The sequence below is a fragment of the Dermacentor variabilis genome, chromosome 6 (assembly GCF_050947875.1).
Source record: "Dermacentor variabilis isolate Ectoservices chromosome 6, ASM5094787v1, whole genome shotgun sequence".
Taxonomy (NCBI): domain Eukaryota; kingdom Metazoa; phylum Arthropoda; class Arachnida; order Ixodida; family Ixodidae; genus Dermacentor; species Dermacentor variabilis.
The window spans coordinates 41,970,875-42,115,053 of record NC_134573.1 but is presented as its reverse complement, the minus strand read 5'-3'; the positions used below and the strand labels follow the sequence as shown (position 1 = coordinate 42,115,053).

Sequence of the window (144,179 nt, the reverse complement as noted above, 5' to 3'; positions counted from 1 at the left end):
TGCTGCAGCCGAGCGCTGCCGATGAGATAAAGAAAGCACTGCCGCTTCCTCGTCGCCAGTCACGATGCAGCCAACCTTGTTCACCGAACGCACCAATAGCACCGAGGCAACCGCAGCTACCGGAGCATGACTACAAGATAATGATCTGCCAGTGAGGTGGGTTGGACATGGCGCAACAACGAAATGCGTACGTAAAGGATGGCGTTCTCCCAGCCGCACTGACACCAGAAAATGCCGGGGAAGATACACTACGAATCAATCGAAGACAAAACACCATGATCACGAGCACGCCGAAACTTAAGAATGCGAAGCGCTACAGCCAGATACGGGAAATCCAACTCGGATCGAACACTTACAGTGCGGCCGCTTGCATTACAGCACCGGCGAAGACCTTCAAATGAGTCATATACGGTGTACCAGAATACGAAACGCCCGAGAACACTGATAAAAGCCTAGTGAACTGCAGAAGCCTGACTATACTACACGCAAGATGCATGGGGCGCACTAATTCGATTGTGATAGTGTCGAAGGTACATACGTACCACACTACGTGTACTACAACGTAGCTGAATACTGATGCCTACTATATCGTAAGCAGTACGTAACATGTACCATCTATGATTAGACGCTGAGAAGGAGGGTCTTACCTTCGTAACGGATCCACAGGCGCCCACTAGAATGGGTAACAGCGTCAGCAATGACACCACACCAGACCTAACCTTTACAAAAGAACACACCCGATGCATAATGGATAAACACACAAGGAAACCTGGGAAGTCATCACATCACTATAGGAATAACTGTACACGCAGACCCATCAAGAAAGAAAGCCAGGAAAATAACAATTGTCGAATGGGATTGCTTCCGCAAAGTCCGCAAGGAGGAGGCTGATGAAGTCATAAATCACATGGAGATTTGGACTGAAATAATTTATCAAAATGTGAAACGAGCCACCAAGACTATTCCGGATAAAGCGGGGATATAGGAGGTGGACAGCAAACTGCTACATATGTGGGAGGCAAAAGCAGCATGCAGAAACGATGGAAACAGCAATAACCTAATCGAAACCCGAGAAGGAAAAAAGCCAAGCTCAGTAAGGAAATAGAGGACTATGCGAACAGACTAAGCTGTCACAATTGGGAGGCCACATGCAAGGCCATGGAGCGACAGATAGGGCTAGCTAAAACCTAGAATCTTCTGCTTTATTTTTTAGACCCAAAAAACAGCAAGTCCACACAACGACACTGCCTGCACAAAATAATTCACAGATACAAAGGCACGGAAGAAGAACTTCTACAGGGGCTACAAAGGCGATACGTAGGAAATACAACCAAAGAACAACAACATAATCAAACTGGTAAGGAAAATCCGGATCTTGACAGCTCCACAATCAAGGCTGAAGTTCGAGCGGAGCTCACCACGCTCAACATGAAATTCGCGCCAGGCCCGGATGGAATCACCAACAAGATCCTGAGAAATCACGATGAAGATCTATCTCGGCCCTGACTAAGCATAATAACAACTGCTGTGAACAGGGTAATATTCCACACCACTGGAATACCGCCGCCATTTTAATGATTCCAAAGCCGGGGAAGAAACTTCAACTAGTGAATCTCAAACCTGCCACTTTTTTTTTCTCTCTTTCAGAAACATGACAGCTCACTGTCTGTAATCCCCCCCCCCATAGTCCAGACTCATCTCACTGAAAAACACGTTCCTCACGCTCCTCTACAGACGTTCAATAGTACACTTTTCTTTTAATTTCTACACCCTTGCCGCTAACACACCTTCGGTCGTTGCCTCGCGCACCCGACTTACACCCTCTACACTTTAGAAGAACCCTACCTATATATACTGTGCCGAGTAAAGCATGTGTTGCCTTGAAAAAGACAAGTCCACTTTTCGAAACGTGGCTCCCGCTTTTAACATTACACTCGGAAAAATAACGCCCAGCACTAAACTTAGCAACATTTCGCCGCAACACTAAACTAAGCGACATAGCTAAACGACGCGTTAGGCGACAATAACTGCTCTCGCATTTACACAGCATAAGTATTCCTTAGCTGCCCTCATAGAGTGAGTGAGTGAAAAAATTTTATTAGGTCCAGAGAATAAGCAGGGGAGACACCGCACCACCCGGCTAGTCCCACGTAGGGACCACCAAACCGAGCTTGACGGCCCGATCGCGGGCACTCTAGACGGCCAGGGTTTGGTTGTTGAGTTCGGGGCTGCCCAAGAGCGCAGCCCACCTATCCTCGCTGAAGGAGCAGGCGATGGCTTCACACTCCCACAACCCATGGTTCAATGTTGCCCTTAGTCCAGGCCCTTTGCAGGGCCCCCATAGATTTTATTATTTACTATTTCATGCAGTTTTCGCGCCGTCTGTTTCTGTAGCGTCTTGTTGATCTCCCACAAAAAAACGTCAAAAACGACAACTTCACTTGTCCCTGTCAATTTGATCTCTCGCAATAAGAGGTAAGGGGTAGGAATGTAAACCATCTAAACCATGAAACAAGGAGTACCATTATGGTTGTCATTTTTGTTTACTATGCTATCGTGCCGCGCCCTCTATATGTCCCTGTGGTAACGAAGTCGCACGTACCGCGACCGAGCACGTTGTGGAGAGGACGCAAAGTCCTTGCCTGTCATCGCCGTTAGGCAACAGTTAGTGAAGGCTGTTACAAAGAAGGAATAAAGAACGTGCTGAAGCACGAGTGCCTAAACAAGAAAAGGCGTTCTTCGCTGACTTTAGTGTTCGTCATCAGAATATGCCAAAAGAAAGTGGCAAGCTATTTCGCTTGCAGTCAAGTAGTCGAATTGGACGTTCGGAGCATCTGCGCCTTTTCGTGTTTAGCGCCCTAACATGCGTCGCTAGTATCATTGCATTGGCAGATCAGGATGTTTACCGTTGGCAAGCGGTAAAACCTTTGGACGATGACCTAAGCAGGCGGCTGTCGTAAGGAAATAATTTTGCAGGATAACTAATGCGAGAAGCAAGTGCGCTCCTTCATTCGAGGCTAAGCGACACCATCGTCCTCAAGCACAATCGTCCTCAATGCGTTGGAGAGAAGACATTTCTGCAGTTTCTAGAGTCTCTGCAGTTTGGAGAGACTTCTGCAGTTCTGCTTGTATTACTTAGGATTATAATTGTTTTCAACGGTTAATTGAGATATTGAGTTAATTGTCTATCAAGCATTCCTCAACTCGTGGAGTAACTACAACTATTGTATGCTTCGTATTTGCCTTTAGAGTTCGACTTTGTAAGCGATTTGTGTTTAGATTCCCAACTGTAGTGGGTCATAAGCCCTGTCTACCTCGTCGATTGAGAGTTTTTCTTGGTTGTGGATTTTATTGGCACTTCGCTGAGTGCCTATAACTTGCAGGATGCCCGTCGGCGGTTACAGCTACAACACTCTGTTGTGTGCCGATATAATCGACAATGACTGTAGATGATCGCCTTCAAGCGCCATTCACCCGTTATCAACCTAATGCGGGGATTTATGCATTCACGCATACAAGTGTTCACCTGGACTTGACGGCATTACATGGCTTTTTCTCATCTGGGACCAAATAAAAGATAACGGTCCTTGTTTTATATAATCTATTCTTAGAGGAAGAGAGAGAGCAAGGACAGGAAAAACAGGGAGGTCAACCAGACGAGCAACCGGTTTGCTACCCTACACTGGGTGTGGCGGAAAGGTGAAGAGAAACAGGAAAAAAGGGTGAGAGCAAGCACTGAGTGCGTGTGGAAGGGACACTAAGCACATGGACACAATAAACGGTCTCTTAAACGGTGCACTTCAAGTATTGTACCAATGAACGTATCGCTTTTCGTGCCAATGACGGGTGTGGCCACGGTCTGAGTATCGTTGACTCGGTGAACGGTCTTGAGTCCAGTCGGTATAAAGTTGCCCGCAGAGAGAGGTGTTGTACATAGCAGCGAGGGAAGGTACAGAATAGGTGCGCGATGACTTCCTCGTACACACAGGAGTCTCACTCCGGGCTCTGGGCCATTCCCAAACGATAGGAGTAGGCGTTCGTGAACGCCACTCCCAGCCACAAGCAGCACAGCGAGGTTGTTTCGCCGCAGGGAAGGCTAGATGGCAATTTTAGCAGTAGCGTGAGGTCCAGTTTATGTAATCAGCAATTGAAGGCACTTCAACACCAGAGATCTTGCGACTTTTCACATGCAGTACGAGAAGTTCCCTGGCAGCGTGCGACCTCGCCAAAGGTGTTGGACACGTCTGGGCATCTTCGTGGGCAGACCGGGCAGCCTTGTGAGTGAGGATGTTGCCGACTATGTCACAGAGAGAAGGAATCCATTGAAAGATGATGTTGTGCCCTCTTTCCAAAGCATGTTGGTGCACTTCCTTGACGTCAGATATCACCTGCTCGCAAGTTCTGTGATGTAATGCAGACTTGGTACTGTGAATAGCTGCCTTATAATCCCAATATGCGACCCATTTCTGTGCTGGCTCTTGGGTGACGTACGTCATAGCGGCATGGAGAGCTGCAAGTTCTGCCGACGTAGATGTAGTCATGCGTGACAATTTGAATCTAACCGTAACCTGCTTAGCTGGAACGATGAATGCGTAAGTTGAGCTGGTAGGTGAGGTCAAACCATAGGTATATATATATATATATATATATATATATATATATATATATATATATATATATATATATATATGTGTGTGTGTGTGTGTGTGTGTGTGTGTGTGTGTGTGTGTGTGTGTGTGTGTGTGTGTGGTCATACTACATCTGGTGCAGTAATAGGAGCCTAACTTGCTTCAGGGCCGGCGATGGATGTTTGGCCTTCTTAGTAATTGCAGGAATTGCAAAATTCATTTGAGGCTGTCGCAGGCACCACAGGAGAAATGAACGCTTCACCGAGGGTGTAATAAATCACGGCCTGCACTCTTGGTGAGCGCTAATCACCCTTGAAAAGGTCGCTTGATGTCTCTCGGGAGGCAGGAAGCCTAAATGACGGTCGGGGATCCTTGACAGATGGTGAATGCGCGCTCTAAGAGAGTCGACAGCTACATGTGTCTGGATCACATGGTCTCGCGCGATGGCAATTGGTGCTGCCGTTCAGGTGCACCGAATAAGCCCTAAACCCTTGCGTAGGGCTTGACCTTGTACGCTCTCCAAAGCGCGAAAGTTCGTCTTGCATGGATCTGACAACAGTGGTAGACTGTAATGTAGGAGTCCGAGAAAGAGTACCCTGTGCAACTGCAACTTAGAATGGTCTGGTGTACCCAAGTTTTTCCAGCAGAGAAATTTGACGACCTTAGCAATGGCAACTAACTTCTTCTTCAAATAGACACAGCGAGGGTTCCACGAGACGTTGCGGTCAATGATGACACTCAGAAAGCGATGCGTCTTGTGGTGGTGGTGGTAAACTTTGTTGAAAAGGAGAAGAGGAAAGGAGGGAGGTGGCGTAGGTATCGGGCAATTAAGGCCGTGGGCCTGCTTGGCCTTCTTCGCCCAGTCCACCAGTTCAAGCTGTCGGTCGACGTCCCCGGATCTGAGCCAGGCTGTCCAGTCAGTCTCGCTGCTGACCGGGGGATGAGAAAACGGGAGCGAGGTACATTCTCACATTATGTGTGTAAGTGTCTCTGTTTCTGAACAGAGCATACATAGGTCGCTTTCCTTGCCCCTTGCGATTTTCTTAATGTACTTTGGGTGTGAGTATCTGTTTGTCTGGAGTCGCCTAAATGCGACCGTTTGCGTTTTATCGGGTTGCTTGGCCGGTGATGGGAGCGCTCGATACTTCAATGCGTCTTAACGTAGGGCACATCTTGACCATTGATTGAAACAGTATCCAATGGCATTTGTTTGTGCGTAAAGCCAACGAATGCTGTAGACATAATGAGGCCTTGTTCTCGGAGATAAGTCGCTGTCATGGTTGCCGCCCGCTGAGGCCTGGCTCCTACCTGAGGGCGAGTCACCGCAGAGGCCCAGATGCAAATTTTGTCGGCGTATACTGAGTCATGAAGTGTCCGCAGTAAGTACTCCACTAGTCCTACCAGGACGAAGTTGAACAATGTGGGGCTCAACACTCCACCCTGCCGCACACCACGGCAGATGTAATGTTCTGAAGTTGGACCGTCTTGGGTCTGTAAGAAAAAGTACCTCCCAGTCAAACAGTTCCGAATTCATTGACCCATCCGGCCACCAACTTCTATGGCCTCAAGTGAATTCAGTATGGCCTCATGGGAGACGTCGTATGGTCCTTTTATATCTTGAAAAAGTGCCACTGATAGACGCTTCAGGCTTTTTTTTTTATTTTCGACCCAGGTTACGATGTCAATGACGTTGTCGATGGATGAGCGACCTCGACGAAAGCCCGTCATGGCGTTGGGATAGATGTTGAATCGGTCTAGGCACCATTCCAAGCGAGAAAGAATCATTATTTCCATCACTTTGCCGATGCAGCTCCAAAGCGCAATCGGACGATATGATGATAGATCAGCGGAGACTTTCCAGTCTTCCGAATGGGGATCAAGCGGCTCGATTTCCATTGTTTAGGAACGGCGCCGTTCTGCCAAGGCTCAATGTAGTAGCACCACGTGAACGATGTCCAAGGTGGCATAGGGCAGCCTACGTGATGCCATTAGGTCTTGGTGATGAAGAACTCCTGCAGCTCGCCAACGCAGCGTTGGGCTCTTCTAGTGAAATAGCACGTTCATTTCTGGTACACGTGCCTCAGGGATCTGATTCAGTGCTGCGTCAGTAATGATGATCACGGACCCAGCAACCCGCGCACAGAATTCTTCAGCCACTTCAAGTTCCGAGCGGAGTTGGTGGAGGGCCAGAGCAGCAAAGGGCTTCCTTTCATGCAGAGATGAGCGAAGGCCCCTAGCCATTCTCCATATGTGCAAGAGCGATTTTCGAGGATCAAGCGACTGACAGATAGTTTTCCATCGCTTGTCTTCCAATTTATCCATACGACGCTGGACTTTCTTTTGTACGCGTCGTGAAACCCCCAAATCCAAGACGGAATTCGTGCGCCGATACCTTCTCTCCACCTGTCGGCGTGCCGCACACAGCCTCTCCAATTCAATGTTTAACCCTATGTTCGCCTTGCTGACCTTGTAAGCGAACAGGCGAGTGTTTTCAATGGCTCTACGATTGTATCTTCGATAGTTGGTGAAAGGCCTTCCCTACATGCGTCATCCATATCTTTCTTAAACTTTGACCAGTCGACTGTAGGCGAGACAGTAGAGGAGTGCTGCTCAACTCTTCTAATCATTTTGTATGTTCGAATATCGTCGCTTCCATGTGTTTCTATGTCCATAAACCATTGCGCGCTTGAGGCAAAGCACCATGACACCAAAGTTAAGTCTAAGCAGCTACTATAGGTCGTCCCTCACAGAAATGTTGGGCTGCCGTCATTCACACAGCAGAAGTCATCGTCGGCAGCAAAAGAGGCAAGACCCCTGCCTCTGCAGTTAATTTTAGTGCTTCCCCATAGCTAGTGATGCGCCTTAAACTTACCTGTAATAACTAAGGGGCCATTTCATTGTTCATTAGTGATATTTTCTTAAGTAGTTTGCCGTCAAAGTGATCCGCTGGGGCTATAAAGGTTCCAATTAGGGTAGATGACAAATCTTCCTTGTGACCTTCAGTCACGTTGTCGTCATGAAGCTCTACTGCGTGAGCGACATATGTAAAGTCAGTACGGATGTAGATGACTACTTTCATGCTCGCACCACATGTGGGCGAGACGAAAGATTCGTAACCGGACAGTCTGTGTGGAGTTGATGTATTTGGTTCGCAAATGACCAGTATGGGGAAGCGATTTGTAAGGATGAATTGGTGAAAGTCTGCTATGCGGGTCTTTATACTTCTGGCATTCCATTGAAAGATCTACGCGCTTTTAACTTCAGTGCGGAAGGGGACTATTGGTCGCGCCCTGATGCTTAAACGATGCTAGCAAGCGCTGGATTTAGTGCATCTAGTATTGGCAGAGCACTTCGAGCTCCAGGTGTTTGCAGCTTGTTCAGTATGATGGGCATTGTATTAATTATCGATTGCAGTATTACATCCACCTGCCTGTCTTGGTCGCACAAATCACCGACAGTAGACGTCGGAGGTTGTCCAGCAAAACTTTGCTGTGATTCTGTTGGCGAATGATGTCGTTTCGGTAGAGCTAGCCAAGATTCTGAAAATATGGTCTTCTCAGTTACCTTGTTCTTCGCGGCCCTTTCCACAGTGCCTGGTGTGGGCGGTAGAGGAGGTGGTGGTTGTGTAGGAAGTGGAATGCGCGTCGCAGAGGCAACAGCCATCCTTGAGGAGCACCTGCGACGGGTACGTCGCTTCCTGATTTTATCGGCGGCTTCGGGATGAGAAGAATGATCTCTCGCCATCTCTTTCAAGATGGGCATTTCCTTCTTAATATGTGGGCAATTCTTTGATGAAGCTACATGTGACCCTCCGCAGTTCGAACACTTCATTCCAGTCGCGCCACATTTATCTGCGGCGTTGGACTGGGCGCAGCGGGAGCATGCTGCCCGATTTTCGCCGACACTGCTCACGTGTCCCAGTTTCATGCATTTGTGGCACTAGAGAAGTTTCGCGATGACAGGCCGCACTGCATATCTGAAGTGTCCCACCTTAACATGCTAGGGTATATATTTACCCTTCAATGCAATCTTCACGCAGCGTGAACTGCCTAGCAGCTTATCTCATCATTTGCTGGCTTGATAAGAATCGCCAAGTGGTTATTAAGGATAGTGATGTCTACGTCGTAGATAACGCCGCTGATTACGTCAAATCCGCGAGGGATGTAACAGTGCACCTGAATTCCATCGAGGTCCAATGCGCTGCTTAGAGTGGTCATAGCAACCGCATGCTGGACACCAACCGCCAGTAGATTTTTTCGGGTGTTCACTCGATTGTCCGATATTTCGTTTGGCACCAGGGCTTATAGTGACATCGACACATATTGCCTGTTAAGTAGCTTCACGCTGACGGTGGGAAGCAGGGGCACAAATATGGTGGCATTGGCGTCCGCCCTCTGCTTGTGTCTTACTGTTTGCGTGCTTGACGATGAAGACGTCCTGGTGTTTCTTGTTTTCACTCTGCAGCTCTGCACACGCTGGAAGTTGTAAACATGGGTACCCTCGCTGTCGCTGTCGCTTCCTGGAGGCGGCCGCCGCTGACGCCGCAGTCACCGGAAGACATGCGGGTTGGTACACTTAAATTACGACCGAGCAGGGAGCGAGGACCAGCTTATGAACTTGGACTTTCACAGAAATAAACGAGAATTTGAAAGAATAGCACGGTATAAAAAACACTTCATCGTTGTCCTTTTCTCCGAGAGTCTGCAACTGTTCATCCACACTGGAAAGGGAGTCGTATTGTGGCTTTACTATAATATCCTGGCAAGTCGCCTCATGTTATGCTGTCTTATCGATCTGTCGCACTAGCGAGTTGTGTAGGCAATGTCATGACACGTATGATACTATTCCTTCTGGAGTGGTTCTGTTTTTGAGAAATCGAACCTGCAACCAGCGAGAATGATAGGCTTTCGCAAAAGACGCTCATTAAGGGATAGCCGCATTGCTCTAATTTTCTACCCTTCAGCATAAAATGCGCAGCCCGTGGCTGACTGCTGCTGTGTGTCTTGACAATAAAGGATAATTTGATGTCTTACATAAATCTATTATCCATGCCGTTGAGAACTACAGCATTGGAGGCCGCCTGTACCAGTAAATAACTTCCTACCAGAGAGACTGAACGCTTATTCAACAAGTCCCTTCTTTCAAATACTAAGGGGTGATTTTTGATTGGAAGTTACACTGGCATGAGCAAGTACAGAATGTATGCTCAGAGGTAGTAGCCACGGCTACTGTGCGCTAACAAAAGCTCGACAATATTTTCCACAAGCTCTACTTCGTACACTGTACTTTTCATTATGTCACTGTCGCATAAGTTACTGCCTGGATTCATGGCGTGTGGCGTACACTAGTTATCTAAAACCTCTAGAATGACTCCAAAAGCGAATATTGATAGTCATAAACCACGCTCAACCTATACGTAACACTGTTCAATCGCGACGCGTTCTTTCAGTTCCGATGTTGCGCGACTATAAGATTGCTGTTTCAATTAATAATATACCTAATAGAAACTCGCCTCTTCTTGTTGATCGTTCTACCAGTCAAATACGCAATACGTGTCATGCTTAAAACTGTAACTTTAAGCTGCCCAAATGTCTTAACGTTCATGGCGAAAGGTTAACAGAATTCAGTGGAACCAAAATTTGGAATATGATCCCCCTTGACATAAAAACTGGATATAATTTCGGCCCAGCATGAAAGTCATTTTTTCTGTCTATGAAATTGTGAAATTGCGTGTTTGTTTTGAGACATAGTTGAGATTAAAATAACTATATGTATGTACGTATTATAGGTGTACTTACATACGCGTACACATGTGAATGCATGTTGGTTTGTTTCGTTCCTTTCCGTGCTTTTCCCCCTCTAGCTGACCTGTGCATATTTTGTTGTATATTTCATTGTATCGGCCCCTAGCCACTTTATATATTTTGCTGGTGTTCTTGAAAAATAAAGTTCCCTTGATTGATTGATTGATTGATTGATTGATTGATTGATATTTATTAGCACTCCCGATGAAATACAACAGACCACCATGTGTCGCGAGGTGTTCCACAAGAGGGAAACCTTAGTCTGACGCTACTCAATCTTGCAATTGTAGATTGTAGGTATGACCAATTAGATACCACATTTCATCTCAATATCGATATGCGCGGATGACATATGCATCTGGATGTTAGGTATACGCACTAGCACCTAAACTTGAGGCTGCGGCCTGCTGCCTTGTCTATATCTACTTACTCGCAACGCCAAGGGTTCATGCTGTCTATCGGAAAGATGGCCCTTCTAGCGTTCACGCGTAGACTAATAATTTAGTATCCCATCACGATTGATAGACACAATATTCAGTTGTCATCCACCACAAGTTCCTTGGGGTAACTACAGACAGGCTCAGATTGCTCCTGGACCTGGCACGGAAAGATACTGAAGAAAACTTTAATTTTATTAACGTCCATGTGGCTGGAAGTCATGGAAAGTGCCTGAAACATCTCCGATGCAGCTACATCAGTCACTTTTTGTTTGGCGATTTTCTGTAGAGTGCAGCAATGTATCTAGAAAACGTCCTTCTGCGATTCGCGTGCCGGAAAACATACAGCTGAATCACTCAGGATTTGGTCAAAGATTTTCGCACTGTACATGAACGTCGGAGATGATTGTAGAGGTCCATGTGTGCGCAGCCAGGACCTACCTTGCTGAAAAGGCGCTCCATGTACACTTTGAGGTTATCACCAGGCACCAGATACATCACCTGCGAATCATTCTTCTAAAATGGCTGAACTCGACTTTCTGCCAGGTAATATTTTCACAGCAGCTACTACCACCATCTTGTTATTTGCCGTTCCAAATTCCGAGCACTCCACTGCGGACTTTATCACATGCATGCGCAGGTCGTACAATCTGTTCTTGGAATAGAAATGAAGTAAAAGAATGCTGACAACCGCTGTCAAACAACTGACTTTGTCTTACAACAAAAGAAATACTATGACAGCGGCTTTGTGTATGTAGACGGCTCTACCGCACATGTTTATTCTACAGCCGCGGCTGTGCGTACTACAAGTAGTAGACTGCAAAACATCTTCAACATCAGTGGAATCAACAAATATCCGCGGGGCATTACGACTCATCTGTATTGACGTACCGCGTCGGTGGAGAATATCTTCAGACGCTAAGTTCTGCGAGGAGTCAGATATATATTATCAAGAGGAGAGAACGTGCTACTTATTGTAAACATAGTACTGTTGTATGAAGGAGCAAGTGCGAAGGGCCACGTCATCCTGCTCTAGTGGATACCCAGCCATTGCGTAATTTTAGGCAATAAGTCGGCAAATACAAACGGAAAGCTTGCGCATACCGATGCCCACTGGGTAACCATTGTCTTCTCCAGACACAACGTTGCAGAACTGCTCTCCTCTGCAATACGAACAGCCCACAGTTTGCACTAGGCTAATCATCTGGACAAGATCAAGATTTTGCGCTATTACCAGGCTAAACAATCAAGAATATAACTAAAGTTACACAAATCCGTACGAGTTTATTTCACTCGCTGAAGCTCAGGGTAGCGCTCACGAGACCTTTTATTCGTAAGATAGGCCTACACAAGGACTTCAACTGCCCCTAATGCAACACTCCAAGGACTATTTCACACATCCTATGCTACTGCCGTGGTTATCACACAGAAGGACGAACAATTAACGCCGGATTGCATGGTTTGGACTACAGATCGCTTTCGCAATAGATGACCCTATAGGGCCATGGAACAACAGTCAAAGTTCACTGAGCGCAATAAGAGCGCTCTAGACACCTCAAGACGCTAGACATACATGAGAAACGCCTGTCTATGGCGATGTACGTGGTGTGAGCGTGGAGAACATTTACGCATATCGCATGTGTACATAGTTCGTTGTACTCTATCATTATCCTCCCCATCCTAACCTCCTTTCTTGATTTCCTCTCACTTCTCCTTTTCCTCTGCGCAGAGTAGCAGGCCAAAGGAAAAGCTACCCGGCCGAATTATCTTACTTTCTCACACTGAAATGTTTCTCTCTGTCTGGCCGAGTGGTGCCAGATGCATTACTTCCAGCGTCGTCGAATATGTAGCTCTGCCACACGTTCTCGAAAGCAACGAGTTCAACGCGTCTCCCGCTGCTTTTTTTTTCGTTCTTTTTTCCATTGCTACACCATGATACCCGATGAAATGTCAGTTTTGTTCGACATTTTCAGAAGCTTAACACAAAGCGAATGTGTACACCTGCTTGCAACATCGGCTTGTAGACGGTGTCGGACACTGTCTTCAGTCATGACCTAATTTTCGGAGGTTTAGTTTTGCGCCGCATTTTTTGTGCATACAAGATGCCAAAAAGCCACCTGACTGACCTACGAAACAATTGTGCAATAAGCACGTTCGGGAAGCTAATAAGATCTCATAAAACATCTAATTTCTGGCCACACACAGAACAACCCTAATCGACAACCCAGGAAGCACCATGTTTGATGTGTAACAAATGCAGTCTGCTCTGCCGTTTACCAGTCTTATATCTTTATGTGGTTTGTAAACAAGTGCGTAAGCGCCTGCTGTCTGAAATAAATAGCTACGTACATTTCCTTTTTATCTGCAAAATTGTGGCGATATAGCTGAGAAGAAACAATATAGTAAAAATATCAGCCTAACTTCATTGCTAGCGGTTCAAAACATGACTTCGCAATCGATTGTGGAATGTCTGCGCTACGCACAAGCTACAGGCATGGCCCATGGCCACGTCCTCAATCCTCTTGACATTGTGTATGCGGGTACTACTTCAAAAATCGCGGATATCCCTTGAAAAACGAAGTTGTGACTTTGGCAATCGACACAGTAAAACAATGAGCACTGAACGGTTGAGGTCAGGAGCAAAATAGTTACGTTCAGAATAACTAATGTCCGTGCCTCTACACACATTGGCTGCACTTTACTCGGTCTTTGGCTTCGTTTTTTGTAGACCAAGGCAGTCCATGGCGGCTGATATCATCGGGAAATTATGCAAGCATCAGTTGTTCAGCTTATTGCACTGCACGCTCGCACTGCAGCTGGTGCATAAGAACTTATTGAATACGTTGCAAAGCTCGTGCGTTAAAAAAGAAAAAAAGAACAGGAAAACACGTTGCCGCACAGCTTGCTTTTTTCTCCGCCGCGTAAGAGCGCAAGCTGGAAAGAGAAACCGCCAAGGTGGTGTCGCTAGTGCGAGGATAAATTTCACTACCGCGCCAGAGCGGGGCACGGCATCGAACGGCCCCGCCGCTGTCAGTTGCGCAACCAAATTCTTCGAAGGCTGCCGTCCCGTAACTACGTGCGGTCAATATAACTGACAAACTAGGCTGCGCTGTAATGGGCGATGGCTCAAGGCCAGGTGTCGACGAGGTTTCCTGATAGAAGTAGGCTTGTTTCTGCATTCTTTTTCTTTAGGGGAAGCGGGAACCGATGATGCGGTCGGGGAAGGAAAAAACGCCGCCGCGGCCCATTTTCGCTGCGAAAAAGGTTGCCCAGCGGATAAACATCCATTGCCTTGCGTTTGTCGTCTGATGCGATACAGCTCAACGAGCGGTGGAATCCCGTTAGCTACGTCTAGCAATGAAAAATCAGAAGATGGAGTAGGAATGGCGAGCGAGCGCATGTATCGAAAATCTGGCACACATTAAGAGATATGAGAAAAATTTGACACGCAATCTGCTTATTGTTTCTTCAAATGAAGTGTCAGCGCACTCACATGGCCTCATGGTTCGCTTCAGGGCAAACAAAGAAAGCGAAGTAAACCCAACAGTTACGTTCGGTTTTCTTCGTTTGCACTTATTATTGTATTATCATTTGCTTTCCGCATTTGTATATTGCGGCATCGATTCCGAGTGTTCACTTTGCAATTATCTCGCAAGTTATTTATACCTAGATAATAATGTAATATATCTTCATCGACATGCCGAATGCACTGCATGTCTCTTAATATTAACCTTTACAATCCATGCAGAGTAATTTTGCACAAGCGCACTTAGGAAGCTACCTCGCATAAATTACCCGTGCCTTAGCCTATCTGTGTGCATATTCCTTTCTGGACAGTGATCATTGCAGTCGAGTATATTTTTCCTACAATGCTAAGCTTCTGAGCAAGTTATGTGCTCAGCCTGTCGGATGGCCGCCTTGTGAGCCCTTCAAGGCTTTGTATGTAATCTCATTTGACAGAGCAGATATTTCATATATTTAAAAAATGAGGGCCACTTTTTGGTGAGGTGTACCAAACATTTGCACTGTGTAGTTAGCTTACGTGCTCGGAAAACAGTGAGTGGTCGATTTATGCCAATTGTTATGCCTTATACATGGCATTTGCTTGTTTCCCCCCAGTATCCTCGCTAAAATATGCGGGGCACGGTGTTTATATATGTTCGACGTACGAAACAATGTTCGGAGGGACGATCGATATATGTTTACTATGTGTAGGTTCATTACAGCCTTTGTAGAAAGTTACTCATTGAAGCGTTCCAGGGCATCATACTGCCGCTAAGCTAGATGTTTCCTTGACTCATAAAACAACGCACGAGATACAGACGTGACGTTCCGTGAAAATAGGAAAATTTTGAGTGTAATGCGCTGTGGAATTTTCACTTTCTTGCATTATATGCAAGTGTCGCAGGTAAGCAATACGCAGTTGTTTTTTTTTCATTTATTTTCGAGAAATACATTCAGTCATGAATTACGCTGGACTGTCGATAAATGTTTGAAATTTATATAATTTTATGCCAAAGTGTTGGACACTCCACATAGAAAGCAACTGAAGTTGTGAGAGTGACTCTGTGCACCTTATAGTGGCCCATCCTAATTATATAGCAATTAAATATTCATTTATTGCACAGTGAGTTATGCTACGTCACTTCATTAAATATGTTCTATCAACCGCTCGAATTACGTACACAAGTTAATTAGTGGGCGCAAGCATTACAACAAGGGACGAAATAATCCTTCGCGATTACTACCAAAAGGCCCTACTTGAAACGCCCCGTCAATGAGGGTAGTCCCTTCGTGAAGGCGTTCGTGTGAAGCGATACGTTTCACTAAGTGAAATCGGTGTACTTCAAAATGCAGAAAGTTCGATTTACTAAAATGCTAATGTTCATTGTCAGTTCATTTCATTCCCTGCAAAGTAACGAAAAATATTAGTCGCGTTCGCAAACACGTACGCCATGACTGAAGGGGATATTAGAGAGGTTTAGCTTGTCCGGTATTCCGGTAGAATGCAGGCGGACGGACCGTGGGGGCGATGGGGCGGAGGGATAAACGTGAGCGGTCTGCATGGTGCAGCCACCTGGTGGCGCAGCGTTCAAACAGACAGAAATAGCTAATATTGCATTAATCGAGCGTATTCTTCTTCGCTCCTCGTGTAAATTTTTGGCAGCAACACGATTTCGCCAGTGCCGAAAATTTACACCAGAAGCGAAGAAGAATACGCTCGGTTAATGTAATAATAGCTGCTTCTCTCTGTTTGAGCACTGCGCCACCAGGTGGCTGCACCATGCAGACCGCTCACGTTTACGCCTCCGCCCCAACGCTCCAACGCCCCATTTGCCTGCGTTTTACCGGAATACCGGACAAGCTAAACCTCTCTATTACTAGATTCGTAGTTTTGTTGCTCCGGTGTCCTCGGCGAGCTAAACAAGACATCTACTTTATATCCAAGGAGAGTCAGGGGCATGCTATGGATAAGGTGTAGGCAATGTTCCAAATGTGTGGGTGAAATGCGCATAAGTAGAATACGTATGCAAGTTGTTCATATCGTTATTAGTCTGCTTTACGAGTGGTGTAAGACTTAGACGACTGCGCTGGCATAATAACAACTGAGGAAAAATTTTGCGAATATAAGGGGAACAATACGCCGAGTTATGCGCGGTGGTAAATACGTGTGGATCAAATACAGCGTTAAAAATTTTAAGCGAATGTCCGAAAGTATCACGCTACTGCTATCAGCTATAGCTGATAGCAGTAGCGTGATACTTTTTGATATTTTGATACTTCTTTGATACGTTCTTAGAGTGTAGGTTTCGCAATGTACTAAGAGAACTGCGCGTTTCAGATCTTTTATACATTAAAGGAATAGGTAGCATTTTAAATGGAATGAGTCGCATAGCTAGATTTAACCTTTCTGGCTTATTCAGCAGTGTTACTGTTGTGTCGGCTGGCGCTCATGTTGATAAGAGCACTCTGCGAAGTACGCATGCGCCACTAAGTGTTAAAAGCAGAGTGCCGCTTGCTAGCGGTCCTCTTTTCTTTCTCGAGCCTCAACCCACAAGCATGGGTTAATAAACGTCGTTCACCCGGAACTTGTCTGATCCTTTTGGCACGCCAGGCGCAAAACGTAACCCGGGGCGACGAAGATGGGCTTTTGAAGAGTTGCGCAGCGTCAAGGAACGCGAGTCCATTTTTGATTACGTTGCCAAGCTACGGAAGCTAGCAGGAACCTGTGATTTTGGAAGCGCCTTAGACGAAACCCTCCGGGATCGCTTCGTGTGAGGCTTGTTAAGAGAGGATATGCAGCGAGTGCTGTTCACTGAGGATAGCAAGCTCACGTTTCAGAGAGCGGTAGAGCGGGCTTTGGGTACGGAGGCGGCAACAAAAAGCACTGCGGAAGGCCGTACAGGGGTGTCTGCAGCCAACCCCATTCATAAGGTACAGGCGACTTCGAGTGTCCAGCTGCAGGCATGTTTTCGCTGCAGGTCGCCAAAACATTCCGGTAAAGCGTTTCCCCACTTAAATGACAAATCCTACAAGTGCAACAAAAGGGGGCACCTGCAACAAGTTTGCCATAGCGCCTCCAGCACGTCGCGTGGGAAGCGCCCCCTCAAGGACACTGTAAAAACCTTATTGGTGGTATCCCACTCGGAAGTGGTAGCCGTAAAGGGCGCATCTGCTCCCAGTATTGAGCCTATCATTGTACCAATAAAAATTAATGATGTTGCACTCTCTATTGAGCTAGATACAGGTGCCGCCGTCGCAGTCATGCCTTTCAGACAATGCCGCCGATTTTTTTCATCAGCCAGGCTCAAGCCGACAGAAGTCAAGCTCCGCACCTATACAGGAGCCCTCGTGATCCCAAAAGCCGCCCTACAAGTCAAGGTGCCGAACGGTGGCAGCACTGTGGCAACACGGCGAGCCTTCCTCTATACATCGTCGACCAGGAGGGGCCGCCATTGCTGGGCCAGAAATGACTTCAGGTAAATAGGCTTGAGTGGAGCAAAATCTAGAACGCACACCATCTGCCAAGGTCAGAGCTGCCCTTTTCTTGTCGTTTAGAGGAAAGGCTGCACGCTTTGATCGCAAAGTACGACTCTCTGTTTAAAGATGAGTTAGGCATGATTCGAGAATAAAGGGCCGAGCTGTATTTAAAGCCTAATCAGGCACCGAAGTTTCTCAAAGCAAGAAACGCGCCGTTCGCGCTGCAAAAGGTGGTTGAGGCTGAACTTTCGATGAAGAAAAAAATGGGCATCATAACGGCCGTCGCCACATCAGATTACGCAACGCCAGTGGTACCCGTTATCAAGAAAGACGGTGGCATACGCCTCTGTGGCGATTATAAGGTGGCAGTGAATCCGTGCCTTGGCGTCAGACGTTACCTGTTGCCGAAGGTCGATGACTTGTTCGCGGCTCTGTCTGGAGGCACACATTTGTCAAAGATCGACCTGAACCGCGCTTATCAGCAAGTGGTCATGTCTGAGGCCTCAAAGCAATACCTAACCTTGAATACCCACAAGGGATTGTTTGTTGTCAACAGATTACCTTTCGGAATCGCTTCCGCGCCAGAGATTTTCCAAATGATAATGGACACGATGTTCAAGGACCTCAAGGGTGCTTGCTGGTACCTAGATAATATTTTGGTAACTGGAAAAGAAGACCACTTAGGTAATCTCGAAGCGCTGCTGGAGCGTCTTCAAAGCCGAGGTGTTAGGGTAAAGAAAGAGAAGTGCTGGTTTTTTCAAAGCGAACTTCACTACCTTGGCCCCAAAATCAGCGCTGAAGGCATTTCCCCATTGTTAGACAAAGATGATCAACGCACTTCTCCAGGCACCAGAGCCGAAATCAAAGAAGCAGCTTCAATCTTTGTTGGGCGTTGTCAACTATTACAGCAAGTTCGTGCCCCAGTTAGCAACAATAGCTCAACCATTTTTCAGACTGCTGCAAAAAAAAAATGAAAGGTAGCGTGGCACTGGGACGACCATCCTAGAAAAGTGTTCAACCAAGTGAAAGCGCTATTGGCACAACCACCTACGCTCGCACACTATGACCCTAAAAGACAACTGGCTGTCATTCGACGCGTCGCAGTATGGTGTAAGAGCAGTCTTACTTCATCTCTGCGATGACGGAGAGGGCACGGCCCATTGCTTATGCTTCAAGAACGCGGTCTGAAGCGGAAAATAAATACAGTAAACTGGAGAAAGAAGCGGTAGCAATAATTTTCGGTGTAAAGAAGTTCCACTTCTATCCTTATGGTCGCTCATTCACCTTGGTCACAGACCATAAGCCTCTTCAAACAATATTGGGCCCGACAACTGGGATTCCCACCATCGCGGCTGCTCGTTTGCGACACTTGGCCGTTACGTTGGCAGCCTACTCGTACAATCTTATCTTCAAGAAATCGAGCGAGAACGCGGAAGCCAATTTCTGCTCGCGTCTGCCGCTGCCAGATCTTGAAGCGGAAACCAAAGAAACAAGCATTTTATTCGTTGCGATTGGACTCTTTGCATGCTTCTAGTCAGTATATCGTGGCTGCCACGTGTAAAAGACCGAATTCTTTGTCAAGTAAAGGAAATCACAAATGTGGGATGGGACCACATCGATCATGGATGAGCACTTGAAGCCTTTCTTTTCGCAGGTACAACGAACTGACGGTGCATCAGGGATGCGTCATGATCGGCGCAATAGTAGTCGTCCCTGCAAAGCTGCAAGGTTTCGTTCTGGACGAACTCCATGGCGGCTATCCCGGCATTATGCGCAGCAAGGAACTAGCACGCAGCTACGTGTGGTGGCCAACTCTTGAGGCGGACCTCGACCTTCGCATCAGAAGCTGCGCTAGTTGTCAAGAGCAACGTAATGCTCCAATCAACGCACCTCTTCACCCGTGGCCATGGCCGACTTCACCGTGGCAGCGTGTTCACGTAGACGTTGCGGGAACTTTTGAGAATACCATGCTTTTAGTAGTGATCGACGCATGTTCTAAATAGCCAGAGGTTTTCGAAAAGAGATCGACAACTACAGGAAGTACGATTCGTTGTTTGACCGAGCTCTTCGCACGTTTTGGTTTCCCTGAAAGAATTGTTTCCGATAATGGACCTCCGTTTGTTTCGCAGGAGTTCATGCACTTCGTGCAGGCGATGGGGGAGCGGTACGTCATCACGGCTCCCTACCACCCCAGCTCCAATGGGTTGGCAGAGCGTTTCATCCATGCAGACCTTAAAGAATGAGCTGCGCAAAGACGGCACACGAGGAACACTGCAGGTAAAGCTGCATAAATTTTTGCTGTCGTATTGCAACTCGCCGCATGCGACGACTCGTGAATCACCAGCTGCATTGCTCCTAGCATGATGCTTACGCAGTCGGCTTGATGCAGTAAAGCCTTCCGTGGCGGAAAGAGTAGTACACAGACAGTGCTCTCAGGCACTGAGTCGTCCGTGTCGTGAACGTCACTTCTTGGTAGGCGACAGCGTGTTAGCACATAATTATTCTGGAAAGCCAAATTGGGCTCCCGCTGTTATTGTTGCTCAAACAGGACCTGTCTCTTTCCAAGTACGTGCAACCACCCCGAGGGGCACCTTCACCTGTCGTCGCCACCAGGATCAGCTGCTACAGAGGCCTGCAGAGGACGTTACCCCTAGGCATGGAACAGCTGGCGAAGTTGCGACCAGCGAGTTCCTGGTTTATACTGAGAGTGGCGGCGCACCAGTTCCTTCCAGTCCACAACCGTCCAGGGTAACTCCGGTTGCGCAACAGGCAACACCAGCACCCGCCGAGGCTAGACGCTACTCCATGCGAAATCGTCGCCCACCAGATAGACTCTAAGCTGGACTCTGAATGACTGTGTGCTTCTTTAAAAGGGGAGGTGGCGTTGTGTCGGCTGGCGCTCATGTTGATAAGAGCACTCTGCGAAGTGCGCATGCTCCACTAAGTGTTAAAAGCAGAGTGCCGCTTGCTAGCGGTCACCTTCTCTTGCCCGAGCCTCAAGCCACAAGCATGGGTTAATAAACGTCGTTAAGCCGGAACTTGTCTGATCCTTTCGGCACGCCTGGCGCAAAACGTAACAGTTACGAATAATTATCGAACCCTCATCTTATTTCTTTTTTACTATTTCATGCTTGATATATTAGTTTCGACTGGTGTCCACACTGAAATAAAGGAGGCAACTTTGTTATGGTCTGGTGACGGTAATGACAAGTTAACGGGTGATGTGGAGCTAAAGTGAAACATAAAAGGGTAATTGGGGCTGTCGCCATAAATTACGTATGCAAGTACTTTAGAGTGTTTGAGCGTGTCTAACGAGCGGGGACGAAAAGAGCCCGCTGCCCTTGCACAACTATAAAAACCACCAAAACCGAATTGGTACACTGTGGAAACCCTTTGTGCGAAGTTAAATGCGGTTGAATCAAACACAGCCTTTGTAAACATATTCTTATTCAAGTGTTAGAGCATGTGATATGGCCGCTATCAGCTACGCTTCCTGGTGTCCCGGCATACCCGTGATTTACAAGTTCATATTTTGTGGAAAGCGGAGGGAGGAAATGGTAACTGCAATGTACGGAAATATTTTTTGCTTTCCAGCGCAATGTACGGCACAATATGAACGCCTCTCTAAGACTAGAGCAGGCAGACACATCCTAGAGAGATTAGACATAGGTTAACACACAGCATGGTGTCAAGGTGGACATCCCGAGAGATACGAAGGAAAGGTTGGTAATACCTCCCTTACCAAAGAACATAACCCAGAGCACAATAAGGACAGAAGAAAAAATAGAGCGAAGCAAAAACAGAAGAAATTCGGAAGCGACAAGGACGCAGTGTTCGTAGACGCGGCTCAATACAGTCGCAGACGGGGGTTTACGGCGGCCGTAATCGATAGGGAGAAACGGTGCAAGACGTGCGCGACGATACGCACCACAAGTAACCAGATAGATGAAGAAGTAGCCATAGCGCTCGCAGCAGCTCAGACTAACGCAACCGTGATAGTCAGCGACTCTCAGACGGCAATAAGAAACTTTGCCAACGGCCGAATCTCCCCGGAGGCACTACGAATTCTTCTTGTAGGAGGCCAAAATTACAAAAGAAAGATATACATCACCTGGACACTCGCTCACACCCTCGCGGAGGACGGCAACAACGAGGCGGCACCCTACGCGGCTCGAGGGCTTACGGACCGAGCCGCAGTCGCAAGTGACGCCCCGACACCCTCCGGACGTGACGGTGCAGTAAATGAGTGGGAGTGGGAGGACAGAATTACCACATATAATGACATCACGAAACATTACAGGTTAGAGAGGCGCATGTTCCCGCAACCTCACGCAAAATTGACAAAAAAGCAGTCTGTCGCATGGCGACAAATACAAACTAGGACGTATCTGAATCCTGCGCTCTCGCACATCATATATCCGGATGTATATCTTACGGACAAATGCAAAACATGTGAATCCAGAGCCACTCTGGAGCATATATTATGGGAATGCAGAGGGATAAACAACAATAAAGAAAACGAGGCCTCTAGCAGCAGCCTTCGCACGCGCTGGGAAGCCGCGCTGCTCAGCCCCGCCCTGGAAGATCAACTAAGGGCCGTCCAGCGGGCCGAGGATGCCGCCAGGACCCAAGAACTCCTGGCCGTCACCTAGGCGGGGCCTTTGGCCCTCCCCACCAACTCGCAGGGCACACGATAAAGTTCTTTCCTCCTCCTCCTTTCCTGGTCTGCTTAGAACCGATGTAAATAATTAATAAGGCGTCGTTTTTCTTTCCCTATTTTCAGGCGTCATAACACGTTCCGTCTTAGTTTCAGCAATGTCCTCGGTGAACTAAACAAGGCATTTCGTTTATATTTAGCGAAAATAAAAGGCGCGTGGTGGCCAATGTAGGTAAACTTCGATGATAGGGCATTAAGTATGGCATTTGTAGTAAATTACGCAGGCTTTATGAATGTGTTTTGCGTACAAAGAATTTATCCCGTTACCCTGAAAGAACTGTGACTTCGAGAGATATCATATCTGTCGTACCTTTGTTCATACATAACTGTTGTCACGCCTAGCTAGATCACTAGGTAGTCCCTGGTAGAATGATGGGCGCATCGAGCAGCTGTGCTAAGGGAAAAGGCTTCGACAGCACAGACCAGATTGAGGCTATCAGTGTGTAGTAATGTGTACATAGTTGCCACTCTTCAAAGAAACTGCAAGGTCAATTCAAATAGGTCGCGCAGCTTCGGACGAAAAGCGGTTCAGTACGGATTGTCACCGACATCAGCATGGGGGGTTATGGGAGCAGCGAGTGAAGTGCGACTATGTTTGGTGGGAACAAACATTGGGAAAGAAAAATGCGTTTCTTAATTCAAACGAGACACAGATGGATTCGTTCAACGAAAATAAAATTCCTAGTCAACCTTATATATTCGTGACGAGTTAGAAAAGGACAAGTTTATTTAATTTTCTTATTATTAATAAGTGCATTTCTTTTCAGCGTCCATCGCTACAGGGGGCGTTGACGCCACTATCACTCGCAATGCAATGCACGTCTTGAAATGAGCAGAAAGGCGCACTCGTAAGTTCACCTGTTGAAATACGCCCCCCTCACAGTTTGTACTTTTTTGCTTGTCGAAGTTTGTATGAATTTGGTGACGCGGGTAGCTTCATCGCTTCCTAATCTGTTCAGTCGAAAGTAGTGAGATACTACCGCCAGATAATTGTGTAGTTGTTTTCGTGCGACTGCGCTGGCCAACGGGCTTGACATCCGACAATAGGATCAGCACTCTACACCCAAAGCTTTCGTCAGCCTCCAAAGAAAATATGTTCTGCGCAGGGATGCGATTTCGACAACCGCACGGCTGTCCTTTTCCTGCATGGCTTTCCACGCTGAAAGCTCGAAACGCCCATCAAGTCGCATGGCGGGGCATTTGAACATATAGCTCCAAAGGCAGAACAACAAAACAAATTTCGCGCCTTCAAAAACAAAATGACGTCACTTCTGCTTTTAACGCACACGGCGTCACATTATTTTTTCTTCCGCCGGAAGTGTTCCCACCACATTCAGATGGCGCTAAGCCCCATGAACCACCGATGGACCGCCATGTTTTGAACGTATGGGCTCCTAAGGAGGCTTCGCTACCAGGTATATTTACCTTGGAATGTTTGACATCGACATAAGTCACGGTGCATAATGGACAGAGCAGGTACCGTCATTGGAAGGAGCTGCCTGACGTTGACGTGGAGTACTCGTTACGTACCACCCGGTCTGTGTTCGTCATCAGTAAACCTCTTTCTCGCTGCAGGGGTCAGGTAGATTCGGGACAGAGTAGGTACCGCTATTCGAAGAAACTTTTGACGCTGACTTACAGCACTTAGTATGTGCCGCTCGGTCTGTGTTGTTCTTCAACGCACATCTATGATGCGAACTTGAGTTACTGGGTATGTGCCACTCGAAATGTGCCGCTGTACAATGAGCATCATCGACGCCACCTTGGGGATCTAGATATGTGCCGCTCTATAATGACGAAAAATATACCCAAGACTTCACCGATGCTGATCGGAATCGAATCCACTTCAAAGAGGTTCCTTACGGACAGCAACCCGAACCGTTAGCAGGCTGCGCCACAAATGTCCTAGGTGTGTGTGGCTTTTCAATTAAGGCCTTTCACACCAACGTTTTAGTGAGCTGCGCCATAAATGCACCAGGTATACGCTGCTCTTAAATGAACCTCTCACCAACTTGGCTCACCGAGTATGTGCCACTGAGTGTCCGGCATGCGAGAGAACAATTTTCAGCGATCCCAAGTGCCGGTTCGCCGCGCTTCTCATCTCGGAGGCCACGCGGGGACTTCTCGGCACCGCCACTAGATGGCGCCGCTGGTTGCTCTAGATCGTGCTGAGTGGTCTAAGGGAAGCGCGAATAGGAATCCCAGTGCAGTACAGGCTTCGTACAACACTCATTTCGACGATGGCAATACGTTGTGTAGCTGTAATGCTTGCATCCTAGGGCGTTACCGTTGACAGTCATCGTGAGGCTTGTTCAGTAGCATTTCATTCCAGGATTTTGCGCTATAGGGGCTCTGCGGGCTCAGTTGTTAACCACGCTGTGGTTACCATAAGCCGATATCACGGATCTTTCTTCCAGTTTTCGGTTGACAACTCCAGTCATTGAACTTATCATGCCCCTGAGGAACGCCAAAATGACAATTTAAAATGACGAATTATAAATATGGTATACTACGCATTTCATTATATGCCGAACAAACGGAAATGCATTTTAAAATTTTTGTCATGCATGTCAAGGAATTAAAAATTGTTCATCGAAAGGTGTTAATATCTTGAAAATAGGTCCACTACGTATCTTTGATCGCCGTGATATTGCTGTCTTTGCGGTCGCTAAGACGTCAATTAATCATGCAACTAAAATTAATCCACCTTACAAATGAACCTTTCATAACTCATCACTCGCAAAAAAAAGAGATAGCAGAGGCATTCGAGGCACCGACCTTCAGAAACACATATTTATTGAAACTGTCAGCAATATGTCATGATATAATAAAATATGGCTGGTCTGAAAGGGAATGGCAGAGAAGGTTGAGCTTGCCGAATGAGCTTTAGTTGTGCGAGCTTGATGTTGATGGTGTTCCACATATTCATTTGCTCTGCTTATTTTACGTGTCTCACTGGAAGCAACGTTGTTGAATGATACCGTTCCAATAATACTCTGCTAAGCAAGCAAGTAGAATGCAATATGTGCTTGCGGAATTTCCTCCCTTAAGGGTTTCATGGTCCTTTTGAATATGTATTCAAGTAGTTCGACCGAAGTTGTCTCCTCATGATCTTTCCCGTGTCCGTCTTTGGAAGGTGGTCGACAAAGACGACCCCACCGTGAAGATGCTTGTGGCGCGCAGCTTGTTCTGCGTAAAAAAACGAAAACGAAGAAGCCTCAGAAAAACTTTAAAGAAGTTTTCCAAAAAGGCTGTCGTGTACGCATAAACAATTACAGAGAGGAATCCCGCCTTTCTAAGCAATGCTTTCAAGATTTGCTGTAATGCTTTTCAGGGCTACGAAATGTATGCTGCTGCTTCGCGTTGGGCTCAGTATGGTAAAATCCGCGTCACTTACATATAACGTAGCAATTAACAATCGGTTAACTTAGGCTGAATGAACATGCGATTTGCACTATACCGTTGAGACTGTGTTTAACACTGTCTCCATCATCCTGTAATATAAACAAAAGTGTTCTTACCCTACTTCCCTCTTAGTGAACTTTCCAGGCTATCTCTTTGAGGTTCCTTGGGATATAAATCTTAAAGTCTGTACATTCTCAAAATGTTCAATATGCAACGGATATTCCTCGGGCGATGGACCCCTGGTAGCCTAGCCCCGGGCACCAACAGCAATAACCGTTGGACAAATAAAGTTTATTCCTATCCTATCCTCAACACTACCAGTGTAAGCTTTGTACCAGTATTCCAAGCTTACGTAAGAACTTTTATACACTTTAAGCCAGCACATAACGACCAGCGAAATTTTCGAAACAGTAATGATATACTCGTAGTACTATGCTCTAATCATCAAATATTTACTCACATTGCTATTTCTCTCCATTTCGCCCCCTTGAAACTGTTGACAATGGTCTTTGAGCTCTTTGGAAGTTACTTTCTTTTTGCATCGGGACTTTTATACGTACAAAGTAAAAATTACCAGCTTTACAGCAGTCAAAATTTACTCCTCAATTTCACTCCTACATCGGACCAGTGGATACATTCAATCGGAGAATGTGCTGGCATATACGGAAAGGGCTAGTTTCTGCGGTTGTAGCTCCAGCACTTTGGTAGCTAATCGCTGAGCGCGTTCGATGACGTCACCACTTATCATGGCTATCCTGCCTAGTGGCAAATAAAGTGGCACCTTTTGCGTCGACAGTTTATAAGCAACTTACTCTTGTAGGTTGCGGTTCGCGGACACTGATTTATGGACAGAATAGAAACCTCAAGTCCGAGTAAAAAATAACAGATGCCCTGAACTCCCCTAGCAGCGAGTACGTGCGAACGTCGAAAGTTGTGACTGTGTAGTGCCACATCATTGGGCGAGTAGTTTCGCTATAATAACTGTATTTGTTTTTCACGGTCTCTTACCTTAAAAAGATGTTGCAGTACGCTTTAACTGTCTTGCAGGTATGACAACAGAAGTTGTCGGCACTATTCTACCAGCATGCTTTAACAAACGAACAAGTGTCTTACTCGTACAAGACATAGGCTGATAATCATCGGTCTAGCAAAACCATGACGTTTTTTTCATTTAACTTTGTTGCCTGTATAACGAAGCAGCCACAATTACCTTGCTGTGACGTGCATATATTGCGTAGTGTTACCGTAGTGTTTTTTCCCACCAGTTATTGTTTGTATTCGTTCGTTTTACACGGCAGCGCGTGTAATTCAGTTCGTATCATCCTTGTATCCCCCTGCTGGATTCATATACTGATCAGCTGTATATGGTTCATACAAGTATACCAACCTTTCAGTATATGTTACACTAATGTATTTACACTTTTCCTGCACTTCAACCATTTCACGGAGTCATAACCCATATAGTAATTCTCCTTTACGTTCGCGATAGAATGCTGGTGCACGCTTAACCTAACATTGCAAAACTACCTGGAGAAGCTGAGTAATTTGTGGGCTCATTGCCAAATAAAACTTATCACAAACAAGACCAAGCTGATGAGGTTTAGCAAACAAACCAATGCAGCTTCTCACTATATGCTACAGATTCGGAGCCTATAGAAGCAGTCGATCCATTTAGATATACTTCAGCACATTTGACTACAAGCGGTCCATGGAAAACGCATATAGACGATGTCTTTACTAATACTCGTCAAAATTTTATATACCTTCAGCGTTCCTTGTCCCGTACGAGCTAAGACGCTTAACCTCGCGCATGCGCGTCTAATAAAGGCCTAGCAGTGGTGTGTGCATAATGCATAAGCAGCCAACATTCATTTGACCTCATCAAAAAACTGGAAGTCTTGCTCAATTAAGGAGCTAATTTTGTTTTAAGACAAAACTTCACATGTACACGCATGACTACTTCACACTGGAAACCATAAGCAAGATAGCGTAGCTTCCTTTCTTACATCACTATTTCATCTTTGTAATAACTACACGAGAAGAATAAAACATAGCTACGTATTTGGCACATAATGACCACGATTTCAAAGTTCAACCTCCTTTTGCAAGCACTAATCTCCAGAGATTTTATTTTTCGCATTTGCCCAATAACTAGTACAACTGATTTTCATTCTGTACTGCCGGCGTTAGTGAGAGTGGACAGTTTATTGAAGAATTAACCAATGGTAAAAAAGAAATTGCAACTATGTACTCACGTTCAGTGGTGTATTTTTGATTGTTGGTGCACATGATATGCGGATGCAATTTATTATGCATATTAAGATTTCTTGTTTGTATGTTCTATTCTCTTATATCACTTGTATATAATTCGTTTATCACACCAACTTCATGTAGTCATATTTTATTTTGTACTTGAGTTAATTTCTTTTCATGATCAGTACTCTCCTCTTCCCCTACGCTATGAAATTCCTGTGAAGCCTTTTAAAGGGACACTAAAGGCCATTGCTAAGTCGACGTAGGCAGGTTAAATACCATTCCAGAAACATCTCAACGCTTGTTTCGCGACAAGAAAATACTTAGTTTACGAGAAAATGCGTCTGAAGGGTCCGAATACCGTTTTCGAAATTCAAATCTCCCGCCACTAAACCGGGGGAGTGGTGACGTTGAACACGCCTTCACCACCAGTAGTCAGTAAGTGAAGCGGCACCCGACAGACGGCGGTACCGAGTGAAGAGATAGCGGCGGATTCGCCGCTGCAACTGCTTTTTGGTCAAGTGGCGTAGACCGTTCGGGCATACCGCGACATCAAATGGAAGTTGAATTCTCTGTTACTTGCAGTTAGTGCCAGTTTCACGAGCCAGCAACACCAGCGCAGCACTAGGCAATTAGGAAAGTACTGAAACGCGAAAGCGTGGGCGGCGCAGAGTCAAGCGAAAACGAAACCTTTCGACCGTCCGCGTCGTTGTCAACGGTAATTTCAATGAGTTCTTTTTTCTAAACATGAAATGCCACTGGACAAGTAGCATTTCATATCAAGTTATAATACAATACGAGGATGTTCTTCGCAACGAGTAGTTGAGTCCTAGCAGTGACAGAATTTAACTGAGGTGTGCTTTCGTCATCGGGCAAGTGCTTGAATGTCCCGGGAGTCTCTAACCATGTCCTGCATTTATCTCGATTATTAAAGTTTTGTTTGCAATAATATTGACACCTTAGAGATTTTCGAGCACCAATCTATCACTTTAGCTTGACTTATTATTTCCCTTTAGTGTCCCTTTAAGGTAAATAAATTAAATGAAATTAAGGACTCCTATTGTGAAAGAGCTCGAACAGTTAGTGGGTTTTTGAGTACAAATCCCAGACATCGTATTAAAAGTCATCTGAGCACATAACTACAGGCACCCATTACAAGGTAATTATTTTCTCGCTATAAACACTTTATTAGCACAATACAGTAATATTATTTTTCACATGAGAAGTAAGTGCGCATCCTGTGATAGGGAGACGTGCTGCGTCAAATGTGCCTTCGGACGACACGGCTTTCCTCATACAAAGTAGCCTTCATGCTAAAGGTAAAGAGGCAGCAATATTTAGTTTAGCAATTAACTAAAGGTTGGCACGAGAAGTGCTTGACGAAAACCCGTCTGGTCCGGATTGCTCATAACCAAACGTAAAACAGGTGCCAAGCAAAAACATGAAAAAAAAATGGGTTTCGGCTCCTATATGGCGGCCATGTTCGCAATAAAAGCAAACTAAGGGCAAAATGATTATTTATACGTATGAGTAGATGGCGCTAACAGCCGGCATAAACGAAAGGAAGGCTGATGTCATTGCGTTTCAGCACGCTATCGTTAGCCTGGATTGGTAATGACTCGAGATGCAAACGCGAGGTTAGATTTCTTTCAATGGTGAGGACATGGGCCCGACCCCCAATCATTATCAGTTGTGGCTTCAGTGCAGCGTCATCTACAGCGGCCGCCTAGTGCTTCCTCCTCCACGTTTATTCGTCGTATACGTGCTGCGATACCATACGCTCCCGATAGCGAAGTACGCAGCCCAAGATAAGTACGCCTGGTAGCGAAGCTTCCATAGGACCCCATGCATTCAAAACATGGCGGTTCATCGGCGGTTCATGGGGCTTAGCGCCATATGTATCTGGAGGGACCACTTCCGGCGGAAGAAAAAATGATGTGACGCCAAACTGAAGTGATGTCATTTTGTTTTCGAAGGCGTGACATTTGTTTTGTTGGCCTGCCTTTGGAGCTATATATTCCACTGCCCCGCCATTCGATTTGATGGGCGTTTCGAGCTTTCAGAGCGGAAAGCGATGCAGGAAAAGGCCAGCTGTACGGTTGTCGAATTTGCGCCCCTACGCAGGACATTCTTTCTTTGGAGTCTCTCGAAAGCTTTAGATGTAGAGTGCTGATCCTATCGTCGGATGCCAAGCCCGTCGGCCAGTCGCACGAAAAGCACTACACAATTATCTGGTGGTCGTACCTCCCTAGATTTGACTGCACAGGTTAAGAAGCGATGAAGGTAACCAACGTGACCAAATTCAGATAAGCTTCGACAAGCAAAATAGCAGAACGTGTGAGCGGGACGTATTTCCACAGATGAACTTCACGAGCACGCATTTCTGCACATTTCAAGAGGTGCATTGCATTGCGAGTGATAGCGGCGTCAACGACCCCTGTGACGATTGGCGCTGAAAGAAATGCATTTATTAATAATAACAAAATTAAATAAGCTTGTACTTTCTTAACTCGTCGCAAATATATAAAATGGACCAAGAATTTTATTTTCGTTGAATGAATCTAACTGTCTCGATTGAATTGAAGAACACTTTTTTCCTTTCCCAATGTTTGTTCCCTCCAAACATAGTCACGCTTCAATCGCTGCTCCCATTGCCATCCTTGCTGATTTCCGTGGCAATTCGTACACAACCACTGTTCTCCCGAAGCTTCGTGACCTATTTGGATCGACCTTGGGCAGGCCGCGTACTTCGTTCCTTTAATGTGCACGTTGCACATGTGCCACCCCCCAAAAAAAACTTAAAAACGTGCTTGTAAATGTCACAGACAGGCTTCCGAAATACATGTACCCAGGTGTTGTGCATAATATTGCTTTTGGAGACTGTCATATCGTCTACGTCGGCGAGACGGGTAATTATCGAAGGCGCCTCGAGGAAACATTTTATGACATCAAAGAACAAAAAGTGTCTTCTAAGGCTCTTGTTGAGTCTTCTGTGTCAGAAGAACATGATTTTGAGTGGGTTACGGTGCATGTGCTAGCCATTGAAAACAATCTAAACTCGCATTTGCATCTCGAGTCATTATCAATCCAGACTACTGATACCACGCTGAACCGCTATGACGGCAGCCTTTTCTCTGTTCATTCATTCTGCGCACCCGCATCACCAATGGAATCCCGACCAGCAACTACACGTGCTGAATCTTGCGACACCGCGTGATGGTGCCTCGACTACATCGACCATGGATGTAAAAAGACTGCTACACCAACATTCGCTCAGTGGGCACGTCAGCTGGCATAGGAGCGGCGTCGTGTCAAACCCGTTGCTATTCCAAGGTCGATCCAAATAGGTCGCGAAGCTTCGGGCGAAGAATGGTTAAGTACAAATTGTCACCGACATCAGCAAAGGTGGTTACGGCAGAAGCGATTGAAGCGCGACTATGTTTGGAGGGAAGAAACATTGAGGAAAACAAGCTTTTTTTAATTCAAGCAAGACGCGGTTATATTCATTCAACGAAAATAAAATTTCTCAACGATATTATATATTCGTAAGGACTTAAATTACTAGTTTTATTTAATTTTATAATTAATAATACACACATTTCTCTTCAGCGCTCATCGTTACAGGGGGCGTTGATGCCGCTGTCACTCGCAATGCAATGTAGCTCTTGAAATGTGCAGAAAGGCGTGCTCGTGAAGCTCATCTGTGTAATTACGCCCCCCTCTCCCGTTGTGCGTTTTTGATTGTCAATGTTTGTCTGAATTTGGTCACGCGGGTAGCTTCGTTGCTTCCTCCCCTGCTCAATCAAAAGTAGTGAGTTACGATCGCCAGATAATTGTTTAGTTGTTTCGTGCGACTGCATGCGCTGGCCGACGAACTTTGCGTGCGGCGATAGGAGCAGTACTCTACACCTAAACCTTTCGTCGGCTTCCAAAGAAAGTATGTTCTGTGCACAAGTGAGATTTCGACAACCGTACGGCGGGCCTTTTCCTGCATCGCTTTCCGCGCTGAAAGCTCGAAACGCCCATCAAGTCGAATGGCGGGGCATTTGAATATATAGCTCTAAAGGCAGGCCTACGAAACAAATTTCGCGCCTTCGAGAACAAAATTAGGTCACTTCTGTTTTTAAGGGATATGGCATCACATTATTTTTTTCTTCCGCCGGAAGTGTTCCGTCCAGATACATATGGCGCTAAGCCCCATGAACCGCCGATGAACCACCATGATTTGAACGTATGGGCTCCTATAGAGGCTTCGCTACCAGGTATATTTACCTTGGCCATCCGTTGTATTGGTTGATGACGATTATTCCACAGTTAAAGCAAGTCATCATTGTTTTATTCAGCTGGCGTGCCTAAACCACATGCATGCACTCTTGGTTAATGTGCAGAATCTTATTTTGTGTTTGCTGATGTTGTGCGGGGCATTGAGCCCAATCCCGGACCTAGTACCTAAGAACTTCTCAAGCAGTTACTTGACGGCCAGAAATGCATACAAAAAGGAATAGACATTATTGAATATAACTTAAAAAAGTAGACAGCATCGAAAAAAGCGTACAGAACCTCGAAAGAAGACTCGTGGGTTTAGAAAATGGACGCAGACGCAACAACCTTATCGTTTTCAATATTCAAGAAAGCGAGAACGAAACAATCGATTCTCTTAATGACAAGGTCGTCGCTGATATTTTTCAAAACAAGTTGGGCGTTAATGTGCGCTCAGTAGAAAGAATGCACAGATGGGGCGTCGCCAGCAGAACGAACCTTGGCCTGTGATACTGAAATAGTTCGATCATCGCTAAAAAATAAGCGTACTTAAAAACTGCTTCAAACTAAAAGGAAAACGCATGTCTGTATCTGACGACTTTTTCGCTGCCTCTAGGCAACTTAGAAAGCAGCTCTAGGATAGTGCAGCCAAGCTACGCGAATCGGGAAAGACAGTCAGGCTCGCCTCAGGCTCGTGTTCATAGCGAATTTTCTGAATTCGGTGACGAACAACTGGCAAGAGTACCAGTTTCGAGGAATTCCGGTTGGACGAGGCGGAGAGATGGAGGACCAAACAAGAGCACAGAAAATTTAACTTGCTATAAATATAAACGCTCGCAGCATTCTTAATAAAACCACTGATTTGGAGAGTATAGTCATCGCGCATAATCCAGAAATCATAGTGCTTACTGAAATATGGTTCGATAGTGACATTAATGACTGAGCTTCTACCCGCGCGTTACAGCCTCCACAGAAATGACAGAGATTCGCGCGGTGGTGAAGTTGCGATTATGTTCAAAGACTCGTTACAAATTTTAGGACTGGCTACATGGTAGGAGTTGAATGTGTCATTGCTAAAATCGCCTTGAAAGAATGCATTCCGATAATAGGAGGCTTCTATAGGCCCCCGGGTTCCGATAATATCTTCTACGAAAGACTTAACTTCTTATTGTCTAAGAGAAATCACTCCTGTAATTTATTGCTTGTCGGATACCTTAATGTTCCCATGTTGCCTGGGAAAATGATTTTCCGTATGCACTCGCAAGTAATGCTGTACCTCTTCTTGACGTTATAGTGTTTTATGATTTAACGCTACTGGTTAAAGTACCTGCTCGTCTTCAAAGTACCAGACAATCGGTCTTATATCTGTTCTTCGTCAACCACATGGTATTGAAGCGTAATGCTACTATCCATATCCTCGAGGCCATATTAGACCATAAGATTGTATGCCTTCAAATGCAATTACGTTATGCCTGTAATATCATCAAACGGGAATCGTATGCGGCTATATTTTCTCGTGCAAGCGATGTTGACGTACTACATTGACTAGACAGCTCATTTTCATACTTTTTCTCCATCTACGAGTCATATAGGCATTCAGTTGACCACCTGTGGAATTTTTTTACGGACCTTGTGAAAAATGCTTTGATGACTTTGGGCCACATAAGCGGAAAGTACCTCGGAATGTAAACCCCTGGATGACCAAAGAAATATTACGCAGGGACGAAGAGTGAAAAAGGCAAAACAAAAATTCAAGCGACGTAAAATAGCAAGAAATCAGATTGGCGAACGGACACTACAGATGAAAGAATCTATTGCCGGTGCCAACGCTTACTACCAAAATGTGCAACTAAAAATTTTATTTCTTCGTCCCCGGCGACATATTGGAGGTATCTTTCACCGAAGAAAAAATCGGTACCTAATCTCGTTATACACAATAATGCGGTCACTGACAGTTCTGAAATTGCATGCGTTTTAAATGAATACTTCTGCTCAGTTTTACTAGCGATAACGGTAAAGACCCTGAGTTTCTTTCATTTCATGTGTTACTACCAATTGACAATATGCACATAGAAGAGGAGGGAGTGTTTTCCCTTTTGCTTAAGCTAGAGGATCAGAAATCCAGCGGAATCGGCAAGCTGCCGACTGCCCTTTAGTAAAATGCGCAGAATGATGTTCTAAGTATCTGAATCTAATATTTCCCAAATCCCTTGCTCGGGCAGAACTTCGCGATGACTGGCATCACGCCAAAGTAACTCCCATACCAAAAATAGACAAAGCGGTCCATGCCATCCGCGTACAGACCTGTATCTCTGTAATGGACGTGTGTTAAAGTACTGAAGCACATAATATTCAAGCGCATTTATCTGTTAATAGAAAGCAATGGTTTAATAAATAGTCGTCAGTATGGCTTCCGACGCGGTTTGCCGACAATCACGCAATTGCTCCAAACGGCACACGACCTTGTCATTGGCCTAGACAAACAGAGCCAAATTGATATCCTGTTCTTAGATTTCGAAAAAGCATTTGACCGTGCTTCACACCGTGAGCTTCTTATCAAACTGAAACCCGTTCTGAAAAACGACTTTTTATTAGCTTGGATAGAATCATATCTACACTGCAGCCATCAGTGCGTCACGGTTTATGGCAGCAATTCGTCGTCTGAGCCGGTTCAATCCGGCTTACCACCAAGATCTATCCTCGGGCCTATCTTCTTTTTGGTTTTTATTAACGATATCGTCCACAATGTTCACGTCAAGATACGACTTTTCGCTGACGACTATGCGCTCTATGAGGAGGTTAACGCATACAGTGACCAGGTTCTTCTGAATGACTCCTTAGATAAAATTTAAAATTGGTGCTCAACATGGCCAATGAACATCCACACGGAAGAACTGCGGCGATGACTATAAACCGCAAGAAAGAGCCTTTAAAATTCCAATACTGCCTGGGCAATCATTGCTTGTCTTTTGTTTCAGTATATACGTACCCTGTCCTTGTCATTCCATCTGATTTAAGTTGGAATCAACATCTATGAAACATTGAAAAAAAAGAAGCCTTTGGGGAAACTAGGATATTTAAGACAGGCACTACCTAGGGCAACCCACGAAATTAAAACGCCAACAGCTCTTTTGAAACGCGCAAAATTGGAATCTTGAGAACTCAGGCGGCATTGCAAAAGACTGAAGCTATTCTATCATATATAATAACAAGTTTACAATAGAACAAGTAAGTACATCAAACCAATCTTCCGCCGCGAAACGCGTTCGTCTCACCCTAAAAAAGTTACTGAACACCTCTGCCATTCCAATATATGCAAGTATTCCTTGTTTCCTCGTATGACCAACGACTGGAATAATTTACCACCCGACGTTCTCGAAAGCGCCCATCTGCTGAAATTGTTCGTTGGTGCGTTTCCGGCACCATCTTACTGTGAGTTCTACTTTCGTTCATTTCTACAGATTCTTTTTTTCTAACCCCAAAACACTCAAAGCCGACTGCTTTAACTCCTATGTAACTTGTCGCTTTCGTAATAAATGTGCTCCAGTTTGCTCATATTATTGCTCTCGACATTATTTGCTGCCCTGCCCTTGTACGAAGTTCTTTTACTTGTTATTGGATATTATATTTTCGTACGGTCTGTGTATCGGTTCGACCATTTCTATTATGTCCCATAAGTGGTAGTTGGTATTCCTATGGTGCTTAGGTCGTGTTAGTTAATATTGCTGTAGTATGTTTTTCAGTTTATTTTGATTTATATATCATTAGGGCTTTCATTCTATACAATTATTGCTGTTCTTTTTTTTCTGCTGTAATATTAGCTCTGCATTTCATTCTGTTCTGTATTTTGTTTGTTGTGTTAATTTCAACGTATCGTTCAGCCCCACCTAAAGTCTGGCATTCAGAGTGGCAGTATTTCCTTAAATAAATAAATGAATAAATAAATAGTGCCTGCTGTTTGTGCCGTCTATTCATACGTACATAATCATCCACCCCCATCGCCTTCATTTGCTGTCATTGTGAACAACTTCCCCGTATGGGAGTGGAAACGCCTTGTTCTTTTTTTTCTTATTATGTTTTTGGCCGGCGTCCGGTTCACATTTGACTTAAAGGTTAGTACAAATACCATAGTAGTGCAGGCTTTATAGGGATGTATCGTCGCGGCTGGTGTTTGTGGGGAGGTTAAAGCTTGCTACATGTGACCTCATGATCGCCATTCATGCTATCTGTGTAGCCCTTCCTGCGCGTCAAAACAAGCTGTTCGTGACACTTCTGACAGGGGGGCAAAGAAATGTGGGAATTGCTATCCTAGTGGAACAACACACTGTTGAGCTGGAAAATTACTTCATGCTACGGGCGGTAGTTACGATCACATATTGCATCACTGCTCATTTAAAATACATTTTGTGATGTGTTCAATACATTGCCCTAAAATTATCGGAGCGTCACTTGACCTGCTCTCATCAAATCACAACACTCACCTTCGCCAGTACATACGGGTTATAAAAATGACACACCAATGCTGACTCAGGCGCTAAATTTCGCACTTCAACACATAGATAAACGGTAAGACACGACACCAACTGTGAAACTGAAAAGTAGAAAATTATTGGACCTACAATCAGCAACACTTTTGTCCTTAAGTGTGACTTCCTCACCAGCTACTAGCTGCTTGAGCTCTTCCTCTTCGATACTGCCTTCGGCCACAACAAAGGCTGTGGGTGCCTCGCCCAGGTCCGGGTGGTCAATGCCTACTACAGCGGCTTCTGCCACCAGTGGATGCTGTGAAAGCAGAGCCTCCAGCTCTGCCGGGGCGAGCTGCTGGTCCAGGCACTTGATCATGTCCTTAAGGCGCTCCACAACGTGCAACTTCCCGGTGTCGTCGCGATAGCCCGCATCCCCTGCGATTGTGACGCATGTGATATAGAAGACTGTAAATTTCATACTCAGATGATGTCAGCGTTCCCTGTAGCTCGCCATCAGCTTCTTCAACTTAAAGAAAAAAGAAAACCATGTAAGCCTGAATGGAAAAAGAACAAGGTGAGATGAGGCGGGTGGCCTTCAACTTCCGCGCAACCGACATACCTTCTGCTGTTGTTCCTTGAGAAAAGACGTTGAATGTCACATGCGAGTACCTTTAAACGATGCTACTGGAAACAGGCAAATAAGCGCTGTTTCCTGAATATTGAATCAAATTGATTGTGGAGTTCAAGTCATCTTTAGAAAATTGAGCCTACAGTATATGTATTCTATGTAGAGACTCACCTAGCGCAGAACGCTATTTTCAGCAGGCTAAATCTACTTCCATACAATTTAGTTGTTCTAGCTGTAGAAGAGCACAAAAACGTAAAATGTGGTAAATAAAAACCACCTTTGCGAAAATACATCCGATTGGGCTCAAATGCGTTGTGACCTTTTGTGTCGTTGTTTTTGTATCATACATTAAATGACCGCATTATCAGAGCTCATGAACCTCTATTTTTATGGCATAATTACCTCGCTTGGCGAGTTGTAGGTATCGTAGTCCGCCGGCGAGTACCATAGCTGCGAGCGGTTGTCGATTTGTTTCAGATGGCAAGAGTGCAGTATAACGACGAAAATATTGGGATCAGTTCGGTTATGCCACTGGTTGGCTATTTTGTGGCCACATCATGTATTACGTGTTTACATAAGTAGAACATACTAACCAATCAACTTTGGTGTTCTAGGGAACATGTCTTATTTCAAAGACTAGCGTGGCAATTTGAATCACTCTGTTCGCTACCTTGTGGAGCAGTGCACGAACCTATCTGAACTGTTCAGATTTTCTTCCTATTTTTATGTCTCGCTCCCCTAACTGTGAATTTCTTAGGTTCCTTCGGTGTACATGCTTAAATTTACATACTAAAATAAATGGGTAAATCGCATACCATTTACCAGAGGTATCACTTATACACGAATGATTTTTTGAAGATTTGTCCAGGAATGCGTTCTTGAAATGTACTGCACCCTTGTTTTACTAAATTGTGGCAACCTGCATCAAATTACCAAGTTTGTGAAAAGCTTGCTCGATGCATCACTTTAGGTGACATTAATGAGGGCTTCACAAAAACCGCATCAGCATAGGAAAAAGACACGACAAAACGTTTCTCGTATCTTTGTTCTTGGCTAAAAGTTTGCCTGAACTCTCCGATTTTCCCTTGGATATTCTTACTCTTTACTCGAAAAATTACTTTTTACCTTTACTACATGGCTAGGAGGCCGAGTCGACCGGACGGCATGCACATGGGCTTCGAAATTTTTTTGATGGTAGGGGCCGAAAGAACACAGCTTACTACTCCAGCACTACGACAACAGGCACCAGAAGGCCATCGTCATCCGTAAACACCATTATTTTGGCAAGTAGGCCATTTTCACGGTCACGACGACAATTTTTGTGCGCCGCCACGCCGGCGGCCCAGTTAACCCTAACTAGCCCTACGACTATATCGTCCTCTACGCCCTGAACGGAGTGACTTTCGACTCGGGGTGCAGTCAGACCTCCGTTTCACCGCGAGCCGGATACCGTGAAGATGTGCGTCATGGAGGTTGACGGGGAGGCAATCTGCCCGGAGGAGTACAACGACCCGGGCTGAACGACGCCCATGAACGCCGTCGTAGAGCCAACGTAAGCCCAGGTTTCAACGAACAAGTAACAAACATCGAAGATGCGTCGGCTGCGATGGCGCGGACATCCACGAGCGCTGGGCGCATGCGCCGGCTGATGGATGGCACAACGGCAGCCGCACCAGCCGAACGAGGTCTTCATAATCGTTCTCCAGACTCGACATGGCGCAATTGCACATTGCATACATAAACGATGGCGTGCTGCGAGCGGCCGAACTAACACTGGAAGAAGCCGGAGAAGACAGGCTTCGAATTAAGGCAAGGCAAAACACCATGATATGGAGTACGCCGAAGCATGAGTATGCGAAATTCTACAGCCAGATACCGGAAATTCAGCTTAGATCGCAAACCTACAGTACGGCTGCTTGCATCACCGCGCAGAATACTTCCAAGGGGGGCAAACTTGAAATCGGAGAATACGACACTTAAGAATATGTTAACAAAAAAGCCTAGTAAACCGGAGAAACCAGACTAACCTACAAGCAAGACGCTTGTGCAGGAACGATTCCGTGGTGATAGTGTTTGAAGGTACGTAGTAGGCACACTGCGTATACTACCACGGAGGCGAAAACTGGTGCCTACTACAGCGTAGGCAGCACGAGACGTGCACCACTTGTTGTCGCCTCCGCCACCATGCGGACGTCTAGCCGGTATCAAACAGGAAGAAATGCCTCGTGTGCGGAACTCCCAGCCCTCCCGAATATCACCAGTGTGAACTAAGGTGTTCCTTGTGAAGGAAGGGACACCTCCTGTGAGACAAGAAGTGCCGTGAACGCTTCAAGACCCCATATCCTCCAAAAAAAAGAGGCAGTAGGATTCCCAACAGCAACAACAGAATGAGCAACAGCCACTGAAGCCTACGCGGGAAAACCGCCCGAGTCACCAGGCAGTGGCGAGCAACCGCCGAATTCTTTACGTGGGCCAGCACCAGTGACGGCGGTAGAAGCCGCTCTCGCTCCTTTCTGAGACTCATCAGTGGAGTCGGAGGTGGCGGCCAGCCCAAATCCCAGTCTAAGTCCATGTCCAGGACCAGGTCCAGATCGAGACCGGGAGGGGCCTCATCTCACGGATACCCGGAGCGCATCGACTTGCAACGAAAGCAATAAGACACAGATTGGCTGGGCGAACACGATCTCCGGCACTAATTCATCTAGTACCGACCGTTCCGCCTTAGATAAGGATTGGATCCACATTAGAAAACTATTACATCAGATTACTCGCGAGAGTGCTAAGCAAAGGGAGGGAATAAAAAAATTCAGAGAAGAAAACGCCAAACTTCAGCAAAGTCGGATGCGTGAGCCTAGCCACACCAATTAGAGCACATACGCCTATCCGCGCGTCAACACCTGTTAACACACAAGCGGCAGTAGCACCGCCACACAAGAGAACAGCAAAAGAAGAGCCAGAAACCGAAAGCACCATTTCAACGCAATTAGAAAATAACGGCGAGGACATGTACGCGGAGCTTACCAAGAAGTTACAACAGTAATTTGCGGGGCTGCAGCTACAGCTCGTGGATATACGGGAAAGAATAGACGGCATGGAAACCGAACTAAAATACTAAAAAACACGCAAAGAGATGCGAGGCCTGCGGGAGCACGCGAGGAAAAAATAGCAACCAAACCGTACAACCGGCCCACTATGATGGAAACCAACAAAGCCACCGAGGAGACTCAAACAATTAAACATGGCTTCAAGTGAGAAATATAGAACCTGGCAATGGAACTGCCATGGGTATCACCGGAAACGGCAATACCTGCAGAAGTTCGTGAATAGAAAGGAGGCCCCAGACGTCATCTTCCTGCAAGAAACGGGAAGAGGGAACAACTATGGGGACACAAGTCGTACGGTGCTGCCGACGAGAAGGCGTCCGTTACAACATTCGTTCAGAGAAACCTCTCGGTCCTAGAACACGACACTGGCGTGAGCGCCGTCAGCCACGCCCTGATTGAGATTATCTCCACGCGTAGAGGAGTAGGAAGCCTATTTTAAATACATATGTAGCAGCCCTCAACGCAGGCTTAGATTTGGCCCCCTGTTTTGGAAAGTTCTCGATATAGCAGAAAGGCAGGCACTAGTAGTCGTGGGGGAAATTAAGTCACCACACGCGACTTGGGGATATCGCAAGGTGACCGTCAAATGGCGCGACCTGTGCTAAGACGCCCAACAAAAGGGTCTTACCATCGTAACGAACCCCCAGGCACCTATGAGAATGGGTAACAGCATGAGCACTGATAGCACGCCGGACCTAACATTAGCGAAGAACACGCCCGATTAAAATAGATAAACTCGAAAGAAAACCTAGCATGGATCACTTCACTGAAGCGGGAATCGTGCACGCAGGCGCAGCTCGAGGGAAAGGCAGCAAAATAATAGCGGTCGAATGGGACACTTTTCGCGAAATCCGTGAGGCGGAGGCCTACGAAGTCACAGATGACATGGAAATCTCGATGCAAAAGCTTCACCACAGCGTCAAAAGAGCCACCGAGGCTCGAGGAGGCAGATACTAAACGCCTACATATGTTTGAGGCAGAAAACAGTACGCAGAAACTCTGATTACAGCAAAAGCGCGGCCAAACCCTGCGGCGATAGCTCACCCTGCTCTATATGGAGACAGAAGACCATGCGAGTAGACTCACCTGGCTAAATTGAGAAACAACATGCAATATCATGGAGGGACAGATAGGGCTAGGTAAAACATAGAACCTTCTGGGCTATCATCTAAACCCGCAGAATGGCAAGATCGCGCAGAAACATACTCTGACTAAAACAGTTCACATATACCCAGGCACGGGGGATGGCTTGTTACAAGAAATACAAACGCGATACGTAGGTAATGTAGAACCAAGGAACAAAAACAGCTGTATACTGGCAAGAAAATCTCGGACCTAGACAGTGCCATAACTGAGGAGGAAGTCCAAAAAGAACTAATTAGGCTCCATAAGTAATCCGAGCCGGGTGCCGACGCAATCAGTAACAAGCTCCTGCAAAATCTGGATGATGAATGTGGCACGGCTCACTAGTTACCTGAACGAATGCTGGGTACAAGGCAGCATATCAGGTCAGCGGGAAACCGCTCAGATGGTAATGATCCAAAATCCAGGCATATAGCTGCAACTGGAAAATCTTAGGCCCATTTCATCAACGTCGGGCGCTGACAAGCTTTTGCCGCTCGTGGTCCTCACACGACTAAATAACGACCTGGACAAAAACGGTCTTCTCCCGCGCACTACTATCGGGTACAGGCCGCAGCTATCCACACTAGAAATTATGCTACAAATTAAACACCAAATAATAGACCTGAGATATCAGACACTAAGTATATAGCTAATTAACACTATAACACTATAACTATATAAGACTCTATAACACTATAACATTGGTGTCAGTGGACACCGAAGTTATATTTGCACTGACTGTATCTCACGAGGTATTTTGACAATATCACACACAACGTTGTTTCAGAGAGTCTACAAATGTTACGAGTCGGCCCACGATACTACGCGTACGTTAATGACTTCCTCTCGGACCTCATGCATCGCGCAAATCACAACAGGCGCGATCAGATCGGAAGACACAGGACTCGGTGGCAGGGGCACGCCGCATACATCGCTCCTCTCTACCGTTATGTCCAATGAAGCTACGTTAGGCCTACCCGCCGAGCCAATTCCCATTGAAGGGCTGCGTCATAGCGTGTGTTGCTGAAGAAAACGAGTCACAGAGCTGAACAATGGACGTGAGTGAGACAGACGAAGCGCTCATTACATTACGCTGTAACAGGTGGCTGCGACGGTAAGATAGAAGAAACTCTGCAAGCAGCCATTCATAAGGTTGAAAAGTATGTGATAAATAGAGGGCTGCGATGTTCGCCAGAGAAATCAGAGATCTAGGAGTTCACGTACCGACAAACGGGTGTAACAGGGAAATCATCCAAATGCTAGAAAACAGTGCTCAACAAACAATGAGGCTCATCTTGAGGACAGCCAATCGTCACTCTGGCATAAAGGAGGCCAACGTGGTACGCCTAGTACAGGCCTTCGTTCTTAGCTCCATAGTGCACGTAAACCCCTTACTTAAAACTCCAAGTCTGGGAGATCAAAATGGAAGGTATCATTAGAAGGGCATACAAATAAGCTATAGGATTTCCCACACGCACGGCGAAAGACAAAGTCCTAGCCCTCATAGAAGAACTCATAGAAGCTCATAAGATAGTACAATACGAAAGACTCGCACAGAGTGCTACGGGCAGTGACAGTCAAGAAATTGGACAAAAGCTCCCCATTGCAATATGGCGAAAGGTAAACATTGCCCACGACATACGAAAGCATGTTAGGTACCCCCTTTACCTAGAAACACGCATCCCGAGAACCACAAGGAAGAGCGGGAAGAACGTGCTAGAGCTATAGAGAAGAAATTCCAAGACTGTAAGGCCTTGGTCTACGTCGATGTGGCAGAGTACATATCCCACCGGAACATGTGCATCGTAAGAGTAGGCGCGTATGGTCGACCGAAAGAGGTTCGATATGAACTGACAACATCGAAGTAGCCGAGGAGTCGGTAGTTGCATTAGCCATAGCTTTCACACAAGGCAATATGTAATCAGCGAGCCCAATGCCGCAGTCCGTAACTTCGTGAGTGGGCGCATCTCGCCGGAAGCACAACGGACCCTGGTTAACTTTCGTGAGCAGCAGGCAGGGCAAATCATCTGTGCGCGCGTTTCTCTCTTCCCGGCAACGAGGCGGCTCGAGCCGCGACTCGAGGACTTTCACGCCGAGCCACGGAAACGCCACTGTTTCATAGAGAGGAGACGGCATGGTTAGCTACAGGGAGATCACCACTCATTACAGATCGCAAAAGGCCCGGTACCTTCTCGCAGACCCAACACTTTCTAAGCAGCAAGCGGCCCCCTGGCGCCTCCTTCAAACGAATACGTATACGGTAGTCGATAGCGCGGTGGCTTATAGCCACTACTACACACGCCAGTATTTCGATAAGTGTAAATTATGCAAGGAACGGGTGGACCTACCAGACATTCCATGGAGTTGCTATCAGGCGACCAGACAGGGTCGCACAATGACTAATGATGAGCAGTGGGAGACCGCGCGGCTTAGCTCGGCCCCGGAAGACCAACTCTGGGCCGTCTAGCTGGCTGTGGACGCTGCCAGGCCCCAAGGGCTACCGACGACCGTTTACGGCTTGGACTTATGCCCTTAAACTGGTGGACACTAAATAAAGTTATATCTCTCCCAATTCTAAGCTATATTATTTGGGCAAACACACTATCTTCGTGGAGCTTGATGCATTCAGCTACTTCTGTTTTTTCTTAAGCTCATCAGAGACTAAACCATTATTTGAACAGCCATTAGCTTAAAATTTCTTGTCTTCTGTCTAGCTAATTATATTTACGGTGTTGGAATTGTCTTTTAAACTATTCTCAGTTGAAAAAGACAACAAAAATTGCCGTCGCAAATACAAAAATTTCTGTCGTACGACAGAAGTTCCTGTCGTTTATGTAGTTGAGACAAACATTTCTGACGTTACGACAGAGTGTTGACCTCTAGTTCGGAAGTTGCAGCAGAAACGTTCTGTCACAACAACAAGAGTTCTGAAGTTGCAACAAAACCTTTCTATCGCGACAGCAATTCTGACGTCGCAAAGGAATTCTCTTTCGCGTCAACAGACACGGTATGTCGTGGCGTTAGAAATGTGCCTATTTCTATAGCAATGACATAAGTTCACGCCGCGACAGAAGCGTTTTCCGTCGCTACGCTTTAAATATGTATGTCAGTTTCACATCAGTGGTGTACACTGTGCTTTTCATTTGCGAGGTATTTAATGGCGTGTTCTCGGAATCGGACAATGCGGATAGAGCCTACCCCGGTATTAAAGTCGACGGGGCCAATTGTCGTAATTGTGCTGTGACGATGAGGCACCAGCAATCGATCTACAGGTCTTGATATCGGCCGCTGATCGAAATCATCGTGTCTGCGGAAGCCACTGTTTATCCATTTTGTTTTATCTTGTACGATGTGCAGATTCCTGTGTACTTACATGTGCTGTTATGCTGACAAATTAGTCAATTTCCCGGAAATGTTGCATAATCTTTTGCCATGCGGTAAAGAAGATTGCGGTTGTTCTACAAAATTATGTAAAAAACCTGTCTCGCTCGGCTGTCCGTATTCTAGCACAAGCCTTGCCGTGAGAAACTGGTACGCTGCATGAGCACTTATCCACGAATGTTTATGTAGCTTCTGCGCACTGAACACACGAATTATATGTGTGCACAAAATTGCAGACCGAGAGACAGCTGTCTCTCGACAGAGACAGTGTATGTCACATACAGTCGAAGCAATGAAAATCTCAGAATCACAATTACAGACTCTATACAAATGTGTCTTCTGCCATGTGGTTTATCGGTAGAGAGTTGATGATATGTGGGTTTCATTGGTGCAGGGGGCCAGAGATGGCCAAAGAGCTCCAATTAAGTATCGGGCGATGGCTTCTACGGATATGTTACTATCTAAATATTTCGCGATTTTGCAGGTTTTCCCTTTAACTATTCAAAAGCAAGCGTAAGTTGTTGCGTTCGAATGGCGTCCGGTGACATTTATAAACCAAATAATCTTTTGAAATTATCAGTAACCTCCACGAACCTCTTCATATAATAGTTCCGCTTTTGATTTTCAGTCGACATAAATTCATTCCCCGCATATCACTGTACTACGATTATCGGTGACAGAGATAAAACAAAAGAACATCGCAACTGCCGAAATAAAACATAGTCTTCACCACCTCCACTCGACATATTAATGCACTGCAAGACTACCGGGATGACAGAAAATTGCGGTGCTAACCAAGCAACAGCCAATATTGAGAACCTGCTTCGACATTCTATTTATATATCGACGCATATGCACCTATATATATATATGCACAAATCATGGGGTTCAAGCGATGAGGTAAGCCTTGGAGTAGCGGCTCTAATATTATGTAGGCGCCACTCGATACAAGTTATACTGCATCTACTTTCTTGTGTAGAAAAGTTCAAATACATCTTCAGACTGACCATATTGACGCCGCCACGTACATTGTGCTCAGCAAAGTTCCATGACTGAATCTCACGATTGAACTTCTGCAGTTCAATACTACTGAAATCTTAGAATTCTAAACTTTGTCAACATAATGATCTGACCTGATCGAAACCACCCGTCTTCGTCCAAAACTTCCGCTGTAGCTTCCGGCTTGTTATGGTAGCCTCTCATTAGATGCGGGCCTCGAAATGTGATTTCACCCACTTCGCCGACTCCCAGTGGAAGGCCTGTTACGTGGTCCACAATCTGCGGTGCACGGTAAGTGAGCCCAGTTATTAGCCACATATATACTAAAGAAAAAGCTCAAACGGACAGAATAACGCATTTGATAAGGAAGTAAGGAAAAAGTGGCGAGGGAAAGGCAGGGAGGTTAAGAAGTTTAGCTCAACCGGTTTGCTACCCTACACATGGGAGCGGGATTGGGGGATGAGAGAAGGAAAGAAGAGATAGAGAGAGCACATAACACGGCACACACATCGTTAGTTATAATCCGTCACTCTTGCGCGGTACGTGACATCAATGTCACAGCCGCTTGTCCAAGCCCGTTTCCTTCATAAACTGAAGTAGTCCCTTCGTCGCCTTCAGCTGCGATGTATTCTGTCGGCGATATGTGATAATAGTTGCAACTGACAATGGTCTATTGTCAAGGTGCGCTAGAACGGACGCGAGGAACTGTCTCTGATTATTATATTCAAGACACATGCACAGAATGTGTTCCAGCGTCTCGTCGCAAAGACAGGCATTGCAGAGAGCGTTGTCGGCCATTCCAATGCGAAATGAGTAAGATATCGTGAAGGCCACCCCTAGCCATAAGCGATAAAGCAGGGTGGCCTCACTTCAGCGGATTCCAGTTGGCATACAGAGATGCATCAGAGAGGGCAGGTCATATTGACGATTGCTCCGGTTGGTCTGGCGGCTTGGTGTGCACCACAGAGAGAGCGTGATCTCCCGCGCAAGCACTCGCAGCCTGCTGGCTTTGGCGGACCGTGAAAGTTGTATAGCCTCTTCCTGTGTGTCTTCAAGAGCTGCCTGGGCGGCTTTATCGGCGTCTTCATTTCCTATGACGCCGCAGTGACTTGGCAGCCACTGAAGCGTCACGCGATGCCCTTTCTCATGTGATGTATGGAGAAGGCATCTAATATCGAACACGAGTTGTTCGAATGGCCCACGACGCAGAGGTGATAGCCAAGATTGTAGGGCTGCCTTTGAGTCACTAAAGATTGACCATTGTCTTCATGGTTCTCGATTGACGAAAGAAAGTGCAGCTCGAAGAGCAGCTAGTTCCGCAGATGTCGATGTCGTTGGGTGGTCAGTCCTAACGCTGATAGTAATAGCTCGTGCTGGGACGACCAAAGCACCGGACGAACACTGCATGTTTGTAGAACCATCAGCATAAATATGTATACTATCCGCGTACCTCTCGTGCAGAAGAAGCAGAGACAATTGTTTCAGCACAGGCGACGACAGCTCAGACATTTTCCCGATTCCTGGTACGCTGCGGTGGACTGTGGGGCGGATAAGACACCGAGGGGTATCGATGGTTCAGATACAGCGGGGAAGCCCGAGGGAAGTTTGTCGCTGTACTTGACGATAGCTTTAGGGAATGATGCTTGTTGCCTGTCTGAAAGTAGTGCTGCAAGGTGGTGATAGGGGACACGTGCAAAATGTCTGATGTCCGTTCTCAGTGCTTCCACCATAATGTGAGTTTGCATTGAATGGTCCCGAGAAATCGCAATAGTTGCCTTTGTTGACGTGCATCTGGGCAAATCAAGGCAAACTCTGAGTGCTTGAGCTTGTGCTGCCCGCAGTACACGAATATTTGTCTTGCAGGTGTTGGTCGGTACAGGTAGACTATATTTTAAGAAACCGAGAAAGAGAGCTCTGTAGAGTTTCAGCATTGTGTCTACTGACGTTTCCCACGTCTTTCCTGTTAAATACTTAAACAACTGGGAAGTTGCTGCCAGGCGCCGTTTCATGTAGGCCACGTGCGGGCTCCGAAAGAGGTCTCAGTCGATAATTACGCCAAGTAATCTGCGGGTTCTGACATAGGAAATGGTGCGCCCATTGATTAAGATGACATAAGGCGTCATTGGTTTGCGAGTAAATGCCACTAGCGCGCATTTTTCTGCTGATATGGTGAGACCTTGTTTACACAAGTAGCTCGCTGTCAAAGTAGCCGCTCTTTGAAGCCGTGCACGTATCTGAGAACGTGTGACTGCCGAAGTCCGGACACAGATGTCGTCTGCGTATATTAAAATTTTCGTGGTAGTTGGCAAGTATTCAGCTAGTCCAATAAGAGCGAGGTTGAATAGCGTCGGGCTAAGAGCACCACCTCGAGGAACGCCCCTGCTGGTATAGCGTCGCGTAGTTGGGCCATCTTCAGTTAACACATAGAATGATCTTGCAGATAGGTAACTTGCAATCCACAAAAAGACTCGACCACCTAGGCCAACCGTCACAAGAGTGTCGATAATGGCCTCATGTAATACGTTATCCTATGCCCCTTTCACATCTAAGAACAAAGCAGCAGATAAACGCTTACGGGACCTTTCGTGTTGGACATATGAAACAGATCAACTACGTTGTCGATGGAAGAGCGGCCACGTCGGAAACCAGCCATGGAACTCGGATAAATCTTGTAGTGTTTACGGTACCATTTCAGGCGGCCAAGGATCATCCGTTCCATTAGACCGTTAACGCTACTCATGAGGAACTAGATAGACATATGGTATATGTAAAGTACAGAAAATTAGTTCATACGAAACGCAAAACTAGATTATTAAAAAAAGTGCGTGTGAATACTCAAGATGCTTTCTCAGATCTGAAGACGCAGGCCAGCAGTGTTCTTACGTATTAAGTACGGTTGCCATCATTATCTCCCAATAAGAGTTGCTTGAAGCGTCCTGAACACCGGTACCGCAACCTCTCGCTTTTCATGAGCTGTCTGATAAAGAATTGATGATAACGCACACATCTTCGCTTTGTATGCTGCCATCCTTTCTTGCATTTAGAACCGTCAAGTCGACCCCCTTTCGCTAAAGACCGATCTGCAGATGTTGGTCGCAGGAAGAATGAGTGAATCGCGTATGTCGCTAGTTCTCTGTGCCTCGATATGCCAGCCATGCTTTGCAGGTTCATTAAACGGCGAACGCTGCAAAAACTGTATTCGTCATACATTTTACGAGCTGTGGTTCCATCCCGAGGAAGCGAAATTTTTATCGTACGCTCAAAGATTAGCCCCTTTGAGAGAAATCTGATGGCCGAATGGGTGAATACTAAATACGAAAGCAACCCCTGGTCTGTATACCGCGTAGGCACGTCTAATATTCTGACCTGAAGCACTGGTCAGCCTTCTCGTACCTTGTACTGCACCGATGGTACAGGGTGACCTGCGTCGGAAAGACCTATCGTGTTTGGCGCTGTCATGCAGGCGTAGCCGACGATTTCAGAGAGCCCGTATCCGTTCCGCAGGCTCTTGGGCTGAAATACCTGGGCGGCAAAGGTGCGAAAGTTGGAATTATCGCATATACGCCGTAATAATTGTAAAGAAGTTCTTACGAAAAACACTACGCGAAGGCGCGGCGTAATTCAAATGTGATAAAGAAACGATCAGTACTCAGTGCGAGCTCAATCCCCGTTACCCCTGCTGGATTTCGAGTATGTGCCCTCTGAGTTAACATGTGACAGGAAACAATTGACAGGGAAAATGCAACAATAAATGCGGCAGAGATAAAACAAGTGTAGCTGACATCCTCGTTGACACAACGGAGAAAATGTGGACTTGATTAGGTAACGCAATGCGCAGAACAGGAAGCAGGTGGTATATTGCAGAAGCAGAATGCGGGCCAAAGCAGGCGATATGCAGTAGAGCACGGCGGCGAACTCGGGGCTGCGACTGACAGCAGGAAATTTGTTGCAAAGATGGGAGTCATATCCGGTAAGGAAGGTATGAACTAAGCCGCAGCGGATAACTTTCTTATGTAGCTTACGTTACATAGGATAGCCATACGCGTGACCTAAAGGGGCCCTGAACTAATTTTCTAACTAATCATTGAATGGCCTCACTATTAGAGGACGTCGTCTCACGAATCTCATCCGCAAGTATTTTTCGAATCCTTCGACTATAAACGCGGTTACCGCAGCGATAGCCTACTTTCTCTCTCCTCTCGTCTCCGCTAGCGTGCTGGAAGTTGCAGAGGGCAGAAATCAAGAAGGCAAAGCCCCGGCCAAACGTCGCGTGTCGCGGCGTCGAAATCGGCGGAAGGGCTCGCCGCGCCACCCCGTGGCGACTGCGGTAGGCTACGCTGCTCGCCCCTGCCGTATCGGGGGCCACGCGCCGCGCAACGACGAAATCGTTTTCCTGTCTTTTCGAGAACGCAGACATATAATTGTTTCTTTTTTATTATTTACGTAATTCAGAATTAGCAATGGGGTATTACTGAGAATGCTCTAGCCATTACGAAATCAGCCAACAGCTTTGGTGAGCCAGCTGCTTCCGACGACGCTGCATGACAACATTGCAGAAGCGAAAGCAAAAGCAAGAGATTCTTCGCTGTGTTTGACAGTAGATTGTAAATTTCTGGCTGCATGCAGTGCAGCAATGCTTGGCACACCTATGTTCAGAGCGGCCTCTCCTACATATCGCCCACGCTGTCTTACTGTATGTGCGAAAATTGATTCCGAGCTGCTTTAACACGCGAAAGCGGTTTTCCTATTGCCCCATAGTAGTAGCGGTGATAAACTGAATAACAGGCTAAATTTACTGCAGGTGAAATACGTTATTCGTACTGCCGTAGCCTTAGTCGCGACTAAACTACAATTTCTTCGGCGTAGGTGACGTACGATATGATTCGTATTATAAATAATATGCGAATAAATAAATAAACATCCTCCGGGTGGTTTTTGTCGCATGCTTTTTTTCATTGCGATTTTGTCGCTCCAGCAAAACATGCTCTGAAAACATAGGTACCTCGTCTAAATACCATGTAAGCACGTTTAATATTCTGACCTGAAACATTGGTCAGCCTTCTCATACCTTGTACTGCAACGATGGTAGAGCGTGATCTCCGTCTGGAAGAGCTATCGTGTTTGGCGTTCTGATGTCACGCAAAAGCGAATACTTCAAAACACTTATTACGGTGTTTCGCGCGTGAGAGCTACACTAAGCCACCGCCAACCTTCCTGTCGCTTGCTCTGTCTATTTCAGCTCTCCAATATGCTGCCTCCCCTTTGTCGTCTTAGCACTGTTGGCAACTTCACTGCATGTCATAATGCAATTAAATGAACAACTATACCTTTAGGCTATCCTGAGATTCAGTAATACCAGAATTTACAGAGGACGTATGAATGTTGAAGATTATCGCGGTGCAGGAGTAGGAAGCTTTAAATAGCAATACGGCTTTTAAATAATTTCCACATTTACGCATATTTAATACACAGCCACAACAGTATGATTCATTTGCGTTACCAGTAGCAAGTAGCCATAATAAAGCAACATTTTATAACAAAGTCATGTTACCTAACGCAATTTCAAACAGAATATGTATCAGTTATTGTCAAGCAATGAGAAAGTAGATCAATACATTTGTTAGTTCTCCGAAGAAATGACGTCAACTTGATGACAATGTTAGGAAAGAGTACGTTGACACTGTGGCGATCATGGGGAGTAGAAGTAATCATTGAATCATAAATGGAAATGGAGCCAAAAGTTGCGCTTTGCATGTATGTTTTTTGCAAAAGCTAAATATGCGCTTTTTTATTGTTGGAATTAGCCTGCAATAAATTGTAGAGGGATGCGGTCATTATACATATCAAGAACTGCATTGAAGAAACGTTTGCTGCGATAAAAGTCCTACCGCTCATGCAATGCATCTTAATTGGGGAATTTGAGGGATGAATAAATAAATAAATAAATAAATAAATAAATAAATGTTAAATGGCGGAAGAACTAAATGGTCTCAGCATCGCGCAAGTGCGTCAGATGACGTCATCTGAGGTATAATCCAGAAGGATGTTACGTATTGTCGCTGAAAACAAGAGTCCTAAAGTGGTCACATTGCAAGTGCACGCGCTTTATCCACAATTCTTCCAATCCCCTAACTGTGCACGAATTGAGAAAGCACTGTGCAACGAATGAAGTAGGGGTGTCACGCCCGCTCTACTAAATAGAACATATGTAACGAATACTTGACAGACACTGCTCATCGTACCTTCAGTACCCTCTGGTACAATTCCTCGGCAGTTGACGTGCCACACATGAGTATCCGCTTTACGGTGGGCACGTCGCCTTCATCCAGGTCGAATACAAGCTTGCGGAACGCTGTCGGGAATGCCACAATAGATGTCACCTGGACAGAGATATGCAGTGAAGCAGATAGATATATTAACGGTGAAGCTTCCTCCGCTATATGTGTTCCATAAGTAAGGGGTCAAGGTGCAAATTTCCCTTCCGGCAAGACCATTGGTTGGTTCAGCGCTCAAGTTTCACAAAGTTGTGGCACTCGCCACTGCGTATTGTTTCACATGAACCTTCTATAGAGCATTTCGCTGCTTCAAGTGCAGAAGTATACCTTACCCGTGCCAATGCGTTTAAACAAGTGTGCATTTAGAGCAACAATAGGTTGATTCAGCGTTTCAGTCAAAGAAGTAAGATGATGGAAGCAGTGCTTTTTGTTTGTTTTTGCTTCCTGCCGTCGTGAACTGAAGATGCTCTGTCCACACGAAAGCAAAATAGATTCAATTAACGCAGTCTGTTGAGAAAGTAACCCTGCTACTTTTCACTCTAACCTACTGCCTATAAAATTTCTTTGAACTCCGCATTTTCACATGGTGCCGTCCATCGCGAGTACTGGCCAAAATCAATTCAGTGGTTTCGCGATGCTGAGAACAAATTGAAATCAAGTGACATAAGCAATTTCTTTCATTAGAACTCAGTTACGGGGACGGAGGCAGGCGTGGCAGTTGATGCCGCGTTTTGGAGAATAAATAACTTGCGATGCCAAAACTGGCGCCTTAGTTGATTGCCATGTTGCCTCTATAATGCATGAATAGATGCCAACACTCAAAGGATATGTGTGGCGCAAAAAACCGCTCATAAGAACCACAGCTGTGCAATATCGCACTGGTTAGTGGGTCCACTTACCGACTGCACAGGGCCTAAGGAGACATATTTGTTGCTGGAGATGGTGGCACGTCAATTTTACAGCGAAAGCTGTATATGACTGACCTTCGGTAGTTTTTTTCGGCGTCAGTCAACAGAAATAAATAATCATGCGGGCCGATCCTGGTGATGTGCAGAAAGGGTCGAAGCTCAATCGCGCATACCCATGTGGACTCGGCGACCTGTAACCCGCCCTATATATAGCTACCCTTCTCTCACGTGGAATCCAATAAGGTCCTAGGAACAAGGGTATGAACGTAGATTTTTTCGTCTGGCAACAGGAATGGACTTAGCTATTTCTAACAAACCTATACGGGTGAGCTGCGGCGGCGCAGATATCAAAATGTGGAACAGATTAGAACGCTCACCGTGAACAACAGCGTGACATCAAAGCTATCGCAGTATATAAGCAGGAGAGGTATGCGCGATAAAAAAAGAAGCTGCGATGTCGATGGGACGGACATGTATAGTTCGTACCCTTAAAGGACAACATGAGTACGAAGAGTGCCGGAGGGAACAGCAAAGAAAACGAAAACGGCGCCGGCGCGAAAATACCACTGACGAAGAACGTTCCCACGATGCTGAACGAAAATGACAATCGTGAGCCCGGGTACCTTGGAACAAAGCAACGACGCCAGATTCGCAAGGCAAAAAATGGCAATTCCACTCTGTGAAGATAGAATGGCAGCGAAAGCACTTTCCTTTTCGTTTGAGAGCTTTAACTGTCGTCAGCTTTGGCGGCCATTCGATCTTCACAGAGTGGAATAGTTGTCACTTTTTTCTTTACATTTGCCCTATATATGGCCAATGTAAAGCTAATGATTAGGTGGTGGCCTCACGATGATCGATGTACTGGCGTAACAGAAGCGCGGGATTGACGTACACAAGGAATTCAGTTTTGAGTTTCGAAATGCAATCAGACAATAAAAACAATACAGAACCCGAAAAAGACCGCCACTATGGGTTGGTAAAGCAAACAATGGCAACGAGAAGCAAGTTTTACCCCTAATAAACTCGACTTTTACAGACCAAAACCAGTATATGATTACGAGGCACCTCGCGGTTGTGGATTCCCGATTAATTTCGACCACCTGGGGTTCCTTGCCGTGCACCCCACGCTCGGTACACTGACGTTCTCGCATTTCGCCCGGATCCGCCGACCGCAGCCGGGATTTCACCTCGGGCTCAGCAGCGCAACGTTGAAGCGACAACATACGACACCACGGCGGGTTCTGTACACACTATACGACTGCACTTTTTATCATCACGCAGAGAGTAGTGCAAGGGGAGAGGGTACAGGCAAATGAACACATGGCAAGTACTTGGACCCGGTGGCATTGCTCTGGGATGGTCTCGTTAGATACGGGGTGTTTGTACAAAGACATTAAGCAATATATTAAAATAGCCGTTCTGAAATAAAATGAGGGTTACTTCGGAGGCATTCAGTCAGCGGTGCCTAAAATGGGGTTATAGGTGATAAGCGGTGATTAGTCACTAATTAGCAAGCATTCATTAAGTACCTTTTAAGCTCTTAAAGCTGCCCGCGCTCTTCGCTGTCACAGCGCGTGGAGCCCCACACCCCTAGCTCCCTCCGCCGCTGGGTGACATAAGCACAACGTCGCTTCCAGGGCCGCGGCTTCGTGCTCGCTTCCGCCTCCCAGTTTCGTTTTCGCGCTTTCTGATAGCCGAAATTCATCATGTCACGCTTCCGCAGCAAACTCTATCTTTCCCAAATCCAAATGTTGATATGGCGTGTGCGCAGAGCTTGCTTCCAGTTCCCAATTAAGAGGAACCGGCTGAAATTAAAAGTTCCGAATATATATATATATATATATATATGTGTGTGTGTGTGGGGGGGGGTGTGTGTGTGTGTGTGTGTTTCACGTGGTGGTGACGTTGAAGAACACAGTAGCAGTACTGTAAAAGCCAAAAATTAACTTTTATTGGGCGAACCTGTGCCCACAAAAACAGGCTACACTTATAGCACAACGATAGCGGCGAACACGGTCGGCGATCGTTGAAAATCTGATCAGCGGGTCAGGCGCGTCGGATTTTATAGATCAGTCGTCGCATGTTCCAGAGTAACCGCTGGGACCCGCGTGTCTTCTACAAAGTTCTACAGTAGTCGCGCCGCGCATGCATGGAATCAAATTACCGAAGTTGCGGTGAAAGACAGTGGACGGAACCATCGATAAGGTCCCAGAAACTTCTTTTACATGCAGGAGCGTCCAGTGCTGTGTGATAACATTTGTTAGGCGGGGAGAAATGGTCGTGTTCGCCGCTATCGTTGTGCTATAAGTGCAGCTTGTTTTTGTGGGCACAGGTTCGCCCAATAAAAGTTCATTTTGTCTTTGACAGTATTGCTACTGTGTTCTCCAACGTCACCACCACGTGAAACACACACACACACACACACACACACACACACACACACACACACACACACACACACACACACACACACACACACACATATATATATATATATATATATATATATATATATTATTTAGCAACTAATTAACATGTATCACCCGTCACCCCGTGGTCGCCACCCCTGACATAATGTCTCCGAAGGAACCCCCCTTTTGTTTCAAAACGGCTATTGTTAAAAATCAATCAATCAATCAAAATTTGGTTTCATGTCTCAACAAAGAGAGAAAAAGGGTGGCGGGAAAAAGCTGCATGACTGCAGCTTTTGCGAGCACTAAGCACGGCTCTCTATGGTAATGTCTTCGTAGAAACACCCTTAATAGTGACGTTTTTTTGAACTATCAAACACGAAGCCTATATATATATATATATATATATATATATATATATATATATATATATATATATCCTGGAACGCGAATAAAGCCAAGGGCATATTCATCAAAGTTGAGTTGAGACGCACTTTATAATATTTAGCCTGTTCCATCCAGTTGATTCCTTAGGAGAATCAACGACCTTTGAAATGTCTTATTCGTCAAGATGCACACTAGAAGTTGCAGAGAATAGTAACAAAACCTCAGAATGAGATGTTTGCAGCAAAACACACACGGAGAGTGTATATATCTGTAGCATAGGGATACAACGTGTGGCTGCGCGTCCTCGTACTCCGGTTAGCAGCGCCGTCGAACAGACTTCGTGTGGCAGCGAGATGTTAGTCTGTTACGGGGTAGAGAGGCAACGATAAGAGCACTCGGTGTTATCTGCACGACGTGCCAAGAGTTTCCGCCCAATGATGCGCATCGAGATCAAGCAAACGAAGGGCCCGGAACGGGGAGCCTCACATGAACGGCTCGCTTTCCCGCCGAGAGTATACGACGGCACCGCTATCCTGTGCTTGCGGGTGCACTGCGACACAGTATTTTCATATTTAGCGGACTTCCTTTCTTCCCCCCCCCCCAAAAAAATAAAGCCGTAATGTGTACCCTGCTAGAGATATATAAATGTTCACGTCGCTGAAAGTGCATCTCATTTCGATCTTTCTGACGATTTTCTGCGGCTCTCTCATTCACATTTCACTATTAGGAAAATGAAGGAGTTCGATATCTGCCTTTGAGTTGTGTTATTGAAGGTGACCTATTAAAAATTACTTGAGGTTTCTCAGGGAGACTCCGAACAATGTGCACTTGGTCGCATCCGCGTGGATTCACATCTTTCCTTTTTTTTAGTGGATGTTGCGTGATTGCTGATGTGCACATGCATTATCAAGACATCAACAAACGAGAACCTTACTCGTGGCTAACACATTCCAAGTGTGACTCGGGGTTTCATTGCTGGTTATAAAGAAGAAAGCAACGTGCAGGATGGAAGGGGTAAACTGTGAGGACGTTCAGTGCTGACGTTAGTGCAAAGGTTACCTGGTGTTTGTTGACAGTCTGGACGAAGTCCTTGGCAGGTAGGCCACTCTTTGATGGCACCACTCTCGCTCCAGAACACAAGGCGGACGCAATAAGAACGAAACCAGCGGCATGGGTAACAGGGTTCCAGCCGAGGTAAACATCGCCCTCGCAGAATATCTCCGCCTCCCTAGTGAACGAGATAATGCCAAGCGGCATCAAAATTGCAAATAGCGCGACGTAACACAAGCAGAGAAACCGAGGCAGAGGGCACCGATTCACAAACATCAATAATGTCGTCTTGTGAGCTTATTTACTATTTCTTGCCAAAATGCGCCAATCCGCGCAAACGTAATTTTAAAGCTGGTTAAAATTGCGGCGGCTGTGTCATGATATAAATGAAACATCTTTAGTTTGCTATGTGTGGAAAAGATAAATGTAAGGAGGATATATCAAAGTCATGCTCCCGCGCTACTGAGCTATGTATTACTACACGTTGCTGGGCTACTTGATACATACTTCATGCGGCGAAAAAGGCGCGGGAGACATTAACGAACAACAAGTCAGAAAAGAACGTCACTCACAGCTAAATTTCTTCAGAGCACAGGCTTCGTAATTTTTCCAAGGAAAGTGCAAGCGTGCGCAAATACGTCTACTCACCGATAACAGATTAGATTGCAATAGAGTATGAATTGTGATAATTCACGCACGTTATATTTTAAGAAGACGCGATGAATTGGTTTTTAGTGCAGCGCAGGGCCACTGGCGTATCACTCATAGAAATATCCTGCTTCTTTTTGTTGGAATACGCCTTTGTTATCTAATACGCCTTCAATATTGCCTATCATGCGGATAATGGAAAGACTTGGCTCGCAAGTGCAGGAACCACACTGCATAGGCAAATGTGCAAAGTATTGCTCTCAGTAGAATGCTCGTGCTTTCTTGCTCTGTGGGTGGCGCAGTTATCCTGTTTGGCATGCGAACGACACACACAGAGAGCAATGTCAGCGTCATTATTTCCTATGTATTTTTGTGTAAGCGCTCGTCTTCCAGAATTCCAACTACGCCGCAGACCAACTGACCCGATTTGTTACCCTACTGGAGCGTGCAAGTTGTTCTGCTCAAAACTTGTTCGGTTGGAGAGCGGGAGCGTTGTTAATGATTGTGCTCTATTTGAATTGTCTTAAATTTGAATTGAATTAAATCTCCATTTTTCCATCGTTCACATTTTTATGGCCTCGTTACGATACGAGCTGTGTGACCACGTTATACGCTAGGTGTTGAAGAACTAACACAGCATATTTGGAACGAATGTCAGGCGCGCATTTTGAGACACGCAAAACACAGTCATGTATAAACCAAGTGTCTGAAAAGTGCTACACGGCTTCGGATATGTATATTCCTCATCATCTTAACAGCGACCGTAATTTTGAAGACTCGGGAAAGCTTTTGCCATTCGATCGTAGCGTAAAAGATTTAACGATAAAATGATTTTAAATATTTCGTTTCTTTTCCCTAGATTTATTCACTCCCTGCAGGAATAATTCATTTAGGTGACAACGGCGAGCGCCGAGTAACATGGTAAGTAATACATTTTGATATCTGTAACCTTAAAGTGATTTATGCAATGGATTATCACTCGGGCTAATAAGAGGCGTTGCATGGGAACCAAATTTTTCGTAATGGGATTTCTCTCCGCCTAGAATCAGGTGGCCTGACGACGATTGGCCTGGCCCAAGCGGTGGCTCCCTTAGATCATCTCACAAGATCTTGACAGCACTGTTAAAAGTACTGTTCTCTCGTCCAATCAGAGCGGTACGTAAGAGCACAACACAGTGTTTCAAATATTCGAGCAATCTATAGGTATATTTTTCAAACAATAAACACCGAAATTTAAAATATAGTGAAGACTGATTTATTTAAAGTATAGAGAGCATTTCAATCATTCATGAAATTAATCGGCAAAGACCGCACGTACACAACTCTGTGGAAGCCTGTTGCGAGGTGGCGGTGCGTGGAGGCGGTTGCGCCGCTGCAAACTGTGTCATCTATGTGCCGTCCAGCAAATGTGCGCGATTTCCACAAAATGGCGAAGCAGTTAGCTTTAAATATTTTTAATGCGCTTTGCATAGAGTGCGGGGACACTTCAAGTGTGGATTCGCTGATCACGAGCACCGCGAAACTTACCCAGCTGAGCGCTCTACTGGTCGCCAACAAGGCGGAGGAAGCGGACAGAGTGCTGTAACCGAAAAGCGTTTTTGTGAAAAAAGCCGTGAGCGGGTGAAGAAGCGTGTTGCGAAGGGTGGTTCACAGCTTCTTCCAGAGATTGTAAATCCCAACTATCGTCAAGGTATTGCAGCGTTTAAAAGAGGACGACAGACTACCGACCGTGTACACAGCGAAGACGCCGAGGATGCTGAAGAAGCTTAGCTTCCAGTGTAAGAAAGGCGCTCGGAACGCACTGCTGATCGAAGCGACGCACCAAGGGCACTGTCGGCGCCGGTACCTGTGCCATAAAGCGGAGCTCCGGCGGCAGGGTAGGGCCACTTATTTTCACCGATGAAACGTGGATCAACATCGGCCACACGCGTATTCGGCTGTCAATTGACGACACCATCCTGTCTGCGCACAAAGCACGTCGATCCGGACTGTCGGCCGGTCTTCAAAACCCCAGTGGCAGAGGCGGCAGACTTATTGTAGCGCACTGCGGTAGGGAACGCGGTTTCGTCAAAGGCGCAGCGGAAGTCTTCCGAGCTAAGAAAAGCTCAGGCGGCTACCACGAAGAAATGAACGGAAACTGCTACGAAAAGTGGTTTTCCCAGAAGCTGTTCCTACAGCTACCACCACGAAGTGTTGTAGTCAGAGATAATGCACCATATCACTCTGTGAAGCAGGATAATGTGCCACGCATGAGCAGCATCAAAACGGAGATACAGTCTTGGCTGTCCGGAAAAGATGTTGCGCGGAGCAGCGACATGGGAAAGGCGGAGTTCATGAAGCTTACGTAAAGAGAGACGACCGATACCGTGTAGTGCGTATCGCTGAAGCTACTGGTCACCTCTTCGTGCGCCTGCCGCCCTACCATTGCCAACTGAACCCGATAGAGCTTGTTTGGAGCGACGTGAAGGGCTTCGCGGCGAGTGCAAACTGGTTTCGCAAGGTATCATGCCATTGACTGCTGAGAAATAGAAGGCCTGTGTGGAGCATGTTCTCAATGAAGATGATTTGATGAGAAAACTGGACCAGATCGTCGACGATGTTGTTGATCATGGTGCAGCTTTTTTAATCAACCTAGAAGTCGGGATAATTCAGCATTGTCGCAGTAAGGGTAACTAAAATTAAAACGAGAAACGCCGAACAATTGTGTTGGAAAATAAACTTTAAATTACCTTTTTGATTGAGTATTAATTAACTAATTAATTTCGCCTTAATAGGCATACGGCTGCCTTGTCATGTATTGGACCGAGCCGTTCGAACAAAAGCTGTTTGATCAGCTTTTATTCTTGGTCTCACGCAACGTTAATTGTGGCAAATGGACTCAATTCAGTTCAATTTCTTGGGCAGTGGGCACACTCATGTAAATATCCCTATATACGCGTGGCGGAAACATTGAAAAAAAGAAACCTGCTGTGGCAAGAACTGATGCGAACAGGTGACGATAAAAAGAAAATATCGGGCCAGTTTCTTCGGTACGGACGTTCGCACGTTCAAAAAAAAAATTTCAGAAAGGCAGCAAGCGCCACCTACTAGAAAAACAAAGAGAACGTAAATACTATAGTAAACCTTTTTCCCAGAAAGTTGGAGCCACCTGTCAAATTCACGGGAGCGACAGGCGCGTAGGAACACAATTATCTAGTGCGCTCTATCATGCTTCACTCAGGGCGCCCCTACTTTCCACAGTGCTGTCAACAGCTTCTGGGATGCGGTATAGCTGACATGTTTCTTGTTCGCCGTTGTTGTTTAAGTCAACGGCTTCGTTCTCCTCTCTTTTGACGTGTCCGCTACGTTACAGTATGTTAGGACCGTACTGTTTTGCAAGCGCCCATTTATGTTATAAAAATTAACGAAGGTTGACACACAACGCACTCCTTTATATGAGGTGCGCATCGCGAAACGGCGTGTCACACGGTATACATAAAGTGCACGCAGACGTAACAATTTTTTACTGAATGGGCGTTGCGCGACGGACGATATCATCAGATCCATATCTCTGGGTCGAAAGCAGGTCGGGCGGTCCAGTTCTCATAATGGCCTATTTCATGCGCCAGCAACGCATTTGTTTTGCGTAATTTTTCGCGTATATGCAGATAGTTTGTCATTTCCATCACTCTCTTTCATCGCACATAATATGTTAACATAACATGGAATGAACATGTTCGAAGCACCGAAAAATGGAAGCATCAAAGCAACAACTATGCTTATAACTATGCATGTCTAAGGGTTGAGGGCATTCACTGTAGATGCAATACAAACAATGGGTAATTGTCTTTGCTTGACTGCTTAGTGCTCACGTGTCGATGCTATCTGTGGGGCGGATTTGCCCCCTTGTGAACGATCGCTTCTGGGTGAAGGCCACTTACACAATCTGTTATAGACTGGCCCGAGAGGAAATAATGCGTGTTATCTACTTAGCACCTCTGCCACTGAAGGCGGCACCAGAAAGGTCATTTTTTTCTGAAGGACACCTATCTGGGGCAAAGGCGAATGATGATGTTTGCGCATTCAGTGGCCCGTACTGATAGTATTCCCCGAAAGGAACGTGAGGGAACGAATAATGGGGCGCTTTCTTTTTTCTTTCTTAAAGGCTGGGCGTTCTTCTAGCTTCCCTTGCTTTTTTTGTGTTTATTTCTTGTAGTCAATTTGTGTTTGTTGAATAAACTTTAGATTATGTACACTTAGGAAAAAAACACAGAAAAATAGAGACAGAGGAACCACAGAAACAGATGATTACTCGCGACTTCGGATTAGTACTGACATAGCTTCCGATATTCAAGTATATCAATAATTTCACATTTTTGAGAGAAGAGCGAAAATGAAACGAGCACGATAGGTAATTGTAAAGAAACCTAAAACAACAGAAAGCCAGATATACCCGTTCGTTAACGATCCGTAACTGCAAATGTATTATTAAGTAGCATGAAAGAAAACATGGTTTAAGCAGGTATCTCTTTTTTTCCTAATTTTGAAAGAAACTGTTTATTTTTGCATGAGCTGGTTATTAAAACATACTTTTGAAACACAATTTCTGTTTTAATAAAACGCCACAGAAACTGCACCTCCTGCAATAGGATGCTACATGCGGTGCCCCAGGGGATTTCGGTGTCACCCGATGCTCCTTTGTAGTGCAACGTCCACGCGATGGCTACATGTAAACCTGGTGCCAACTTAAGGGTGGGAACGTTTCCAGTCAGTGAATATTTTAAATGTATTTAGCATTTTTTTGGTTTATTGCACATTCTGAGGACTTCATTTGAACACCGGAGCACATGCGCTCTCAGATGAAAAGAATGCGTAAAAAAAAGCATCGGGAGCCATTCCACTTTGTGAAGGTGGATGCCCGGCGAAGCTGTGTGTCACACGACACGAGCTTCTTTGTTTGTTTGTTACATTGGCAGTTGCACGACAGGGCCGCCACGCCGAGAAGCCGGAGGAAAGCAAACACGCATGACGTTACGGGACCGCCGCCACTGGAGAGCGGAAGGAAACTAGACACGCAAGCGCTTCGAACGCCTACAAAGAGAGGGCGGTGCGAACGTAGACATGTCTCACGCAGATCGAATTGTAGTTTCTGTTCTCATCAGCTTGTTATGTGATACGGGCGGCATTTTGACCTCAGATATTAAACTTATTTTAGCAAGTTGGTGGAGTGTTTAAAGCCTGCTTCACCTCCGCCGCGGGGTCGTCCCGGCATTGCACTATCTTCAGTATCGCCCTACGTGTGGGAGCAATTCTCTATCTACACGGCTCGATAGACGCGCGCAATTTTTTCTAGAACCTAGCCATATACAGCTTCGCTGTAAAAATGCTCCATAATATGTAGTTCGTATGGCTTAAAGACATGGGGCCCAGCACCCGTATACGTTCACTAGCGTATGTCATTGCGTTGCACACGGTTGCAGCTGTGGTTCTAATGCCGCGCATAGGCTCAATATCAGCTCCCTCGGCAGCTGATATTGAGCGCCTTGAGACTACATGTATTGTTTGTGATTGTTAGCCCACATTGATTAGATGTATAATGGGTCTTATTGTTCAGTGTACTTTGGGATTCATCTGTAAACACGTCCTCCTCTAAGCTGCTGCCTTGTCGCGGTACGCAATCCGTAGCGCACGAAACTAATCATTCCGGCGCATCACGATTCTCAGGCCACCATGGCTTTCTTCTCCGAGCTCGTCATCGGAAGCAGGGATCATGTGAGCTTTGATCATCGTTTACTCGATTTACATTTAGTTTTGAATGTTCAATCATTGTACCGCTTGCAGCATGAATATTTTTTATTGTATTATTGAGCTCGTCTTGAAAATGGAACTGCTTATTGTCGCTTCATGTGTCCGGTACTAGTACCTGTGTCACCCCTATTTTTTTTCTTCCTATACATTATTTTCTTATGAATCCTGACTAGCTACGAGGTTGAGATCCAAGTGCATTGTTCACCTGTTTTACTCTGCACTGAACGCAAGAAAATACACTTAAATTCAATACTTCATATTGCAACAACAGTTCTATGCACACTCCAGGCACGTTCTCGCCGTCACCGTGAGCGCGACTGTCGCTGTCGACGTTACGCGCTATTTATCGATGACTCATGTGCGGCAAGCGCTCGCAGGATTGGAGGGTGTTCTCAGATGGGAAGGGGCCTTTGGCTGCAAAACGAGGAAGTGAACCGCATGCACAGCAGCACTACGCTCAATCGCTTCGGTGGCAGTGCCAGGACCGCTGGCAGTGCCCTGTCTTGCGCTGCTGGCATAAGCATCACGTGCCCGCACACTATAAGCAGACTATAGCGTTACCACTTACCACTAGATACCGAGTTGCCAACTTGGGTAACTGCGTATTCGCGAACTTCACTGGGTCATTGCTAGTATGTGCAGCGTGTCTACAGAAAATGCAGTGTGCCGACAGTCCGCCCGCCCGACCGTCCGTCCGGCCGTCTGTCTGTGACCGTTGTCCCGCCAAGTTGGGTCACTGGGTAGTCCACGATCTAATGATTGAAGCGTCGGACTGTTCTGATGAGGAAACCGAGTTGGGAACCAATCCTCTGGCCAACTTGCCTCAGAGGTATGTCACATTGGATATGTGCCGCGCATCAGTTATCCGGTTTGACGCTAGTTTGTGTTACTAAATATTACGCTAGTTTGTGTTACTAAATCTCTGGAGTCCCCCACTGCGGCGTGCCTGTAAATGAAATCATTGTGTTAGCACGTAAAACCCCATAATTTAATTAATTTAATTTGCTACTAAATATGCGTAACTGTTCATGTACTACTCTTCAAAGAAGCTCGTTCAGCCCAACTTGGATAACTGGGTATGTGCAATTTGGTACCTGCCGTTCCTTAATGAACCACTTTAACATCAACTTGGGTAGTTGGGCATGTGCCGCTGCGTATGTGCTACAACGTATGTGGGGCTCTTCAATAAGTCTGTGACGGTCAACTTGAGTAACGGCATTGGTCACGGGATACAAGGCGCTCTTCAATGAACGGCTCCTGCGCTAGCTTTGGTCGCTAGCTACGTGTAACTGGTACGCGCCGCCCCTTAGTAAACCTTCTTAATGTCAACCTGGGTCTCTGGGTAACTGTCACTGAGTCACTGGGTAAGTGGCACTGAGTAGTGCCATTCTTTAATGACAAAAATGATTGAAACTTTTCTAGTGGTTGGTTTAGTGAAATGTGCGTCATAAATAGTGAGACAATCTTCACTGAATATTTCAACTTTAACATAATTTTAAATATCGCCGGTAGCATATGCCACGAATCTACTTATTAAGCTGTATTTCTCAAAGAGGCAGATATTGGACCCGGTTAAAACCAATTATAATAATGAAGCAATTAACAGGGTTTCACTAAAACATTTTAATAGATTACCTCAGTTTACTTATTGGCACGCGACTTCATGTTAGCGCTCTCACAAGGCAGATCCACTAGGAACCAAATTTCACATGAGGACAACTTTCAGATAAGTGGAGTCAAACTCGGGGTAAAGACGAAAATTTCCATTGATTTAAGTTTTTGATAAAACGTCCTTTCCTACACTGAAAGTAACTAATTATTAGTGCACCAATGCATTTCGTCGCAAGCCTTGCATGTGCATATCTTGAACAGGCGCAATCCTCAGAATTCATTCCAAGTGAAGTTTGAAAGACACCGGCTATAACACATGTATTGCAATATGTGCGGAAAAGTAATTAGTATAAATATTAAGTAGAGAAGGTGAATAATAAGTGAAAAATTCGGTTTGCTTTCTCGTGCAAATACTGTCCGCCTCTGACAGTAATGTAGCTATAGAAAATAAATTTTGCGATTTGTCACGGGTGACTTTAAACAATTGTGTGAACTGTACAATAAAACACCCCCTATACTCACACATCCGTCCCGCCGTAACTACGCTGTGGTGGCGCTAGATGGAGCAGCATGCCCAGAAGGAAGCGTTGCAGAGCATGAGGGATGCGCGCACGCCTCAGACACGACACATTTCGGCGATTGCAAGGCTGTGTGTCGATACGTTGACTCACTGGTAATCTTAGTAATGTCGCCATTCAGTGAGAGATGTGTTCTGGTGGTTTTGTGTGTGTGTGTGTGCGTGTATGTGTCATGCGGAAGAATCAAATAGCCCATCGAGTGAAAAAGCCGGTCGCCTTAGCCTGGACAAGCGAAAAAACGTCACCTAAATTCCCACTGGCTTCGACTCCACGTCATGAGCCCGCCTCCACGAAGCAGAGAGGGTGCAAGGCTTGACCTGCGGCCGCGGTGTTGCGTAAGGGGAGAGGGACAGCGCCACGACGCCACGTCACGCACGCTCTCGCTCTCGCAAGACTGTGTTACCCCGGCGGCAAAACCATACCAAAACGTGCCAAACGTCCCAATGCGCTCGCTCGCCCACGAGGAGTTCATCACTCGAAAGACCGCTCAGCGGCATTGCATTAGGCATTAATGCTTTCGCATTCGAAACTCACAAGAAGTGCTTAGATGTCCGCGGAGTTGTTTTACTTGGCGCTGACTAAGGCCGCTAGTTTCCCGTCAGTGTAATCTCGCACACTGTCGAGGTTCGATGCTTTCATCTTCCAGCGCTGTTGATCGTGCCAGCGTTGTGAAACGCCTCGTAGCTGCCACGGCTCTGTTCCTGCTGCCTTGCGTGCTGCGTTGCTCCAACATGTCCCTTCCGCGTATGGTTACAACAGTGGCCCTGTAGCTCAAGCACTTCGCTACACCATGCTATTGCTGGCCACGTTTTTTTACTTGTGGTGAAAGGAAAATTTCTTCTTTTTCGTTTTTTTTGCCGTGTACTATGCGTCACACGTCAAACGTTCTCTTGTCACTTTACATTTTCTAATCTGCAAGCCGTTACATTCTTTCTTCAATCGTAGTGTGAATTCTCCTCGTGTCATAATATACATTGGCAATTTTCCTTTATAGACACATCTTGATATGTTTGTGAACAGTACTTCTAGCGTCATCATATTTTTCATATATAGTTGCCTTACTTATCGTAAACCTTTTTTTTCTGCTCTGTGCGAGATATGAGCAGTACATACCTGCATATTTCAATCGACGCCATGTACGCGTTCATGCTGATCTCTACTCCCTTAGGAAGACCTGACGTTCCTGAGGTGTAAGTGTAGACCAAAACATGCGAGCGGGTGTCTTCGATCGATGGCTCGACGAAGCTTGTGTGGTCTTCGTTCTCGAAGTCATCGATGGATTGGAAGCCGTCGACTCTGTCTACGCAGAACATGGCCTGCAGGAAAATGCTTCTTAGACGTCAAACAGTAACTGTTGCCGCAAAAGATGCAATAAAATTTGAGAAAGATGGTACTACTCTTGCCAGCAAACTTTTTCTTCTATTGTTTCCTTTCAGCATTGCGGCTATTACCACCCCGGCTCCAGGACCGGTTATGATCGCGACAGGTGGTAAACATTAGTAGTTCGGTTTGCAGGAAATACGTCTGTGTATATATTTGCTGATATAAATAAAAAAACTGCAGGCGGCAGCGCTGTGTTCATATGTTTACCCTGCCTTTCTCTTTTCTAGCATGCTGTGCGTATAGTGAAATCTGGATCATGAAATTTATCCTTAAGCATTAGCCAACAAATATTCATTTAAACCAAAATTATAATTGCCAGACCGTTTACAGTGAAGTATACATTTTTATCAGATATTTGCTTGTAAAGAGACTGCTGACATTTAGAAACGCAACTAAATGAAATTTGAAGTAAGCCATTACCAACCTTAAATTGACGTGACTTGTGAATGCTCAGAACCTTATTAATATTCTGCTTTTCCGTGAGAATGAAGGTGGCACCACTGTCTTCGACCTGGTACAAAACTTCACCTGTAATGGAAATAAATTAACACTTGATAAGGTATTTCACAACGTAAAGACTGCAACTTTCCTTGAAATCAAAACGGCAGCGCTATTACGGTGCCAAAATATTGATCATATATTTACGATTATACATATTGTGCATATTGGCGAGAGAGAGAGGGCTCTTTATTAGAAAAACAGAGAATTTTGCCGGCTCGTATATAACCGCTGGCATGCTACTCTGTATAGGGATGGGGAATGGGATTAAAAGATTCCAGAAAGGAGTGGGATAAAAAAAGGCTAAAAGTAAATAAGAAATGTCCGAGTGGACCTGATACTAATATATTCAGGTGACATGGCGGTTAAATTTAGGCTTTTGTATAAGAAGCAATCAATTTTTAAAGCTTTTCTATTTGACCAATTTCTGTCAGGTATTTGAACAATAAATGCAAAACCTGTCGCTGTTTTGAAGGGCCGGGCATTGGACCTAAGATGCTCGGTAACGTTACCGGTTCGTGGCAAACCATATCCATTTGGTGCTCAAAAAATTGTCTCTCGTCGCGGTACGCGGGGCATTCTAGTAATATGTGCTCAATTGTCTCTAAGTTGCGACAGTTATCCCAGTAAGGGTTAGTGGTAAGTACTATACGGTACAGATAATTGTTCGTGTACGCCACGTTCATTCGAAGACGATGGTACAATGTCTCTAAGTGTCGGGGAAGTGGTCGTGGAATTTTCGGTCTCATTTCTGGGTCAATGTAACGTAGGACGTAATGTAACGTATCTTGGTGAAGCGGCAGATTCAAGATTCGGTCTTTTTCTTGGTAGGCATATTTTTTTGCCATGTTTGAAGCGTCGGCTTTTGTAAAACATGTTCTTTTGAACTTGCGGTATTGGAGTCCATTTCTGGCAGCTTCGTCCGCTCTTTCATTTCCCGAAATGCCGGCATGGCCAGGTATCCACGGGAACTTTATGCAATGCCCAGCAATCTTAGCCCTGTGGTGTAGATAAGCAATGTCAAATGCTGCTGGTTGATTATTGCAACGCTTGTGCCTGTTCCACATATTTTGCAGGGCTGCTTTTGAGTCTGTGAAAATCACCCATGTCTGGCGGCTGCTGTCGAAGTACATACACAAGGGCCTCCTTAATGCCATATAGCTCCGCTGAAGTAGATGATGTCGCTCGCTCAAGACGAAACGAGAATCGTTGCCCTGTAGAGGGAACACAAAGTCCGCATGATGAACGATGTGGAGTTGCAGAGCCGTCTGTGAATATGTGCGTTGCGGCTGCGTATTCTTTGTGCATATATTCTAAAGCTATCTGATAAGTCGCCGCTTGAGGCATTTTCTTTTTCGCGCTGATTCCAGGTATATATGGCACGATTTCCAATGGGGACAGTGTCCATGGTGAAATGTTTCGCGGCATAATTTGTGACGCCTGAGCAGGAATTGAAACAGATATGCTTCTGACGGCCTGCCCAAAGCTAGATGTAGCACGGGTTCTGGAAATATCCTTCAAAAAGTGAGTCTTTGTGTGAATGACGTGGCGGAGGTGTATCCGAAATGTCTCCTGCGAACATAGCACTTCCAGAGGCAGGCATCCAGCTTCTGCTACAGTCCCTGAGCGGGACGACCCCTTCGGAAAGCCAAGACATACGCGAAGGCAATTGTTTCGTGCTGCCTCGAGTTTTCTCTTGCTTGTGGGAGATATTTTGTCCAGGATCGGGAGGTAATATCGTAGTGTTCCGTCGACGTAGGCCTTATGGAGGAGCACCATTGATCGGCAGTTGCTGCCCCACTGTGATCCGGCTAAAAATTGGAATACGTGCGACGCCGAGGAAATCTTTTCACTCAGTTCTTTCACTTGGGGCGACCATGTGAGGTTCCTATCGATAGTCACTCCAAGAAACCTTTGCGTCTTGACGTATGGAAGGGCACGGCCCCCCAACACTAGTGGGTATTTTTCTATACACCTCCGCGTGAAAGCCATGGCAACGCTTTTGTCGAGAGACAATTTCAGACCCCTTGGATTTAGGTAGGCCGATATATTTGCTAGCGCTCTCTGGAGACGTTGTTGGGTGGTACTGCGGGAACGCGCCGCACTCCAAATGCAGATGTCGTCCGCATACAGTGTGATTTTGACGCCAGGGGGCAGGTTTCTTTTCAGATCGATGAGGACTAAATTAAATAATACCGGGCTTAACACAGCTCCTTGTGGCACTCCCTTCTCGACGGCATGAAGCGCCGTCGGGCCATCCGGGGTACACATAAAAAGTTGGCGTCCTTGAAGATAGGCTTCAATCCATGCGTAGAGCCGTCCTCCAAGACCAAGGGTTTCCAAAGCGTCAAGTATTGCTTTATGATGGACCGAATCATATGCTGCCTTAATGTCTAAAAATAAAGCAGTAGGTATGTTTCCAGAGACCAATTCCCCTTCACTTGATGAGACTAAGGCAATGACATTATCAATTGCGGATCTATTTTGCCGGAAGCCATTCATTTCCTCCGGGTAAACTTTTGCAGTTTCCAGGAACCAATTTAGACGTTTGTAGATAATTTTTTAGAATAGCTTCCCTACGCACCTAAGCAGAGATATGGGCCTGAAGGAGGCGTAATTTGTTGGCTGCTTCGCTGGTTTCATCATAGAAATGACTTTCGCGAGCTTCCATTCCGCAGGAACCTCCGCAGTTATCCATGAGGCGTTGTAGTACTCCAGAAGGCGTAGGCGAGGTGTGTGGCATAGATTTGCAAGCGCTTCATAACTCACGCCGTCATGACCAGGTGATGATCGCTTGTTTACGTCGCCGATTGCTGCCATGAGCTCTGCGATGGTGACTGGTAATTCTAAGTCAGGAAGGGTAGCTCGAGGTGGACTAGGCTGACGACTTGCAATTTGCTGCAAAGGTTGTGCCCCGTTGGAAAGTAGCCTGCAGTACTGCTCTACCACCTCTTTTAGGGATGCACGCTCATGTAATGAGAGGGCGATAAAAAGATAAAGCTGTTGCGGGTCTTTGCGAATGCCTCTGACGACTCGCCAGATTTTGCTCAGTGGTTGTCGTATGTCCAGTGTCCCACAAAAGTTCCTCCACCGTTTTCGGTCCAGTTTGGTGAGGTAACGTCGTATATGTCTTTGTGCCCGTCGACAAGTTCAGAGGTCTTCGATATTCTTAGTACGTAGAGCCTTCCTTTCGGCACGCCTTCGAATGGCACATAACCTTTCAAATTCCTCGTCCTTTGTTGGTACATTACAATGCTTAGTGGCAGAGCGGGTACATTGTTTGAGGCAATGAGCTATTGTCGGTATTATTTCTGTATTCGTAGTCGAGGCTGTGATTCCTTTGTCTACGGCTGCTGTGTAAGCTTCCCAGTCTACCGACTTCAGTTTCACTTTTCTAGGCGACGTCCGAAAATGAAGCGCAGAGATTAGGATCTGGTAGTGATCACTACCTCGAGTCTCGAAATCTGTACGCCATCCGAACATACGGGCCACTTGACTTGATACGAATGTGACGTCAATGCAGCTAACAGTATTCGAATTTTTCAGGTATGTTATGCTGCCATCGTTAAAGGGCTCTATATTGTATTTTGCAAGAAGCTTCGCCAGCTTAGCACCCCGAGCACATGTATGTGAACTGCCCCAGATGTTGTTATGCGCGTTGAAATTGCCACAAATAATATGTGGAGACTGAGTGTTTGTCAACAAGTTTTCCAATCTTGTCACGTCGAAAGGTGATCCTGGTTCCAAGTAGACGCCATCAGGGTAAACACTTTGGATGCAATCACTGTGGTTGCACAAATATAATCGTTCTTGTCATGTGGCGCTACGTCAATCGCAGAGGCAGGCATGTCGATGCGAAATCAAACGAGCAGTCGGCTAATTCCATTTTGTCGCCTTGAATGATGAAAATAATACACCTTTATCCTAAAGTGCTCGTCGACGCGAGACTCGGAAATGACTGAAAAAGGGAATCGGTACACTCGCGTAAGATGCTTAAAGTCTGCTAACTGCGAGCGCAGGCCGCGAGCGTTCCATTGGAATATAGTGCATGTGCGGAAGTGTTTGATGGTGGACACCGCTTGTGAGACGATTGTTGGCGAAGCCATCGTTGCTACTGCGAAGAATCACGGCTTTGCGCCGTGAAAGAAGACGACACTAGCGGTTCCAAAGCCAGGACGGCCTCTACTTCAGGGATGCTCTTAAACGATGGGCTGGCACGGAGAATAGCCTTGATTGCGGCGAACATCATGGGAATCAGCATACTTGATATCTCATTAGCAGTGCTACCATGTAACAACTTTTCTTGGTTCTTCCTGTTCTTCTTCTGCGACCTTGAGGACACTTGTTGCTGTCGTGGGCTTGAGGTTATATCACCTTAGGGCTTTGAAGGATTCGTTGCAGTTGAAGGCCTTTGCTGGGTTTCTTTCACGACTGAGGCGTAAGACTTTTTCAAAGCCGTGTCGCTGCGCTGCACCGTGTCGTGTTGCTTTTGGTTTGTAGATGTATACATCACATCCGGATTCGGTGGTGGTTCTCGTCGTTTCCTAACTTTTCCTTGGATTTGCTCCATCGTCCGTGCAAGAGTGGCTGGTTTCTTTTTAGGACACCCTCCGTATGACGCAGCATGCTCAGCTCCACAGTTTGCACACCGAGGCTGTGAACGTGACGTACACTCCTTATGCGTATGTGGACCAGCGCATATCTTGCAGCGGATGGGGCCTTTACAATATTTTGCTATATCTCCATGTCTTTGACACCTGAAACATTGAGTTGCAGACCCCATGTATTCCGTCACGGAATAACTGCAGAATCCAAGTGACACTCGGTTTGGTAAAGGGGCGTCCTTAGAGAATTCCAGGATGACCGAGCGTCTTCGGGTTTCCGTTATTACGCCATCTTCATTAGGGACGTAGAAAACTTGCCTTTTAGCAGGATGCTGACCCCCAGACCGGCCTTGGGGGAAAGAGAGGCACAAGGGGTAAAAATGAGCTCTACACTTGCTAAAAAAGACTTAAAATTACTGACGGGCGTTCGGAAGCGAGCCTATCGCTCGTCGTCTTCATCTTCGTGTTCCGCATATTGGCCATACATATAATAAGGAGCATAAAAACCAATCACTTCTGTCGATGGCGTTCTGACAAGTTTTTTAAGGCATTCAAAGGGCAGTCATGAGAAACGGCATGCGCCATATAAAATAAAGAGTGCAACGTAACTTTTCGTCAGACTGTCAGTTTTCGCAACATTGCGAAGCCGAAAAATAAAGCCCCCGCAGAAGGCGTCGGCAACACTGGCTTCCGGAGCTGCAATGTCGTCACGAAACCACCTCCAATATTCTTGCTTTCTCAACACCGTTTCTTTGAATGTCCTTGGCATTATTACACAATACAGCCCACTATTCTAAAGTACAACATAAATACTGCACGAAGCACGCAGAGGCTTCACAGTTAGTTCAGTCGGCACAACTACGCTTACATTCGTACAGGACGAAGCTGGTAGAGCATAATAGAGTGTGATAAGCTTAGTGGATCTTCCGCAACTCGACAAGCGTTCCTTCAGGAGCCGAGGTAGGAAGAAATCATGCGTTTGCTGCAAGGTATCGAAAAAATGACACCCTGCACAAGAGGCTCATGTTGGTTTTCATATAAGCGAACTCGCTGCTTTCTCACACAGCATGGACATCACTATGGTTATTATTCGTGCCATCAAATCGGCATAACATTTTTTGCGTCGTGAAATTTAGGGAAGTTGAAAAATTTAGGACGGGGCACGTGCTTTCTGCATTTCAGTTTGATTTGTCCTATTGCTTTATGGTGAAAATTATGAGTGCTTCTATTTATTCGCGATTCTTGAGGCGTCTGTTAGAAGTTTCTGGCGAGAATATTTGGAAAATCTTAGAAGGAATATTTCTACTTTACTTCCATACTTAACACCAACATTAACGCAACAATTTATATGTAGCGAATACTGCGGCTTCAAATAAAACGATAAAACATGGAAGCACGAAAAAATTCGATATTTCTGGTGCTAAAAAGGCTTTAAAGGAGTTGCGCGGTTCGATGTAGCAGCATGGCGAACGACGTAGTGAGCTGTCGCGAGTTCCGAAAGGTCGCGTGATCACTGTATGCTTCATTATATCATTACAGATAGACCTCTTGGGAAACAAAAACAAGTCTGCTTCTTACAAATGCAACTGCCGTAAGTTATCAGAGCACCCTGAGGTTGAACACTATTGTTCGAGGCTGTCGAGGTCCGCGTATAGGCCCTTGAATTAAAGCAGAAAATGGGAAGTAACACTCCGGGCTGGCACACATGGGCCACTTTTATCGGTTTAATGATAAACCACATTTTATTCGTGCAAGAACTAGTGCCACGGACCATTCGAAATTCTCCCTTTGAAGTTTACCTTAATAATTATTGAAACCCACGATTATCAGCGGACTCCGAGGAAGACCCCTTACGTTCTGTCAGTCCAGGTCTCGTCAGCACAACGGCTGCTCCGGCACAGCAGAGTGCATAGACGGCAGCGATGGCCTCGGCCGAGTTGGTCATGTTGACGCAGACACGGCTCCCGCATGATACACCGTGACGCTGGAAACCACTGGCGTAGCGCTCCATGAGTCTGAGCATGTCGGCGAATGTGAGCCACTCCCCACTGCGTTCCTGGGGGCACGTTCAGACAAAACATACTCTTGAAAGAAGAGTCACAGCTGTTTTTAGTTAAAAGGGAGTAGGCGGTTGCAAAACAACTTAGGTTATCGGACAATGTTGGAAACATTTCTGCTATTTGTAATTATTTATTGACTTGAGAGAAAAACATAGAGGTGATTTTTAATGGCTGAAAGGTGAAGAGGTGAGCCTGAGTGAAGTGCCTCTGGCCTTCTACTCCACAAGGAGGTACGGGTTTGCGGGAATAACACTGAAAGGACATGAAGAGGAAGACGCGTGGTGGTACTGTGACTATGATGACGATGAGGGCTCCACAGCATACTGTTTCTGTGCAACGCGTACGTGCAGACTTTACAGCATAGTACAATAATTTTCGCGGACTCAGGTAAAATTTGCTGCAGTGTAGCTAGGAGACTAGCAGTAACTTATAGCTACTGCAGTGTAACTATACTGAATATAGTAAGTTATACTGCAGTATAAGTTATTATACTGCAGTATAACTTACTTAATAATTCCTCTCGGAGCCACATTACCAAGGTAGGTGTTGAGAATCTGCTTGCATACAGAATTTAAGTTCCTTGAGTCGTCGAGAGGCACAAAAGCAATCTTGTAAGTCGGAGTAGGTGGTCCGTTGGGGCCTTGCTAACTCATGTGTTTGGTTGTCTTACGGTATTTCCTCTTCAATAGCTTGCCCTCCACGACAGTGTAGTCGTTGTCGGAGTCTATTAGCTCACTGTTGGAGAAACAGGAACCGGACATCTCCATGTCGACGTGCCGAGCTTTACACTGTGTCAGTGGGAGACGCGTTGCGAAGAGGCGTGCACCACGTAAGCGATGGCGTCTAGCCCACCATCGCACAATTAAGCCTCAGCTATGACAGAACTATCGCAGCAAGGCAAGAAGATATATGCTTCCTCAGTTCACTTCGCGTTCATGTCCCCTACCGACTTAAAATTCTCGAAAAACTGACGCGGCAACTATATGTAAGTAACTAAAGCTAGCGCTAATAAGAAAGGACTTCGTTGGGTTGGTTTCAAAACAAGGCAGTTTTCCTCATTAAATTCAGAGAAGCACAACAGATGTTATCAGATGTCCCGGCGTTATGATATGGCCTGTATCGTCTGTGCTTGCCTACACCACGTACATTAAGGCAAGTAATAATAAAATATTAATGCAGTAATGTTCGCGAAAAAATACGGATCTGGGATGCTAAAAAAATTTAATGTGACGCTTCGTCAACTGGTAAGGAGGTGTCGACATCTTAACATCTGTGAAGGTGACGAGATAGTGTGATGATTGGTGACGCGGATGTGCGTGGCAGTCAATATTCTGCAAGAGGGTTACAAATTTAGTGAACAGAGTAGGCCAGCAGTCTCGACCGTCGCTGTATATAAGGCATTAGGCGCGATTGTCTGTGACAAGAGACATATTGTTCCTGGATTCGAGGAATGATTGACACGCACAGTCAGTAGTCCAGTCGCTTCAATCTTACATAAACATGGCTCACGGAATAATGTAGGAGGAAATCCTATGCAGAGATAATGAGGCAGCAATGGTTGAGTTGTGATGAGCAAAACAGTGGCGGTGTGCAAAAATTAGGCATTTTCATTTGATTTGAAGCTCAGGGCGACCGTAATATCCTGATCGCTCAGGGGCAGGCGAGGTGTCTGATCACAATAGTCGATGGCGTGGAGAAGTCTAACGCAGTAAGGGACGCAATTTATGATATGGTAGAATTCACCGCTAACGCTTGGCACTTAAACAGTCCCGGCATTTTTTTTTGCTATTTACCTGCTACACGGTCCCGTATCTTTGTGAACAAATGATCGTCTGGCATGCGCTTCGGCTGCTATCATCAATGAATCGCACTGTTGTCTTTCTAGGGCAAGTTAAACAGCGCCTTCCTATTGTTTTACAAGAGGACAACATTTGAATAAGAAGTTGGCTTCATACTAAACTGTCTATCACAAAATAGTGAAGTCGATCAGCGAACAACGTTTATTGTCTTTCTCCAAGTGATAACAGCGAATTGGTACACACAAACCGAAAAATTGAAGGTAGGTGATTGAGAGTGTCATTTTTCGTTTTGTACAGAAAGCAATGCACGTGTTTGTAAATATTTCCCAGCTTCCCCACGTGCACCACACGTTCAGCTTCCCACCTTGTAAGTCGACCACAATTTACTTATAAACAAGTGGGACGCTGACTACAAAAATAAACAAAAGAACAAGACAGATGTGAAAAAGGCGCCCACGCTGGAGCCGAGATATCTCTTTACATTTTTCTGGTTGACGTCCAGTTTTAACTACTTACCAAGACTTTATAATTCATGAAACAATTCATTGCTGCTTCAAATTACTAACAAGCCTGTTGCCTCCGATGCTATTGTATATTCGTATATCCTCACTCGTAGCTGATGCGTCCTAATCTATTATCATCATTCCTGTTATTATAGGTGCGGTTATGCTCCTTCAATTGACCGTTATGAGGATTGACAATCCGAATGAGAGAAAGTTGGAGAAAACGATAACATTGTGACAAATGTCAACGCTGAAAAGCTACTCCTTTTGCGAGAAATCCTATTTAGCAGTGGATCATAACTTGATTGCTTTTAACTTCAAAGGAAATACATTTTAATCTGTTTTACTATTTTTAGCGTACTGCTCACGCATAAGGGAAATTGTTAAACATATTCTTATCATTATCATGAATAAGCTGCTCCATATCAGTGGTTCCCGATCATAACAAAATTTAATGATTTCATGGACATTTTACTACGTCATGGATGCCTACACTTCGAACTCGTTGAAGCCAAATTACGGTGCATAATTGACTCGAAACACAAATGAACTCAAAGCATAAACGCAGAGAAAATGTTGCGCAAACTAACAGCATATTTCGCATCGACCATGCAGTGCAACTTGACTTCGATGTACAAGAACGAACTAGCCTATACGTAATCATTAATTAATAAATGTCAAATCAGACATCCACCCGTTCGTAGCAAATGCTACAAAGGAAACCCATGCGAATTCCTCGAAAGAAAATCCTTGTAGTTGAGGAAAAATTTGTCCTGGTCCGGGACTCGAACCCGGAATCACCGCCTTTCCGGGGCAGCCGCTCTACCATCTGAGCTAACCAGGCGGTTAGCAGATGGCAGGGTGAAGTCGAATTTGTCAACAACTGGAAGCAAATAAGGCAACAGTTCAATGTAATAGTTCTGCGGAAACCCGCAAGGTGGATAGAAGTAATTCATAAAGGGAAAATCAGACACCCACCCGTTCGTAGCAAATGCTACAAAGGAAACCCATACGGATTCCTCGAAAGAATAGCCTAGTAATTGAAAAAAAAAGGTTTTCTTATGTGGAATCTGTATGGGTTTTCTGTGTGGCATTTGCTACGAAAGGGTGGATGTCTGATTTTCCCTTTATTAATTACTTCTCTCCGCCCTGCGGGTTTCTGCAGAATTATTACGTCGAACGTAATCATTACCTACGTCAGTCGTCTCATGGTGTGGCAAATCGTTTATGCTTCATATTTTCTTGTATAGAATGTGATAAAGAAACTGAGCTGAAGAAAATCGACCTAAAATATTGCAAACCACCAACTAACTTGATGTTGGCATACAAAAATTATAGCAACTGTATTCTAAATTATTTTTATTTTCAATACAGACCACATACAACCTATTCATGTACGCACAGAAAAACTGGCACGAAAGTATTGCGTGCTCTGGCGTTGGCGGAAGCACGCAAAGTCGCAACACGAACGCTTGACACTTACCAATGCTAGCCATTCAGCCCTTTCCAAGAAACATCTCTTGATGTACTGATAGAATGTCTCATCATCACGCAGCTCCACAGGCGGGTAGGGTGAAGAAACAACGCCGTCCTTGATAGGTGCTCTGATAGTACCCTCAGACCCCTGCGTTAAAAAGGGCAGTTATGTCCAATTAAACGCAGAAAAAGTACATTTATCTACTGCGAACTGTTTATCTTGACAGATAAAAAGATCTGACAAAGGAGAAGCATGAAGAACTGACGTCAATAGCAAGGTCTAACGCTGCTCCAGAACTTCTCCGACGGTTTTCTAACTTTACGCGAGTCCGACTAACGCGGACGCGACATGCGTGGGTGGCCCAGAATTTCTAGCACCCTCAAGTACACGCCGTGTATGGTCTGTAAAACACCGCACGGGTGTCATTACCCTGCGCGTAAACCGCTACCCCAGTAAAATTACATCACCCTCGGGTATGAGCGCTGCCATTGTTATTCGCCAGCCAAAAGCCCTCCGGGTCCCTGAAAACTCGCTAGCATTCAGCGCATGCGCCGTGGATAACGGAAAATCATAAAAGCTGGAATGTGCCCCGAGCGTCTGTTTACTTGCTACCGTAATTAAAAAACTGACTTGCGACTATGAACTCGAAAGCCTTCAGCGAAACCTTCATCAAGCCAGCTGGAATATTTCCAAAAATTTGTGTTTGTGGGGGCTCTACGAATTCACTACTGTTAAAAATTCATGAGCCATTCCATTCTGTGAAAGTGGATGACAAGCTAAGTTGGTTGGCGCAAGACACAGAGGTGACATTGAATTTTAAACAAAGTTACGATGTATAGGGTGATGAAATTTGCAAATTCGCTGGCGCATGTTGGGAGTCAGTTCGTGCAGGACCGGGATAATTGTGGATCGCAGGGAGAGGCGTTCATCCTGCAGCGCACATAAAATAGGCTGAGAATGATGATGATGATGATGATGAGCAGGAACATATTTTTTGTCTTGATTGGCGGTCATCACGACGATAGGTATGCGCACACATTCTTATATCATCCCTGTTATCTTAAATGCGTCCGTCATGCAACACAATCAATAGCTCATACTCCCAGTGGTCGATACGACTGTTAATTAAGAAATTTATTGCCGCCTTCCCCACTACGACGACAAGAGAAAGAGAGAGTCAGGTTTTATTGACGTCAGCAATCACGGGTGCGTATGAAGCCTCCTTCCGCCTAGCCGCCGGCGGAGAACCCCTGAGTCTCAGCGGCTACCTCGGCTAGCTGGATGGCACATGCTTTGTCTCACTGGCCTAAGCTGGGCGGCAGCGCCTCCCCCTGCTGGCGATTTTGAATTTTGCGTCCCTCGAAAGGAGCCGCATTCGAGCATACCCGTAGAATATTTGGCAGATCCACCATACCCTTACATAATTTACATTGATCATTGTATTGCCCTGGGTATAGAATCTGCTGCAGTCCACCAGGTTAGGATACATGTTTGTTTGCAGAAGGCGCCAGGCCAACGACTGTTTTTTGGTTAGCTCGGGATAGGCTAACCGAAAATGGGGCCTTTTTTGCCCTTCGGGCTATAGGAAAGTCGAGGGCGCTGGTAAATGGAGAGGGAAGTCTCACAGTTATGGGGGGTGCCTCCCATTCCCTCCAACATTTCAAGTATTCTTCAGAAAGGCCCTAAGGCTGGGCTTGAGCCAAATGTGTCCCCCACGAACTCATAGCCATAAACAGGACCGTGACGAAAAAAAGGCCCCATAAGAAGATCCAGAGCGTTGCCTACTGGACCGACTTGACGGTCTAGCCAAGTGTATCATCACACGGGCAGAGCAGAACTGCCCTAAATACCGTTTACGTGATGTTGTAAAGTTCTTCAAGGGTAATAAACTTTGTCTCTTGTAGGCAGATAAGGTTGGCGGCTTCGTCGTTTTGCCTAGAACAATGTATAATGATAAGGCCGTGCAAGCTGTCTACAAAAACTATCTACCTCTGAAAGGAGGTTAAACTAAAATTAAGAGTAATGCTATTGAGCTTTGTAAACTTCGAAATCTACAAAGACTAGCTATGGATATAACTAATTGCAGTAGTGGGGCGTTAATTGTTTTCTTCTGCGTTGAAACGCACAAACCTGAAGCTCCAGATCGTACAATTATAACTGAAGGTGGGTGCTACCTGGTAGCACTGTGTCAGTAGGTTCCTGGAGAGAAATCTGAATGTCCTGAAAATAACCGAGCCTTTCCTTGCAAAAAGTTCGGGGGATATAGCCCATTCTTTCGCAGAGAGTAGCGACATAGGTAATGCTTTTTCTGTTGAAGCGAAAGAGTTATTCTATTGAGTGCCGCATTTTGAGCTATTTGCCATCATATTTGATGGGCGAGCTTACTTGCATAAGAAAGGCATTTGCACTGGCTCTTGCGTCGGCTCTTGCATAGCCCTATACTTTGCAACATATTTTTATCATTCATCGATCACTCTTTACAGGATCGTTCAAATCATTTTAATATTGACAAATTCCTTAAAGCGTTTCGTTACATGGACGACTTTTTAGTTGTTTTAAACAAGCAAAGCGTTGTTTCTAATGAGGCCAAGGTAAACAGTGTTTCAGATGAGTTTATAAAACTCGGAAAAGGGCTATCGTTTACCCATGAACTGCCGATCAATGGCATGCTTCAGTTCTTCGATTTCTTTTTTCGAACACCTGCGGATCTTTAACGTGTATCTAAATTTAAGTACACGGGTGTATTCGTATTTTGCCTCCATCGAAATGCGGCCGCGATGGCCGGGATAGCGTTTAGATCTTTGGTTAAAGTTTGTAGATCGGCATATTTGCTGGGCTTATTCCTCTCTTGTGCAAAAAATACTCCTGCCGCATAACCCCACCCATTCGAAAGTTACCCGCCGTGGTTGCTCAGTGGCTATGGTGTTAGGCTGCTGAGCACGAGGTCGCGGGATCGAATCCCGGCCACGGCGGCCGCATTTCGATGGGGGCGAAATGCGAAAACACCCGTGTACTTAGATTTAGGTGCACGTTAAAGAACCCCAGGTGGTCTAAATTTCCGGAGTCCTCCACTACGGCGTGCCTCATAATCAGAAAGTGGTTTTGGCACGTAAAACCCCATATATTATTATTATTATTATTATTATTCGAAAGTAGTGAAAAACGCATCGTAAACCTCTGCCTGTAGTCGTTTCTACGGAAGCCGTGTGTGCAGGTGATGCAAGCTAGCATTGACAACCAATTCGGCAGGTTGGTTGCAGCTGGTTTTCCTGAGTCGGTCTTGGTTCCTGTGGCAGAAACACTTCTGAAGAAGATATAAGCTGCTGCCAGCAGAAAAGAATCCTTGAGCAACGCGTGCCCTATACTGGCTCCCTACAACGGGTTTCGCACTGCCTGAAAAAAGTGGCTAACCGGTACAACGTACGGGTAGTGTTTTCAGCTCCCAAAAAGCTAGCCCAGCTTAGCCGACGCATGACTTGCGAAAAGCAAAAGTTTGGTGCTCAGAAAGGGTATGCCCAGCGTTCAGTGATTCCGCTGCCCTGCGGAAAAAAAACCTATATTGGAGAGACGGGGCGTCGCATGAGAGACCGACTTGAGGAACATGCAACAGATATAGAAAATAATGGTGGTGAACGGCCATTAGAACAATGCAGGCCTTGCACCAATTGTATGCCACGGTTCCGAGATGTGAGTATTTTGGGTAGAGCCAAGCAACAAACCGCACGAGAGACTTTGGAAGCTTTTTACATTAGGAAAGCTGGTCCGAATTGTGTCAGTCACACATTTTTTTTTCTGTACGAGGCCTAGCAGATATTCCTTTTACGCTTACTCCGCTAGTGTTTTTTACCCGAATCTACTTGATGCTCTGTAGGCGTGCGCATGAACTGGGGGTCTGGGAGGGCTATATACGTAGGATGCTTTTACGCTCATTAAACAGTTGAAGTAAGCGCCCGCATCGCCTCCTTTCTTGTGTGTATGTGTGTTCTTCGAGCAAAACTCCTTTATTACGTCGGATAACCAACTAGTCAAGCAGTTCTTATAAAGCCTAAACAAAAGCTTCAAGATGTCCGCGACTAACACATACTCTGAGTTTATTAGAGTAATTATTAAGGGATACGTGCTCTCGGGTCTCTAGGATCCAGCCATCTTTCGAAATCAGTTTGACCTTTCCATCACAAAAAGGAGGCGGCTTAAGGCCATGAACAACAAATAGGTTCACAAGGTTCACAATAGTGCCTCCAAGTATGTCGAAGTAGTGCTTGTAGAAAGCCGTCAAGATTTCATCTGGTCCCGGTGTGCTAGTCATATTTGTAGTCTTCTGGACCACCTATACACTACTCCTGAAGCTGGCTACACGTTGTTCATGAACTGCAGTCGGAGAGTCGGTGCTCAATGTTGGCATGCCTAGCTTTCAAGCTAGGTTGACTCCAACACTAGGCGGACTGAAACAGGAACATTTCGCATTAAAAAAAATATCAGCAGTCAATGGAAAGGAAGGCTATAGAAGCGGAGATTACAGAGCGAAAAAGAAGAGCAAGTGCTGGTGATCAAATAAGCTCATGTTATGAGAACGAATCGGCACCACGTAAGCCATGCGCTGCGTACATCCAATAACATTTCGTCTGGCGCAAAGAACGGATACATGCGAGGGGAAGGGAGGCGTATTCAAACGATGGCAGATAACAAGCGAATTTGCAAAGTTCGCTGCTAGTTAGCAGGTTGTGACAACACACGGCTAGGGTTTATGTATTTCCCTACCCGCTGTGGTAGGCCAGGCGCTATAGCCCCCTGCAACTCCTCCCGCACCCATTTAATTGATCATTGTAGTTCTTGCGGCTGTAACACTTCGTTGACGAAAACGCGAATCCTTTTGACAGCCAAACAAAAATTAACAGAAAATCATAGAGGCGTTTCCTGACCAAAACATGGGTGACGATTGTGTCGATGAGCTCTCCGTTACACTGCCAGACAAAAAAAAATGCCCTCTTGCGTGACACGTGTAGCCACACCCATTGAAGTTGATGAACAATTTTGTAACTTCGGAACTCACCGCGTCTTTCTTTAACCCCCACTGCACTTTCTATCTGATCTTTCTATTCCCCATTTACCGTCGCTCGGTGTATGGTAGCCAACCAGACGCATCTCTCGTTAGCACCCTTGCCTTCTCTCTTTCTTTCTCCTTCCTTCTCGGCCTATAAAAAGGTCGACAGCCTTTCGTTTCCGTTTAGTTTTTCCTTGTCCTGTTCCGCTCCACCACCAGGGTGGTCATGTGATGACAAAGTAGTCAAATGTTATTTTTTTCCCTGAAATCAACTCGAGGAGATATGCGCTTGTGCCTACTGTTCCTTGCTTGTCTCCGTTTTGTTGCGCACTTAACACGAATCACCTCCAACTCGCACAGCTCTCAGTACTTCTGCTACAGGGTAGGGCTGCGGAGCTCGAGCTGGCGTTGACAGCATTCCGATGGGGGTGAAAAACAAGAAGACTTGTGCATTTAAATTCATTTTCAGCTGCGCGTTAATGAACCCCAAAGTGTAAACATTAATCCGGAGTCACCCGCTACGGCGCGCCACATAATGCAATGACTGTTTCGGCACATACAACCAACAAATTTATTTCTCTTTAAGCTTCGCTAGGAGATGCTTGCGCGAATAGCCTAATTTATTGCCCATTTGATAAACGGGCACGAAACTGTAGTCTATCTTGATGCAATCAGTAAAGCTATTGCATTGGCATGTGTATATATTCATTTAAGGTCGCCTGTGACCAGGAGATATTAATGGCTGAACATCGATATACTCCTGATGTCTGTACCGGATAATTAAAGCAGCGATACAACAAAGAATGTTAGTAAGGTGCCAATCATAAGATGGTGATGCTGCATTACTTTAACTTAAAATATTTACTGCGAAAAGTTTTCTGTAAATCTTGCACCACTTTAAATAGGGCAATATGTTCGGAGCAAAATAAAAAGCCGGCGTTTCACTCATTAGACAAGCGCTCTATCAAGGAGAAAAAATATATATGCACCCATATACCCTAGTCAAGTTTTCTGTTACACAAGGAAACCTCAAATATGTTTTTTTCCATCACGCGTGCACGTTCGAGGCAGCATTCTAGGTGTGCATGCCAACGTACAGCAATGTAGCACGGAAATACCCTAATGCGAGCTACTTACTAACAATGACCACCAACTCCGGCGAGAACGTGATGGGGAAACGGACGCACCACCGTTCTTTCAGCCAAGCTCAGCAAGTTAATCAAGTAAGTTTACGCTCATGGAAGTTTAGTCATAATATCAACGCAATAATATTTGACATAATACCACACATTATAAAAAATTAAACTCGCCACGGTGTATGCATCACATCACATCTCAGTTGTTACAGTTGGTCTGAGCACACAAAAATCTACGTGCAACCGTGATATGGATTCGTCTGAGGTCAGATGCAGAGCATCGTAACGCTTCAATCGAATTATCAGTCAGTGTGCCGTTTAAACTCATATCTGCTCAAAAGGACATTCACGCCTTATCCCTGGAACAAGTTGCGTTAACCTTGACATCGTTTCTTCGCGTGTGCCTGCTATATCGCATATATCAAACACCGTCGTATCTAACAAAAAAGACGCGATTGTTAGTCACTGGGGAAGATTACGCGCAGAATTCGAATGTGCTTAAGACGACACGTGAGCAGCAAGTGACCTTCACTCCCCAGGATCACAAAAGTATGTTCATTGAGATGATGCCAAGCATAACTCCGGCGTTCTTTTATTCACTTTAATGAGAAGCGCGAGTGTGAGATCAAGCGGGCAAAAGTGAACGCGCAGAAGATTAGGAAAATTTCGCTTTTAGTATATATGCCAATTTATGAATCGAGTTCAAGTTCGGAAAGTTAGTGCAAAGTCTCTTTCTAAACTGACTTCAACTTCAGCGTTTTTACCTTTTATGTTTTACGCAGCCGCACTGCATGAAAGTGCCTTGTGTGCCTTCCGCTCCGTAATATGATTTCCGCCTCTGCTGCTTCACCATGGAAGTAGGCACAGTAGCGATACAACGGACCCCTCTGCTCAGGCTGTCCTTTTGCTATCGGAGCGACACAACTAATGGATGGATGGATGGATGGATGGACGGATGGACGGATGGACGGATGGATGGATGGATGGATGGATGGATGGATGGATGGATGGATGGATGGATGGATGGATGGATGGATGGATGGATGGATGGATGGATGGATGGGTGGATGGATGGAAGAATAACCTTAATGAGGTCCCTCAGTGCGCGCGATAAGAGCACAGCGGGCTGCTCCGACGTCGGGACTGAGAGGCCATGCCCCTCCGCCGCGTCGCGGCCCCGATGAAAATGAAGCAAAATGCCTACAGCCCACTCACTCAATTCGGCAGTGCGGTGACTAAAACGTAACCTCAGGACAGTTCTCTCACTTGGAAAAAGAGTTCTATTTTTAACATGGACACTTTCTTGATGCGTTTCGAACGCTATGCGCGTGGCATATCTGCGTGCAACCGTTTTATGCTTGAGTTGCACCTTCACACTTCCCACTCAAAAATGAAAGGCGTCAAGCTGCTGACTTTGCTATAGCAGGCACAATTACGCAAGTGCATTTTGCTACGTGAAATTCACGAGAGTGTGATTACTAATGGGAAGCAACGTGCTGGTCTGCTTTACACATCAGAAATAGAGTATATGATAAGCCCTCTATATATTTATTTGGTTATTTCTTCAATATACCCACAAAGGCCCTCATTAAAAGGGTATTACATAGGGAGTGCATGACAGGCATTGGTAATGGAATATATTTATGTCTGGTACTAATATAAAAAAGCAAAAAACAACAATAGAGACAAACATAGGTAATATACAAGATGAATCACAAATATTGCAGAAAAAAGATTCCTACATTGAACCCTTATTGGAAGGTAAGTGTAGTTAGGCAGAAACAACGCAAAATATGTTTGAATAGATTGTACAGGAACTGCTACAAAACACCATCAAGGTGACGATTAAACCGAAGTTTTGACATTGTCATGCACTACGCAATCGTTCGTTTCTTCACACCTTCGGCCTATTTTGTTTAGATTTAAAGAAAAGCCAACGAAATGGTGTAATGCAATTATAAAGGTTTCAGCAAAGCGAAAGTAAAGGAGAAAACGATCTGAATAAAAAATAACAATGTATATGTCCCATCGAATAAATCGGAAGTGTAAAAAGCTAATTTTTTTTATCATATATATACACAAACTTATGCAACTCGAGCGCGCGGCGTTAGTTATAAGGCCAAGAGAATGATGGTCTCTACTAGAAAAGCGAAACAGAACATTGTGAAAATTGCTCATTGGTATTTAACACGCGTGAATACACCGCGTGCAAGACGGGCACCAGTGCAAAATTTTAGGGACGTCACAAAGTTTCATGACGTAACATTTACGCTTGTGTTATTAAGCATAGCTTTAAATATATCGTACTCAAAATTCAATGCATGTGCACATTCGTGCCTGGAAATACAATTTGGGATGGCCACATACCATAGTTTTTCATTCAGTGAAGAATTAGGAAGAGAATCAGCGTGCTGGTTGCGGACGAGCGGGTCTTGCTCCAGCGGATGCCTGAACTAGCGGGCAAGCTCCACAGTTTGGAAATGTAGACTGTCTATAAGTGTTTTGTCCGCCTACAGTTATCAGCACGTATCTATGTTACATAAAGCACTCTGAAGAGCAAGGGATCATCGCACAGGATACCATATGTGGTTGGCTCGGCCCATGAGATAGGGGGAGAGTAAACGTAGATGTAAGGTCGACAACCCCACTGCCGCGCTCAGTGTTGCAACGGTTTTACAGGCGCAATATCCGCAGGCGTACTAACGGATATATATAACTGAAAACTGTCGCCCAGGATTTTATAGGCAATTGCGCTCTACCTCATGAATCATTGCTAGAGGTGTATAACTCGGCTCTTAGGAAAAATACGTCCTTTCCGCGCAGGGCTGCTTTTCGAATTGAAATAAGTAAATAAGTGCAGGACCAATGGACATCATGGAATTCGTGCAGCGGTTTTCAAAATTTTATGCAACTGCTGATTTCCTACGTGCCGTGTTGAAGCACAGCGATTACGTGCCCGTCGGGAGCGACGGCGTGGCGGGAAGAACCCCTCCAGGTGACCCGACTGGCCGCGCTTTGCACGGTGTCCGGGATCGGCCTATTTTATTATTGCACTATCGCCAGGATTACCCCATTTGGCGAGAAACCAATCAAGAAGACTGGCCGAATCGCCGGAAAACGAGCCTTCAGAAATAGGTTCTGGGGTTTGGCGTGTCAAAACCAAGACATCAATATCAGGCACGCCGTAGTGGGTGGCTATGCAATAACTATGCAATAACTGTTGGTACACCAACAAGACGGAACACGAGCGTTCTTGCAGTTCGCCCCTATCTAAGCGCGGCCGCCGCAGCCAGGATCGAACCTGTGACCTCGACATCAGCAGAACAATGTCATGGCCACTGCGCTGCCGTGACGGGCAAAAAAAAACGTAGGCAGCTTTCATTTTTTACAGGAATAGCGCATGTGAGGGCGCCTATTGCTGACAAAGGATATTTAGACATCGTTTGTTGTTTCATTGCCTAGTTCCGCACAGAACACGACCGGGCGGCCAGTGTCACAGCTGTAGTAAACGTACAGATAGAAATATACATGGCCATATGCTTTACACGAGTGCTGTCTTGTGTTGGAGCTATTCTATAAAACAGAAATAACCACCGTATCAAAGTCAGAAGGGTTCCAAGAGAGCTGTTGCTTGAAAAAAAAATTGTTTTTCAACGTTCCGGAATGGCACAATGGATTATGACGGCCACTGTAGTCGAGAGCTATGGAATAATTTTCACCACCTGTGATGTTCTCACGCCCTGAGCATGGTACGCGAGAAGATTTGCATTATTTCCCATTTGAAATGCGGCCGTGATGCCAGTGATTGAACCCGCGACCTTGGCCTTAGCAGTGCAACGTCGCAGCCACTGAGCCATCGTGGCGGGTCACTTTTTTATGTACGCTAACTGCTCGAGCAAGAAACAAGGAGCCCTGAAACACGTTTTAAAGATAGTGAGCAAAGATTGCTGGTCTGTAGAAGGGTCTTCTGTGAACATGTCTGTCATGTGAACATGACCTCTATTCCCTCCTCGCAACTAACCCGCGATACTTTTGGGGTGTCCTAAACCCACGCAGCCATTCTGGAATTGCACTTATCATAATGGTGATATTCTCTTCAACTTTGAGATTGATCAATTACTAAACAATGGTTTTTCATCTATCTTTACGCATGACGTCTGAACACCCATCCCTCTTATTCGTATTCGCCCTGCCATAACGATGCCTGAAATGCCTATTACCGAAGAAGGCATTTGCTCATTATTAATTGATCTTAAACTCTGTTCCACGTCTGACCATCTCGGCTGCAACAACAAGATACCCAAAGATATCTCTGCTAGCCTCTCAGCCATTCCATGTTCCCTTTTCTCGAAATAATTATCATCCGATACAATTCCACAGGACTGGCGGGTGACCATAATATTTCCCATTTTCGAGTGTGCTGATCGCTCGTTGCAGCTCAATTATCGCCCCATGGCATTATTAATAGAATCTGCGAACTACTGGAACACATTATTTAGGCTCAGGTCACCAGACACCTCGAGGTGCACAGTGTAATCTGTAAGCAATGGTACGCTTTCCGCAACAGGATATTCTTGCGACATTCAGCGCGCTCGTTTTCTACATAATTTGTATTCTGCACTAGCTTCTCGCTTCAATGTTGATGCTATCTTTCTCGATTATTCAAAAGCTTTCGATCGTGTTTCCCAGCTCAGACTTCTATTAAAGTAACACCGCTTAACATACACCCTAATGTCATCTCGTGGATTAAAGAACTTTTTTCGCACAGAACATAGTTCGCAGCCCTTAATAATTCTCATTCTTTTTTTTTTGTGGACCTAACATCAGGTGTCCCTCAGTGCAGTGTTCTAGGTACCTTGGCTTTTGTAATTTCCATTAGTGACGTGTCTTACTCTGTGTCCTCCCATGTTTTACTTTTCGCCGATCATTGTTTGATAATACCAAGATACTGATTGTGAAGCCTTCCAGTCCGACCTTGTCAATATCAATATTTGGTTTACCACATGGTTAAAGACGCTGAATGAATGCGAAACAAATTTAACGTCATTTACTCAGCGTAATGGCCGTTTAACAACATCGTACCTTCTAAATAACACCGAAATTGAACTTAGTACTACATATAACCTTGGAATTACCTTCAATCAAATCTAGCATGGCATTTTCATATAGACGTTATCCTTCCTTAAGCGAAGCGTTCACTCGGCCATTCAAACATTCTTTGAAACATGCCTCTCCCCAGACGCTTATTATTGAGTACATCACACTTGTTCGTTCAAAAATTAAATACGCTGCCGCGATTTGGGATTCACTTCAGGCCCACCTTACTCTTAACATGAAATTCACGTAAAACCATGCTATACTCTTTTTTTTCAGATTACTCGCTTCATAGTAGCATATTTGCACTAACAGATAACTCTGAGTTAGAATCACATCGTCGCCAAGCAGCTCACTTTGCGCTTGTTTATGAGCTTTATCGTCATCCAATTATTTCTGACAATTTCTTTCAGTCCCCTGCAGTGATTTTACCTCGCCGCGATCACCAGGGCAAAATTAAATGACCGAGATTTCATTCACATCGTTTTGCAAATTCGTTCATGCCACGCACTAACGTCGAATGGAACCACATGGCACCACACGTCGCTACTGAAGGAAGCGCATCAAAATTTCCGGAGCTGCTACACTCTGAGCACACTGTCTCATCTTATTGATTTGTGTCCACTTTCCACTTTTCATTCTTGCAGATGGAGATGTTTGTACCGTTAACATGTTAATTTTTCTCCTGCTCTTCTTAGTAAGCATTATACAGCATTTTCAATTCTTGTTCTTCTTTTTTCTTTGTTTTTGAGTATATCTGTAAGCATTGATTAGGTTTTCTTATGCTCTGTATTGTTAATTTTCTATATCACGGGTTATGACTAGCGTTAAAACTGTTGTATAGGATCTAGTCCAAACTACGGTACGGTCTTACGTTTTTTGCATTTTTCCTACCCACCCTTCTCCAGCTGTTATTCCCGCGCTATTTTTAATTCAGCTTTTTGTTCGTATGTCAGTCACACTATTATTTTGTAACTATTCTGATTCCCACTTTATTGTACATTCTCTCCCTCCCCCTCAACTATGTAACACACTATTTGAGGGCCTTTCGGGGTTTTATTGAATAAATAAAATAAATATAAGCCAAATAATATCGCACTGAATCCCAGAGGGAATTGAAAATATTGTTTCGGTAAGAGCAAAAAAATTGCTTGCCCTCGCTTCTGTTGCGTCCAAAATGCTGCCGTGCGCATTTTTTTCGGTGCTCCCCAGGAGGCAGCCCCTTCATTATCGCCCGCCGAGACGGCGCCGGTGCCCGACACTGACTGTGCAACGCAAAGAAGCTCACTTCGAGGCCAGAACAACCGCCAGCTTCCATGGAAGCGGCAACGGCCGCGAAGTTATAGTAGGTATGCATGTATCTATGCAATGCCTGCAAATTCTAGTAAAGGCTGTTCATAGTGTGCACAAGTCACCAACGCTATCTGCAATGCCCGTAAGACAGGTTTCCATGTAGTCAACGACACTGGCGTCATCAGCTCTGAGGTAATCCTTAAAAGAATTGGTTTTGGTAACTTTAGGAAGAGTAGATAAATCATCTTCGATTGACGCGATGTGCTCAGAAAAGGTTCGATTTAAAAATATAACATCTAATAAAAATATGATGACCCTTGCATATGCATGGGTTCATTAACCAGTTTGAAGAGATCATGTGTTAGCACAATGTCAAAAATAATGTCTGCGTTTGTATAAGCCTTATTATTTGTTTGGAAGAGCTCCTAATCGACACCGGGCAAGTTAAGATCGCTAATACAAAAATGATTTTTTCGGTAGAGGGACACGTGCTCTTGAAGTTTAATCAAATAATCAGGTGGGGCGTCAGATGGCCTATAACACGCAATCAGCACAAAGCAATGACCCCAGCATGATGACCTGATGCACAAGTACTCCAGGTCATGGATATCGCCGATAAGAGTAGCTCTTATCTGATCTTTTTCTAGAACGGCTACTGCTCCGCCTCTGCGCATGTTATCCTTATGAAAAACATTGTAATGGGGTGAAAAGACATGTTCATTTGTTATATCGGTACGCTGCCAGGTTTCCATTATGATCGCGATGTGTGGATAGTGTTGTAGCAAGAAATTTCTAGAAGAACTGTCTTATTCACCACGCCATGAGCATTGAAATTCACGACAAGTAGCCGTTTTGTTTTGGCTGAAATTGAATTTTCGTGGAAGGCAGGTTGGAATATTTCTAAACATGAAAGTTCTGAAAGATTGTCTCGAACGCTGGCGACATTGGTGACTATTTCTGCACTTGCGCATGATTACGTGTCATTGGATGATGTGCTTCTTCTGCGTGATTTTTTTTTGCAGGAATTCTCTCGTATTTTTTTTTCGCTCCAAATATAAGCTATCCTATTGATGTACAGTTAGTCAAAAGCTAAGGAAGCATTGTCTCCATTCTCGCGGTTTTCTTTCGTACTTGCCCACAGCTCTCTCCTAAGTTTTCAAACTTTCACGAATAGTCGCCACTTATTGATTAGCAGTGTTGTTCATATTGTGGCATTGTTTAAAATTCCATGCTTTATCTCTTATATCGAACAACCTCAGGATGACCGATTAGTTCTTATTTTTGAACGTTCGACCTAACCTCTGTATACGTTCAGTAGCTATTGAGTTCAGCTCGAGAAGTTCTTGAAAGCATATTTATTTACGGCTATTTCCAGTGATTCGCGGTTTTCACCATTTCTTTGCATTCTTTCGGTGCCAACACGGATGGGGAAATGATGATGATGACGATTTAATGGCATCGCCTTTGAAACACGGCGGAGACAAAGTCACCTATATTCAATCTCACAAGGTGATTGCAGTGCTGTGGAAGCTACACGAATGCCAACGGAAAAGCCGAAAGCCCCTCGAAATGTGTTCATCCATACCGCGTCGTCTGCTCAGCGTCTGCTTACCAACCTGTTACACGCTCCATGGTTGATGGAATGGTGCAGAAAAAAACTTTGACGCCGTAACCATAAGCTGCGTTTACGTGCATGCGATAGCAGGACTTCGCTTTAAATGTAAGCTTTCCGTACAGTTACCTAGCAGCCTACTTATCAAGTAGTGAGGTCGAAAGGCCTTACATATGTTCACCTGCGCCACAGCCTCTGCTCGGAGTCTGTATGGCGTTTGCTAGGTACAATCATCACGTACCATGCTACAGCGGGGTAGTAAATTGATGATTCAGTGAACAATTACGCATTTATAGCGTTCAGCATCGTAAACGCCTTACCAGTGTTAATGCTGTGGCGGCATCTGCTAACTAGAAATGAGACAAGTTCTACAACTCGGTGCCGTGTCAGTAGACCTAGCAGCGTGAAAACAAACAGCCAGTCTCAATAATTACGACAAAACATACCTACTGATTTGACCTCAGCTTGAGATGAGACTTAGCGATGACGAATTTCGCCATTTGTTTCTCGCTGTCTGGTCGAAGAGTCAGTAACAAGCATGAATTCGGAGTCCTGCGGAAACCCGCAAGGTGGTGAGAAGGTGGCGAGGAACCCATAAGAGTTTCCTTTGTAGCAAGTGCTACGAACGGGTGGATGTCTGATTTTCACTTTATTAATTACGTCTGCAGAACTATTATGTCAAACTCTTGCCTTTGCTTCGAGTTGCTGAGAAATTCGATTTCTCCCCGACACCTGCTAGCAGCCTGGTTAGCTCAGATGGTAGAGCGGCAGCCCCAGAAAGGCGGTGGTCTAGGGTTCGAGTCCCGGACCAGGACGAATTTTTCTTCAACTGTGAGGCTTTTATTTCGAGGAACCCGTATGGGTTTCCTTTTTAGCAATTGCTAAGAACGGGTGGATATCCGATTTTCCCTTTATTAAGTGATGATTTCTTCAGCTTTTCGTAGACACTGAGTAGTACGCTTGCAGTTTGGTGTCGGGGCGGACATGCGCACTCATGCGCTTACTTGGGACTCACGGAAGTAGTCTCTGCAGGGTCTGTAACCGCTGAATTATACCTTCGTTGAATGATGCTGTAACTATCCTCAGGGGCCAACTTGCCTCTCGTCAGAAGAGTACTCCGTGCATTTTCGGCCATATTAGTAACACCCTTAGTAACATAAATACAATTCACCTATTGCAGAAAAGAGCACTTCGGTATATTGCAAACGTCCCGCGCTATAGTTCTATAGTTACATTGTTTACCCGCTATAAAATATTCAGTGTGAAACGCATGTTCGATTTTCGTTTAATGCATGCTTATTTCTTTTCAAACGAGCAATTAAAAGCTTTTATTAAAGATTTATCTAATATAAGCATGCATTACACTGATTCACGCACCCGCAGCACCGACAAGTGGCTTGTTCCTCGTTCCCGCACAACCTATTTTTTGCAGTCTCTTCAATTCACACTGCCGTCCCTACTTAATAAATATGAAGAGAAAGACGCCAACTTTTCTACGTTTACAAAAAAAGAAATGCGTGAATTATTTCTAACTCTTGTCTAATGTGTTTTGTACTGCCCGAACATGATCAAGTATGTTTCATTATTCCTTGTAACACGTTTATTTTCGCCATTTTATGATGTGTGTTCACGTGAACATTGAATATTTCAACTATAATGTACAACTGTTCTGGAGTGTACTTATATATTGACATTATTTGTTCTATTGTTCCGTTGTTGTATTTGCACAACCTCTTCTTAATTTTTTTTCGAACTGCATATTTTACTTGATTATTGTAAATTTGTTTTTGAACGTATGAATCGTAATAGCGCTGTCATGTACGTGGGCCTTTAGGTATTTTCAAGTGGTGTTACTACCGCTTTTCGCCTAAGGGACCCCCAACTGTCGTTGGAAATAAATATTTGATTGATTGATTGATTGATTGATTGATTGATTGATTGATTGATTGATTGATATTCGTGCAAGTGACAGTCCCTTGGAGGAGCCGTGGCTCGCTACCCCAGTTCCTTGTCAACATCCATTGCAAACTGCCGAGGGGATGTACAACGCAGCAGATGCCACTATGCGTACCTCACCCTCCTCTACGAGCTAGAACGTACGGCTAACATTGTCGCGGCATGAGCTGTATTGCGCAACCTTCGGCTTTCTGAGGGCGACTTGGAATCAGGTGATCGCAGCCGAGTTGAATCCAGCGGCGGCAGCGGCAGCGGCGAGCTCGAAAATAAGGGCGACCCCGTACCACACTGCCTGCCCCGAAACATTGGGTATAGAATGTCTTATTTGACAGTGCGGGCTGTCCGAGACAGAATCATTGGATTGTTTAGCACAACCCGTGCACAGCACATGCGTTACTTGAGCAGTGTGCGGCTTCACTTGCGACGTTAACAAAAGCGCGAGCTTGGCTAGGTGCTTACGCGCTGTTGTAGTGTCAGCAATATATGATGGCCTAACAGATATCATAGAATTTAACTGTGCTTTTAATGCTGTGAAATTGTGGAGACAACATTTTTCATACTCAGTTGTAGTGTGTCCACGTAATGTAAATCATTCATGAGAGAAATGTAAAAGTTGTGTAGTGAACAGTTATGTAGAGCCTACTTGTATAACAACTAGAACAGAATGTTTAGTGGTGAGATATTGGAATGAAAGCAAACTAAATTTATGTGCCTTTAAAAAGTGACTTTGCCATGATTTGCTTGATGCTGGTGTTGTGCAATGCGTGTGCTTGAGCTCCACTGCATGCCATGAATGAAGCCTGAAGTTTTGTTTTGCAGCCATTTTCAACCTTGCTGATATCCTTGATATAACGAGGAAACTATATATCCTTGATATAACGAGGAAACAGCGTTTGTTTCCTCGTTTGCTACCCGGGTAGAGAAGCTCACAAGAACCAAAACGCATAGTTCACGTTCCAGGTTCCACTCTGTGCTTTTTTTTTAATCTCATGAATACTGAGCTGTGTGCTGTATGCCTGATTCCAAAGGAAATGTGTGCTATTTCTTGGTTCGATATATTTTGCTGACGGAATGGGAAATCCCGACCAACTAGAGGCTGACAGCTTCGCTGTAACATGAAGATAATCAGAAAAAATACCTAAGCACACATAGGGCTTCGAAAAATATGCATGGGAAGCTAAGAGCTAAGCCAAGGAAGCTAAGGCCAACTTGAAGCTTGAAGGTGGGCGAGATTGAAATTTGGCCCAGCCAACTTGAAATTTGGGTGTGCGCGAACCTAATTTCGAGGCTGGGCCAACTTTAATTTGTGTTGGGTGAGGGCGACTGAAATTTGGGTGTGGGCCAGCTTGAAATTTAAGATTGTGCCAACTTGCAACTTTGGGGGGCCAACTTGAAATGCGGGTGTCGGCCAACCTAAATTTGGGGGCTGGTCAACTTTAAATTTAGGTGTGTGGGAATTTAAATTTGGGGCTTGTCAAATTAAAATTTGTGCGTGGGCCAACTTGAAATTTGGGTGTGGGCCAAATTAAATTTGGGCATGGGCCAACATGAATTAGGGTATGGGCCATATTGAATTTCGGTGTTGGCCAACTTGAAATTGGGGGTCACTAACTCGAAATTCGGAGGTGAACCAACATGAATGTGTGGGTGTGCCAACGAAAATTTGGGTGTAGACCATCTTGAATTTGGGGGTAAGCGAACTGAAATATGGAGGTGGGCTAACTTGAAATTTGGGGGTGAACGAGCTTGAAATTTAGTGGCGACCCAATTGGGATTTGGAGGTGGCCCTACTTGAAGTTTGGCGGTAAGTTAGTTGAAATCTAGGGGATGCAACTGAAATTTGGGAGTGGGTCAACTGAAACTTGAGGGTGGGCCAACTTAAAATTTTGGAGTAGGTCAAGTGACATTTGGAGGTGTGCTCACGCATACCATGACATCAACAGAGTTTCTGCGTGCTTTCTTATATAAAAAATGGAGTCCCACTTAGACTGAAATCTGCATTTTTTCATCCCTGAAAAAATATACAGCCTCACATAAAGTGTTTGAATGCCCTAGAATGAAACCGTCCATGCGATAATACTCCAGCCAAAAAAAATGCCGTTCCAGCTTAAAAAATACTGTGCGAAACGCTGCTCATTGGATCAAAATTGACGATATCCTTAATAATTTTTCAATAATATATGTCCACGGTGAATCGTTTTGGGGTGTATGATGCTTAATCCACGCAGGATGTTTATTGTCTTTGGTTTAATATTTCTGACCATCTTTTTGGAGGACCAGTTTGAGCTACATAGCGTTCCTTCAGGTGTTATTCTACGCAACTGCAATACAAAATGTGTACCTGTCGAACCTACGCAGCGCGCATTACACATCGCGTGTATCCTCCCGCGCTGTAATGCTTATACAGGGCATTTTTCCGCTGCATACTAGCAAGTACTGGCGTGGCACAGCGTGAGTGTAGCTGATTATCACGCAGTGGTCCCGAGTTCTGTTCCTGGGGGACCTGGTTTTTTTTTTCTTCCTCTCAGTCGCAGCAACGCTTGCTACGGACACCTGCAGCGGAAGCGACGGCTGCGGAAGGCAGACACCATTTCCATCCGAAATGGCTACTGGAATGAGTCTATAACAGCTTACACTGTAAAAAATCCGAGGACAACTAAGCACTGCTTCTGAGTTGTGAATGCGAAAGCATTGAAGGGGCCCTGGGTCACTTTTTATCGAAGTGGAGAAGGACATTTCAAGTGAAGATAGGCAATTTCAGAACCACTTTGCCACGAAAAAGTACTTCAATGAGGTCATCAAAAGCGAAGTTATCGGCAATCAAAGACGGCCTCAGCTCTGCTCCCCTTACTTCTCCAGCGCCTTGCACGGCGAAAGCTACGGAAGAGACGTCACCGTGGCGCGCAGTTCAGATTGCCGATTTGGTGCCTATGCCGCGCTAAACATAAGCCAAACGCAGCTGTCCTCAGAGAGCCGCAATGCGCTTAGCCACTGGACTCGTGGCGGCACCTCGCGGCGGCCGCGGTGTAGCCGATAGCAGCGACCAATAGCAGCCGCGTATTGGAGTGTGCTTTATGACGAAATAAAGCACAGAGAAAAGAGCGAGGAGCATGGCGTTTTTCAAACGATAGCGCTTGAGAAAAAGGTGACTTCGCGGTCCACTTACGAGCTCCACGGACCGCGTACGACAGCAGAACGTGGCTGAGATGTTCACAACAGCGTATGCTACCCGCGGACCATGTTATTTCACCAAGCCCGAGGGTTGGTTCAGGGCCCCTTTAATGTCCAACTGAACGCCGTTGCGCGGTCCTTCGAGTTATGAACTCCTCGTGCTTAAGGGAGCATGTTGAGACGCTCCGCGCGTTTTGATATGGCCCTACCAAGGCGCAATTGACACGCAGGTGAGAGCTTGCGCAGACAAGGAACGCGCGGGTAACACAGACTCGCGATAGCGAGGGTGACGTGGCGTCGCGGCGATGCCCTCTCTCTTCACGCAATACCTTGGCAGCAGGTGTTCTCTTTCAGCGGCTCTGTACCGTCGAGGCCCCAGCCTCGCGCACTCGTCACGTGGTATTGCAGCTAAAGTTTCGCTGCTACAGACACCTCCCGCCTTTTCGCTTACGGGCCACTTGACGTATTCACACAAAAACATATATATGTCTGTGATGGGAAAAAGACCGGAAAATTGTTTCAACATTCCACCATATGGTTCCACTGCTACTTTACACACAACATTTGCAGGGCAACTTATATGTTGCCCTAAAATTACCCTCTGTACTCTCAGTGCGCGGTATTTGTGCAGAAATATTATGCGGAAGATTTCTTGAGTTAAAGAAAATTAAAACATGTTTTGCTTTATTCTTTTAGAATAATGAAGCGGCGGCAGATTTATGAAAATAAATTATTTAAAGTATATGATACATTATGAGTGCGGGCATGGGGGGGGGGGGCTGGCGTGCAGGTTCTTTTCAATTTGATAGTTAATTTTGCTGCCTGTTTGCCCGTGGTAAAAATTATTGCATCAGTTAAAGTGCCCATAATTCTATTCATTTGCACTTATGAACAAACTTTGCGAATTTTTTATTACCTCCATTGTACGGCAGTGACAACTTTTTTCTCCTATGTATTGTCATTAAATTTAGCCTTTTATATAGTGATAAGTAATTTTGCAACATTTATTTAACATCCCTAGAATCACCTTCACAAATAAGACAGTAAAATAAATATAAAACGAGATAGTTTAGCTTAACTAAAAGAAAACCCGTTAAGTGACTACAATATTTATATCGTCCGTTACATTGTGGATGGATGTGATTTCGCCAAGTCTTTGAGTCAATTCATGATGTTGGCTGCCGTTTCTTTTTTCTTACGAGAATTCTGAAAGAAACAACCCCATAAATTTCGAGCAAATCCTCCTGAACATTTTAAGGCGACGTCCTTTGGAGTTTTCAACTGAATGTTATTTGACTGATTAAGTGCACCACAATACTGTCAACAAGGGCTTTTGCTGAATCTATCCAAATTTAGTGAAAACTCACCGTAATTTAATTGTAGAGGACTGCTTTATATGTTCTTTGAGTGCAGCGTACACAATACGAAAAACCGTAGGCTTGCACTCCTTACGATCTATATAATTGTTTTTCAACCTGAACTGTCGTTTATACAAAATAACGATGAAACTATTCTATTTGCTGCCAGATGCTTTTGGCCATTCTTCAAATTCAGTTTTTAAGAGCAAAATTGTGTTATTATAATATTCAAAGTAACTAATTTAAAAGAAAGTTTGTGCATTTATCATGTTTTTGAAAAATAAATGCTCAAAAAAGAGCTTTTAATAACCCTTGCTTTCTACAGCATGTGAGAAGCCCATACACTTTTTAAAAGCAAATGAAAATGGTTTCTGAATCAAAATTATGAGTAAACGCGAAGCAATCGGAAATTATTTGCGCTTAAAATCGAAGTGTAGAAATGATAAATAAATGCAATGGCAAGTGGCGGAAAAAATAGTTGCCGCTGGGGAGTTACGAACGCACATCTTCACAATACGGGTGCCATGGTCTTACCAATTGAGCTATCGCGGCGCCGCTTTCCCGTCCACTTTTTTCGTCACTTATGTATGCGTACTAGATCTAAGAGTAGGAGTGTTAGCCGGCGCCATCACTCACGGCCATGCCAAAGGATGTCAAACACCCTAGCTACCCCAAGTGCCACTTAGTACGTGAACTTTTGGGGCAAATTGGCTGATAAATTTAGGCGTCAAAACTGCCGGATTCGAGACCTTCTTGTAACAGACCGCTATGTAACATGACGATGTTACATAGCGAAGGTCTTGAATTCCTCAGCTTTTACTTCTTCTGGTGACATACGAAGGTTTATTGGCCATTTGTCTTCCTGCAAATGATCACGTATGACGTGACACCGGTGGCAATAGGATGCTACACATGACTGGTGGCGCTGGCTAACACTCCAAACGTTAGTCCGAACAGATATAAATACCTCAGAAAGTTGATAGCAAAACGGTGCCACGGTAGGTCACTTGGTAAGAGCATCGCACGCGTTATTCGAAGACGTGCATTCCTTTCCCACCTTCCAAGCCACTTTCATTGCTGTCCCTTTCCTTTCGATCTGTTCATCTTTTCTAGGCTTCAATTACAATCTACAAATACTTTCCGCTATGCTTTCCTGGGTCTCACTGCTTGTGGGCTTCTTATGATTCCGACTAACCAAGATCTCGCCGCTCAGTTCCCTTTTTTCTCGCTGACTATGAGTTGAAGCAGTTTACGAAACCGGTGCAGGGTGGTTTTTTGTTATCAAGTAAACAGCTGGGGCACAGAATACTGAAGCCTACAATAGGACTGGTCCAGTGGGGTTATGGAGAAATGTTGAAGAAAAATTTGTTTTCAGCTTCTCCCACGACCCGTTTAAGAAGGCGCCTTGTGTGTAGGCGAAAAAAAAACCTTTTGTCGTGAAGGCGAGAGGAGCGAGTCTTAAGTCGTCGTAGATGTTTTTCGCAAATGTTAGCGTTTTGGCTGCTGAGTAAACACAAAGGCAACAGCATCTCTGCCACGTTGAGTTGTGAAGGTTCTGTTCATCGCTATCTTTTTGATCCCTTAAAGTAATATGAAACATTTATTGCGCTGGAATATCAAAATTCCGCAATCCAAATGTTCGACACTGGCATTCATAGTGTTCCGGAAGGACGCTGAATATAGCGGCATCAGAAAGTTGAGAATAATTTTGAGAAAACAATATGCACTGCATATTAAAAAAAATCATCAAACCTCGCCTATGAAAATAAACAAATGGGAATAAAAGAAGTATTATGCAGCTTTTTTTTAACACACACAGCAATTGAAACTATCCAATAGCAGAATTTCATTTTTCGCGTAGTTCCTAGCAGTATATACTGTTACTGCGCACTTGCTGTTTCGTTTGATGCTGTTTTCAGATACAGAAGCCGAGAGATAAATGATTCACATTCACAAAGAGAACGACTCAAATAATCATAGACGAGTTGTGGCCCTTTTTTGTTTTGGTATACATTTTGAAAACGATGGATCTTGGGATGTCACAACATGTCCCCATGGACTTTCCCTAAGAGAAGGGATTTACCAGAGGGGCAACTTCAATTTCGCTAAGGAAATACATGAACACGCATAAATGTTCTTATTCGGCAACCGCTTTACCAATTTGACTGAAATTGCCCAATCTATGGGATAAAATTGAAGCCTACACACTGTATCAGGGAGACCTTGTTTGGGATCTGCGATGTTTTCGAAAAATTTGCTCAAAACTGTTAAGTTTCCAGAAACTTAAAGCCCTTTTTACAATTTCATTATACTGCACCGAAAATAGTAAAGCAATGAACCAGACTAGTTGGTGGACTTTCACGATCGTATTGCGCTTAGTATTACATGAACGAAAGAACTTTCAGTATAAAACGAGTTCGTAGTCTGTGCCACGTACATCCATTTTCTTCTGTTTTATGTTCTTCATTCAGTTCTCCAGTCAGTGTAATACTAAGCACAATAGAATCATGAACCGAAAATAGATATTGCCACTTATGAAACAGTGTAAATTACATCTATTAGAGTATCCAGAGCGTACAAATATGATATGTAAATTTACAGTTTGCGCTAAATTCTGATAGTGCTTATGAGGGCTTATCAAAAGCCCTACTCCCATACTAGGCATAAATAGATGCAGTTTATCAAATTGTGATATTGCGCTTTATTTATGGAATTACGAAATTGTAAACTTCATTCCTCGAGAATTTTTATATACCTTGCTGACTTCTAAAAATATATGTAAGAGAATCGAACGCCAAGCCACAAATGCACCTCTACAGTTGGTAGATCTTACTTTTCTTTTTGGTGCATTCGATTCCCGTAAAAATGTCGCATTTCCTATGTGTTTAGATGCGAGATACTGAGGCAAAATGTTCCTCTTAATTCGGGTATCACCCGTGCTTTAAATCAAAGCTGATAGCGACAGAATGCGTACTTCGTACTCGCGCGCAAAATTACAAATAGGAGAGGCTGTCTTCCCAAGGTGAAAAGTTATACGCACCGAAACGACCAGTACAGTGACAGAAAATGGGCATTACCTGTAACTCGCGCGAGGCTTCTCCGGCCATAGGGTTTGAGGCTAGAAGCGTGTCCGATATCCCTGGCACTGGATGCGGTACCAAACTACTCGTCCTATTTTATAGAGCTGTTCGCCATGTCACAGGATGTGGAAAGAAGACAGGGTTGGCAGCAATCATTCCTTTTGGGAAGTGGTGGGGGAATTCCATTCATCGAGGAAGTTCTTTATCTACGGTCCCGTTGCGCCGAGCCTCTGGCTTTCCTCTTTCACGGATGTCTTGTTTATGTGTTATTCAGAGCAATCTAAAATTTCTAATACGATTACGCAATCTCGACAGAAATGAAAAAAAATTCAATAGAAGCTGTCACTGGTAAGAAGCGCATGAAATTTTCATTAATACATATAACACACGCACGTCAAATTCATAGGATGTGTATTCATTTGACACCTTCCTGTTTCAAATATGCATTCATGTACCTTCTGCATCACATATTGAGAAAAAATAAATTCTGACAAAACGTATCTCACGATGACAGTCGACGTTAACGCATTGAGCCACCAAAAAAGTGCAGCGACACACCGAGCTGCCCTACCGAAACGCATCATGAACTACTCAATTATCCGCGTAATGCGGCCGAGCTCCGGTCTTGCTCATCCCTCTGAAATCTCTGTGCTGCCTAGCGACACCTCCATAATTCATAATTCAGTGCCCGCCCTGGGAGAAATGAAGAAAGCTTTCTAACGGCAGCTGTGGCTCTCCCACAGGTAGTTTTAAAGAGGTGAGATAAAAACGCACCTTAAACAACAAAGTGGGTGAGTCCTCCAGAATGACAATCACAATAAAATATATGGAACCCATGGGCTGTTTGAATCAGTTGTAGCGAAGCTTTCATTGGTGTTTGCGAGGAACGTTGCTCTTTAGCGGCCACTCGCGAAATGAAGAACGCAAGACCAAGTACAAGATTTTCACCGAGGAGCGCCTTAATAGGCATAAACATGTGACACTCCAACACGCAGATCTTGCGCATGAAGACAAAGGAATGGCGATATAATGACATCGACATTATGACGACAACAGAGTGACGAATGTGGCAAGATTACAGAAGGATGATGACGCCGAGATAAAGACGACAAAATGGCGACAATTGAAGAAGCACGACAACGACTGTATGACGAGTGTAATGAAGACACCGGACTGATTACAACAAAATAATGTCGACTGCATTCGAAACAAGGCATGGTAATAATATAACGACGACTGCGTGATTATGACCTCTTGACGTCGGCGCTAGAATGACAATGAAATGAGAAATTTTAATAGAAGACAACTGCATGATGAGGACATATTGATGCCGACAGATTAGCGACAATGGTGTGAAGATGACGAAATGACAACGACGGGAGAATTACGAAGAGTAGATGACGGCAGATTGACGATGACGGAATGGAAATGACGAAGCAAACACGAGGGAACAGTGACGACAGCCAGGCAACGAAGGAATGAAGATGATGAGCTGAAGGTGATAAAAGGCGCTTTCGAGCACTTCCCTAAGAATTATGGTGCAAATCCAGTATTCAACTAAATTTCTAGGAACATTCTGCGCACATGACTCATTATATGCCTCCAATTAACTTGAATATGTCGATTGTGTGGGAAGTTTTTCACTGCCCTTGGTGCGGTGGCATGCCTAGCCTAATACATACAACCTGGGATTGTACTTAGCACCCTCATAGGCGAAATACCAGAAACACAATGGAGCAGCGGGAGGCACAGCTCGCCCGCTCCGACCTGGCAGGACAAAAGTCCTTAATTAGCCAGGTCAGGCAGGCGGTCAGATCGATTAGATCAGGTGGTTAGATCAAGATCGATTAGATTCGAGAACGCAGAGGCCCCGTTTTCCCCCCACTTGAATGGGCCGTCTTTCTTTAAAAGCTCGCTAAGAGGTCATGGGATGGCCGCGACACTTTTAAGAAGCGATGGCAGTACGAGCATAGGCCGAAAAGCTGGGGACATCCTTCACACAGCTAGGAACAGGGAAGTACGTAACAGCATAGATTTTGCCTGTGTCCGGGTGCACTCCGTTCGCATCAACCAGGTGTCCAAGCACGGCAACCTGTCGACGGCCAAAATGAAAATTTGATGCGTTTAGTTGTAAACCGACTCGATGAAAAACGTCTAGGAATGCCGAGCGGCGCTCGATCTCCGTGGCGAATTCGGAGGAGAATATTATAACGTCGTCTAAGCAGCACAGGCGCGTGTACCATTTGAAACCATGAAGAAGGGAGTCCATCGCGCGCTCAAATGCGGCCGGAGCGTTACATAGACGGAACGGCATCACTCTGAATTAAATAAAGATCGTCGGGTGTTACAAAGGCGGCCTTTTCGGGACTTACATCATCCACGGCAATCTGCCAGTAGCCGGAGCGAAGGCCAATAGAAGAGAAGTAGTGAGCACCATGAACTCAGTCAAGGGCGTCATCAATGCGAGATTCGGCATACACGTCCTTTTTTGTAACACTGTTAAGGTGTCTATAATCCACGCAAAATCGCCATGAGCCATCTTTATCTTTTACCAGCACAACAGGTGACACCCAAGGACTACATGAAGGTTCAATAATGTTCTTGGCAAGCATTTTGCGAACTTCATGGATAACTTGACGGTCAGCCGGCGGTACTCCGTACGGGCGGCGATGAATAGGAGGGACATCGCCGGTGTTTATGCGATGTCTAACAGCTATTGTTTGGGTCAAAGGACGATCACTAAAGTCGAAATTATCTCAGTATAAAAGCAGAGCGCGGTGGAGCTCATCAGCGTACTCGGACACCAAGTCGGGCGCAATCGTGCTCTGTAAGTCGGCGATAGTACAAGTTTCAGACTGTGATGGTAGAGTAGGGTCGGTTGAACTGTCGTCTACGATAGACGCTAGTGTGTGATCCTCGAAGGTGCAAAGCTAAACTAGAGAAATCCAGCGTGGCAGCGCTTGTGTCGTCAAGCTAAATCTGAAAACTGGCAGGCAGACGCAATTGGTCGTAATAGATAAAACTGTAGGAGGTACCATGATACCTTGTGCAAGGAGAACGTCTTACATGACCTTCGCAATGTAGGGACCGTTGGGCACAGGTGGGGATGACCCAAAGTGAACATAAGTCAGTAAACATAAGGTGGCAGTCGAACGAAGTCTACGTAACTGAAGGGGCTTGGGGGTGGTTCAGCGGAGTCCAGGATAAGCAGGACAAGGCGGAGAGTACGGGCTGAACAGTCTATCAGAGCGGAATGCAAGGAGAGGAAGTCCAGGCCGAGAATAATGGCGTGGGGACCGTGGGCGATGATGGTGAAGAGAACCATTGTAGAGACACCGGCGGCGGAGACTTAGGCGGCACACATACCAATTAACGTAGCTCTTCCGCCGTCGACGACGCGGACAACAGGCGTCAGGGCGGGTGTTATTATATTCTTCAAGCGGTTCCGAAGGGCAGCGCTCATAACAGATAAACGCGCACCAGTGTCTATAAGAGCACACCGTCGACTTGCACGTCAAGAAGGTTCATATGAGTGGGCAGCGTTAGTAGAGGATTTCCGCACATAGGCGGCATTGCAGCGTCACCTCGAGGCGCTCCATTGTCTAGATTTCCGGCTGCGAGCTCCGTAGGGAATCGGGGAATATGAGAAACGCGGCTGGGGCGAGCGAGATTGTCGGCGTTGTAGCTAAGGAGAACTTGAATAGGGGCTGTTCTGTGCAGGAGGCTCTGTGGCAGCATTGTCAGACCGTGCGGCGTAGGAACGAGAAGAGCCGCTTAGGCAACAGGAGCCAGTATAGACGGTCTGGACCGGGAACTCCAGTGACTGCGACCATGGTGACAAATGTGCCTGATTTGATGGCAGTGAAAACAAATGGGCTTGTCATCAGCAGTGCGCCATTCGGATGAGTGGCGGAAATGTGGCGAATAATAAGATATCGGACGGGGTGGAATCGAGACGTCAGGGCGATGGGCCGAACAGACGAAGGGAATATTCATGGTGGCGAACTCTTGGCCTACGACTGCCTGAATCAGGGAAACCCTGACATGGGTGCGTTGAGGGAGCGGATTGTGAAGGCAGCCGGATAGGCGGCCTTAGTCTCTCGTCGGACGATCCGAGTAACATCGCCAATGATGTTGGAACAGGGAGCGTGGGTACAAGAGAATGTGGCCGCATTGTTTCTTAGGCAGGCAATTTGTTGGTCGATACGTCCGCTTTTTGCGAGTTCTAGACGGCGGCGCTCTTTGATAACTTCCGTCCACTGTCGCCGTATTGTTGAAGACCAACAAGTTAAAGGCACCACCGGCAATACCTTTCAGAATGCGGGAAAACCTGTCTGGCTCAGTCATGTGTGTGTCAACTTTGCGGCACAGAGCCTAGATGTCTTGAATGTGCGTGACGTAGGGCTCTGTTGATGTCTCGACTCGGCTGGATAACGCCTTCTTCGTGGCAAGTTGGTAAGCACAAGAATTGCTGCACAAGTCCCGCAGTTTGTGTTTGAGCGTATGTCAATTGGAGAGGTCGTCTTCGTTTGTCCTGAACCGTACTCTGGGTGTCCCACCGAGTTAAATTACTACGTTGGCGAGCCTGACAGTAAGGTCCCACTTGTTGCAGGCGCCGGCGCGTTCGTAGAGGCTGATCCAGTCCTCAAAGCCTTGCCCATTTTTCCCAAGAAGAGGCCAGGGTCACGGGGAGCGGAGAGTGCGATGTATGTCGTCGGAGTGGCAGCAGGTGTCGGAGGCTGCTGAGTCGAGTTGTCATCGCCGGGAGCCATGAAGGAAGGCTCGACACACCATCAACTGCGAAGCTCCGTGACGAGGTACAGGGAACGTCCACCTCCACCAGATATGTTGCGTAAGAAGACGCAGAAGAAAAGCTGTATACAAGTATGTTTACAAATCAATACGCTGCACTTGTCAAAAAGGCTACAGCCCATGCTAGCCATTAATTACCGTCGTCGTCTTCAAACCACTGGCCTCTTCGTCCTTGGACATCAGGAATACTGTTCCGTACCTATATGATTAACGAAAATTGGGCCTGTCAGTTTACTCCCTTTCTTCTCGTTTATTACATAACAACGGTCTCGAATCCGGCCACATTGATACCTTCAGGTAGCTTGTGTGCTTTTCTTGCCCAGTTGCCTTCAGCCAAAACTACCACGTACTTCTGACGCCTGCGGCAGAAAGGATGTTCGACATCCGCCACCAAGGTTTGTGAGAGGTGGCACTGGGTAACATTCCCACGGTTAGAAGGCTGGATGTTGTTCTAAAGCATAAATATGGATACACATAAGTAAAACATAAAGTGGATGAGAAGAGGGTGCCGTGGTTGCTCAATTGGTAGAGCATCGCATGCGTAATGCGAAGACGTAGGATCATTCCCCACATGCGAGAGCTTGTTTTTACAGTGAAGTTGCTAACGGCTAGTCCAGGGACGTTATCACGGAAAGCTATTCCAACTCTTCAATTCCGATTCTGCAGAACGCTCCGCAACTAGTCAAAAACTTTTTAGAACCACCCCCGCTTGGCCTCTTTGTCACGAGGCGCCACGAGAACCATGATAGCTCCCCATATGATATGACGCGTACACACTGATTAAGCTTCATTCGGGCACACAAAAAAGAATAGTTTTTTCTGGTTCGACGCCTTTCCGCAATTAGCCCTCCGTTATTGGTCAAAAGTTTGCAGGCTGCACCCAATTCACCTGCCTGTTACCCGACGTCACAAAACCGCGAAAACACACCGCGTCGATGCGATGTGTTCGCGTTACAGATACAATAATATGCCGAACAAAAGTAATTTGTTTTTTTCTACGAATAGCCCCAGGCTGCTCTGTTCTAAAAGGAATAAAAGATGGCTGCACCGGTCGCTGAGGCACTGGCTCTTCGCACCGGCCGGAGAGCATGCGTTTGTTTACGTAGAACAAAACTTTTTGCGTGGCCGTGTAACGTTTTCGAGCACTTTCGGCACGTTTACTACTTCGCTCCGCCAATTCTTCTTTCGCTCAGGATCCCTTTTAGGGGCATTCTCAACCTTCCGTTGCAAGCCTCCGCGGTTTTCGACCAGCCATCAAGCCAAGTAAGGCAAAGCGGACCAATCGCACCGCCGGCACCACCCTCGTTAATGTTTTTCAGTTCATTGGCTGGGCCGCATTGAAACCCTCTCCACTTGAGCGTGCTCCTGGCGTCTTGTCATCCCAATAGATAATACAAACCGCTCACTGTAGGCCATATTATTCATTTTTAAAGCAAACAAAAGTCACCTCTATAAACGAGGAGAGCGTTTGATTGGTCTGTTCAGACAACCCTATGGGTCACCGCCCAATGCTTGCGCCGGCGGATACGCGAATTTACATAAGGAGATGGGAATAAAAACTCATTGGAATAGTTTTACGTTGTAGGGCCCCAGGATTATGTCTGTGGGTAGACACGAAATTATCATTATCAGGATTGGCTCCACCATCGTCGTCCTCTTCCACAGCTGGCGCATTAGGGCCCCTCGACGCTCCCACGCGAACGCGCTCGTGCCACTGCTTCCGCGGTCGCCGTCGTAGTGAATTGATTGAATAAATAATCATTTAAGAAGCACCAACACGAAAACAATTTGAAAGCGAATTACTGCGAAGCTATGAAGGGGATAGTCGCCCCAGGATCGTTTCCTCGTGTAGACATAAAACTCCCCATACTCCCCATACCTGAAGCCTTTCTTAAGAAGAAAACTGCGAAACCACTGGCAACGCTTGTGGGACCTGGAAACAAATAATAAGCTGCATGTAATAAAGCCACAATTAGGTTTCTGGCCTCCTGTAACAAAATCCCGCCGGACAGATGTCCTATTGTGTCGTCTAAGAATAGGACACACATTTGGCACACATAACTTTTTACTCACGGGAAACGAGCCTCCAACCTGTGGTAGATGCGGGGAGAGGCTGACCGTCCTCCATGTCCTACTGGAGTGTCGGGAAGCCGAATCTAAAAGAACGAAACATTTTCTCTTAGCATACTGGCAGCACATCACCTTTCATCCTGTTATCTTACTTGGTCCAGAACCACTCTTTGACACCAAGGCAGTCCTAGGTTTTTTGAAAGATGCTGTGTTACATGTTATCAGCCCTACACGTTCGTAGCGCCTCTTCTCTTCAGAGGATGCCGCTGTGATAATTATTTTGAATAGCACATGCCTCTAGGCCCTTGTGGTTCAAGGGCTCTGGCGAGGCAGTAGTGCTGTAAGCAATTTACCATCTCGCATATTTTATATATTGCATCATTCTTCTACGCTGGATTTAAATGTTCATAGTATTCGTCATTAGTCATGGCCATATTTTATAGCACGTATATTTTACGCACTTTACAGCGGCTATGTTTAGGACCCTTTACAACCAAGTCACATCTTCACGGAACTCATCATTCCACCGCGAAATAACCTACACTGTCTCGGCGCTCTTTGGCCATATCTGACTCTTGCGCCACTAAACCACACACATTCATTCATTCATTCATTCATTCATTCCCTGTCGATGTTCCCTGTCCCCTATCGTCCGCCGAGCTACAGCTGCGGAGGAAAACTAAAAGGAGCAGTTCAGGAGGCAAGAACTGCGCTTTCATCGAACTGCTCCAGCCCTCGTTTATTCCCTGCCAACGACATTGATGTTTATGCCCGGTTGAATTTATGCCCGCTTGAAGTTATGCCCATTGATATTATGCCCAGTATGCCCATTGAAGTTTATGGATCACGGTTCGCGCGTTTGTCGACATGGGTGTCGCCATGTCCGTGATTGCCTACCAGCCTCGCCGTAGGCTCAGAAAAGTCGCCGCACTGTTTTCTCCCATTTGGCTATGTACAGCAAGCGACGAGCCAAGAAACAAGCCCTTAGAAACATGTACTGTCCGTGCCGGCATAGAAGACAGCTTATACCAAACTGTGTTGGTTGTTCTTCACCGCTGCTCTCATTTCATCATTCTAGGATGGAACTTCCTCTAATATTATTACGCTGTTATTGATTGTACCAATGCAGAACTTGCACTGAACCAATTTTGCACCAGTCTTTCGGAAGATTTGTCTCTATCTTCGGCTCGAGTGTTCGTCGCCACAACACTAATATCCACGCCAAGGATCTCCCTGCCTCTGTGTCTGCGTCTGCGTATGACCGAACGTTTGCTCCCTCTACTAATCCCAACCTCACTTCGAGTCAGTGCACGCAGATCGTCGACCTCCTTAACCGATTTCGAACTTCTTTCGGCCTCCAACAACAACGTCTACGACGTACCTCCACAGTCGTTCATCATATAGACACCGGCAGCCATGCGCCTCTACGCCAACGTCCATACCGTGTGCCCGCGACGAAGCGCTATGTTATCTATGAGCACGTAGGAGACATGATCCAACGCGGCGTGATACAAACATCACAATATCTCGGCTTCTCCAGTAGTGCTAGTCAAAAAGAAAGAAGGGACAATTCGTTTTTGTGTGGACTATTGACTACTTAACAAGATAACCCAGAAAGATGTCTATCCACTTCCCCGTATCGACAACGCACTGGATTGCCTCTAAGGCGCTCAATTATTTTCGTTTTTAGACTTACGATCTGGTTATTGGCAAGTCCCGCTGACTGAGGCAGAACGTCCGAAAACGGCATTCGTTACGCTTGACGGTTTATATGAATTTACCGTGATGCCCTTTGGCCTGTGTAATGCGCCTGCAATGTTTAAAAGAATGATGGATAACATCCTCCGAGGCCTCAAATGGCAGATATGCCTTTGGTTTCTCGATGACATTGTCATATTTTCCCCGGACCTTTCTTCTCACCTGCTCCGACTCAAATGCGTGCTCACTTGCCTCACCGATGCTGCAATCCAGCTCAACTTAAAGACGTGGCACTTCGCCGTTCGGCAGCTAGTCATCCTTTGCCACGTTGTTTCGAAAGCTGGTTTGCTTCCAGATCCAACCGAACTCCAAGCCATCGCCGAATCCCCACTACCAAATGCCACAAAAGAACTCCGTAGCTTCATCGGATTATGCTCCTATTTTCGTTGTTTCACCCGCAACTTCGCCATCATTGTAGAGCGTTTGACGTAGCTTCTCGTGGGTAATCACGACCTGTTGGCCTGGCCTCCAGTTTGCGATGCCGCATTATTGAAGCTGCGTCGTCTTCTAACCTCACCCCCCATTCTCCGACACTTTGACCCAAGCGCACCGACAGGAATACACACAGATGTCAGTGGCATCGGCATTGGCGCTGTTCTTGCACAACAAAAGATTGGCTTCGATGATTACGTTGTTGCCTTGGCTAGCCGGTGTTGCATACTCAACGGTGGCGTATCGTACTGCTGCCGAGTTGTAGCAACGCCGATTTACCGAAGCTCGACCGACGTTACTATTCGGTAGCGTGGCGTTGTCGGCGGGCTGCAGGCATCCGGTAGACCATGGCGACCAGGCAAGTACGAGACGATTTCTAGTGCGAAACTTGCACGGTTTATTCAAAAGTTGGTGAAAGATGATAAGAAGAGAAAGAAGTGTTTTAAAAGTACATTACGGAACCCCTTAAATAGGGTTTTGAAAATCGCGGAAGGGATCTTGCTCCCGTCGACATCACGTTACAGGCATATTTTATGGTTTGTGGATGGGCGTCGCAGCTCCGTAAATACAAAGCCTGCAGCAAGGAAAGAGCGTCCCGCCACGCAGATACCAAGCCGCAGGTCCGGGATTTTACACGTTCATCCTTTTCTTTTGCGCGTTGCTGGTTCGCGGAAGCTCTCCTGCAGAGCTTGGCAGTTCGCGGAAAGGGTCCCTCAAAGTCCCACACACACAAAAGGGGCCTGTAAACACTGTGGGGCGTCCGCCAGACCGCCATACACGCGAGACAACCATGGTGAATTAGGAAGTCACGCTTCGTTTCGATAAGGCATGAAGGTCGAGAATTCATTTTGCACGATGTGCCAGACGTCGAACGTAACACCGCGCACTCACTAAAGCGGAAGCAAACTATTTCGATGCAGGAAAAAAATTCCTGGATATGGTTTGGGCCATAACTAAATGTTTTCCTCACCTCTACGGCCGCCCGTTCGAAGTCCTAACTGACCACCACGCACTCTGCTCCCTGTCGTCCTTGAAAGATGCTTCAGGTCACCTCGTTCGATGGGCGCTTCGCCTCTAAAGGTACAATATTCGAGTGCAGTACCGCTCTGGCGTAAACATTCTGATGCGGATTCCGTCTCGCTCCCCAGTGTCAGGCCAGCCAAATTATCAGAAAGTACGAATATGCGAGTCCTCCCTCACCGCCACGGACATGCTTTCGGAGCAACAGAAGGATCAATGGGTTGTTGCTATGCTGACTTTTCTGTCATACCTATCAGCGCCTCCTTCGGGCCGTGCATTGCGCCGCCAAGCACAGCCCTTCGCTGTTCGTGACGAGCTCCTATAACTGCGTAACTACCTCTCGGACATGTGCAAATGCTTACTTGTGGTTCCTCGGCATCTACTTTCGGACATAGTGCAGCGTTTTACAATGACCTGCAATGTGCCCACATACAGAAGTTCTAAAAACATACGCGCGCCTGCGACTCCGTTATTACTGGCTCGGGATGTACCGATTCGTCCACCAATATGTCCACTCCTGCCTCGCTTGCCAAGGCCGCAAGAGTACTTCTCGTGCCTCAGCTGCTCCACTGCAACCATTGCTTTGTCCAGGACAGACCACTGACTGCGTTGGAGTTGATCTTTATGGATCCCTTCCTAGTACTTCAGGTGGCAACCACTGCGTGATTGTGGTTATAGAGTACCTTACGCGCTATGCGGAAACTTCGCCTCTGCCGAACGCGCCTGCGCGTGATGTTGCCTTCTTCCTCTGCGTACCATCATCCTTCGGCATGCTCGCTTTTCTGTCACACCCGTCAGCGCCTTCTCCTGGCCGTGCATTGTGTCGCCAAGCAGATCACTTCGCTGTTCGTGACGAGCTCCTGTACCCCCAAACAATTGTTGAGCGACAGAGGCCGTGTCTATCTCAATGACGTTATAGAAGGCTTACTCAACGAATGCCACGTAATTCGCCGTACCACAACAGGGGCGCTATAACGTAAAACTATTCCAAATTTTTCTATTCCAATTCTGCTATCAGCCCTCCACGATTGGTAAAAAACTTTTTTCGACCACCCCCACTTCTCCTGTCTCCCACGCGACGTCACGAAAACCGCGATACCTTCCCATCTGATATGATGTGTACACACTGATCATGCATGATTTGACAGAAAAAAGAAAAACAGTTATTTCTGATTCGACCCCTTTTCGCCATTAGCCCTCGGCTATTGGTAAAAAGTTTTCGGGCTGCACCCACTTCACCTGCCTGTCACGCGACGTCACAAAACCGCAAGAACTCACCGCGTCAAAGTGACGTGTACGCGATAAAGATGCATTAATATGCCGAACAAAACTGAATTTTCTTCGGAATAGCTGCAGGCTGCCCCGTTCCGAAAGGAATTAAAGATGGCTGCCGCCGATCGCTCAGACGCTGGCTACTCGAACCTGCCGGAGAGCATGGGTGTATTTGCGTATAATAAAACTTCTTGCGTGGCCGTGTAACGTTTTCGAGCACTTTCGGCACGTTTACCCCCTCATTCTGCCAACTCTTCTTTGCTGAGGGTCCGTTTTAGCGTCATTCTTGAGCTTCCGTTGCATGCCGCCGCGATTTTCGACCAGCCACCGCAAGCTAAGTAAGGGAAAGCCGACCAATCGTAGACGCCGGCACCACCCTCTTCATCCGGTTATCGACTTTCAGTGCAGTGGCTCGGCCCCATCGAATCCCTCTCCACTTGAGCGTTCTCCTCGCCTCTTGTCAGCCAATTAGATACGACAAGCCGCTCAGTGTATGCAATGTTATTCGTTTTTCAAGCAAACAAAAGTGACCTCCTATGAACGAGGAGAGCGTTTGATTGGTCTGTTCAGACAACCCTGCGGGTGACCGCCCGGTGCTTGCGTTGGTGGTTACGCAAATTTGACGTCAGGAGATTGGAATAGAAACATATTGGAATAGTTTTACGTTATAGGGCCCCTGCATACCACCCGCAAACTAAAGGGATGACTGAGCGCTCTGACTGCACTCTTAGCGATATGTTAGCCATGTACGTCGCATCTGACCAAACCAATTGGGACCGCATTCTGCCTTTCGTGAGGCATGCTTATAATACCACCACACGGACCACTAAGACATTTTCCCCGTTCTTTCTTTTTACGTACGCGAGCCTTCCCGCACAATGAATATCATCCTTCCATATCGCCGTGACACAATGGAGGCTACTACCCTGTCAGAAGCTGCTGGACACGCGGGAGATTGCCGAAAGCTCGCCCGCGCATTTAGTTCGGAAGATCAGCAGCGACAAAAGCACCTTCGGGATATTCCCGCCTCTCCTGCATACTATGCACCTGACTCACTAGTCTGGCTTTGGGATCCCGCTACCAACCCTGGACTTCCATCAAAACTTGTTTCCAAGTACCAGGGTCTCTCTCTACCGTGTCGTCAGTCAAACATCTCCTGTGAACTATTTGGTAGAAACCCTTGAGCACCTTCGGATAAGCGCCGCTGAGGGCGCGAAATCGTGCACGTTCAGTGGCTCAAGCCGTAGTTCGATCCGCCTGTGCTATCCTGCCCGTAGGTCAACTGACAGCTTTTCTTCTCCTGTGAGGTAATTGTACTGGAGAAGAACGAGTACAACAGGCACTGTTCCGACAAAAGACGATGACAACGAGTTGTTCGAAGCCTTGTGCCTGTGTTGCCTGAGCTGTGTGACCTCTCGCTGCGGTGCTCTACTTCCTGCGGGCTTCGTCAATTAAACTATAACGCCTCTTAATATATATATATATATATATATATATATATATATATATATATATATATATATATATATATATATATATATATGTATATATATATATATATAAGACAACGACGCTGGCCATGCTGATGAATATACGCATATGAAGGAGATAGAGGAGTAATGAAGTGCTCACACAAGCGGCCAACCTGGCCGCTGGTTATGGCGGTGAACGCCTTTAAACGTGAAACGGAACAACGGAACAAGCGGAACCAGCGGAACAAAAGGAGTGACACGATAGTTAGCTGGCGAAGTCTGTTCCCGAACAGTGTAGGGCCCGATAAAACAGGACGGAATTTCTCGCATAAGCCAGGAGCGCGAACTGCGTTCCACAGCAACACTTTGTCTCCAGAGTGGAAGGAAACGACACGGTGGAATGCATCATAGGGAGTTTTGCGGTCTTGTTGACTGGCGTCGGTGTTGAGGCGGGCACGTTGGCGACACATTGCCGTGCGCGAAACGAACTGCTCACACATTGATGGGCACGAGGGCACGGGGACACCAAAGAATGAAACGTCGAAGAAAGTGATCGATTGACGACCACACACAAGGAAGAAGGGCGAGTATACCGTAGTGCGTTGGACGGCCATGTTGTGTGCAAACTTGACGAAAGGTAGAATGACATGCCAACAGGAGTGGCCAAGGTTGTCGCACAGCATATGATGAAAGCGCTCTGTGAGGCCATAAGTTTGAGGGGGTTAGCTGGAAGTCGTTTGATGGATGATATTAGACGCACGGAGAACATCGTCGAGAAGTTCAGACAGAATGGTCCTGCGTTGGTCACTCAAAAGGACACGTGGGGCTCCGTGCCGTCAAAAGGTGCTTCTAAGAAAAAGGCTGCAATCACCTCTGCAGATCCCGAACATAGCGCGGCTGTTTCAGAGTACCATGTCAAATGGTCTACAGCTGTGAGGATCCATCGTTTACCGCCAGCGGATAATGATAGCGGGCCATAGAGGTCGATACCAACCACTGCGAAAGGAGCTTCAGTACACGGGACAGGTTGGAGCAGTCCAGCCGGAGGCGAGGTCAGTCGTTTGCGGTGTTGGCCGAGCGAACGGGAAGCCACATATTTCGCTACGCTGGTTGCAGGTCCAGGCCAAGAGAAGCGGCTGCGGATTCGCTCATAGGTTTTATGGAAACCAAAGTGACCGGCAGTGGGATCGTCGTTGAATGTCTCCAGTATCTAGGCCCGAAGAGATCAAGGAACGACAAGAGCCGAACGGTGTCCTTCGGGATAAAACACGTACCGGTATAACAGTGAATTTTCAATCTTGAAGTTCTTCAACTGCCGACGGAGCCGAGTGTTAGGCTTGCGAGATGATCCGCGAATACGTTCCATAGCGGAGTGGCAGTAGGAGTCACTACGTTGACAAGATGCAAACATATGAGCATGTCTGGATGGCAGCCGGTCGAGGGCTGCGAGCGAAGGAAATGCAGAATACGCGTCCTGCGGTTAGCTCATGGAAGGTGGTACAAAGCAACGTCTGAAGACGGTGGTATAGGAAAACGAGAGAGATCGTCGGCATCGGGGTGTTTCTTGCCATACTTGTAGATGACGGGGAGACACTGTTGCTCAGTAATCGTATAATTTATTTCTGCAGCGGTTAGCGTGCGACCGGCGTATATATATATATATATATATATATATATATATATATATATATATATATGCGCTCGCGTGTGTGTATTCACTTCAGCAGAAGATACCCATACTCCAATGTGGGCGGCAATCATGCGAAAACGACGACCTCTCGTATCAGTCGTGTTCGCCACGAAACATTTGCCGCCTTCATTGGCTTTTTCGTTTGTGCCACTGGCTCGAAATGGGCTGCACCAATGCCAACACCAATGACCAAGCTGCTTCCCGCCCCACGTTCCGGAGCCAGGTGTGCTGCTTGTCCACTATATTTCTTCTTTTGCTTGCGGTTAGTTTCATGCCAAAATATACCAAGTCGCCTAGCTCTCATTCCTTTTATGTTCCATGAAATGCTCTTGTAGACATTGGCCCGTTGGTGCTATATTGCTCGGGCTGCTATAGGAGAGCAAAATGTCATGTACATGCCGAACACATAGCAAACGAACTGCTCGTCATGCTCTTGCTGCTGACTTCGCGCCTAAGCTCAGATCGGATGACGCTCATTCGCAACGTACTGAGCTTGTCCGAGGCGAAAAATACTTGGCGTACCAATGCTCTCCCGCCCATCTATTTTCTTCAGCCACTAACAGGCATATTATTTATTGCTGGGAAACGTGGAAGCTCTGATCATGCTCGGGGTTTATTGCGATAGCATTTTGACGGACCGCAATCACTTTGTATGCATTGTTCGAGCAAAAATGTGGGCTTTTCTTGAAGGTAGAGCAGTGTAAAATTGTGGCCTGATCCCAAAGCTAATGTATTTTGACAAAGCGTCTGAAACCACCAGCTGTCTCAAGGTAAGAATACGAGAAACGTGGACGTAACGCATGTGCCCAACGTTTCAAATAGCACCTGAAGCGCCTTTGGCACAAAAGAAGCATGCCGGTGTTCGCGGCCTGTTGTTCAGAGAGCTGGGCTGCTATGCCGGAAGACCGAGCTTAGATCTCGTCATGGGCCGTGCATTTCTTTATATTATAGGCGGGCTTTACCAACACTGGAAGTATCTGAGAGAAAACTGGAAGTGTGCCGGACATGCGCGAACACATCCAAGTGGGCTCTCACAAGGAAATATTTCTGTTTGTACAAATTAGCCGAACATCGCCGAGGCTAAGTAGGTCGTATATTCGGTAAACTGAAATGCATATATGCCAAAGAAAACTTGCCTTTTGTACATGTCACAACAGTGTAGGTTTCTTTTTGTTTGTTCGCATTTCCAATTTTTAAAAAAAGTACTTTCTTTTTCGCGGTCATCATGTGCGAATAAATGCAAGGCTAGAAATATGTAACATTTTTCTTCACTTACTCCTGTCACACGTGAAGATTTATTATATTTTGTGTGTAATGGTATTGGATGCATGAAATGAAATTTGGTACCATGCGCTGCTAAACGAGAATATATAATTCACTGACGATGGTAATCGCGATGCAACAAAACAAAATCAGATGGAAACCTACAGTGAATGTGCTGAATGTTATTTTGTGTATGCACTTTTCATAAAATTGACTTTTAGCCTGATAGCATTCATCCGCAAATCCAATAATACATTTTGTCCTTGTTCTGCCTGCAAATAAAATACAGCGCTAAACAAGACCGACAGTGCTCTTTACAGTGTTGCTGGGAATAAAATTTGGATACAATTGGGAACGAATAAGTTGAACATTTGGTTTTAAAACATGAAATAGTTCAAAAACGAAACACGGGAACGGCTATAATGAAATGTATACTTTTCCTCAACTTATTTGTTCGCGTGCACTATTCTGGGAGGGTACTCCTATCCTGCAGGAAAGCTTTCGAATGAGTACATCAAATTCACTTGCTTGCAAAAGTAGTTGTCCTCTGACGATATTAGATATCTCCGTGTAAAACCGACCGACGGCGTTAAATGCAAATCTCATTGGACACAAATAACATTCAAACTTCTCGTGTCACCCTGTTGTCATTTCTATGTATATTTAAGGTGTCACTGTTGTTTCAATATCTTCTTTAGGGGTCACTAATGGTATCAAAACAACGGCTTTTAATTCCCGTTTGCCGATCATGCCATCATATTCTATTCATTCCAAACACTGTTTGTTATATGTTTTATTTGAATCGCCTAATGTACGACAAACTTTTTCCGTTTGTTTGCATCAATCTATCCAGAAATGAATACCTTGCAACAAGCTATAAAATGTTTCCTTAGGATAAACGCCGATAAGAAACAAAATATTGCCAACCAAATTATTGACATTCGCCTCCCTTTGACTTACATTGACTGGCTGCTGGAGAACGTATCTGGTCCAATTAAACTAGCCCCTCTTCGTCATATATTATACAAGCCGGCATAAGGAACTTTAGACACATCTCGCACGCTCTATCGAAAAAAGTGAACTCATCAGGCATTAATGTGCTCTTCTTTTAAGTCTGGTACGCAGTTGAATCCGCTTTCTTTTGTAATTACCAAGGTAAACGTGTGCACAATAAGCACCCTATGTTATGCTTTTTAAGGCTTGCATTCTATAAATACTTTTTTTATGAATAGAAGAAAGAAGTGTTGCTACCATTGTGCCAGGAAAGTTTGTCACAACAGCGACGCAATAGTTTTGAAATTAAATAATGAGATTATTGAACAGTGCGGGAAATAAAGTTGTTACCAGCCAAATTGTGCACTCTTGTTGCTGGCAGTGACATTCAGGGCGAAGGTGAGCGTCATGTGCAATCATTCTGAGTGACAGGCTTCCCACAAGTAAGAGCTAAAGAAGTCGCTCCCTCGCGCAAACGAACACACCGCCAGTCACTTCAAACGACAAGCATGTCGTTCGTATAGTGTTCGAAGTGTACCAGCCGTGCCGTATGCTTGCCTTCAGCCAAGCAAATTTCTTGGTAGTCCCCGAACACACTAAAAAAAAGTCAAGCGGCCCTTAGTTATCCCTCCGTGGAGGCATGCGAAAGCATTGGGACCACCGCCCCACGAAACAGAGAACCTCTTAAAAACCTCTTTAAACGGCTACAAACGGCTATAGGCGTCTTGGTATATAATAAGACTGAAAATAGAATTTCTTCTAAACGTAACCTCAGCCCTTGGAATATGCTAGTATATATTCTATCTGCGGTAAAACCCACTACTGGTGTCACTAGAGTCTATTTTAGTTAACGTGTTCAGAACGTCTAACTCAAGAACTTTTTTAGATCTTTTTGTCTAAAAGTGCATAAAAGGCCAAACGACGTGTTAAAAGTGCGGTACGTTACCGTCGGCCATCGGCGTCAACGAATAAAAGGCGCCACAGACAAATCAAACTCGTTGGGAGCAACATAAGTTGGCTTTTTTGTTAAATAATTTCGCACCAGAAGTTCAACAATCAAAGGCGTGTTATTGTTTCCAATACGTGGCGCGCACACGATGCCTGGAAGCGATTCGTCTATGCTCGCACTGCAGCTACTGACAGCAGCAGGAGCGAAACGCCGGTGTCGCAGCGACCGCACCGGTGTCACAGAGTCACCGCGCTGCCATTACTTCGGTGGCAGTCAAATAGGTACGGCCAAATTTTTCAGACATCTCATTCCGTGCTGGAAACACTGAGAGGCGGGAAGTTTGAAAAAACGGCCACTACAGCCAGCAATATCTCGGCCGTGGGTTCGTTATGCCAGTTGTGCGTCATTCTAGGCCATTTTGTACATTTAAACTGGATATTAATTGCAGTCATTTAGCTGTGCTTAGGCTGTTTGCCGTGTGTTTTGCATCAGTGCTTCGTGACAGCGGCTGTACTGTGTGTTTTCGCGGACGGCCTGCTACGAAAATCGTGAGATCTGCGTTACCCAGCTTCGTGTCTTGGGGCGTCTTTTTGCGTCGCCCGTTCGGATAACGCTTATCCGGTAAGTGAAATACATTGCACTTAGTTTTTTGTCAACAATGTGAATACTTTTAGGTGTTACCCGCGACAATTCTTGATGGATGGACTCTTCTTCTGCCCTGCGGGTTTTCGTCATATTTACTTTTATACGAGGGTTTTGCTTGCGTTCAGCAATTAAGCACTACCGCGCTCCACGTTTTCCGCAACACCTATCAGAAGTCTGCCCTGCTTGTTAGTCTTTGTAGTTAGAGTAATACGAACCAACCGAACGGAGTGTATTCGAAGACGACGCGCTGGCAGTAATGCTGAACCAAGACTGAACTCGCCCTATATTGTGTCCTTTTGTTCCTGCATGGGTTGCAGCGTTGCGTGCGCGCTGCGGGTGTCAGTAACTATGCAGCTTGTACCGTTCCCACTTTATAGCAAAACAAAAATATAACTGCAATGTTTACTTCATCTATACGATTCCAAATGCAATCGTCTGCTGATGCACACATTTCGCTTGTGTTTCGTTCTAAATAAGCAGCAAAACTTGTAGCCTAGTTGGTGCTTCATCTGGGAGTACAATTACCACTGCTTGGGATTTATTAATGAATGACTGCGACTGGGTCCCCTCATTTGTAATTGTAAATCTGTCTTCAACTGACTTGACGCTGTCTTTTGTTCTTTTCACTCCATAGAAGGCTGGACATCCTTCTTGGACCTTGGCACTAGCTCGATCACGGAACCTCATCATGGGAGCGCTTCGTGGTAAAATACCTAGTTCGTCTCTCACAAACTCGTATTTTTTTGCACTGTTCCCTTGTAAGCTGCCACTAATAAAACCAATTTCTCAGTGCCAGTGTACATACACAGTTCTACTCTTATTTAGTTTCCCTAAGCCTTACCAAATTTAACTGTATGTGGTCAGTGCTACGTAGGAACTCTCAAATCAACTCTGTTGTGCAACACGAGTATTCCATACATGAGTAAAAATTTGCTTCAACAGTGTGCCTTACACCTTGCTTCCCTAATACCCAAATGTATTCAAGCCAGTATGTGATTATTTCTGTATTTTAAATGTTTTCGGTGTTATTTAGTTCCTTTACAGGAATTTACAGTACAGTATCGGCAAGCAGTCAAATTTAAGATTTATCTGTGGTGTAAAAGGTATGTTTTGCCGCTACAATTGATAAAACATCGGATGAGGCTTCCATACAAGAATGAATTTCAATTTCGCTCTACCACTGTCAGCACTTGGCTGGCGCTTGCAAAATGAATCACATCAGGTAGCTTGTGCCAGACTGTTTTTGACCTTATTGTGAGGAAATTTCACAGCGATGTGTGGAGTTCTATGCGTTTGAGATAAAGGTTGCGCTGCAACACATGTGCATGTAGGACAGGCATGACGCTGTGGGTTCCAGCAGTTTGCAGATGTGCTTTTAAAATTTTCTCATAACTATATTTTTACCTGTGCTGTTTTTGTCATTTATTTCAATAATATTGCTATGGAATAGTATTTCCAATAAACGAAGAGGCGAGCAGTAAGAAGACGACGACGACGATTTCGAGGCTAGCGCAGGCTGTTGCCTCTTGGCCAAGTGCTGCGCATTACGTTGTAAATATACTTGAATACAGCTTTTAATCTTCGTCTTCTTACGTGATATATCTGGTGGAGGTGGACGTTCCCTGTACGTCGTCACGGAGCTTCGCAGTGGATGGTACGTCGAGCCTTCCTTCATGGCTGCCGGCGATGACAACTCAACCCAACAGCCTCCGACACCTGCTGCCACTTCGACGATCTACATCGCTCTCCATGCTCCTCGTGATCCTGGCGTATTATCGGGCAAAGATGGGAAAGACGTCGAGGACTGGATCAGCCTGTACGAAGACATTAGCCGCAATAACCGGTGGGAACCTACTAGCATGCTCGCCAACGTAGTCTTTAATCTCGGTGGCACACCTCGAGTTTGGTTTCGGATGCATGAAGATGAGCCCACCGGTTGGGTTTCGCTCAATAAAAAGCTCCGAGACTTGTTCGGCAACCCCTATGGTCAACAACTTGCCGCGCCGAAGGCACTTTCCGGCCGTGTGCAGACGTCAACAGAGCCCTATGTCACGTACATTCAGGACGTCTTGGCTCTGTGCCGCAAGGTTGACGCACACATGACTGAGTCAGACAAGGTATCCCACATCCTCAAAGGCATTGCCGATGACGCCTTCAACTTGCTCGTATTCAACAACCTCGTGATGGTGGATGCAGTTATAAAAGAGTGCCGCCGCCAGGAACTCGCTAAAAGACGACTTATCGACCAGCAGTTTGCCTATTTGCCCAACACCCCAGCGACATCTTCCTGTGCCGACGCTCCTCGTCCCCACAACACTGGCGATATTACCAGGATCTTCCGGCGTGGCCGCCTATCCTGCTGCAATAGGCCGCCTATTGAGGCCGCCTATCCGGCTGCCTTCGACTCCAGCCCCACCAACGCACGTGCAGGAGTTCGAAAACATGGGTCTTCACACCATCCGCTCGGACCATCGCCCTGATACCCACCCGGCTTCTTCGATACCACCCGTCCCGTATCTTCTTACCCACCACGTTTCCGCAACCCATCTGAATGGCGCACTGCTGACGACAAGCGCATTTCTTTTCACTGCCGTCAAATCGGGCACATTTTTCGGCACTGTCGCAGTCGCTGTACTTCCCCGACTCGGTCTGCTTATACTGCCTATTCTCGCCCTACAGGTCGCCGTTCTCGTCGCTATGCCGCACACTCCGATAATGCCGCCACTGATTCTCCTGCGCCGAATCGCCCCTATTCTCGTTCACCTTCGCCCAAAGGACGACAATCTCGGTTTCCCCAGCCCCGTCCCTCCTTTTCGCGGACTCTCTTCGTACGCCGCTCCCAGCCGCAAAACTAGATGATGCAGCGCCTCGAGGTGACACTGCATTGCTCCCTACGCCGCCAAAACCTCTACTGACGTTGCCCACTCATCTGAACCTTCTTGACGTGCAAGTCGAGGGTGTTTCTGCATCTGCTCTTATAGACACTGGGGCGCAATTGTCGGTAATGAGGGCTGACCTTCGTAACCGCCTGAAGAAAATAATCACGCCCACCACGACGCCCGTTGTCCGTGTCGCCGATGGTGGAACAGCCCCCGTAATTGGTATGTGTACGGCCCGTATCTCCTTCGCCGATCGCTCCACAATCGTGCTCGTCATCGCCCAACGTCCCCACGACATCATTCTCGGCTGAGACTTCCTCTCCGCACATTCCGCTCTCATCGATTGTTCCGCCAGTACTCTCCGCCTTGACCTGCCTGTTCTGGATCCCGCTGAACCACACCCCGGTCGCCTCAGTTCCGTTGACTTCGTTCGCTTGCCACCTTCGGCACTGACTTACGTTGAGTTAGTGTCATCCCCACCAGTGCCCGACGGTCAGTACATCGCCGCTTCTATGCAGGACGTCCTACTTACACACGGGATAACAGTACCTCATACCGTTTTTTTTTACAGCGAATTGCGTCTGCCTGCCAGTGGTCAATTTTGGCTTGACGACACAAATGCTGCCACACGGAATGTCTCTGGCCCCTCTTTGCTCGTTCTAGGATCACTCAGTAGCAGCTACTGCAGCAGACGACAATTCAGTCGATCCTCCTCTACAATCGCAGTCGGCAACTTGTACCATCGCTGACTTAGAGAAAATGATTGCGAACGACAAGCCGTCCGAGCACGCTCGTGAGCTCTACCACGTTGTTTTCCTACCACGATATTTTTCACTTTAACGGTCGTCCTTTGGCACAAACTACAGCTGTTAAACATCGCATTATTACGGGCAATGCCCCTCCTATTCATCGCCGCCCGTATCGAGCGTCATCGGCTGAGCGTCAAGTTATTCACGCAGAAGTTCGCAAAATGCTTGCCAAGAACATCATAGAACCGTCATGTAGTCCATGGGTGTCACCTGTTGTACTGGTAAAAAAAAGAAGGATGGCTCATGGCGCTTTTGCGTGGATTATCGACACTTTAAAAGGGCTACCAGAAGGACGTGTGTTCCCTACCTCGGATTGATGACACCCTTGACTGCCTCCACGGTGCTCGCTACTTCTCCTCTATTGACCTTCGCTCCGGCTTCTGACAGATTGCCGTGGACGATTTCGACCGCGAGAAGACTGCTTTTGTAACACCCGATGGTCTTTATCAATTCAAAGTGATGCCGTTTGGTCCATGTAAGGCGCCTGCCACTTTTGAACGCGTGATGGACTCCCTTCTTCACAGTTTCAAATGATCCACGTGCCTGTGCTAGTTGGACGACGTTATAGTATTCTTGCCAACGTTCGCTACGCACCTCGACAGCCTCTAGCAGTCTTGGACGTTTTTTCTCGAGCCGGTCTGCAACTGAACGCATCGAAGGGCTAATTCTGCCGTCGCCAGATTACCGTCCTTGGGCATCTCGTTGACGCGAACGGAGTGCAACCGGACCCAGGCAAGATCCATGCTGTTACGCACTTCCCTGTTCCAAAGTGTGTGAAGGATGTGCACAGCTGCATCGGCCTTTGTTCGTACATGTACTTTCGCAACTTCGTGAAAAATTTCGCGGCAATAGCACGGCCACTAAGCGAGCTTTTGAAAAAAGACGCCCATTCCCAGAGGGGCGATAACGAAGCCTCTGCATTCTCGCATCTAATCGACCTTCTCACAACGCCTCCCGTTCTGGCCCATTTCGATCCTTCTGCGCCTACCGAAGTCCGTACTGATGCCAGCGGTGACGGAATTGGCGCAGTACTGGCACAACGCCAGCGCAGCAACGACCGTGTTATCGCTTACGCCAGCAGGCTCCTCTCACCCTCCAAACGGAACTATTCCATCACTGAGCGTGAGTGTCTGGCCTTAGTTTGAGCGGTTGCGAAGCTCCGCCCATACTTATATGGCCGACCCTTTTTCGTCGTCACAGACCATCACGTGCTTTGCTGGTTATGCTCACAGAAAGATCCTATCGGAAAACTTGGTCGCTGGGCCTTACGCCGACAAGAACATTCATATACTGTCACCTACAAAATGATGTGGCCGACCACACAAGGACGCTGACTGCCTGTCTCGTTACCCGGTAGACGAGACCGACGAGGCCGACAGTAGTACCGCGAACGGCATTTTCTTTGTGTCTGCCTTCGCTAAGATCGCTGATGAGCAGTACCGAGACCTATCGCTGCGAGCTTTCATCGCGCGTATGCGCTCTTGACCTACCGACGCATCCGTTCGCCGATATGTCCTCGAGGGCGGCATTCTGTACCGAAGGAACTTGTTCCCTGACGGATCTGACCTTCTTGTCGTGCCAAAACAACTACGACAGACTGTGCTCTTTGAGATGCATGACGCAGCCAGTGCAGGACATCTTGGAGTAACCCGCACGTACGACCGCGTCCGCCGCCGCTTCTATTGGCCTGGTCTCGCTCGCTTCGTCCGACGCTATGTTGTTGCCTGTGATACATCTAAAACCACCTCAGGTGCTACCTGCCGGTCATCTCCAGCCGATCACCGTTTCTCTGGAGCCATTCTTTCGTGTTGGATTAGACCTCATCGGTCCCTTTCCCACGTCATCCTTTGGGAACAACTGGGTTGCCGCCGCAACTGATTACGCCATCCGATACGCTATCACGCGGGCTCTCCCTACGAGTTGCGCCACTGACGTCGTGGACTTCCTCTTGCGTGAGATTATCTTACTTTATAGCGCCCCGCGACAGCTGCTTACTGACCGTGGTCGTAACTTCCTCTCGAAAGTTATCGCTGACATTGTGCGTTCCTGCTCGACTCAACACAAGTTGACTACCTCATACCATCCTCAAACCAATGGCCTGACAGAGCAGTTAAACCGTACTCTCACCGATATTCTGTCCAAATACGTTTCGAAGGACCACCACGACTGGGACATTGCCCTTCGTTACGTCACGTTTGCTCATAATTCTTCCCGGCACGACACCGCCGGATTTTCTCCAATTTGTCTACTCTACGGTCGCAAACCGACCTTGCCCCTTGACGCGGCACTTCCTCCTGCTGCGATCTCAACAAGCGAGTATGCGCGCGACGCCATCGCCCTCTTGACATAAAAATTGTAACAGCGCAAACACATGCAACCACAAAGTACCAAGGACGAGACACAAGCGCTTGTGTCTCGTCCTTGGTACTTTGTGGTTGCATGTGTTTGCGCCGTTACAATTTTTAGGTCAAGTATGCACCAACTCGCCCAGAAAGAAGTTTTAATGAGCCATCGCCCTCACCGACCATGCACGCCAGCTTGCCTGTGCTCGACTGACGGACTGGCAAACCACTGAGCACCGTCAGTACAACGCCCATCACCTTGACGTACAGTTTTCGCCTGGTGCGCTCGTGCTCATGTGGTCGCCCTCTCGTCACGTCGGACTTTCAGAAAAGCTCCTTTCGCGATACACAGGGCCTTACCGTGTGCTGTGCCAGGTGACGCCTGTGACGTACGAAATTGCTCCTGTGAGCTCAACCTCGCCATCTACTCTGGCATCTAGTGATCTCGCGCACGTCAGTGGGCTCAAGGCCTACTACACTGCTTCCGAGTCCGGCCTTTAGTGGCTCCGGGACGGCGCTATTGCCGCCGGGGGTAGCGCTACGGAATAGTATTCCCAATGACGAAGAGGCGAGCAATAAGAAGACGACGACGACGATTTGGAGGTTAGCGCGGGCCTCTTGGCCAACTGCGGCGTATTCCATTGTAAATATACTTGTATATAGCCTTTCATCTGCGTCTTCTTACGTAACTATATCATAGGAGGTGTTATCAGAATTTAGCAGTTTATTTACCCTGGGCCCTTTAGCCTGCCACATTTCACCTTTCACTAGATGGACAATTATTCAACATGGACCATTACTTGAATACATCTTTTTGTGTGCAGTGGCTTCTCAATTGCCAGTCAACGTAGATTCTCAGAATTGCCTGAGGCTATAGATGCACTGATGAATTGGCTACTATACGAATCACTTTGCGCTTTCTCGCGCAAACAGCATGTCAACACTTCCAAAACAGTGGGCAATGTTACCGTTCGATCACACCATGAAATACTTTCAATTTTGTATGACGCATCATACAAGGTGAAGCATCATTGGTGTGAAGTATTGCCCTACGCCAATCAGGGTCACATGAAAATATATCAACAAAAGTGATTGATCCAGCTTGGAGTGTTGTTTGAACCACTACTTTATCACTAGTCCTCCTTTGCATGCTACCTGCTCACTCTGTACTGTTTCACGTTAAATTAAAGAAGCAACAGCTAGGCAGTTTAGTTTAACATTTAATTTAACAATACAAAATGCTATTTAACATTTTAATTAAGTTAGTACATCATTTACCTGCAGAGCGTATTAGTGTTCTAAACTGATTATATTTTGCAGGAAGCTTGTCAGACTTGTTCACAAGTTGATCAGTGCCTTTTTAGCCACAAGACACCATATATTAATGTCAAGGCTGTCTTTGACTTTGCTCTGCAATTTAAGAAATATATGCCAGGAAATCACGGAGTAAGACATTTAGGAGGGGAAACTCCCGTCAGCGCGAGCGAACGCGGGCGACCAGATAAGGTCACAATTGTTGCATACGCCGACGGGGCCGTATACAGTGGCGGCGCCATGCGGCACGTCGGAGAAGCCGCAGCGAAAAAAAATGCAGCGCCCAGGCAGGCGGCTTCGGCGCGCTCTCAACGGCGGTAATTTCTTTCCAGGCCGCAGGCGCCACCAGCACGATAACGGCTCCGCGGGCTTGTGACTTTTTCTGGTCGCCGCAAACAGCGGCGTTTCCACTCCTAAATGTTTCTTGCTCCGTGCAGGAAATATACTAGTAATTTTAAACATCATCACATGCATACCTTAAGATTCCTGTTATTTAAGAGAAAGGAGTCCTTAAATTTATGCTTAACGAGAGTCAAACTTCTTATTTGGCACATATTGCTAATTGAAGTTCCAATTTCAACATTCCCATTTCCTCCCTCACCTTCCTTCCCTCTTCTGTGCAGGTATTGCTTGCCTATGTCTACAAGAGCTATTGTGTCGAGACACAAGAACCTTCACGCATGGCCTGTGACAGCAAGCTTTTTTCGGCAGCCAGTTCTCTCCTGCGAAGGCAGGAGAGAACTGGCTGAGAAACAGCTCTGGCTGCGGCGGCAATTATCTTCAAGATTTATCCATGATCACCTTTGCTACTATTGGCCACTTTTCTTAATTACAATTTCTGCATATTCCCTAATTTATTAGGTAACAAAGTGTCACTATGTGTTATGGTGTGAAATAGATGTCTTGCTGCATTTTCGCTTGCAATCATCTTTTATGCATGAAAGACCCATCGTACAACGCATGAAAAAAAATAACAGTATATTACAATTTATCTTTCAGATCCGGTAACATTCATCGTGCAAGGAATTCAGTAATGGATGGTATGCCGAAGAACTGGCCATTATTTCTGCGTGATGCTGTGCGAGCATGTGGCAGTACCTTACAAGGGGCCCCCACAAAGTAAGTTACAATTTACTTTTAAATTAAGCATGCACACCAGAAGAAATATATTTATATTGCCTGTTAGAGTGGTTCGCAGTGTTTTTACAGATGTGTACTATCCTTTATTTCCTAACAAATAATTGCTACGCAGTCTTGTTTCGTGCACTTGTGTCAGGCCATTGTGCCCCCTGTAGCTGAAACCAGGATGTAATTTTTCCCTGAACTGCAGCATCACTGACAAAATCTTTCCCTGCTAGAAACCATTTCAATCTGGTGGAGACCCAGCAGGGCAAAGTTTTGTCAATAACGTGTTTCATGCAGAGCTGTTCGTGTTTAGGTTAATGGGCAAACATAAATGCTTTGCTAAGCGCGAAACGACAGACACAAGAAAGACGACCCTCCCCTCCCGCCCCCTCCAGGACAAGGCGCTACTCTCAACTGACATCATTTTATTGCGGCACTCCTTTATAGACAGCAGAAACGAGACGAACATGCGTAGTGAGCAACATGTGCAGGAACCACCAACATACTATCACAAGAGCGCACTCATGCGACAGAATCCAAGAAACCATATTCAGCACTGTGGCGGTGACGTCAGTCTCAGAGGTATTGCTTCAGAAACTGGAAAAAAAGCGGCACAAAATAACTATTACACAAAATAAGAGGTCTGGAGTTGTGCCGTATTGCCATAGAGTGGCTCACCATCTAAAGACTGTCACCACTAGATACCAAATTCCGATAGTGTTTTCTGCTCCTCAGAAACTGTCAATGTTGTATTTCTAAAACAAGTAAAAACCAGATTCTGAAAATAACCACACGAAGTTTGTAGATTGCAGCGTCGGTGTGGTATATAAGAATGCGTTGTCTTGAGGCAAAGTGTATGTAGGGCTGCCAGACTGCTGTGTTAACGAGCGCCTTAAAGTACATGAGCGATCCATACCAACAGGCACAGGTTCCCATGTGGCTCAACATTGTAAAGTATGCAAGTGCAAACCCATGTTTCGTAACACAACGATTTTGAAAAAGAGCCGTGATACCACTGCCCGAGAGTTAAGGAAGCATTCTTCATACAGTCATTGGGGTCACAGTGCAATAGTCTGCCCTCTTTAACCTTGTTCAGTGCTGGATATGGTTTCTTGGTTTCTGTCACATGAGTGCGCTCTTGCGATCGGATGTTGGTGGTTCCTGCACATGGTGCTCGCTGCGCATGTTCCTCTAGTTTCTTCTGTCTAGAAAGGAGGGACGCAATAAAATGACATCTGTTGAGAGTAGCGCCTTGTCCTGGTAGCCTTTCCTTTGCCTGTTGTTTTGTGGTAGACAAACTATTTATGGATTCGCACCAACTAGCCCGCCAACGCATTGTAATGGGCCAACATTGGCATGATATCAGCATACAATACAGATCTTGTTTTGCTTACAAAATAATTCTGAAAGGCGACATTGAATTGATTGGTTTAAGTAAAAAGCACTAATTGACCAATGAGACTGTACTGCCCTATTCCCAAAGTTCACATCTGGAAAAACTACCTGTGCATCACTCTATCCAACAATATAAACTTTTTTCTTATGTCCGTGCCTCATTTAAAATAAATTGTAACTGTGGTGTAACCTCGTGTTACTGTAACAGCTGCCGCAAAAATTTGAGAGTATGTCTAAATGAAGTATTCAGTTGTTCTTCTCAAGCTCTCCATTAACCAACTTTTAGCGTAACGTTGGCAGGGCTTACTGAAGTACTTATAGATGTCCATGGCTACAAAATTCCTTGATCAAGACAGCTACAACACTTTTGAATTAGCCGTTCAAGACACCTTTTAGACATCAAGCAGCTGCTTGCGTGTTTCGTGGGGCGGGATACTTAGACATTACGCGACAACTCAACGTCATAGGTTGGACCCCCCCACTAAAGTTGTGGGGCGCAGCGTTTTTTCACCATCCTGTGGTCACGGCGCCAACGCCGGATTTTTTCGCCTCAATAGTCATTTAATGCTTTCGCGTTATTAAACTGCTTCCCGAGTTGATTTATGAAGAAAGCACTCCAAATTCTCTGTACCGTTGTATATTACGCCTCAGCGCTTCAGAAACTATGTTATGCGTTCAAGTTTTTAGCCTGGTCACCGGCGTCACGCGTCACCGGCAGGTTAGGAATTGAACTGCGTGGTTTAGAATTAGCAGATGAATTTGAGCTGCGGTGCTTTTAATCTCTGGAAGTGTTGTCTGTTCTTTTAGTTCTCGAAGGCTGCCTGGATAAGTATATGCATCCCTTATGATAAAGGAGATCTATTGCTGGGTTCGTTAATCGCAATTCGATGAGGCGATACAAGGCATGGTGATTCCGTATTGAATTTAATACTCCTAAGTGTAACATTTGTCGATTTGCTCTGACGTAATGACATACTAAAGACAAACGAAACAGAAATGATGCGGTCCTACAGGCTAAGCAAGTGGGATTACGGTTGACTGTATATCAAGCGCTGCAAGGCACCTTGGATTAGCAAGGTGTTGGTGTGTGGCGTCACCAGGGACCCAGAGTTCCCACACTAAAGCCGTAACCATTGGAATCACCATTCACATAACGTGAAAAAAATATATCGGCCCCTGAATACGGGACACACCGAAGAACATCACAACGAAAAGAACCAAGAGCGGTTTACGAAATTTCTCTTCTTTCATTCTGCCGAAGAACAAGTGCCGGTCACCACAAATTATGACTATGCCATAGCAAGGTGAATTGACAGTGCTGTAGGCCCTGAGTAAAATGACAGAAAATTGACATTAGGTGACATGGTTGTGGAAGTCCATACTGTGAAACAAAGCGAAAACCAGTTGACGCTGAATGTAGTCGATGACCAGACAGTGACAATTACACCACAACGCAGCCTAAACCGTATTCAAGGTGTTATCTCAGAGAGAGAAAGTTCGTAAGCGAGAAATACACAGACAATCTCTATGACCTACTTGAATAAAGGGTCACTGCAGTGTCGGCGCAAAACGACGAGGAAAGCAACCAAGGAATTAACAACCTAGCACCTAGTCCTCACCTTCAACGGAATTGTCTGCCTGAGAGAGTCAGGGTAGCCTTTCTTATTTGTCCAGTCAGACCATACAATCCAAAGCTAAGATGCTCCAAATGTCAGTAATACGGCCACGGCTCACACTGTTGCCGTGGGAAACTGACGTGTGCAAAGTGCAGTGAACATGAACACAACTCAGACAACTGTGCGAACACCTCCACAAAACGCCTTAAGTGTAGCTGTCCACACGCTGCCTACTCTCGATATTCTGCAACTTTCCCAAAATGACAGCCATTCCATTCTGTGAAGATGAAGTGGCAGCAAAGGCACTGAGGTTTCCGTTCGAGAGCTTTGACTGTCGTCAACTTTCGATGCAATTCCCTCTTCACAGAGTGGAATGGCTGTCATTTGTTTGAAGTGTCTGATGATGGGATTTAATATGCTTGAGTCGATGATTTTGTAAAGACTGGCTGTTGTTCGATTGAGACTCTTTATTTTGTCAGGGTAGTCATGTTTGCTCTATGATCACTGTGATATACACTCAGTGGTTCGACTGCCACCCAGAAGTTCTTGGCTAGAATGAAATTAATGCACGTCCGGTGGTAGGTATAACGGGGTTACAATAACATTGCAGGCAAAACTTTTTCAACATGTATTGCATGAACCATTTCTTCTCTGGCTTACGTTGGTTTGGCTCTGGCCCACGTTGAAGTCTCCGTTCTCTAGTTCACTGAAAATACATGGTCACAAACTCCATGATTTCGAACTTGGAAGAAGCGGGCGACCTGTACACCGCCGAGATAACGATTCATTCTTTCGTTTGTACATCACAAACCACCGCACAATCGGTGACGATTCTGTTCATTCCAAGATAGAACGGATGCACTTAAGTATCGTTCTTCACGAATACAGCAACACCTGCAGCGCGCAACTCCGCCCGGCGATCCAACACGACTCCGGTGTAGCCGTTCAGCTGGACTGACGAGTCTGACCACGTTTCGGAAAGACACAGGACGGGTATCTAGTTCAGGACTGCATCGTGATTGAGGTGTCCGCATTCAGAGTCAGTGAACGAATGTTCGATGCCGCAACTGCAATCATATACGATTGCTGCAGTAGTGCTTGGCAAGTCTTGGTTATCCTAAGCAGGTGGTGATTTTTCAAACGCTTGAACTCGTCTTGCAGAGCTGTGTTCCTGTTTTCCTTTGCATGGGGCCTTAATTCAGCAGGTGCATGAAGCAAGACTTCGAGGAGGAGGATGAGGAGAAAAATTTATTAAAGAAAGAGAAGACAAACAGGTGTCTTTCTGCTTGTGCGGGAGGCGCCCTTAGTCCTGAGCTCTTGCGGCTCTTGCTGTCTCCCGGGCCAGCCGCACCAGTTGCTGCTGGTTACGAGGGTCGGAACTACTCAGCACGGCCTACCACTGCTCGGCTGTGGCGTTGGGTGTTTGCGGGGCTGCTGCACATTGGGGCACGCCCATGTGGTGCGATATAGGGAGGCGTAATCATTGCAAAGGAGACATTTGTATGAATATAGTGTAGGGTGTATTGCGTGTAGTCTGCTTAAATGGGGGTATGTATTGATTTGTAGTTGTCACCATGTTACGGTGTCTTCACGTGAGAGGGTCTTGTGTGGAGGTGGCTATTGTCCTCTGTTCAATCTGTGGTGTTGTAGTATGGCGTTCTATTGTAAAGGTACGGGCTCCATGGATCCGGCCGCATCCCTCTCTTGTGGCGCCTGGGAGGCATGAGCTCGGGCTACAGCGTGCGCACGCTGATTTCCACGGAGGCACTCGCGTCCTGGAGTCCACACTATCTCAACGTCCAGGAATTTGAAGGCTTTTTCGATTCAAGATATTCTGCCTTTTGCGTAGCTACGGCAAACTGCCTGAGAGTCAGTAATAATTGTGACGTACTCGTTGGTCAGACTAGAGGTGATGGCCAACGCGATGGCTGTCTCCTCCGCTACAAGGGTGCTGGCAGTGTGGACCGTCATCGAGACCACTTCTTGTAGGTTATAGTTGACTACACTCACCGTCATGGCTGATTCTTGGGGGTACTGTGCGGCATCTGTGTATAGTGGGGTGGGGAGAGTGCCATTTTCTTTCTGTAGAGTTTTTGCACGAGCTTGGCGACGATCGGCATGATGTTCCGGGTGCATGCTTCTAGGGATAGGGGCTACCTTGATGTGCTCCCGGAAGTTGGAGGCCAGATTGATTGCTTGTTCGTGGCCTTTGCCATGTGTGGGGTATCCTAGGCGCGCTAGGACTGTTCTTCCTGTTGGTGTGAGGGCTACGCGTTCTCGTTGTTTTGTGAGGTGGGCGTCTATAATTTCTCTTACAGTAATATGGACTCCTAGGGCTTCTAGCTTGAGTTTCACAGTTCTCGGTGGTAGGCCGAGCGCTTGCTTGTATACTTTCTGAAGAAGTACTTCTAATTGATCTATCTCCTTGGGAGTGAGGGGTAAGTACGGGGCAGCGTAGGCAATGCGGCTGATTATCAGGGCCTGAACGAGCTGTGTTATGTCGTCTTCTTTCAGTCCGTATTGTTTGGTGGTGATGCGGCTGACCATTCGCATGATTTGGAAGGTGGTGTGCTTGAGACGTTAAATGGTGTATTCGCCTCCCCTGTCCTGTTGTATGTGGAGGCCGAGGATGCGGACGCGGTTTACTGTGGGTATTTCTTTTCCGTCGAAGGTGAGTGTGATGTGGGGTATTTCATTGCGTTTTTCTTCGTGATATCTGTCGAACGACTAATAATTCTGACTTTTCGGGGGAGCCCTGGAGACCACTTGTTTTTGCATATTGCTGGACGACGTCAGTAGCTTGTTGGAGGGAGTCTTGTTTCTCTCCTTCGGAACTAGTGGTGGTCCGGATAGGGATGTCATCGGCGCATATTTCATGCCTCATTCCTGGTGTTGGGTTGAGTTTACTAGGTAATTTCATCATAGCAATGTTGGAAAGGGTGGGTGATAGAACAGCACCTTTTGGGGTTCCTGTGTTGCGGGTAGGTAACGTCGGGGTTCTAAGTGAGCCAATGCCTATTGTGACCTTGCGGTTGCTTAGAAAGGCGTGTATATAATTGTAATTATTACGACAACAGTTCATGAGGCTTAGGTTTGTAAGGATGGTAAGGTGAGTCACATTATCGAAAGCGCCTTTGCGATTGAGTGCTAGGATCGCTCCGGTGTTGTGTGGTAAGATGTGTTCAAGGACTTCTTCCTTCAGCTGAAGAAGGATGTTGTGGGTAGAAACGTGGAGCCGGAATCCGAACATTGTTTCGGGAAAGAGGTCGAGGGATTGTACTTAAGGTTGAAGCCGGTTCAGAAGGACATGTTCCAGAAGTTTGCCTAGGCATGAAGTCAGTGAGATTGGTCCCATATTTTCTAAGCTGGAAAGTTTGCCTGGCTTCGGAATAAGTATGATGTCCGCGTACTTCCAGTCTGCTGGTAGCGTACCCACTTCCCAATGATGATTAAAGAGGTCAGTAAGAGATTGAATGGTACCATCATCCAGATTGCGCAGGAGCTTGTTATTTATTTTGTCCTTGCCTGGGGTGGTGTTTTGTGTGAATGCATGGAGTGCTTCTTGCACCTCAGTGACTGTGATCGGCTTGCCGAGGTTCTAATTGTCGCACCCGCTGTAGGTTGGAGATCGTCCTTGTGCGGGTTCGAAATCGCCTATGTACCGCACCCGCAACTCCTCCAGAATTTCATCATCAGAACCCGGATGGCTGTGGAGGATTCGTTGGATTGTTTGCTGGCTAATTGCCTTGCTTTGTGTGAGGTCAAGAAGATGGCGTAGCAGCGACCATGTTTTGGCCGTGCTAAGATTGCCCTGAAACTTGCATAGTTGTCTCCAGCTGTGACGGGTGGGCACCCCAGAATAATATTCCGCGGTTGCTGTGCGTTTCGCTATATGTAGTTTCAATTTACGATTATGTTTTTGGCGCTTCCATCTGCTAACAAGGCCTCGACGTGCTTCCCAGAGGTGAAGAAGGTGCGGGTCTACGGCCGGTATGTCTGTGGTAAGTGTGATCTGTTTTCAATGTCTGGCTACGTCTTGTTGGTGCTCTCGTACCCACTGCTCGAGATCCGTAATACCCGTTGAGGAGTCATCCGCTCGATCTTTGGGAAAAGCTGCACAATCTGTGAGTGTTGTCTTTTTTATCGGGTGTTGTGTATGCGTAACGTTCAATATGATGGCAAGTATGCAGTGGTCACTGCTCAGCGTTTCCTCCGTGTTGTGCCGGGCAGCTTGTTGTATCCCTTTAGTGGAGGAGAGGTCAGGGCATGTATCTCGGGAGACGCTGTTTCCTAGACATGTGGGGTAAGCGGGGTCTGTGAGGATGGTGAGAGGGTGCTGCTGTATCTTGCACTGGAGTGCAGTGCCTCTTCATGTGGCTGTCGTGTAGCCCCATGCCTGGTGAGCCGCGTTGAAGTCGCCTGCAATCAGCAGACTATTATTTTTGGCTATGTCAATCGCTTTAGTGATGAAGTAGTCGAACTTGGCCTGCTTCTGCTTGGGTGGGCTGTATATACTCAGTATTAAAAGGCTCTTTCGGCCTTGTTGGAGCGGCAGGATCTCAATTAGGTTATGATCGAAGTCACTGCCGTCTATTGTGCGTTGTGTGGTTGTGAGCGCTTTTAGCTGTAAGTGTTGCTACGCGGCTTTCAAGTATAAAGGTATGTATGTTGTAGCCAGTTTGAGTTGGGTGTGTGCCTGTTTCCTGCGTTGCGATTACGCTTGTTGTCATTTTGACGTTAATTATGTACTGTCTCAGTGATCCTTGCTTGCGTTTGTAGCTGCGACAATTTCATTGCCAGATTATGAGTGGGTTTTCGTTCCTGTTGTTCGTTTCGCTATTCGTCCTGGCTGACAGGTGGATCAGCAGGGTGCCTCTTCTCTACTTCCTGTTGTACCAGTGTTCTCACTTTCTTGCGTGTCTGACCTTTTGCGAGTCGTGTTTCTTCCATAACACTTGCCAGTTGCTGGATGTTTGGATGCATTGCTAGAAGCTGCCGTTGCAATTCATCAACTTCCTCCTCGACTGGTGCAATTTCTGTCGGTTTTGCTGATTCTGCGAGAATCATAGGTTCAGAACGTTCCGAAGATGATTGCATTGAGGGTGCGGTTATTGGTGTGGAATGCTGAGTGGCAACACGAGTGGCGTATAGTTCTGCAATGTGCTTGCGAAGTTTGTTGTTTTCTTCATGAAGGCGTTTGTTTTCTTCTCTGATGGCCTTTAGTTGAGCTATAATTTGCAGTTGAACATCGCTATTGTGTATGGGAGAAGAATTGTGTGGGGTGGGTGCTGTGTGTAGACGTGATGAGAGGGTGTTGTTTTGGTGGACTGTGTGAGAGGGAAAAAGCCATGCTGACCAGCTCACCGCTTGTGATCCCGGTACAGCTGGTCCACTGAGGTTCCCAGTCGCTCCTGGTTGGTTCCGCGAGCAGGAGCGAGACCTGGAGCGGGAACGCTTCAGTTGCTGGTCTGTACGTGACCGAGACTTCAACCGTGGGTAGTCCCGGCGGCTGGTCCTTTGGGATGCTGAGGATGCCTTCTTCAGTCGATCAGGATACACCTTGCAAGCCATAGGATGAGGCCCCTAGCATAAGGCGCACCGGGGGTGACAGGGTTGCTCCTGAGCGGGGTTCCGTGTACCACACTGGGGGGCATACGTTTGCTCCTGGAGTTGGGCATTCATCGGTCCGGTGGCCGACATGGTGGCAGATGCGGCGGAAATGCGTGGTTGGTCAGTATGGTTTGCATCGTACTTCACCGCTGTAGTATCGCACGTAGAAGGGTACAGCCTTGCCAGTGAATCTGATCACTGCCGTAGTGGTTTGTCCGAGCATACGGGTATGTAAGATTTATCGGCCAGGTGCATAGAGCCCGTTAAGGAGGATTTCTGTGGCAGCTCCTGCGGGAATGCAGTGAATGACCCCTTTGACGGAGCTGTCGGGTGCCGCCACGTATGCCGTGACTGCAAATTCTCGACCACCCAGGTAAATTGTAGGGATGTTACGGATGCTCATAGCTAGCCCTTCGTTTGGTGTGCTAGCAATAGGGATATTTTGTACTGGGTCAATTCTTACAGTAAGGGTCCGTACGTGCTTAGTAGTGGGGTGCTGATATGGCAGCTTGATGCCTTTAGCAACCTGTGGCGTGGTCCAGGTGGCAAGGTTGAGTACCTCTCGGAGACGGATGATTATCTTGAGGTCGTTTCGGGGCAGCGGTGTGAGTCGGGGTTGTCGGGGAACCGATGGATATCGGGTTTGGAGGGGTGGAGTAGTGGGAGTCAATGTTTTCTTCCGACCGTCCTTAACAGTGAGCCAGTCTCCGCCGGCCGGTTTACCAGGAAGTGGGATTTGTGCGCGCTCAAGATTCATCTCGGTGCCATCATTGGTGGCTTTTGGTGCCCCGAATTGAGCTAAGGTCTTCGGCTAGACCGTACCCATCGTTAGACTTAGCTGGGCGGGCGCCTCTTGCGAAGTTCAGAGTCCAGTAATTCGTGGAGCAAGCGACTCAAAGTATAGATTTGCGTGTATTTTATGTGTGGTGCGCGACATGGTGCGATGGTCGGGACGGACAGAAGCAGACAAGGAATGTGCGCGCCAAGGCGAATTCCGTGCTGGAAGAAGGAAAGCCAAGCCGCTTGCCTTACCTCTCCAAGCCGGAGCTGGCGCGCTCCGGTTGTCCGGTCAACAATCCCACACCCCGACCTTTGGTGGGACCGGCGCCACTCCTTTCGTCAAATTGCGACCGCGTCTCCGCGTCGAGACTATTATGCGTCCCTGCCGTCATGACAGGCCCGGACTCGAGCACTAGTTAACTTCATACTAGCCCCAAGTGTGTTTCTTACTGTCTTGATGTCTATTTGAGTGTTTCTTTTGTGTTTTCTATTTTCTTTTATTTATTTTAAGCCTCTTTTTAGTTCGAATAAAAGTTTGTGTGTGTGTTCGAAACCAACGGCTTTGTCCTCAATTGGGTTTTCAGAGGCTCCGCCTAAGAGAACCGTCAGAACCTTTTGAGTACACGAACCTTTGTCCCCATATTTGGGCATCACAGTGTCCACATGTTTCGCACGACGTAAGGAGTCGATTGAGGCTCGTTGTAGCGCCGCTGACGTCAATTATCCAGGGTTTAGCCATGTAAAGGCGGAACCAATTTTCGTTGCAACCGTGCGCACCCTCTTCTTCTTCTTCCTCCCCTTGGTTTCGAAAACGGCTCACCACAGATGTATGTTCCATTGACCTTGGACTCTTTCTGCACTATTACCAGGATCGGCCTACATGAGTTTTTTCTCGTGCCGGACTCCGAGAAACCTACAGAAGCTTAGATATATACAGCTTTCGCTGTAAAAAGAAAAAGAGATAATCCAGTTAAAATATCGCGAAAACATATCTTTCCCCAAAGCATATAGAATACAGCAGCAGTTCTTAGGCACCAGCACGTAGAGGCGCGCGGCGGGTTCTGGCTTCAATACTGTGTCAGTACAGCCTTGCAAATCTAATCCTGTCCTCCAGCGTCCTTAGGCAGCCGGAAGCTGCACTGAATAAAGGAGCCGCGGACGCGCGGCTTGGCAATTCGAACTTCTCACTGAAATGCCGGAAGGATCAACTACTTTGTACTCTGGCTTCCAACTCCTCCAGTATTCAGCCCGATCCCATAAAGGTTGGCTCACTGGACTCTGGGAAACAGTCCCCGCCGATTTCTCAAGTTTCTCGTACAAACAAGAGGTAAAGATCAATGAGCCTAATGTTTAAACTGGTTGGAGAGAAAGCAATACTTCCTGATACACCTGCCGCCCCCCCCCAGCTCTTTGCGAGAGCCTATGGAGGTACCCACTGGCCCAACGGCCTTAGAACCAACAGAAGGACATGTCCCTATCGAGCGCGAAATAAAGACAGGCAAAGAGTAACTGCCCAGATAAGTCTGCCTATTAGTTTGAGTATCACACATAGAACTTTTTCTTTTAATTTATTTCCTAATCCGCAATGGCTGCACAAAATGTAAAATGAAACGTTAGAGGTCTCCTATGAAACGTTGACGGCATTCAAGAACTTGTATCCGATTTTAAGCTGACGGTACTCTGCCTCCATGAAACTCGCTTTACTCTCAAACACACCAATTATAGTAGATAGGGCCATTCCATCTGAACATGTGAGCCTGCATACGGCGTTTGAAGCTGCAGGCATTTAAGCCATTTTATTTAATAAAACGATGAGAATGTGTTCGTTATATAGATGCCAATAGATCAGCAGCTCGGAACCTGTGATCTCAAAAATCAGATCTATCAGCTTACTTCTCCATGCATTATTGTCAGACATTGAAATGCTCGCGACCCGTTGTGGGGCGGATCAACATGCGACACTAGAGGGAAACTTATTGAAAATTTCCTGATGTCCTCCGGGCCATCTCAGTCTAATTCAAAGGAGCATACCTTTTGCAATCATACGCACAGTCGCCATTCTACAATAGACCTTACCATAGGTTCTGTATCCTAACTTTCATTTCCGCACTGGCAAGTTAATAAAAAACATGGAAGTGATCATTTCCGGTGTTACTACACGCAACTGAAGAGTATACATCTCCCGTATGTACGAAGGACTGGTGTCTACATCGTACAAACTTGAATAAATTCAATGAACTGTTTACCTTTCCACTTTCCCAGCACCGCCTTCTGTCTTGGCGCCTTCTTTTCGTTGAAAAGAAAATAAACTTTCACTTTCACTTTCACTTGACTCACTGCAAAACATGCGAATAGGGAAGTCAGTACATTCCTTACAGACCATATGTATGCATGCTAAGCCATCCCTCAATCCTTGAGCCCTCGAATCAACCTCTAGGAAATGAGAAACGATATATACAAACCAGCAAGAAAGTAGCCGAAATAATTTGCTCCCAAGGTTACCAGCTTCTGAAAACCTAATAGCTTTTAAACAAGGCAAGAGGAATTGGAGACGTGTGCCTCGCATACCAAAACGGAATTGTTGTTCCAGGTACGTTTCATCCAGAAACTTGTATACGACAAGGCGCTCAAGCCAAAAGGCCGAAGCCTGCTACGACTCGTAAATGTCGTGGGCAATACACTTGGTCCCATTTTGAGTGGGTATCTAGTTCGAAACACTAAAAAACTCATTGCAATTCCACTCTGTGAAGAAAGATGGACAGCGAAGCTTTGTATGTGGGCCCCTTGACGACGAACTGCACCTCCGCCGTGAGTAGGCACGGCAGTGCACTATCTTCGGGATTGGCTCACATATAGGTAATGCTGAACGCCTGCTGCACCTCCACCGCAGGTTGGACCGGCATTGCACTATTTTTTGGAATCGGCCTATGCATGCGGAGTGCTTAACAACTGCTTCTCCTCCGCTGCGGGTCGGCCCGGCATTACACTATGTTCAGAATATTTCGCTACACGTGCACACGAGAGTTGGGAAAGTAGCGGTTAAAACTTTCTTGAGCGCAAACATGAAGCTGAATCAAAAGCAATTCGCCCATAGAGACTGCAAAGAAATCACGATACTTTTGTCACATTTGTTTGTCGTGCCGCGGAATGGGAAAAGGACAGAAGAAAAGCAGTCGAACTTGTGATGAAAACGAAATTGCATTTATGACAACAACAAAAACGAAGCTACAATATTAAACCTAGGAAAAGCAAACTACAGCCGCACAGGACTTTAAGGCACATCACATGACACACATGCTCGAAGTACTTAGGCTGCCGTTAAAAATTACATTATGTAGTTTTATGTACCAAAACCACTTTCTGATTATGAGGCACGCCATAGGGGAGGACTCAGAAAAATTAGACCACCTGGGGTTTTTTAACGTGCCTCTAAATCTAAGTACACGCGTGTTTTCGCATTTAGCCCGATCGAAATGCTGCCGCCGGGGCCGCGATTCGATCCCGCGACCTCGTGCTCAGCAGCCCAACACCATAGCCACTGAGCAACACGGAGGGTAACGCTGCCGTCAAACTGAGAAACAAACAGTTCGAAACAGCTCCTGGTACGGTAGACAGGAGATGAGAGGCTGCAGAAGGGAGGGGCGATGACATGACGACGTATATAGAACAAGCAGGGAAGACCGCTTAGCAGTCAGCCTGCATCCGAGCCACAGTGCGCGTTGCAGGAATGGTCAACCTGCCCAGTGGACAGTTTGCAGGTGAGCCGATTGCACGGCGCATACACGGCCATTTGGCAGCTGGTCACGAACGGTGTTCCGCTGACCAGCTGATCAAGGCGACGCCTTGTTCGCGATCCGCAATGCACAAGGAAAAGCCCTGCACAGCGCGACAAGCCACGCTCCGAACTGCAGTACACGTGCTGGCGACTTTTTTGCCCAAGGGCAACGGTCGGGCGGGACTCTACGGATGGCCGCGTTCCCTACAGCCTTGATCGTCGGCGTCCGATACTTCTGCCCGCTGTCTTTCGTCTCCCGCTGGCGAAGCGCGTGTCTCACCACGAAACTTTTCGGCACGGGCTCGCCATACGTGACCCAATCATGGTACGGTCCATCTTCGGAATAACACAGGACCATCGCTTATTTAGGGAGATCCCTCAAATGGGTGGCCCAATGGCGAACGAGCTCGAGCGCGCTTCTGCGTTGTCGGCATCCTTTTCTTTGACTCATCACAGAGATCACCAGAAGAGGGCTACAATGAGTCCGTCACAATTTTCGAACTAGAAATTGCACCTAATTCTAGTAAAATATCAGCTCCAGAATCAGACGAAATGACCTAAGATATCATTAAGAAACTGTGTCAAGAATCACTTGAATGCATGATTGGTCTGTTCAATGAAATATTCTCAACCGCGCTCTTTCCTATATCTCCGAAGAAAGCCATTGTCATTGCGATATGGAGCAACCTGAAGACGCATCACTAAAAATAAATTACAGACCGTGGTGGCAGCGGATTCTGCACAGTGAAGCGCTGGCGGACCAACTTAGTGCTGTGCAGAGGGCCCGTGTGACGGAAGAGGGGCTCGGTCTCTTTGTCCCGACGTGGGAACGGCCCGCATCAGTCCCAGACTGATCCCTCAGGACCTAAATAAAGTTCTTCATACCTTAACTATAGCAATAAGTTCCTGTAAACTTCATGAAAACGATGATTAACTGCCGCCTCATATCAGTTCTTGAATACATTAGCATGCTTGACGTATTTGTATCCATCTTTTGGACAGGGAAGTCAACAACGGATAACATTTTCATTCTAGAATCGCACCTCAGAGACGCTTTCGCACATAAACAACGCTGTTTTTCCCTACTTTTACCTCGAAAAAGTACACGATACAGCTGGCGCTATGGTACCCTGCAAGATCGCTTATGTAATGTGTGGTAATGTGTACAATGTCCTGAAAAAAAAGCTACCTCCTGAAAGAATATTTCGCGTCCTGGTTGTCGACGTTCTGTTGCGTATGTTTGTTCACGAAAACGGCATTTCCAAGTAGGGCTACCGAGCTGCACATTGTTGATAGTAAAAATTAATTCACTGCGAATTGCACTACCTTGAACACTATCCTACTCAGTATACGCTAATTACCTGGCCATCAGTTTTAAATCGTGTAATTTAGCAACCTGTGAACGCCAGATAGAGCTCAGTGTGAAGTAATTGTCGAAATGGACAGCCGAAAACGGCTTTAGGTACAATGCAGAAAAGCTCATATGTGTGCTGTTTCCAAGCTTAGGGGCATGCTTGCAGATCCCAGTGATAGTATAAATGAGCACAGCCTGAATATCGACCAACAACAAATGTTTCTTGGCGCCATTTCTGACCAAACGTCGTTTCTACCTCACATAGTGCAACTCAAAAATAAATGCATTAATGCGATCGCCATTCTGAAAGTGGTCTTTTGCCAGTCGTGGGGAAGAGGCATAAAGTGCCTCCACGCGTTACGTAACAGTGTCATTCAATCGCGAATAGACTATATAGTCTATATATAGACTATATAGCCTGTATAGACCATATAGGCTGCATAGTCTACAGTCTGCAGCAAATACAGCCCTTAAAAGCTCAGTGCGTTCTACTCTGTGAAGAAGGAGGACCAGCGAAGCCGTGTATGTGGGCCCCTTAATGGCGAAGTGCACCTCGACTGCGGGTAGGCCCGGCATTGCACTATCTTCAGGATCGGTGCACATGCAGAGAGTGCTTAACGTCTGCTTCACCTCCGCCGCGGCTCGGGTCGGTGGAAAGGGTTTTTGATGCTCTGTCAGGCACTATTTACATTTTTGTCAATAACCTTGACAGCTATGTTTCGGTAGTCTAAATAAACTTCAAGTGAACTGAATTGCAGTATCTTCAGGATCGGCCCATGTATGGGGATGGCTTTACGCCTGCGTCACCTCCACCACTGGCCAGCCCAGTGTTGCACTATTTTAGGGATTGGCCCACGTATTGGCAGTGGTTAACGCCTGCTTCATGTGCCCCGCGG

General features: G+C 46.1%; 1 protein-coding gene and 1 pseudogene across 1 annotated transcript; one reads left to right on the top strand and one right to left on the bottom strand.

The window, feature by feature from the left end:
- Positions 1 to 25,374: 25,374 nt before the first annotated feature.
- On the bottom strand, positions 25,375 to 101,985 carry LOC142586104 (uncharacterized). Its single transcript, XM_075697362.1, has 11 exons — positions 101,906 to 101,985; positions 78,174 to 78,314; positions 74,183 to 74,384; positions 67,651 to 67,754; positions 66,957 to 67,159; positions 57,229 to 57,397; positions 52,431 to 52,568; positions 49,582 to 49,710; positions 46,323 to 46,467; positions 37,144 to 37,386; positions 25,375 to 25,756 (listed from the first exon to the last, which is right to left on the bottom strand). Exons 1-11 carry the CDS (start codon positions 101,933 to 101,935, stop codon positions 25,623 to 25,625), a joined length of 1,638 nt encoding a protein of 545 aa, XP_075553477.1. The 5' UTR covers positions 101,936 to 101,985; the 3' UTR covers positions 25,375 to 25,622.
- Positions 62,968 to 63,148, top strand: LOC142586428 (U2 spliceosomal RNA; annotated as a pseudogene).
- Positions 101,986 to 144,179: the final 42,194 nt, after the last annotated feature.

Excerpts from the sequence above, each read along its gene's own strand:
- LOC142586104 (XM_075697362.1), bottom strand. The coding sequence starts at position 101,935 with ATGGCCGGAGAAGCCTCGCGCGAGTTACAG. Across the intron at positions 74,385-78,173 it reads GGGCTGAATGGCTAGCATTG|GAACGCAGTGGGGAGTGGCT; the intron begins GTAAGTGTCAAG and ends ACGTGCCCCCAG. Across the intron at positions 46,468-49,581 it reads TACCATCGGTGCAGTACAAG|ATTGTGGACCACGTAACAGG; the intron begins GTACGAGAAGGC and ends CGTGCACCGCAG.